The sequence below is a fragment of the Rhinoderma darwinii genome, chromosome 13 (assembly GCF_050947455.1).
Source record: "Rhinoderma darwinii isolate aRhiDar2 chromosome 13, aRhiDar2.hap1, whole genome shotgun sequence".
Taxonomy (NCBI): Eukaryota; Metazoa; Chordata; class Amphibia; order Anura; family Rhinodermatidae; genus Rhinoderma; species Rhinoderma darwinii.
Window position 1 is genome coordinate 69,462,241 of NC_134699.1, and position 144,179 is coordinate 69,606,419.

At 38.5% G+C, this 144,179-nt stretch overlaps 1 protein-coding gene across 1 annotated transcript; it reads left to right on the plus strand.

The window, feature by feature from the left end:
- The first annotated feature begins 36,548 nt into the window (after positions 1–36,548).
- LOC142666771 (germ cell-specific gene 1-like protein) lies at positions 36,549–109,903 on the plus strand. Its single transcript, XM_075846953.1, has 5 exons — positions 36,549–36,952; positions 81,224–81,271; positions 94,679–94,831; positions 96,169–96,280; positions 109,554–109,903. The coding sequence occupies exons 1-5, from the start codon at positions 36,661–36,663 to the stop codon at positions 109,846–109,848; spliced, it is 900 nt and encodes a 299-aa protein (XP_075703068.1). The 5' UTR covers positions 36,549–36,660; the 3' UTR covers positions 109,849–109,903.
- Positions 109,904–144,179: the final 34,276 nt, after the last annotated feature.

Consider the following 144,179-nt stretch of genomic DNA (forward strand, 5'->3'; position numbering starts at 1 on the left):
ATGCCCCATATCTGCCCATACAGTATAATACCCCCATATCTGCCCATACAGTATAATACCCCCATATCTGCCCCATACAGTATAATACCCCCATAGCTGCCCCATACAGTATAATACCCCCATAGCTGCTCCATACAGTATAATACCCCCATAGCTGCCCCAAACAGTATAATACCCCCATAGCTGCCCCATACAGTATAATACCCCCATAGCTGCCCCATACAGTATAATGCCCCCATATCTGCCCCAAACCGTATAATACCCCCATAGCTGCTCCATACAGTATAATACCCCCATAGCTGCCCCATACAGTATAATACCCCCATAGCTGCCCCATACAGTATAATACCCCCATAGCTGCCCCATACAGTATAATACCCCCATAGCTGCCCCATACAGTATAATGCCCCCATATCTGCCCCATACAGTATAATGCCCCCATAGCTGCCCCATACAGTATAATACCCCCATAGCTGCTACATACAGTATAATACCCCCATAGCTGCCCCATACAGTATAATACCCCCATAGCTGCCCCATACAGTATAATGCCCCCATATCTGCCCCATACAGTATAATGCCCCCATAGCTGCCCCATACAGTATAATACCCCCATAGCTGCTACATACAGTATAATACCCCCATAGCTGCCCCATACAGTATAATACCCCCATAGCTGCCCCATACCGTATAATACCCCCATATCTGCCCCAAACCGTATAATACCCCCATAGCTGCTCCATACAGTATAATACCCCCATAGCTGCCCCAAACCGTATAATGCCCCCATAGCTGCCCCATACCGTATAATACCCCCATAGCTGCCCCATACATTATAATACCCCCATAGCTGCCCCATACAGTATAATGCCACCTATAGCTGTCCCATACAGTATAATGCCCCCCATAGTTTTCCCATAAAGTATAATACCCACATAGCTGCCCCATACAGTATAATACCCCCATAGCTGCCACATACAGTATAATGCCCCCATAGCTACCCCAAACAGTATAATGCCCCCACAGCTGCTCCATACAGTATAATGCCCCCATAGCTGCCCCATACAGTATAATACCCCATAGCTGCCCCATACAGTATAATACCCCCATAGCTGCCCCATACAGTATAATTCCCCCATAGCTGCCCCATACAGTATAATACCCCCATAGCTGCCCCATACAGTATAATACCCCCATAGCTGCCCCATACAGTATAATACCCCCATCGCTGCCCCATACAGTATAATACCCCCATAGCTGCCCCATACAGTATAATACCCCCATATCTGCCCCATACAGTATAATGCCCCATATCTGCCCATACAGTATAATACCCCCATAGCTGCCCCATACAGTATAATACCCCCATAGCTGCTCCATACACTATAATGTCCCATACAGTATAATGCCCCCATAGCTGCCACATACAGTATAATGCCCCCATAGTGTATACTGCCCCCTCAGCAGCTATCATATGAGCCCCCCCATCCCATCTCCAGTGTAATGCCCCCCATATGTACGTACCTAATAGAAAAAAAATAACATTATTAGGCCATGTTCAGACGTGGCGGAGATTTTCCGCTGCAAATGTTGGTGCAGATTTGGGGCAATTATGCAACGACAGGTTGCATATTTGACAGGTAATTCAGACGTTGCAGATATCACAGCGGACGCGCCACAGATTTCAGTTTTTACATTGCAAAGGCTGAAATCCGCAGTGAAATTTCGCTTCTTCTCCGCAACAGACAGTGCATTCTGCGGAGGGAAATGTCCGCACCGCAGCCTATCGTCCGCAGCGGAGTTTTCCACAACGTCTGAACTAACGTGTCTAAAAATGTAAAAAACGGCTACTGGAGAATTCCACTGCGGACTGTCCGCCACGTCTGGCCGTGCCCTTACTTACCTATCCCCGTTCCCATGAGTTTGCGCTGTTACTGACTTGGCGCAGACAGGCGCAATGACGTCACAACATTCGCGGTCAGCGCTGTGTGGCAACAGGGGCCACGTATATATTTACATGGGGGTTGGGGGTCTTTCATTTACTAATTGTTATTAATCTCCATAGACAAGAGGATAAAACATTTTTTTAATTATATCATAGTGTACAAATTATAAAAATATTTTATTTGAAATCTTTTATTTTTAGAATATTTTTTATATTTTTATTGTAATATAATTATTTATATAAATAAAACAATATGATAAAAATGAATATAAAATAATTTATGAGAACTTTTATATTCATTTAAAGCAATTTTTCGTAAATCAACTACATAAAATTCTATAAATATATTTTTTACTTTCAATCAATTTATTCAAAATAATATAAATAAATAAATAAATATAAGGCATCTATGGAAGGAGATTGTTGGGGTGACCCTTGGGTTGGTTCAGTCGCCCTCTGCCCAGGTTTACACCACCCATGGTGCAGTCCCAGTCTATAGATCTGGGTATCTCACTACTTATAAATGAAGCTCATGATAAACCGAGGATTTGCTCAGAATCAAACACAGCTCCACAAAGAGGCGCAGGATTACACGATTTTACACTGCGGCCGCACCGGTATCGCTGCGCAGGTTACCTGCCGGTCATTAGTCATTGATTACCAGGGCTGAGGTGTTTCTCAAGCAAAGAAACATCCTCCGAAACGAACGTCGCACAGGTGTTGTCAGACCCCCAATTCACATTGAAACGATATAAAGCACAATTTTCAACTTTTTGACATTTCGTTTGAACTAGCGCTTATTTCCTTACACGCTGCATCTAAAAGGTAGAAAGCACCTTATACTGCACGGCCTCACCCACAGGAAGGTTCATTATTAAGGTCAGAAGATATATAACCGAAACAATGTATCAGGTACACAGTATATCAGGTAATGTATCAGGTAATGTATCAGGTAATATATCAGGTAATGTATCAGGCAATGTATCAGGCAATGTATCAGGTAATATATCAGGTAATATATCAGGTAATGTATCAGGTAATGTATCAGGTAATATATCAGGTAATATATCAGGTAATGTATCAGGAAATGTATCAGGTAATATATCAGGTAACGTATCAGGAAATGTATCAGGTAATGTATCAGGTTATATATCAGGTTATATATCAGGTAATGTATCAGGTAATATATCAGGTAATATATCAGGTAATGTATCAGGTAATATATCAGGTAATATATCAGGTAATGTATCAGGTAACGTATCAGGTAACGTATCAGGTAACGTATCAGGTAACGTATCAGGTAACGTATCAGGAAATGTATCAGGTAATATATCAGGAAGTGTATCAGGTAATGTATCAGGTAATGTATCAGGTAATGTATCAGGTAATGTATCAGGTAATGTATCAGGTAATGTATCAGGTAATGTAACAGGTAACATATCAGGTAACGTATCAGGTAATGTATCTGGTAATATATCAGGTAATGTATCAGGTAATGTATCAGGTAACGTATCAGGTAACGTATCAGGTAATGTATCAGGTAATGTATCAGGTAATGTATCAGGTAATGTATCAGGTAACGTATCAGGTAACGTATCAGGTAACGTATCAGGTAATGTATCAGGTAATGTATCAGGTAATGTATCAGGTATTATATCAGGTAACATATAGGGTAATGTATCAGGTACACAGTATATCAGCTAATGTATCAGGTAATGTATCAGGTTATATATCAGGTTATGTATCAGGTAATGTATCAGGTAATGTATCAGGTAACATATCAGGTAATATATCAGGTAATGTATCAGGTAATATATCAGGTAACGTATCAGGTAACGTATCAGGTAACGTATCAGGTAATGTATCAGGTAACGTATCAGGTAATGTATCAGGTAATGTATCAGGTAATATATCAGGTATTATATAAGGTAATGTATCAGGTAATATATCAGGTATTATATAAGGTAATGTATCAGGTCATGTATCAGGTAATATATCAGGTAATGTATAAGGTAATGTATCAGGTAATGTATCAGGTATTATATCAGGTAACATATCAGGTAACATATCAGGTAATGTATCAGGTAATGTATCAGGTACACAGTGTATCAGGTAACGTATCAGGTAATGTATCAGGTAACATATCAGGTAATGTATCAGGTAACATATCAGGTAATGTATCAGGTAACATATCAGGTAATGTATCAGGTAATGTATCAGGCAATGTATCAGGTAATGTATCAGGCAATGTATCAGGTCATATATCATGTAATGTATCAGGTAATATATCAGGTAATGTATCAGGTATTATATCAGGTAATATATCAGGTAATGTATCAGGTAATGTATCAGGTAATGTATCAGGTACACAGTATATCAGCTAATGCATCAAGTAATGTATCAGGTAATATATCAGGTAACGTATCAGGTAATGTATCAGGTAACGTATCAGGTAACATATCAGGTAATGTATCAGGTAACGTATCAGGTAATGTATCAGGTAATATATCAGGTAATATATCAGGTATTATATCAGGTAACATATCAGGTAATGTATCAGGTAATGTATCAGGTAATGTATCAGGTACACAGTGTACCAGGTAACGTATCAGGTAATATATCAGGTAACATATCAGGTAACGTATCAGGTAATGTATCTGGTAATGTATCTGGTAATGTATCAGGTAATGTATCAGGTAATATATCAGGCAATGTATCAGGTAATGTATCAGGTAATGTATCAGGTAATGTATCAGGTAATATATCAGGTAATATATCAGGTATTATATCAGGTAACATATCAGGTAATGTATCAGGTAATGTATCAGGTAATGTATCAGGTACACAGTGTACCAGGTAACGTATCAGGTAATATATCAGGTAACATATCAGGTAACGTATCAGGTAATGTATCTGGTAATGTATCTGGTAATGTATCAGGTAATGTATCAGGTAATATATCAGGTAATGTATCAGGTAATATATCAGGCAATGTATCAGGTAATGTATCAGGTAATGTATCAGGTAATGTATCAGGTAATGTATTAGGTAACGTGTCAGGTAATGTATCAGGTAATATATCAGGTAACGTATCAGGTAATGTATCAGGTAATGTATCAGGTAATATATCAGGTAATATATCAGGTAATGTATCAGGTAATGTATCAGGTAATGTATCAGGTAATGTATCAGGTAATGTATCAGGTAATGTATCAGGTAACGTATCAGGAAACGTATCAGGTAATGTATCAGGTTTTATATCAGGTAACATATAGGGTAATGTATCAGGTACACAGTATATCAGGTAATGTATCAGGTTATATATCAGGTAATGTATCAGGTAATGTATCAGGTAACGTATCAGGTAACGTATCAGGTAACATATCAGGTAATGTATCAGGTAACATATCAGGTAATGTATCAGGTAATGTATCAGGCAATGTATCAGATCATATATCATGTAATGTATCAGGTAATATATCAGGTAATGTATCAGGTAATATATCAGGTAACATATCAGGTAATATATCAGGTAACATATCAGGTAATGTATCAGGTAATGTATCAGTTACACAGTATATCAGCTAATGTATCAGGTAATGTATCAGGTAATATATCAGGTAACGTATCAGGTAACGTATCAGGTAATGTATCAGGTAACGTATCAGGTAATGTATCAGGTAATATATCAGGTATTATATAAGGTCATGTATCAGGTCATGTATCAGGTAATATATCAGGTAATATATCAGGTAATATATCAGGTAATATATCAGGTAACATATCAGGTAATGTATCAGGTAATGTATCAGGTACAGAGTGTATCAGGTAACGTATCAGGTAATGTATCAGGTAATGTATCAGGTAACATATCAGGTAACATATCAGGTAATGTATCAGGTAATGTATCAGGCAATGTATCAGGTCATATATCATGTAATGTATCAGGTAATATATCAGGTAATGTATCAGGTATTATATCAGGTAACATATGAGGTAATGTATCAGGTACACAGTATATCAGCTAATGTATCAGGTAATGTATCAGGTAATATATCAGGTAACGTATCAGGTAATGTATCAGGTAACGTATCAGGTAACATATCAGGTAATGTATCAGGTAACGTATCAGGTAACATATCAGGTAATGTATCAGGTAATATATCAGGTAATAGATCAGGTATTGTATCAGGTAACATATCAGGTAATGTATCAGGTAATGTATCAGGTATTGTATCAGGTACACAGTGTATCAGGTAACGTATCAGGTAACGTATCAGGTAATGTATCAGGTAATGTATCAGGTAATGTATCAGGTAATGTATCAGGTAATGTATCAGGTAATGTATCAGGTAATATAAAAGCTAATGTATCAGGTAATGTATCAGGTAATATATCAGATAATGTATCAGGTAATGTATCAGGTAATGTATCAGGTAATGTATCAGGTAATGTATCAGGTAATATATCAGGTAATGTATCAGGTAACGTATCAGGTAATGTATCAGGTAATGTATCAGGTACACAATATATCAGGTAATGTATCTGGTAATGTATCTGGTAATGTATCAGGTAATGTATCAGGTAATGTATCAGGTAATATATCAGGTAATGTATCAGGTACACAATATATCAGGTAATGTATCAGATAATGTATCAGGTAATATATCAGGTAATGTATCTGGTAATATATCAGGTAATGTATCAGGTAATGTATCAGGTAACGTATCAGGTAACGTATCAGGTAACGTATCAGGTAACGTATCAGGTAATATATCAGGTAATGTATCAGGTAATATATCAGATAACGTATCAGGTAACGTATCAGGTAACGTATCAGGTAACGTATCAGGTAACGTATCAGGTAACGTATCAGGTAACGTATCAGGTAACGTATCAGGTAATGTATCAGGTAATATATCAGATAATGTATCAGGTAACGTATCAGGTAACATATCAGGTAATGTATCAGGTAATGTATCAGGTAATATATCAGGTAATGTATCAGGTAATGTATCAGGTAACGTATCAGGTAATATATCAGGTAAAATATCAGGTAATGTATCAGGTAACGTATCAGGTAATATATCAGGTAATGTATCAGGTAATGTATCAGGAAGTGTATCAGGTAATGTATTAGGTACACAATATTTTAGGTGATGTATCAGGTAATGTATCAGGTAACTTATCAGGTAATGTATCAGGTACACAATATATCAGGTAATGCATCAGGTAACGTATCAGGTAACGTATCAGGTAACGTATCAGGTAATGTATCAGGTAATGTATCTGGTAATATATCAGGTAATCTATCAGGTAATGTATCAGGTAACAAATCAGGTAATATATCTGGTAATATATCAGGTAATGTATCAGGTATTATATCGGGTAATGTATCAGGTAATGTATCAGGTAATATATCAGGTATTATATCGGGTAATGTAACAGGTAATGTATCAGGTAATATATCAGGTAATGTATCAGGTAATGTATCAGGTATTGTATTATATCAGGTAATGTATCAGGTAATGTATCAGGTAATGTATCAGGTAATATATCAGGTGATGTATCAGGTGATGTATCAGGTAATATATCAGGTATTATATCAGGTAATGTATCAGGTAATGTATCAGGTGCACAATATATCAGGTGATGTATCAGGTATTGTATGAGGTAACTTATCAGGTAATGTATCAGGTAACGTATCAGGTAACGTATCAGGTAACGTATCAGGTAACGTATCAGGTAACGTATCAGGTAACGTATCAGGTAATATATCAGGTAATGTATCAGGTATTATATCAGGTAATATATCAGGTAAAATATCAGGTAATGTATCAGGTAATGTATCTGGTAATGTATCTGGTAATATATCAGGTAATGTATCAGGTAATGTATCAGGTCATATATCAGGTAATATATCAGGTAATGTATCAGGTAATATATCAGGTAATGTATCAGGTAATGTATCAGGTAACGTATCAGGTAATGTATCAGGTAATTATCAGGTAATGTATCAGGTCATATATCAGGTAATATATCAGGTAATGTATCAGGTAATATATCAGGTAACGTATCAGGTAATGTATCAGGTAATGTATCAGGTAATGTATCAGGTATTATATCAGGTATTATATCAGGTAATGTATCAGGAAGTGTATAAGGTAATGTATCAGGTACACAATATATCAGGTGATGTATCAGGTAACATATCAGGTAACATATCAGGTAATGTATCAGGTAATGTATCAGGTCATATATCAGGTAATGTATCAGGTAACATATCAGGTAATGTATCAGGTAACGTATCAGGTAACGTATCAGGTAATGTATCAGGTAATGTATCAGGTACACAATATATCAGGTAATGTATCAGGTAACATATCAGGTAATGTATCTGGTAATATATCAGGTATTATATCAGGTAATGTATCAGGTAATGTATCAGGTAATGTATCAGTTAATGTATCAGGTACACAATATATCAGGTGATGTATCAGGTAATGTATCAGATAACGTATCAGGTAATGTATCAGGTAATATATCAGGTAATGTATCAGGTAATATATCAGGTAATGTATCAGGTAATGTATCAGGTAACGTATCAGGTAACGTATCAGGTAATGTATCAGGTAACGTATCAGGTAACGTATCAGGTAATGTATCAGGTAATGTATCAGGTAATGTATCAGGTAATGTATCAGGTTTAATATATCAGGTAATGTATCAGGTAATGTATCAGGTACACAATATATCAGGTAACGTATCAGGTAATGTATCAGGTAACGTATCAGGTAACGTATCAGGTAACGTATCAGGTAACGTATCAGGTAACGTATCAGGTAACGTATCAGGTAATATATCAGCTAATGTATCAGGTACACAATATATCAGGTAATGTATCAGGTAACGTATCAGGTAACGTATCAGGTAATGTATCAGGTAATATATCAGCTAATGTATCAGGTACACAATATATCAGGTAATGTATCAGGTAACGTATCAGGTAACGTATCAGGTAACGTATCAGGTAATGTATCAGCTAATGTATCAGGCAGTGTATAAGGTAATGTATCAGTTAATGTATCAGGTAATGTATCAGGTATTATATCAGGTATTATATCAGGTAATGTATCAGGTATTATATCAGGTAATGTATCAGGTACACAATATATCAGGTAATGTATCAGGTAATGTATCAGGTAATGTATCAGGGAATGTATCAGGTAATGTATCAGGTAATATATCAGGTAATGTATCAGGTAATATATCAGGTAATGTATCAGGTAATGTATCAGGTAATGTATCAGGTAATATATCAGGTAATGTATCAGGTAATGTATCAGGTAATGTAGCAGGTTATATATCAGGTTATGTATCAGGTAATGTATCAGGTAACGTAACAGGTAACGTATCAGGTAATGTATCAGGTAACGTATCAGGTAATGTATCAGGTAATATATCAGGTAATGTATCAGGTAATGTATCAGGTAATGTATCAGGTTATATATCAGGTAATGTATCAGGTAATGTATCAGGTAATGTATCAGGTAACGTAACAGGTAATGTATCAGGTAACGTATCAGGTAATGTATCAGGTAATGTATCAGGTAATGTATCAGGTAATGTATCAGGTAATGTATCAGGTAGCGTATCAGGTAATGTATCAGGCAATGTATCAGGTAACATATCAGGTAATGAATCAGGTAACATATCAGGTAATGTATCTGGTAATATATCAGGTAATGTATCAGGTATTATATCGGGTAACGTATCAGGTTGTGTATCAGGTAATGTATCAGGTAATGTATCAGGTAATGTATCAGGTAATGTATCAGGTACACAATATATCAGGTGATGTATCAGGTAATGTATCAGGTAACATATCAGGTAATGTATCAGGTAACGTATCAGGTAACGTATCAGGTAATGTATCAGGTAACGTATCAGGTAACGTATCAGGTAACGTATCAGGTAATGTATCATGTAACATATCAGGTAATGTATCAGGAAATGTATCAGGTAACGTATCAGGTAACGTATCAGGTAACGTATCAGGTAACGTATCAGGTAATGTATCAGGTAATGTATCAGGTATTATATCAGGTAATGTATCAGGTACACAATATATCAGGTAATGTATCAGGTAACGTATCAGGTAACGTATCAGGTAACGTATCAGGTAATGTATCAGGTAATATATCAGGTAATGTATCAGGCAGTGTATAAGGTAATGTATCAGTTAATGTATCAGGTAATGTATCAGGTATTATATCAGGTATTATATCAGGTAATGTATCAGGTATTATATCAGGTAATGTATCAGGTACACAATATATCAGGTAATGTATCAGGTAATGTATCAGGTAATGTATCAGGTAATGTATCAGGAAGTGTATCAGGTAATGTATCAGGTACACAATATATCAGGTGATGTATCAGGTAATGTATCAGGTAATGTATCAGGTTATATATCAGGTTATGTATCAGGTAACATATCAGGTAATGTATCAGGTAATGTATCAGGTAACGTATCAGGTAATGTATCAGGTAATGTATCAGGTAATGTATCAGGTAACATATCAGGTAATGTATCAGGTAACGTATCAGGTAATGTATCAGGTAATGTATCAGGTAATATATCAGGTAATGTATCAGGTAACATATCAGGTAACATATCAGGTAATGTATCAGGTAACGTATCAGGTAACGTATCAGGTAACGTATCAGGTAATATATCAGGTAATGTATCAGGTAATGTATCAGGCAGTGTATAAGGTAATGTATCAGTTAATGTATCAGGTAATGTATCAGGTAATGTATCAGTTATTATATCAGGTATTATAACAGGTAATGTATCAGGTATTATATCAGGTAATGTATCAGGTACACAATATATCAGGTAATGTATCAGGTAATGTATCAGGTAATGTATCAGGTAATGTATCAGGAAGTGTATCAGGTAATGTATCAGGTACACAATATATCAGGTAATGTATCAGGTAATGTATCAGGTAATGTATCAGGGAATGTATCAGGTAATGTATCAGGTAATATATCAGGTAATGTATCAGGTAATGTATCAGGTAATGTATCAGGTAATGTATCAGGTAATATATCAGGTAATGTATCAGGTAATGTATCAGGTAACGTATCAGGTAACGTATCAGGTAACGTATCAGGTAATGTATCAGGTAATGTATCAGGTAATGTATCAGGTACACAATATATCAGGTGATGTATCAGGTAATGTATTAGGTAACATATCAGGTAATGTATCAGGTAATGTATCAGGTTATATATCAGGTAATGTATCAGGTAACATATCAGGTAATGTATCAGGTAACGTATCAGGTAATGTATCAGGTAATGTATCAGGTTATATATCAGGTAACATATCAGGTAATGTATCAGGTAACGTATCAGGTAACGTATCGGGTAACGTATCAGGTAATGTATCAAGTAACGTATCAGGTAATGTATCAGGTAATATATCAGGTAATGTATCAGGTACACAATATATCAGGTAATGTATCAGGTAACATATCAGGTAACGTATCAGGTAACGTATCAGGTAACGTATCAGGTAACGTATCAGGTAATGTATCAGGTAATATATCAGGTAATATATCAGGTAATGTATCAGGTACACAATATATCAGGTAACATATCAGGTAATGTATCTGGTAATGTATCAGGTAATGTATCAGGTAATGTATCAGGTAATATATCAGGTAATATATCAGGTAATGTATCAGGTAACGTATCAGGTAATGTATCAGGTAATGTATCAGGTATTATATCAGGTAACATATCAGGTAATGTATCAGGTAACGTATCAGGTAATGTATCAGGTAATTATCAGGTAATGTATCAGGTAATGTATCAGGTAATATATCAGGTAACGTATCAGTTAATATATCAGGTAATGTATCAGGTACACAATATATCAGGTAATGTATCAGTTAATGTATCAGGTAATGTATCAGGTAATATATCAGGTAATGTATCAGGTAATGTATCAGGTAATGTATCAGGTAGTGTATCAGGTAATGTATCAGGTAATGTATCAGGTAATGTATCAGGTACACAATATATCAGGTGATGTATCAGGTAATGTATCAGGTAACATATCAGGTAACATATCAGGTAATGTATCTGGTAATGTATCTGGTAATATATCATGTAATGTATCAGGTATTATATCGGGTAACGTATCAGGTAATGTATCAGGTAATGTATCAGGTAATGTATCAGGTACACAATATATCAGGTGATGTATCAGGTAATGTATTAGGTAACATATCAGGTAATGTATCAGGTAATGTATCAGGTAATGTATCAGGTAATGTATCAGGTTATATATCAGGTAATGTATCAGGTAACATATCAGGTAATGTATCAGGTAACGTATTAGGTAATGTATCAGGTAATGTATCAGGTTATATATCAGGTAACGTATCAGGTAATGTATCAGGTAACGTATCAGGTAACGTATCAGGTAACGTATCAGGTAACGTATCAAGTAACGTATCAGGTAATGTATCAGGTAATATATCAGGTAATGTATCAGGTACACAATATATCAGGTAATGTATCAGGTAACATATCAGGTAACGTATCAGGTAATGTATCAGGTAACGTATCAGGTAACGTATCAGGTAACGTATCAGGTAACGTATCAGGTAACGTATCAGGTAACGTATCAGGTAACGTATCAGGTAATGTATCAGGTAATATATCAGGTAATATATCAGGTAATGTATCAGGTACACAATATATCAGGTAATGTATCAGGTAACATATCAGGTAACATATCAGGTAATGTATCAGGTAATGTATCAGGTAATGTATCAGGTAATGTATCAGGTAATATATCAGGTAATGTATCAGGTAACGTATCAGGTAATGTATCAGGTATTATATCAGGTAACATATCAGGTAATGTATCAGGTAACGTATCAGGTAATGTATCAGGTAATTATCAGGTAATGTATCAGGTAATGTATCAGGTAACGTATCAGTTAATATATCAGGTAATGTATCAGGTACACAATATATCAGGTAATGTATCAGGTAATGTATCAGGTAATGTATCAGGTAATATATCAGGTAATGTATCAGGTAATGTATCAGGTAATGTATCAGGTAATGTATCAGGTAGTGTATCAGGTAATGTATCAGGTAATGTATCAGGTACACAATATATCAGGTGATGTATCAGGTAATGTATCAGGTAACATATCAGGTAATGTATCTGGTAATGTATCTGGTTATATATCATGTAATGTATCAGGTATTATATCGGGTAACGTATCAGGTAATGTATCAGGTAATGTATCAGGTACACAATATATCAGGTAACGTATCAGGTAATGTATCAGGTAATATAATGTATCAGGTAATGTATCAGGTACACAATATATCAGGTAACATATCAGGTAATGTATCAGGTAGTGTATCAGGTAATGTAATGTATCAGGTAGTGTATCAGGTAACATATCAGGTAATGTATCAGGTAGTGTATCAGGTAATGTATCAGGTAATGTATCAGGTACACAATATATCAGGTAATGTATCAGGTAACATATCAGGTAATGTATCTGGTAATGTATCAGGTAATGTATCAGGTAATGTATCAGGTAATGTATCTGGTAATGTATCAGGTAACGTATCAGGTAACGTATCAGGTAACGTATCAGGTATTATATCAGGTAACATATCAGGTCATATATCAGGTAACGTATCAGGTAATATATCAGGGAATGTATCAGTTAATATATCAGGTAATGTATCAGGTACACAATATATCAGGTAATGTATCAGGTAATGTATCAGGTAATGTAACAGGTATTATATCGGGTAACGTATCAGGTAGTGTATCAGGTAATGTATCAGGTAATATATCAGGTAATGTATCAGGTAATGTATCACGAAGTGTACCAGGTAATGTATCAGGTACACAATATATTAGGTGATGTATCAGGTAACGTATCAGGTAACGTATCAGGTAACGTATCAGGTAACGTATCAGGTAATATATCAGGTAATGTATCAGGTACACAATATATCAGGTAATGTATCTGGTAATATATCAGGTAATGTATCAGGTATTATATCGGGTAACGTATCAGGTAATGAATCAGGTAATGTATAAGGTACACAATATATCAGGTAACATATCAGGTAATGTATCAGGTAGTGTATCAGGTAATGTATCAGGTAATGTATCAGGTAATGTGTCAGGTAACGTATCAGGTAATGTATCAGGTAACGTATCAGGTAATGTATCAGGTAATATATCAGGTAATGTATCAGGTAATGTATCAGGTAATGTATCAGGTATTATATCGGGTAACGTATCAGGTAGTGTATCAGGTAATGTATCAGGTACACAATATATCAGGTGATGTGTCAGAAAAATGTATCAGGTAACGTATCAGGTAATGTATCAGGTATTATATCAGGTAATGTATCAGGAAGTGTATCAGGTAATGTATCAGGTAATATATCAGGTAATGTATCAGGTAATGTATCAGGAAGTGTATCAGGTAATGCATCAGGTACACAATATATCAGGTGATGTATCAGGTAATGTATCAGGTAATGTATCAGGTAACGTATCAGGTAATGTATCAGGTAATATAATGTATCAGGTAATATATCAGGTGATGTATCAGGTAATGTATCAGGTAACGTATCAGGTAACGTATCAGGTAACCTATCAGGTAACTTATCAGGTAACATATCAGGTAACGTATCAGGTAACGTATCAGGTAACGTATCAGGTAACGTATCAGGTAACGTATCAGGTAACGTATCTGGTAACGTATCTGGTAATGTATCAGGTAATGTATCAGGTAATGTATCAGGTAATGTATCAGGTAATATATTAGGCAATGTATAAGGTAACGTATCAGGTAATATATCAGGTAATGTATCAGGTAATATATCAGGTAATGTATCAGGTAATATATCAGGTAATGTATCAGGTAACGTATAAGGTAACGTATAAGGTAACGTATCAGGTAATATATCAGGTAATGTATCAGGTAATCTATCAGGTATTATATCAGGTATTATATCGGGTATTGTATCGGGTAATGTATCAGGTAATGTATCAGGTAATATATCAGGTAATGTATCAGGTAATGTATCAGGTAATGTATCAGGTAATGTATCAGGTATTATATCAGGTATTATATCAGGTATTATATCAGGTATTGTATCAGGTAATGTATCAGGAAGTGTATCAGGTTATATATCAGGTAACGTATCAGGTAATGTATCAGGTAATGTATCAGGTAATGTATCCGGTAATGTATCAGGTAATATATCAGGTAATATATCAGGTAATATATCAGGTAATGTATCAGGTACACAATATATCAGGTAATGTATCAGGTAATGTATCAGGTAATGTATCAGGTAACGTATAAGGTAACGTATAAGGTAACGTATCAGGTAATATATCAGGTAATGTATCAGGTATTATATTAGGTAATGTATCAGGAAGTTTATCAGGTAATGTATCAGGTACACAATATATCAGGTGATGTATCAGGTAACTTATCAGGTAATGTATCAGGTAACGTATCAGGTAATGTATCAGGTAATATATCAGGTAATGTATCAGGTATTATATCAGGTAATGTATCAGGTACACAATATATCAGGTAATGTATCAGGTAACGTATCAGGTAATGTATCTGGTAATATATCAGGTAATCTATCAGGTATTATATCGGGTAATGTATCAGGTAATGTATCAGGTAATGTATCAGGTAATGTATCAGGTATTATATCAGGTATTATATCAGGTATTATATCAGGTATTATATCAGGTATTATATCAGGTATTATATCAGGTAATGTATCAGGAAGTGTATCAGGTAACGTATCAGGTAACGTATCAGGTAACGTATCAGGTAATGTATCCGGTAATGTATCAGGTAATATATCAGGTAATGTATCAGGTACACAATATATCAGGTAATGTATCAGGTAATGTATCAGGTAATGTATCAGGTAATGTATCAGGTAATGTATCAGGTAGTGTATCAGGTCATGTATCAGGTACACAATATATCAGGTAATGTATCTGGTAATGTATCTGGTAATATATCATGTAATGTATCAGGTATTATATCGGGTAACGTATCAGGTAATGTATCAGGTAATGTATCAGGTACACAATATATCAGGTAACGTATCAGGTAATGTATCAGGTAATATAATGTATCAGGTAATGTATCAGGTACACAATATATCAGGTAACATATCAGGTAATGTATCAGGTAGTGTATCAGGTAATGTAATGTATCAGGTAGTGTATCAGGTAACGTATCAGGTAACGTATCAGGTAACGTATCAGGTAATGTATCAGGTAGTGTATCAGGTAATGTATCAGGTAATGTATCAGGTAATATATCAGGTAATGTATCAGGTAATATATCAGGTAATGTATCAGGTAATGTATCAGGTAATGTATCAGGTAATGTATCAGGTAGTGTATCAGGTAATGTATCAGGTAATGTATCAGGTAATATATCAGGTAATGTATCAGGTAATATATCAGGTAATGTATCAGGTAATGTATCAGGTAATGTATCAGGTAATGTATCAGGTAATGTATCAGGTAACGTATAAGGTAACGTAACAGGTAACGTATCAGGTAACGTATCAGGTAACGTATCAGGTAACGTATCAGGTAACGTATCAGGTAATGTATCAGGTAGTGTATCAGGTAATGTATCAGGTAATGTATCAGGTAATATATCAGGTAATATATCAGGTAATATATCAGGTAATGTATCAGGTAATATATCAGGTAATGTATCAGGTAATATATCAGGTAATATATCAGGTAATGTATCAGGTATTATATCAGGTAATGTATCAGGTAATGTATCAGGTAATATATCAGGTAATGTATCAGGTAATATATCAGGTAATATATCAGGTAATATATCAGGTAATGTATCAGGTAATATATCAGGTAATGTATCAGGTAATATATCAGGTAATATATCAGGTAATGTATCAGGTATTATATCAGGTAATGTATCAGGTAATGTATCAGGTAATATATCAGGTAATGTATCAGGTAATATATCAGGTAATATATCAGGTAATGTATCAGGTAATATATCAGGTAATGTATCAGGTAATATATCAGGTAATGTATCAGGTAACATATCAGGTAATGTATCTGGTAATATATCAGGTAATGTATCAGGTAATCTATCAGGTAATGTATCAGGTAATGTATCAGGTATTATATCAGGTAACATATCAGGTCATATATCAGGTAACGTATCAGGTAATATATCAGGGAATGTATCAGTTAATATATCAGGTAATGTATCAGGTACACAATATATCAGGTAATGTATCAGGTAATGTATCAGGTAATGTAACAGGTAACGTATCAGGTAATGTATCTGGTAATATATCAGGTAATGTATCAGGTATTATATCGGGTAACGTATCAGGTAATGTATCAGGTAATATATCAGGTAATGTATCAGGTAATGTATCACGAAGTGTACCAGGTAATGTATCAGGTACACAATATATTAGGTGATGTATCAGGTAACGTATCAGGTAACAAATCAGGTAACGTATCAGGTAATGTATCAGGTAATGTATCAGGTAATATATCAGGTAATGTATCAGGTACACAATATATCAGGTAATGTATCTGGTAATATATCAGGTAATGTATCAGGTATTATATCGGGTAACGTATCAGGTAATGAATCAGGTAATGTATAAGGTACACAATATATCAGGTAACATATCAGGTAATGTATCAGGTAATGTATCAGGTAATGTATCAGGTAATGTATCAGGTAATGTATCTGGTAATATATCAGGTAATGTATCAGGTAATCTATCAGGTAATGTATCAGGTAATGTATCAGGTATTATATCAGGTAACATATCAGGTCATATATCAGGTAACGTATCAGGTAATATATCAGGGAATGTATCAGTTAATATATCAGGTAATGTATCAGGTACACAATATATCAGGTAATGTATCAGGTAATGTATCAGGTAATGTAACAGGTAACGTATCAGGTAATGTATCTGGTAATATATCAGGTAATGTATCAGGTATTATATCGGGTAACGTATCAGGTAATGTATCAGGTAATATATCAGGTAATGTATCAGGTAATGTATCACGAAGTGTACCAGGTAATGTATCAGGTACACAATATATTAGGTGATGTATCAGGTAACGTATCAGGTAACAAATCAGGTAACGTATCAGGTAATGTATCAGGTAATGTATCAGGTAATATATCAGGTAATGTATCAGGTACACAATATATCAGGTAATGTATCTGGTAATATATCAGGTAATGTATCAGGTATTATATCGGGTAACGTATCAGGTAATGAATCAGGTAATGTATAAGGTACACAATATATCAGGTAACATATCAGGTAATGTATCAGGTAATGTATCAGGTAATGTATCAGGTAATGTATCAGGTAATGTGTCAGGTAACGTATCAGATAACGTATCAGGTAACGTATCAGGTAACATATCAGGTAATATATCAGGTAATGTATCAGGTAATATATCAGGTAATGTATCAGGTAATGTATCAGGTAATGTATCAGGTATTATATCGGGTAACGTATCAGGTAGTGTATCAGGTAATGTATCAGGTACACAATATATCAGGTGATGTGTCAGAAAAATGTATCAGGTAACGTATCATGTAATGTATCAGGTAATGTATCAGGTATTATATCAGGTAATGTATCAGGAAGTGTAGCAGGTAATGTATCAGGTAATATATCCGGTAATGTATCAGGTAATGTATCAGGTAATGTATCAGGAAGTGTATCAGGTAATGCATCAGGTACACAATATATCAGGTGATGTATCAGGTAATGTATCAGGTAACGTATCAGGTAATGTATCAGGTAATATATCAGGTAATGTAATGTATCAGGTAATATATCAGGTGATGTATCAGGTAATGTATCAGGTAACTTATCAGGTAACCTATCAGGTAACCTATCAGGTAACCTATCAGGTAACGTATCAGGTAACGTATCAGGTAACGTATCAGGTAACGTATCAGGTAATGTTTCAGGTAACATATCAGGTAACATATCAGGTAACGTATCAGGTAACGTATCAGGTAACGTATCAGGTAACGTATCAGGTAATGTTTCAGGTAACATATCAGGTAACATATCAGGTAACGTATCAGGTAACATATCAGGTAACGTATCAGGTAACGTATCAGGTAACGTATCAGGTAATGTTTCAGGTAACATATCAGGTAACATATCAGGTAACGTATCAGGTAACGTATCAGGTAACGTATCAGGTAATGTATCAGGTAATGTATCAGGTAATGTATCAGGTTATGTATCAGGTAATGTATCAGGTAATATATCAGGTAATTTATCAGGTAACGTATAAGGTAACGTATAAGGTAACGTATCAGGTAATATATCAGGTAATGTATCAGGTATTATATTAGGTAATGTATCAGGAAGTTTATCAGGTAATGTATCAGGTACACAATATATCAGGTGATGTATCAGGTAATGTATCAGGTAACTTATCAGGTAATGTATCAGGTAATGTATCAGGTAATGTATCAGGTAACGTATCAGGTAATGTATCAGGTAATATATCAGGTAATGTATCAGGTATTATATCAGGTAATGTATCAGGTACACAATATATCAGGTAACGTATCAGGTAACATATCAGGTAATGTATCTGGTAATATATCAGGTAATGTATCAGGTAATGTATCAGGTAATGTATCAGGTAATGTATCAGGTATTATATCGGGTAACGTATCAGGTAGTGTATCAGGTAATGTATCAGGTACACAATATATCAGGTGATGTGTCAGAAAAATGTATCAGGTAACGTATCAGGTAATGTATCAGGTAATGTATCAGGTAATGTATCAGGTAATGTATCAGGTATTATATCAGGTAATGTATCAGGAAGTGTATCAGGTAATGTATCAGGTAATATATCATGTAATGTATCAGGTAATGTATCAGGTAATGTATCAGGTAATGTATCAGGAAGTGTATCAGGTAATGTATCAGGTACACAATATATCAGGTGATGTATCAGGTAATGTATCAGGTAACGTATCAGGTAATATATCAGGTAATGTATCAGGTAATGTATCAGGTAATGTATCAGGTAATATATCAGGTGATGTATCAGGTAATGTATCAGGTAACGTATCAGGTAATGTATCAGGTAACATATCAGGTAACATATCAGGTAACACATCAGGTAACGTATCAGGTAACGTATCAGGTAACGTATCAGTTAACGTATCAGGTAACGTATCAGGTAACGTATCAGGTAACGTATCAGGTAACGTATCAGGTAACGTATCAGGTAATGTATCAGGTAATATATCAGGTAATGTATCAGGTAACGTATAAGGTAACGTATCAGGTAACGTATCAGGTAATATATCAGGTAATGTATCAGGTATTATATTAGGTAATGTATCAGGAAGTTTATCAGGTAATGTATCAGGTACACAATATATCAGGTGATGTATCAGGTAACTTATCAGGTAATGTATCAGGTAACGTATCAGGTAATGTATCAGGTAATATATCAGGTAATGTATCAGGTATTATATCAGGTAATGTATCAGGTACACAATATATCAGGTAATGTATCAGGTAACGTATCAGGTAATGTATCTGGTAATATATCAGGTAATCTATCAGGTAATGTATCAGGTAACAAATCAGGTAATGTATCTGGTAATATATCAGGTAATGTATCAGGTATTATATCGGGTAATGTATCAGGTAATGTATCAGGTAATATATCAGGTAATGTATCAGGTAATGTATCAGGTATTATATCAGGTATTATATCAGGTATTATATCAGGTAATGTATCAGGAAGTGTATCAGGTAATATATCAGGTAACGTATCAGGTAATGTATCAGGTAATGTATCAGGTAATGTATCCGGTAATGTATCAGGTAATATATCAGGTAATATATCAGGTAATGTATCAGGTACACAATATATCAGGTGATGTATCAGGTAACTTATCAGGTAATGTATCAGGTAATGTATCAAGTAATGTATCAGGTAAAATATCAGGTAATGTATCAGGTAATGTATCAGGTAATGTATCAGGTATTATATCAGGTAATATATAAGGTAATGTACCAGGTAACGTATCAGGTAATGTATCAGGTAATGTATCAGGAAGTGTATCAGGAAGTGTATAAGGTAATGTATCAGGTACACAATATATCAGATGATGTATCAGGTGATGTATCAGGTAACGTATCAGGTAATGTATCAGGTAGTGTATCAGGTACACAATATATCAGGTAATGTATCTGGTAACATATCAGGTAATGTATCTGGTAATATATCAGGTAATGTATCAGGTATTATATCAGGTAATGTATCAGGTAATGTATCAGGTAATATATCAGGTAATGTATCAGGTAATGTATCAGGTAATGTATCAGGTAATGTATCAGGTATTATATTAGGTAATGTATCAGGAAGTTTATCAGGTAATTTATCAGGTACACAATATATCAGGTGATGTATCAGGTAATGTATCAGGTAACTTATCAGGTAATGTATCAGGTAACGTATAAGGTAATATATCAGGTAATATATCAGGTAATGTATCAGGTATTATATCAGGTAATGTATCAGGTACACAATATATCAGGTAATGTATCAGGTATCGTATCAGGTAATGTATCTGGTAACAAATCAGGTAATGTATCTGGTAATATATCAGGTAATGTATCAGGTATTATATTGGGTAATGTATCAGGTAATGTATCAGGTAATGTATCAGGTATTATATCGGGTAATGTATCAGGTAATATATTAGGTAATATATCAGGTAATGTATCAGGTAATGTATCAGGTAATGTATCAGGTAATGTATCAGGTAACGTATCAGGTAATGTATCAGGTAACGTATCAGGTAACGTATCAGGTAACGTATCAGGTAACATATCAGGTAATGTATCAGGTACACAATATATCAGGTGATGTATCAGGTACACAATATATCAGGTGATGTATCAGGTAATGTATCAGGTAACGTATCAGGTAATGTATCAAGTAATATATCAGGTAATGTATCAGGTATTATATCAGGTAATGTATCAGGTATTATATCAGGTAATGTATCAGGTAAAATATCAGGTAATGTATCTGGTAATATATCAGGTAATGTATCAGGTATTATATCAGGTAACGTATCAGGTAACGTATCAGGTAACGTATCAGGTAACGTATCAGGTAACGTATCAGGTAATATATCAGGTAATGTATCAGGTATTATATCAGGTAATGTATCAGGTACACAATATATCAGGTGATGTATCAGGTAATGTATCAGGTAACATATCAGGTAATGTATCAGGTAATATATCAGGTAATGTATCAGGTATTATATCAGGTAATGTATCAGGTACACAATATATCAGGTAATGTATCAGGTAACATATCAGGTAATGTATCAGGTAATATATCAGGTAATGTATCAGGTATTATATCAGGTAATGTATCAGGTACACAATATATCAGGTAATGTATCAGGAAATGTATCTGGTAATATATCAGGTAATGTATCAGGTATTATATCGGGTAATGTATCAGGTAATGTATCAGGTAATGTATCAGGTAATGTATCAGGTAATGAATCAGGTAATATATCAGGTAATGTATCAGGTAATGTATCAGGTATTATATCAGGTATTATATCAGGTATTATATCAGGTATTATATGAGGTAATGTATCAGGAAGTGTATCAGGTAATATATCAGGTAACGTATCAGGTAATGTATCAGGTAGCGTATCAGGTAATGTATCAGGCAATGTATCAGGTAACATATCAGGTAATGTATCAGGTATTATATCAGGTAATGTATCAGGTACACAATATGTCAGGTAATATATCAGGTAACATATCAGGTAATGTATCTGGTAATATATCAGGTAATGTATCAGGTAACAAACATATCAGGTAATGTATCAGGTAACATATCAGGTAATGTATCAGGTAACGTATCAGGTAACGTATCAGGTAACGTATCAGGTAATGTATCAAGTAATATATCAGGTAATGTATCAGGTATTATATCAGGTAATGTATCAGGTAAAATATCAGGTAATGTATCAGGTAACGTATCAGGTAATGTATCAAGTAATATATCAGGTAATGTATCAGGTATTATATCAGGTAACGTATCAGGTAACATATCAGGTAATGTATCAGGTAGTGTATTAGGTAATGTATCAGGTAATGTGTCAGGTAACATATCAGGTAATGTATCAGGTAATGTATCAGGTCATATATCAGGTAATGTATCAGGAAATGTATCTGGTAATATATCAGGTAATGTATCAGGTATTATATCGGGTAATGTATCAGGTAATGTATCAGGTAATGTATCAGGTAATGTATCAGGTAATGAATCAGGTAATATATCAGGTAATGTATCAGGTAATGTATCAGGTATTATATCAGGTATTATATCAGGTATTATATCAGGTATTATATGAGGTAATGTATCAGGAAGTGTATCAGGTAATATATCAGGTAACGTATCAGGTAATGTATCAGGTAGCGTATCAGGTAATGTATCAGGCAATGTATCAGGTAACATATCAGGTAATGTATCAGGTATTATATCAGGTAATGTATCAGGTACACAATATGTCAGGTAATATATCAGGTAACATATCAGGTAATGTATCTGGTAATATATCAGGTAATGTATCAGGTAACAAACATATCAGGTAATGTATCAGGTAACATATCAGGTAATGTATCAGGTAACGTATCAGGTAACGTATCAGGTAACGTATCAGGTAATGTATCAAGTAATATATCAGGTAATGTATCAGGTATTATATCAGGTAATGTATCAGGTAAAATATCAGGTAATGTATCAGGTAACGTATCAGGTAATGTATCAAGTAATATATCAGGTAATGTATCAGGTATTATATCAGGTAACGTATCAGGTAACATATCAGGTAATGTATCAGGTAGTGTATTAGGTAATGTATCAGGTAATGTGTCAGGTAACATATCAGGTAATGTATCAGGTAATGTATCAGGTCATATATCAGGTAATGTATCAGGTAATGTATCAGGTAATATATCAGGTAACATATCAGGTAACATATCAGGTAACATATCAGGTAATGTATCAGGTCATATATCAGGTAATGTATCAGGTAATGTATCAGGTAATATATCAGGTAACATATCAGGTAACATATCAGGTAACATATCAGGTAATGTATCAGGTAATATATCAGGTAATGTATCAGGTAATGTATCAGGTATTATATCAGGTATTATATCAGGTATTATATCAGGTATTATATCAGGTATTATATGAGGTAATGTATCAGGAAGTGTATCAGGTAATATATCAGGTAACGTATCAGGTAATGTATCAGGTAATGTATCAGGTAATATATCAGGTAATGTATCAGGTACACAATATATCAGGTGATGTATCAGGTAACTTATCAGGTAATGTATCAGGTAACGTATCAGGTAATGTATCAAGTAATATATCAGGTAATGTATCAGGTATTATATCAGGTAATGTATCAGGTAAAATATCAGGTAATGTATCAGGTAACGTATCAGGTAATGTATCAAGTAATATATCAGGTAATGTATCAGGTATTATATCAGGTAACGTATCAGGTAACATATCAGGTAATGTATCAGGTAGTGTATCAGGTAATGTATCAGGTAATGTGTCAGGTCATATATCAGGTAATGTATCAGGTAATGTATCAGGTAATGTATCAGGTCATATATCAGGTAATGTATCAGGTAATGTATCAGGTAATATATCAGGTAACATATCAGGTAACATATCAGGTAACATATCAGGTAATGTATCAGGTAATGTATCAGGTAATATATCAGGTAACGTATCAGGTAATGTATCAGGTAATGTATCAGGTAACATATCAGGTAATGTATCTGGTAATGTATCAGGTAATATATCAGGTAACATATCAGGTAATGTATCTGGTAATATATCAGGTAATGTATCAGGTAACATATCAGGTAATGTATCAGGTATTATATCAGGTAACGTATCAGGTAACGTATCAGGTAACGTATCAGGTAACGTATCAGGTAACGTATCAGGTAACGTATCAGGTAACGTATCAGGTAACGTATCAGGTAATGTATCAGGTAACGTATCAGGTAACGTATCAGGTAGTGTATCAGGTAATGTATCAGGTAATGTGTCAGGTAACGTATCAGGTAACGTATCAGGTAACGTATCAGGTAACGTATCTGGTAATGTATCAGGTAATATATCAGGTAACGTATCAGGTAGTGTATCAGGTAATGTATCAGGTACACAATATATCAGGTGATGTGTCAGAAAAATGTATCAGGTAACGTATCAGGTATTATATCGGGTAACGTATCAGGTAATGAATCAGGTAATGTATAAGGTACACAATAAATCAGGTAACATATCAGGTAATGTATCAGGTAATGTATCAGGTAATGTATCAGGTAATGTATCAGGTAATGTATCAGGTAATATATCAGGTAATGTATCAGGTAATGTATCAGGTAATGTATCAGGTAATGTATCAGGTAATGTATCAGGTAACATATCAGGTAATATATCAGGTAACGTATCAGGTAATGTATCAGGTAATGTATCAGGTAATGTATCAGGTAATGTATCAGGTAATGTATCAGGTAATATATCAGGTATTGTATCAGGTAATGTATCAGGTAATGTATCAGGTAATGTATCAGGTAATGTATCAGGTAATATATCAGGTAATGTATCAGGTATTATATCAGGTAATGTATCAGGTACACAATATATCAGGTAATGTATCAGGTAACATATCAGGTAATGTATCAGGTAATATATCAGGTAATGTATCAGGTATTATATCAGGTAATGTATCAGGTACACAATATATCAGGTAACGTATCAGGTAATGTATCTGGTAATATATCAGGTAATCTATCAGGTAATGTATCAGGAAATGTATCTGGTAATATATCAGGTAATGTATCAGGTATTATATCGGGTAATGTATCAGGTAATGTATCAGGTAATGTATCAGGTAATATATCAGGTAATGTATCAGGTAATGTATCAGGTATTATATCAGGTATTATATCAGGTATTATATCAGGTATTATATCAGGTATTATATCAGGTATTATATGAGGTAATGTATCAGGAAGTGTATCAGGTAATATATCAGGTAACGTATCAGGTAATGTATCAGGTAATGTATCAGGTAATATATCAGGTAATGTATCAGGTACACAATATATCAGGTGATGTATCAGGTAACTTATCAGGTAATGTATCAGGTAACGTATCAGGTAATGTATCAAGTAATATATCAGGTAATGTATCAGGTATTATATCAGGTAATGTATCAGGTAAAATATCAGGTAATGTATCAGGTAACGTATCAGGTAATGTATCAAGTAATATATCAGGTAATGTATCAGGTATTATATCAGGTAACGTATCAGGTAACATATCAGGTAATGTATCAGGTAGTGTATCAGGTAATGTATCAGGTAATGTGTCAGGTAACATATCAGGTAATGTATCAGGTAATGTATCAGGTCATATATCAGGTAATGTATCAGGTAATGTATCAGGTAATATATCAGGTAACATATCAGGTAACATATCAGGTAACATATCAGGTAATGTATCAGGTAATGTATCTGGTAATATATCAGGTAACGTATCAGGTAATGTATCAGGTAACATATCAGGTAATGTATCTGGTAATGTATCAGGTAATATATCAGGTAATATATCAGGTAACATATCAGGTAATGTATCTGGTAATATATCAGGTAATGTATCAGGTAACATATCAGGTAACGTATCAGGTATTATATCAGGTAACGTATCAGGTAACGTATCAGGTAACGTATCAGGTAACGTATCAGGTAATGTATCAGATAATGTATCAGATAATGTATCAGGTAACGTATCAGGTAATGTATCAGGTAATGTATCAGATAATGTATCAGGTAACGTATCAGGTAATGTATCAGGTAGTGTATCAGGTAATGTATCAGGTAATGTGTCAGGTAACGTATCAGGTAATATATCAGGTAATGTATCAGGTATTATATCAGGTAATGTATCAGGTACACAATATATCAGGTAACGTATCAGGTAATGTATCTGGTAATATATCAGGTAATCTATCAGGTAATGTATCAGGAAATGTATCTGGTAATATATCAGGTAATGTATCAGGTATTATATCGGGTAATGTATCAGGTAATGTATCAGGTAATGTATCAGGTAATGTATCAGGTAATGTATCAGGTAATATATCAGGTAATGTATCAGGTAATGTATCAGGTATTATATCAGGTATTATATCAGGTATTATATCAGGTATTATATCAGGTAATGTATCAGGAAGTGTATCAGGTAATATATCAGGTAATATATCAGGTAACGTATCAGGTAATGTATCAGGTAATGTATCAGGTAATATATCAGGTAATGTATCAGGTACACAATATATCAGGTGATGTATCAGGTAACTTATCAGGTAATGTATCAGGTAACGTATCAGGTAATGTATCAAGTAATATATCAGGTAATGTATCAGGTATTATATCAGGTAACGTATCAGGTAACATATCAGGTAATGTATCAGGTAGTGTATCAGGTAATGTATCAGGTAATGTGTCAGGTAACATATCAGGTAATGTATCAGGTAATATATCAGGTAATGTATCAGGTAATGTATCAGGTATTATATCAGGTATTATATCAGGTATTATATCAGGTATTATATGAGGTAATGTATCAGGAAGTGTATCAGGTAATATATCAGGTAACGTATCAGGTAATGTATCAGGTAATGTATCAGGTAATATATCAGGTAATGTATCAGGTACACAATATATCAGGTGATGTATCAGGTAACTTATCAGGTAATGTATCAGGTAACGTATCAGGTAATGTATCAAGTAATATATCAGGTAATGTATCAGGTATTATATCAGGTAATGTATCAGGTAAAATATCAGGTAATGTATCAGGTAACGTATCAGGTAATGTATCAAGTAATATATCAGGTAATGTATCAGGTATTATATCAGGTAACGTATCAGGTAACATATCAGGTAATGTATCAGGTAGTGTATCAGGTAATGTATCAGGTAATGTGTCAGGTCATATATCAGGTAATGTATCAGGTAATGTATCAGGTAATGTATCAGGTCATATATCAGGTAATGTATCAGGTAATGTATCAGGTAATATATCAGGTAACATATCAGGTAACATATCAGGTAACATATCAGGTAATGTATCAGGTAATGTATCAGGTAATATATCAGGTAACGTATCAGGTAATGTATCAGGTAATGTATCAGGTAACATATCAGGTAATGTATCTGGTAATGTATCAGGTAATATATCAGGTAACATATCAGGTAATGTATCTGGTAATATATCAGGTAATGTATCAGGTAACATATCAGGTAATGTATCAGGTATTATATCAGGTAACGTATCAGGTAACGTATCAGGTAACGTATCAGGTAACGTATCAGGTAACGTATCAGGTAACGTATCAGGTAACGTATCAGGTAACGTATCAGGTAACGTATCAGCTAACGTATCAGGTAATGTATCAGGTAACGTATCAGGTAACGTATCAGGTAGTGTATCAGGTAATGTATCAGGTAATGTGTCAGGTAACGTATCAGGTAACGTATCAGGTAACGTATCAGGTAACGTATCTGGTAATGTATCAGGTAATATATCAGGTAACGTATCAGGTAGTGTATCAGGTAATGTATCAGGTACACAATATATCAGGTGATGTGTCAGAAAAATGTATCAGGTAACGTATCAGGTATTATATCGGGTAACGTATCAGGTAATGAATCAGGTAATGTATAAGGTACACAATAAATCAGGTAACATATCAGGTAAAGTATCAGGTAATGTATCAGGTAATATATCAGGTAATGTATCAGGTAATGTATCAGGTAATGTATCAGGTAATATATCAGGTAATGTATCAGGTAATGTATCAGGTAATGTATCAGGTAATGTATCAGGTAACATATCAGGTAATATATCAGGTAACGTATCAGGTAATGTATCAGGTAATGTATCAGGTAATGTATCAGGTAATGTATCAGGTAATGTATCAGGTAATATATCAGGTATTGTATCAGGTAATGTATCAGGTAATGTATCAGGTAATGTATCAGGTAATGTATCAGGTAATATATCAGGTAATGTATCAGGTATTATATCAGGTAATGTATCAGGTACACAATATATCAGGTAATGTATCAGGTAACATATCAGGTAATGTATCAGGTAATATATCAGGTAATGTATCAGGTATTATATCAGGTAATGTATCAGGTACACAATATATCAGGTAACGTATCAGGTAATGTATCTGGTAATATATCAGGTAATCTATCAGGTAATGTATCAGGAAATGTATCTGGTAATATATCAGGTAATGTATCAGGTATTATATCGGGTAATGTATCAGGTAATGTATCAGGTAATGTATCAGGTAATGTATCAGGTAATGTATCAGGTAATATATCAGGTAATGTATCAGGTAATGTATCAGGTATTATATCAGGTATTATATCAGGTATTATATCAGGTATTATATCAGGTATTATATCAGGTATTATATGAGGTAATGTATCAGGAAGTGTATCAGGTAATATATCAGGTAACGTATCAGGTAATGTATCAGGTAATGTATCAGGTAATATATCAGGTAATGTATCAGGTACACAATATATCAGGTGATGTATCAGGTAACTTATCAGGTAATGTATCAGGTAACGTATCAGGTAATGTATCAAGTAATATATCAGGTAATGTATCAGGTATTATATCAGGTAATGTATCAGGTAAAATATCAGGTAATGTATCAGGTAGCGTATCAGGTAACGTATCAGGTAATGTATCAAGTAATATATCAGGTAATGTATCAGGTATTATATCAGGTAACGTATCAGGTAACATATCAGGTAATGTATCAGGTAGTGTATCAGGTAATGTATCAGGTAATGTGTCAGGTAACGTATCAGGTAACGTATCAGGTAACGTATCAGGTAACGTATCTGGTAATGTATCAGGTAATATATCAGGTAACGTATCAGGTAGTGTATCAGGTAATGTATCAGGTACACAATATATCAGGTGATGTGTCAGAAAAATGTATCAGGTAACGTATCAGGTATTATATCGGGTAACGTATCAGGTAATGAATCAGGTAATGTATAAGGTACACAATAAATCAGGTAACATATCAGGTAATGTATCAGGTAATGTATCAGGTAATATATCAGGTAATGTATCAGGTAATGTATCAGGTAATGTATCAGGTAATATATCAGGTAATGTATCAGGTAATGTATCAGGTAATGTATCAGGTAATGTATCAGGTAACGTATCAGGTAATATATCAGGTAACATATCAGGTAACGTATCAGGTAACGTATCAGGTAATGTATCAGGTAATGTATCAGGTAATGTATCAGGTAATATATCAGGTATTGTATCAGGTAATGTATCAGGTAATGTATCAGGTAATGTATCAGGTAATGTATCAGGTAATATATCAGGTAATGTATCAGGTAATGTATCAGGTAATGTATCAGGTAATAAATATATCAGGTAATGTATCAGGTAATATATCAGGTAATATATCAGGTAATGTATCAGGTAATATATCAGGTAATGTATCAGGTAATGTATCAGGTAATGTATCAGGTAACGTATCAGGTAACGTATCAGGTAATGTATCAGGTAATGTATCAGGTAATATATCAGGTAATGTATCAGGTAATATATCAGGTAATGTATCAGGTATTATATCAGGTAATGTATCAGGTACACAATATGTCAGGTATTTGTATCTGGTAATATATCAGGTAATGTATCAGGTATTATATCGGGTAACGTATCAGGTAACATATCAGGTAATGTATCAGGTAGTGTATCAGGTAATGTATCAGGTAATGTGTCAGGTAACATATCAGGTAATGTATCAGGTAGTGTATCAGGTAATGTATCAGGTAATGTATCAGGTAACATATCAGGTAACGTATCAGGTAATGTATCAGGTAATGTATCAGGTAATATATCAGGTAACGTATCAGGTAATGTATCAGGTAATGTATCGGACAATGTATCAGGTAACATATCAGGTAATGTATCTGGTAATGTATCAGGTAATATATCAGGTAACATATCAGGTAATGTATCTGGTAATATATCAGGTAATGTATCAGGTAACATATCAGGTAATGTATCTGGTAATATATCAGGTAATGTATCAGGTATTATATCAGGTAATGTATCAGGTAGTGTATCAGGTAATGCATCAGGTATTATATCAGGTATTATATCAGGTAATGTATCAGGTATTATATCAGGTAATGTATCAGGTATTATATCAAGTAATATATCAGGTAATGTATCAGGTAATGTATCAGGTAATGTATCAGGTAATGTATCAGGTAATGTATCAGGTAATGTATCAGGTAATGTATCAGGTAACGTATCAGGTAACATATCAGGTAACATATCAGGTAATATATCAGGTAATGTATGAGGTAATGTATGAGGTAATGTATCGGGTAACGTATCGGGTAACGTATCGGGTAACGTATCGGGTAACGTATCGGGCAACGTATCGGGCAACGTATCGGGCAACGTATCGGGCAACGTATCGGGCAACGTATCAGGTAACGTATCAGGTAACGTATCAGCTAATGTATCAGGTAATGTATCAGGTAATATATCAGGTAACATATCAGGTATTATATCGGGTAACGTATCAGGTAACATATCAGGTAATGTATCAGGTAGTGTATCAGGTAATGTATCAGGTAATGTATCAGGTCATATATCAGGTAATGTATCAGGTAATATATCAGGTAATATATCAGGTAACATATCAGGTAACGTATCAGGTAACGTATCAGGTAACGTATCAGGTAATGTATCAGGTAATGTATCAGGTAATGTATCAGGTAATATATCAGGTAATGTATCGGACAATGTATCAGGTAACATATCAGGTAATGTATCTGGTAATGTATCAGGTAATATATCAGGTAACATATCAGGTAATGTATCTGGTAATATATCAGGTAATGTATCAGGTAACATATCAGGTAACATATCAGGTAATGTATCAGGTAACGTATCAGGTAACGTATCAGGTAACGTATCAGGTAACGTATCAGGTAACGTATCAGGTAACGTATCAGGTAATGTATCAGGTAACGTATCAGGTAGTGTATCAGGTAGTGTATCAGGTAATGTATCAGGTAATGTGTCAGGTAACGTATCAGGTAACGTATCAGGTAACGTATCAGGTAACGTATCTGGTAATGTATCAGGTAATATATCGGGTAACGTATCAGGTAGTGTATCAGGTAATGTATCAGGTACACAATATATCAGGTAACATATCAGGTAATGTATCAGGTAGTGTATCAGGTACACAATAAATCAGGTGATGTGTCAGAAAAATGTATCAGGTAACGTATCAGGTATTATATCGGGTAACGTATCAGGTAATGAATCAGGTAATGTATAAGGTACACAATAAATCAGGTAACATATCAGGTAATGTATCAGGTAGTGTATCAGGTAATGTATCAGGTAACATATCAGGTAATATATCAGGTAACATATCAGGTAACATATCAGGTAATATATCAGGTAACATATCAGGTAACATATCAGGTAACATATCAGGTAATGTATCAGGTAATGTATCAGGTAACATATCAGGTAATGTATCAGGTAACATATCAGGTAACGTATCAGGTAACATATCAGGTAACATATCAGGTAATATATCAGGTAATGTATGAGGTAATGTATGAGGTAACGTATCGGGTAACGTATCGGGTAACGTATCGGGTAACGTATCGGGCAACGTATCGGGCAACGTATCGGGCAACGTATCGGGCAACGTATCGGGCAACGTATCAGGTAACGTATCAGGTAACGTATCAGGTAATGTATCAGGTAATATATCAGGTAATGTATCAGGTATTATATCAGGTAATGTATCAGGTACACAATATGTCAGGTAATATATCAGGTAACATATCAGGTAATGTATCTGGTAATATATCAGGTAATGTATCAGGTAACAAACATATCAGGTAATGTATCAGGTAACATATCAGGTAATGTATCAGGTAACGTATCAGGTAACGTATCAGGTAACGTATCAGGTAACGTATCAGGTAACGTATCAGGTAACGTATCAGCTAATGTATCAGGTAATGTATCAGGTAACATATCAGGTAATGTATCAGGTAGTGTATCAGGTAATGTATCAGGTAATGTGTCAGGTAACGTATCAGGTAACGTATCAGGTAACGTATCAGGTAACGTATCTGGTAATGTATCAGGTAACATATCGGGTAACGTATCAGGTAGTGTATCAGGTAATGTATCAGGTACACAATATATCAGGTGATGTGTCAGAAAAATGTATCAGGTAACGTATCAGGTATTATATCGGGTAACGTATCAGGTAATGAATCAAGTAATGTATAAGGTACACAATAAATCAGGTAACATATCAGGTAATGTATCAGGTAATGTATCAGGTAATGTATGAGGTAATGTATGAGGTAATGTATCAGGCGATGTATCAGGTAATGTATGAGGTAACATATCAGGTAATGTATCAGGTAATGTATCAGGTAATGTATCAGGTAACATATCAGGTAATATATCAGGTAACATATCAGGTAATGTATCAGGTAATGTATCAGGTAATGTATCAGGTAATGTATGAGGTAATGTATCAGGTAATGTATGAGGTAATGTATGAGGTAATGTATCGGGTAACGTATCGGGCAACGTATCAGGTAACGTATCAGGTAACGTATCAGGTAACGTATCAGGTAGTGTATCAGATTCTTGCCATGATTAAGAACGCAGGAAGCGTTTGAAACGCGTAGGCTTTGCCAATCTTCTCACATCTCTCCCAAGCACTCTAGGACATCATCTAGATTGATCCTAATTTTAAAATATCTCCATTAAACTTGGAACCAGTTCCTTTTTATTCACAGCAACGCTGGATCCACTCTGTTTTGTTTTTCTACAATGTATCAGGTAACATATCAGGTAATATATCAGGTAATGTATCAGGTAACGTATCAGGTAATATATCAGGTAAAACAGATAAAAACAAGGACATTTATGCAAAAACACCGAAAAAGGCCATACTTACAAATGGACACAGCCAGGTCAGAAACGCTGATGAAAGGGTGAGCAGGTGCTTTAAATAATAATAGCCACTCCCACTGGTCTTGAGGGGAGTGGTGTGTGTGGTGCATGGGATGTGTAGTAAGAAATAATAAATGAATAGTGTGTGTGCAAGTGTAATAATGTAAGTGAAATATAGGGGGCAGTAATGAGTGAAGTGCCTCAATAGAAATAAATGGATAATGGGATGCAAGTGTGTGAAACATGGAGGGATAGTGTGTAAGTCATGAGGCACAACGTGTATAGCCAGGTAGAAGCCTATTTGTGACGCCTTGATAATTCATAGAGCGGGCTACCCTGCTTGCTATGCCAAACAACAACACACCATGCTCTCCCAGCATCAAAGACCCGGCTGTGTCCAAAAGAAGCGAATATTAGGGTATGTGCACACACACTAATTACGTCCGTAATTGACGGACGTATTTTGGCCGCAAGTTCCGGACCGACCTCAGTGCAGGGAGCTGGGCTCCTAGCATCATACTTATGTACGACGCTGGGAGTCCCTGCCTCGCTGCAGGACAACTCTCCCGTACTGTAATCATGTTTTTAGTACGTGACAGTTGTCCTGCAGCGAGGCAGGGACTTCTAGCATCGTACATAAGTATGATGCTAGGAGCCCGGCTCCCTGCACTGTGTTCGGTCCGGGACTTGCGGCCGATTTACGTCCGTCAATTACGGACGTAAATAGTGTGTGTGCACATACCCTAAGTAATAATGAAAAATACCTGGGGTATTAGTGATCATTTTGGCCAAAAGGACGCAAGCTCGCACAAGGCGTCACAAATAGGCTTCTACCTGGCTAGACATGTTGCGCCTCATGACTTACACACTATCCCTCCATGTTTCACACACTTGCATCCCATTATTCATTTATTTTTTAGGCACTTTACTCATTACTGCCCCCTATATTTCACTTACATTATTACACTTGCACATACACTATTCATTTATTATTTCTTACTACACATCCCATGCACCACACACCACTCCCCTCAAGACCAGTGGGAGTGGCTATTATTATTTAAAGCACCTGCTCACTCGCCTTCATCAGCGTTTCTGACTTGGCTGTGTCCATTTGTAAGTATGGCCTTTTTCGGTGTTTTTTTTAATATATCAGGTAACGTATCCGGTCATGTATCAGGTCATACATATATCAGGTAATGTATCAGGTAATAAATATATCAGGTAATGTATCAGGTTATATATCCGGTAATATATCAGGTAATATATCAGGTAATGTATCAGGTAATATATCAGGTATTGTATCAGGTAATGTATCAGGTAATAAATATATCAGGTAATGTATCAGGTTATATATCCGGTAATATATCAGGTAATGTATCAGGTAATATATCAGGTATTGTATCAGGTAATGTATCAGGTAATGTATCAGGTAATGTATCAGGTAATAAATATATCAGGTAATGTATCAGGTTATATATCCGGTAATATATCAGGTAATATATCAGGTAACATATCAGGTAATGTATCGGGTATTATATCGGGTAATGTATCAGGTAACGTATCAGGTAATATATCAGGTAATGTATCAGGTAATGTATCAGGTAACGTATAAGGTAACGTAACAGGTAACGTATCAGGTAACGTATCAGGTAATATATCAGGTATTGTATCAGGTAATGTATCAGGTAACATATCAGGTAATATATCAGGTAATATATCAGGTAATGTATCAGGTAATATATCAGGTAATGTATCAGGTAATGTATCAGGTAACGTATCAGGTAATGTATCAGGTAATGTATCAGGTAACGTATCAGGTAATATATCAGGTATTATATCAGGTAATGTATCAGGTAATGTATCAGGTATTATATCAGGTAATGTATCAGGTAATGTATCAGGTATTATATCAGGTAATGTATCAGGTAACGTATCAGGTAACGTATCAGGTAACGTATCAGGTAATATATCAGGTAACGTATCAGGTAATATATCAGGTAATGTATCAGGTAACGTATCAGGTAACATATCAGGTAACGTATCAGGTTATATATCCGGTAATATATCAGGTAACGTATCAGGTAACGTATCAGGTAACGTATCTGGTTACACAATGTCTGATTCTCCCCCCGTCCCTGCAGACATCACACATGATTCTCCGGGGGTCCCGGCAGTTGTCATTGATCTCCGGCCGTGACATTCAGCAGGTCCTGTCCGTCACCCATGACGGGGCTTCTCGTCTTCACATCACGGCGGAGACTTCTCATTGGGTGATGGAGGAAGACACAGGGAGAGGAGGCAGCAGCTTGTCACCTCCCCCCGCTCAGTCCCCACTCACAGCCGGGCAGGTTGCATTGCATTGCCGGGGATGGACCGGCGGAGGAGAGCCACCATCGCCCTCACCCTCAATTTCCTGTCCCTTCTCTTCTCCGTCACCGCCTTCTGCAGCAGCTACTGGTGCCAGGGAGTCCGCAAGGTGCCCAAACCCTTCTGCACCGGGAGAGCCCAGGAGCGGGCGGCGCACTGCATCCGCTACAACAACTCCGACTCCAACAGCAGCGCCGTGCACTACTCCTGGGAGACCGGCGACGACAAGTTCATCGAAAGACATTTCCACGCCGGGATCTGGTACTCGTGCGAGGAGAACATCAGCGGGGACGGTAAGTGACCTCCGGAGCGGACACAGGGGATATCCCCCTCCTGACAGGACACCGACTCAGCTCTGCTGCATCTGATAAATGTGACTCTGCTACATCTGACATATTCAGCTCTGATGCATGTGATAAATGCTGAACTCCTACATCTGACATATTCAGCTCTGCTGCATCTGATAAATGTGACTCTGCTACATCTGACATATTCAGCTCTGATGCATGTGATAAATGCTGAACTCCTACATCTGACATATTCAGCTCTGCTGCATCTGATAAATGTGACTCTGCTATATCTGACATATTCAGCTCTGGTGCATGTGATAAATGCTGAACTCCTACATCTGACATATTCAGCTCTGCTGCATCTGATAAATGTGACTTTGCTACATCTGACATATTCAGCGCTGCTGCATGTGATAAACGCAGCACTCCTACATCTGACATATTCAGCTCTGCTGCATCTGATAAACGTAGCACTGCTACATACATATTCAGCTCTACTGCATCTGATAAATGCTGAACTCTTACATCTGACATATTCAGCTCTGCTACATCTGATCAACGCAGCACTGCTACATCTGACATATTCAACTCTGCTACATCTGACATATTCAACTCTCGTACATCTGACATATTCAAATCTGCTGTATGTGATAAATGCGGAACTCCGACATCTGACATATTCAGCTCTGCTGCATCTGATAAATGTGACTCTGCTACATCTGACATATTCAGCGCTGCTGCATGTGATAAACGCAGCACTGCTACAGACATATTCAGCTCTACTGCATCTGATAAATGCTGAACTCTTACATCTGACATATTCAGCTCTGCTACATCTGATCAACCCAGCACTGCTACATCTGACATATTCAAATCTGCTGTATGTGATAAATGCGGAACTCCGACATCTGACATATTTAGCTCTGCTGCATCTGATTAACACAGCACCAATACATCTGGCATTTTCACTTTGCTGCATCTGATAAACGCAGCACTGCTACGTCTGACATATTCAGCTCTACTGCATCTGATAAATGTGACACTGCTACATCTGACATATTCAGCTCTGCTGCATCTGATAAACACAGCACTGTTTATATCTGACATATTCATATCCGCTGCATCTGATAAATGTGACACTGCTACATCTGATAAATTTGACACTGCTACATCTGATAAATGTGACACTGCTACATCTGATAAATGTGACACTGCTACATCTGATAAATGTGACACTGCTACATCTGATAAATGTGACACTGCTACATCTGATAAATGTGACACTGCTACATCTGATAAATGTGACACTGCTACAATCAACATTAAACCCTTTAGCATCTGATAAACAAAGCACTGATACATCTCACATATTCCACTCTGATACATCTCACATATTTCTCTCTACCACATCTTTACATCATCTGACAAACTCAATTCTGCTGCATCTGATATGCTCAGTTCTGCAATGTATGATGAATTCAGCTCTGCTGTGTCTGACAAAATCAGAAGGATAACATCCAGAAATTCAGCTCTACTACATCTGACATATTAAACTCTTTCACATCTGATGAACACAACACTACTACATGGGACATACAAAACTCTGCTGCATCTGATAGACAACACTACTACATTTACCCAAACGTTGTTACATACAACAGACTCCGCACTGCTACATGGGACATACAAAACTCTGCTGCATCTGATAGACTTATCACTACTATGTTTGACATATTCAACCCTGCTGCATCTGATAGACAACACTACTACATTTACCCAAACGTTGTAAATACATGTAATACATGTATGTAAATACAACAGACTCCGCACTACTACATGCGACATACTAAACTCTGCTGCATCTACTAGATTCAGCACTACTTACAGCGACCAAATTAAACCATTGCATCTGATGAACGCAGAACTACATCTGACGTAGTGTGTTCTGCTACATCTGACGTAGTGAGTTCTGCTACATCTGACGTAGTGAGTTCTGCTACATCTGACGTAGGGAGTTCTGCTACATCTGACATCTTGAGCTCTGCTACATCTGACATAATGAGCTCTGCTACGTGTGACGGAGTGAGGTCTTCTACATCTGACGTAGTGAGTTCTGCTACATCTGACATAATGAGCTCTGCTACATCTGACATAGTAAGCTCTGCTACATCTGACGTAGGGAGTTCTGCTACATCTGACATCTTGAGCTCTGCTACATCTGACATAGTGAGCTCTGCTACATGTGACGGAGTGAGGTTTGCTACATCTGACGTAGTGAGTTCTGCTACATCTGACATCTTGAGCTCTGCTACATCTGACATAGTGAGCTCTGCTACATGTGACGGAGTGAAGTCTGCTACATCTGACGCAGTGAGTTCTGCTACATCTGACGGAGTGAGTTCTGCTACATCTGACGTAGTGAGTTCTGCTTCATCTGACGTAGTGAGTTCTGCTACATCTGACGTAGGGAGTTCTGCTACATCTGACGGAGTGAGTTTTGCTACATCTGACGGAGTGAGTTGTGCTACATCTGACGTAGTGAGTTCTGCTACTTCTGACGGAGTGAGTTCTGCTACATCTGACGTAGTGAGTTCTGCTACATCTGACGCAGTGAGTTCTGCTACATCTGACGGAGTGAGTTCTGCTACATCTGACGGAGTGAGTTCCGCTACATCTGACGTAGTGAGTTCTGCTACATCTGACGTAGTGAGTTCTGCTACATCTGACGGAGTGAGTTCTGCTACATCTGACATAGTGAACTCTGTTACATCTGATATGCTCAGTTCTGCAACGTATGACTAATCTAATCAGCGTGGTTCTTATTACACACACAGCTCTGCTACATCTTATAAACTCTGCTACGTGTGTGTAGATAGAGTTGACATTTTTTATTCATTTTCAGATTTTTTTACACTGGGACATGTAGGGGTTAATTTAACATTTCCGCTGCGGCTGGGGGGGGGGGGTGATATGAATATGAAGCTGAGCTGGGGAAGTGTAATAACCTGTCCATGATGGATGAGAGCTGTTATTTAAAGGGACAGTACACTATACTACCCCCACCTCTGGTGAGCAGGATTTCTAATAGTCCAGTGCACCGGGTCATCAGTACTAATAATATTCGCAGGCTCCGTCCATCCTGAGCTTCCAGGTTCATGAACACAATGCTAGAATTACAGTGACTACTGACACAGTCAGAGCAGCAGGCGAGCAGGGCAGGTAGGGGGTAACTGTACATAATACATGTTAATACCCCATTATGGGTGAGTGGAAAGCGGGGTAATTGCTAATGGTGATGCTTTGGTTGGAGGATACATGGTCCCTGAGGTCTACTTCTCACGGGACAAGGCAGCGGATCTTTTCCCTGAGCACGTTCTCTATCTTCAATGTGAAGACCATTACTTATACTCTACTCACATCCAAAGCTGCATTTACACTCCTGTTCTCAACCTACAAGAGCTCCTACATTTTATACCTGTATGGAGCAGACTCTGCTGTGCTGCATTGTGGGGGATGTAGTGTTTACACCCGGCACTGAACAGTAGACTGATGCAGAAAAAGACCCACATATCCCACGATGCAGTGCAGCACAATAAAGATCTTAGGAAAGCTGCTTGCAAAATGAAATGCAGTTCTGAATGTGACTAGAGTAAAATACGTGACAGCTAAACATAACTAATGTGAACAGTGCAGCAAACACTGTGCAGACTCCGAACCAGCAGGGAGATAGGTGTTCACAAGAAGGCATAAAGAAAATAACATTTGAATGCAGCTCTGGATGTGAGTGGAGTATAAAACATATAACTCAAGATCACTATATAATATTCATATCTAATGTAAACAACCCAGTACAGTAATACAGGTTCTATACATCAAGAATATAATGAGAGTCTGACATCTAAAACTAGCAGTAGAATTGTAAATGCAGCTTTGGATGTGAGTGGAGTATAAAACATATAACTCAGGATCGCTATAGCATTTACATATCTAATGTAAACAACCCAGTACAGTAATACAGCGAGAAGATGTTAGGTTCTGCCACCTAAAAATGAGCAGAATTGTAAATGCAGCTTTGGATGTGAGTGGAGTACAAAACGTAATGTCTCTAATGATTAGAAAAGTATTTTCAGGATTACTTGATATTCCGCTCCCTGTTATACTTTTAGGATCAGTTCACACAGAGTTTTTTTTGCGCCGATTTTGATTCAGAATCAGCGCCCAAAAAATGGCCGAAATCAGCGCCCATTGATTTCAATAGGAAGCAGAAGCGTTTTTTTCCCAGGGTGGCGTTTGGCCGCTCACGTAAGAAAAGAAGCGGCATGTTCTTTCTCGCAGTGGTCCCCGACTCTGACCTCCCATTGAAATCAATCAGAAACAGAGAAAAACTGCTGCGCTCCTTTGAGTGTTTTCACAGCGTTCTTTTGCCCGTGGTCTGAGCATTAGATTCAATGGCCACGGGAAACGCCGTGAAAAACGTGGAAAATTAAGCGCAGGTAGCTCCAAAACTGCCTCAAAACTCCGGAAGGAATTCTAAGGCAGTAAAATGAAAAAAATTAAAACCTGTCGATTCACAGAGATAAACCGTAAATCAATCTTCAAACTAACGTGATCATAGAGCAAGCTATTACCTCGCAGGAGGCAGCCACGCAGGAAAGAGATCAATACACTAAGTATACATATAGACAAAATCATACATAGGGGGCAGTATTATAGTAGTTATACTCTTGTATATAGGAGCAGTATTATAGTAGTTATATTCTTGTATATAGGGTCAGTATTATAGTAGTTATATTCTTGTATATAGGAGGCAGTATTATAGTAGTTATATTCTTGTATATAGGGGGCAGTATTATAGTAGTATATTCTTGTATATAGGAGCAGTATTATAGTAGTTATATTCTTGTATATAGGGTCAGTATTATAGTAGTTATATTCTTGTATATAGGAGGCAGTATTATAGTAGTTATATTCTTGTATATAGGGAGCAGTATTATAGTAGTATATTCTTGTATATAGGAGCAGTATTATAGTAGTTATATTCTTGTATATAGGGGCAGTACTATAGTAGTTATATTCTTGTATATAGGAACAGTATTATAGTAGTTATATTCTTGTATATAGGGGCAGTACTATAGTAGTTATATTCTTGTATATAGGAGCAGTATTATAGTAGTTATATTCTTGTATATAGGGGCAGTACTATAGTAGTTATATTCTTGTATATAGGGGGCAGTATTATAGTAGTTATATTCTTGTATATAGGAGCAGTATTATAGTAGTTATAATCTTGTATATAGGGAGCAGTGTTATAGTAGTTATATTCTTGTATATAGGGAGCAGTATTATAGTAGTTATATTCTTGTATATAGGAGCAGTGTTATAGTAGTTATATTCTTGTATATAGCTGGCAGTATTATAGTGGTTATATTCTTGTATATTAGAGCAGTATTATAGTAGTTATATTCTTGTATATAGGGGCAGTATTATAGTAGTTATATTCTTGTATATAGGAGGCAGTATTATAGTAGATATATTCTTGTATATAGGAGCAGTATTATAGTAGTTATATTCTTGTATATAGGAGGCAGTATTATAGTAGTTATATTCTTGTATATAGGAGCAGTATTATAGTAGTTATATTCTTGTATATAGGGGGCAGTATTATAGTAGTTATATTCTTGTATATAGGAGCAGTATTATAGTAGTTATATTCTTGTATATAGGGGCAGTATTATAGTAGTTATATTATTGTATATAGGGAGCAGTATTATAGCAGTTATATTCTTGTATATAGGGGGCAGTATTATAGTAGTTATATTCTTGTATATAGGAGGCAGTATTATAGTAGTTATATTCTTGTATATAGGAGCAGTATTATAGTAGTTATATTCTTGTATATAGGAGGCAGTATTATAGTAGTTATATTCCTGTATATAGGAGCAGTATTATAGTAGTTATATTCTTGTATATAGGAGGCAGTATTATAGTAGTTATATTCTTGTATATAGGAGCAGTATTATAGTAGCTATATTCTTGTATATAGGGGCAGTACTATAGTAGTTATATTCTTGTATATAGGGGTCAGTATTATAGTAGTTATATTCTTGTATATAGGGGGCAGTATTATAGTAGTTATATTCTTGTATATAGGGGCAGTATTATAGTAGTTATATTCTTGTATATAGGAGCAGTATTATAGTAGTTATATTCTTGTATATAGGAGCAGTATTATAGGAGTTATATTCTTGTATATAGGGGTCAGTATTATAGTAGTTATATTCTTGTATATAAGAGCAGTATTATAGTAGTTATATTCTTGTATATAAGAGCAGTATTATAGTAGTTATATTCTTGTATATAGGGGCAGTATTATATTAGTTATATTCTTGTATATAGGTGGTAGTATTATAGTAGTTATATTCTTGTATATAGGGTGCAGTATTATAGTAGTTATATTCTTGTATATAGGAGCAGTATTATAGTAGTTATATTTGTGTATATAGGGGCAGTATTATAGTAGTTATATTCTTGTATATAGGGGCAGTATTATAGTAGTTATATTCTTGTATATAGGAGCAGTATTATAGTAGTTATATTCTTGTATTTAGGGAGCAGTATTATAGTAGTTATATTCTTGTATATAGGGAGCAGTATTATAGTAGTTATATTCTTGTATAAAGAGGGCAGTATTATAGTAGTTATATTCTTGTATATAGGGAGCAGTATTAGGGCAGATTCACACGAACGTTGCGTTTTTGCGCACGCAAACAACGCGGCGTTTTGCGAGCGCAAAAAACATTTGACAGCTGCGTGTGTCATGCGTGTCTGATGCGCGGCTGCGTGATTTTCGCGCAGCCGGCATCATAGAGATGAGGCTTGTCGATGCCCGTCACTGTCCAAGGTGCTGAAAGAGCTAAATCTTTCAGCACCCTCGACAGTGAATGCCGAACACAACAGCGAAAAACATGTAAAAAAAAAGATAAAGTTCCTACTTACCGAGAACTTCCCGGCCGTTGCCTTGGTGACGCGTCCATGGTGACGCGCCTCTCTTGACATCGGGCCCCACCTCCCTGGATGACGCGGCAGTCCAAGTGACCGCTGCAGCCTGTGATTGGCTGCAGCCTGTGCTTGGCCTGTGATTGGCTGGAGCTGTCACTTGAACTGAAGTGTCATCCCGGGAGGTCGGACTGCAGGAAGGAGACAGGAGTAATCTGTAAATTAGAACTTCGTTTTTTTTTACAGGTTCATGTATTTTGGGATCACAAGTCACTGTCCATGGTGCTGAAACAGTTTAACTCTTTCAGCACCATGCACAGTGAATGTCTCCCGACGTCGCGGACCGGAAATTTTTTGGCCGGGTTCGGCCAAAACGAGTTTGGCCGAACCCGGTGAAGTTAGCTTCGGTTGTCGGGGTTCGCTCCTCGCAAAGACACTCCGTTTGGATGCTTGGAAACAGAAAAGCACGTGGTGCTTTTCTGTTTCCATTCATCCTTTTGACAGCTGTTGCGCAAACACGCAGTTCGCACGGAAGTGCTTCCGTGCGACATGCGTGGTTTTCACGCACCCATTGACTTCAATGGGTGCGTGATGCGTGAAATACGCATAGTTATTGAACCTGTCGCGTATTTTGCGCAGCGAACAAACGCTACGCAAAATACACGGACTGTGTGTACTGCCCCATAGACTTCTATAGGGCATTGCGTGCCGCGCGAAAACCACGCGCCCTACACGCTGCCAAATCACGCTCGTGTGAATCCCCCCTTACAGTAGTTATATTCTTGTATATAGGAGCAGCATTATAGTAGTTATAATCTTGTATATAGGGGCAGTATTATAGTAGTTATATTCTTGTATATAGGGAGCAGTATTATAGTAGTTATATTCTTGTATATAGGGGCAGTATTATAGTAGTTATATTCTTGTATATAGGGGCAGTATTATTGTAGTTATATTCTTCTATATAGGGGCAGTATTATAGTAGTTATATTCTTGTATATAGGAGGCAGTATTATAGTAGTTATATTCTTGTATATGGGGGCAGTATTATAGTAGTTATATTCTTGTATAATGGGGGCAGTATTATAGTAGTTATATTCTTGTATATAGGAGCAGTATTATAGTAGTTATATTCTTGTATATAGGAGCAGTATTATAGTAGTTATATTATTGTATATAGGGGCAGTATTATAGTAGTTATATTCTTGTATATAGGAGCAGTATTATAGTAGTTATATTCTTGTATATAGGGAGCAGTATTACAGTAGTTATATTCTTGTATATAGGAGCAGTATTATAGTAGGTATATTCTTGTATATAGGGGCAGTATTATAGTAGTTATATTCTTGTATATAGGAGCAGTATTATAGTAGTTATATTCTTGTATATAGGGGGCAGTATTATAGTAGTTATATTCTTGTATATAGGAGCAGTATTCTAGTAGTTATATTCTTGTATATAGGAGCAGTATTATAGTAGTTATATTCTTGTATAAAGGAGCAGTATTATACTAGTTATATTCTTGTATATAGGGGCAGTATTATAGTAGTTATATTCTTGTATATAGGAGCAGTATTATAGTAGTTATATTCTTGTATATAGGGGCTGTATTATAGTAGTTATATTCTTGTATATAGGGGGCAGTATTATAGTAGTTATATTCTTGTATATAGGAGCAGTATTATAGTAGTTATATTCTTGTATATAGGAGCAGTATTATAGTAGTTATATTCTTGTATATAGGGGCAGTATTATAGTAGTTATATTCTTGTATATAGGGGGCAGTATTATAGTAGTTATATTCTTGTATATAGGGACAGTATTATAGTAGTTATATTCTTGTATATAGGGGCAGTATTATAGTAGTTGTATTCTTGTATATAGGGGCACTATTATAGTAGTTATATTCTTGTATATAGGAGCAGTATTATAGTAGTTATATTCTTGTATATAGGGGCAGTATTATAGTAGTTATATTCTTGTATATAGGAGCAGTATTATAGTAGTTATATTCTTGTATATAGGAGCAGTATTATAGTAGTTATATTCTTGTATATAGGAGCAGTATTATAGTAGTTATATTCTTGTATATAGGAGCAGTATTATAGTAGTTATATTCTTGTATATAGGGGCAGTATTATAGTAGGTATATTCTTGTATATAGGAGCAGTATTATAGTAGTTATATTCTTGTATATAGGGGGCAGTATTATAGTAGTTATATTCTTGTATATAGGGACAGTATTATAGTAGTTATATTCTTGTATATAGGGGCAGTATTATAGTAGTTGTATTCTTGTATATAGGGGCACTATTATAGTAGTTATATTCTTGTATATAGTAGCAGTATTATAGTAGTTATATTCTTGTATATAGGGGCAGTATTATAGTAGTTATATTCTTGTATATAGGAGCAGTATTATAGTAGTTATATTCTTGTATATAGGAGCAGTATTATAGTAGTTATATTCTTGTATATAGGAGCAGTATTATAGTAGTTATATTCTTGTATATAGGAGCAGTATTATAGTAGTTATATTCTTGTATATAGGGGCAGTATTATAGTAGGTATATTCTTGTATATAGGAGCAGTATTATAGTAGTTATATTCTTGTATATAGGGGGCAGTATTATAGTAGTTATATTCTTGTATATAGGGACAGTATTATAGTAGTTATATTCTTGTATATAGGGGCACTATTATAGTAGTTATATTCTTGTATATTGGAGGCAGTATTATAGTAGTTATATTCTTGTATACAGGAGCAGTATTATAGTAGTTATATTCTTGTATATAGGGGCAGTATTATAGTAGTTATATTCTTGTATATAGGAGCAGTTTTATAGTAGTTATATTCTTGTATATAGGAGCAGTATTATAGTAGTTATATTCTTGTATATAGGAGGCAGTATTATAGTAGTTATATTCTTGTATATAGGAGCAGTATTATAGTAGTTATATTCTTGTATATAGGGCTAGTATTATAGTAGATATATTCTTGTATATATGGGCAGTTTTATAGTAGTTATATTCTTGTATATAGGAGCAGTATTATAGTAGTTATATTCTTGTATATAGGAGGCAGTATTAGGGGGGATTCACACGAGCGTGTATTCGGTCCGTGCGGGCCGCGTGGGTTTCACGCGGCACGCATGGACCAATACAAGTCTATGGGGCAGTACAGACAGTCCGTGCTTTTTGCGCAGCGTTTGCTGCGCAAAAAGCACGACAGGTTCAATAACTCTGCGTATTTCGCACTTCACGCACCCATTGAAGTCAATGGGTGCGTGAAAACCATGCAGGTTGCACGGAAGCACTTCCGTGCGAACCGACTGAAACAGCGCACCAGCTGTCAAAAGGATGAATGTAAACAGAAAATCACCACGTGCTTTTCTGTTTCCGAACATCCAAACGGAGTGTCTTTGCAATGAGCGAAGCCGGACAAGCGAACCGAACTTCACCGGGTTCGGCTGAACTCGGTTTGGCCGAACCCGGCCAAAAAATTATCGTTACGCGACGTCAGGAGATAGTCACTGTCCATGGTGCTGAAAGAGTTAAACTGTTTCAGCACCATGGACAGTGACTACCGATCCCAATAAACATGAACCTGTAAAAAAAAACGAAGTTCTGACTTACCGATAACTCCCGGCGTCTTCCTCCAGTCTGACCTCCCAGGATGACAATTCAGTCCAAGTGACAGCTCCAGCCAATCACAGGCCAAGCACAGGCTGCAGCGGTCACATGGACTGGTGCGTCATCCAGGGAGATGGGGCCCGATGTCGAGAGGCGCGTCACCAAGGACGCGTCACCAAGGACGCGTCACCAAGGCAACGGCCGGGAAGTTCTCGGTAAGTACGAACATTTTCTTTTTTTTCAACAGGTTTTTCTATATTGTGTTCGGCATTCACTGTCGAGGGTGCTGAAAGAGTTAGCTCTTTCAGCACCTTGGACAGTGACGGGCGTCGACTAGCCTCATCTCTATGATGGCGGCTGCGCGAAAATCATGCAGCCGCGCATCATACACGGATGACACGCGCAGCTGTCAAATGGTTTTTGCGCGCGCAAAAAGTTGCGTTGTTTGCGCGCGCAAAAACGCAACGTTCGTCTGTATCTGCCCTTATAGTAGTTATATTCTTGTATATAGGGGGCAGTGTTATAGCAGTTATATTCTTGTATATAGGGGGCAGTATTATAGTAGTTATATTCTTGTATATAGGGGCAGTATTATAGTAGTTATATTCTTGTATATAGGAGCAGTATTATAGTAGTTATATTCTTGTATATAGGGGGCAGTATTATAGTAGTTATATTCCTGTATATAGGGGGCAGTATTATAGTAGTTATATTCTTGTATATAGGGGGCAGTATTATAGTAGTTATATTCTTGTATATAGGGGGCAGTATTATAGTAGTTATATTCCTGTATATAGGATCAGTATTATAGTAGTTATATTCCTGTATATAGGATCAGTATTATAGTAGTTATATTCTTGTATATAGGGGGCAGTATTATAGTAGTTATATTCTTGTATATAGGAGCAGTATTATAGTAGTTATATTCTTGTATATAGGGGCAGTATTATAGTAGTTCTATTCTTGTATATAGGAAGCAGTATTATAGTAGTTATATTCTTGTATATAGGGGCAGTATTATAGTAGTTCTATTCTTGTATATAGGGACAGTATTATAGTAGTTATATTCTTGTACATGGGGCAATATTATAGTAGTTATATGCTTGTATATAGGAGGCAGTATTATAGTAGTTATATTCTTGTATATAGGGGGCAGTATTATAGTAGTTATATTCTTGTATATAGGAGGCAGTATTATAGTAGTTATATTCTTGTATATAGGAGCAGTATTATAGTAGTTATATTCTTGTATATAGGAGGCAGTATTATTGTAGTTATATTCTTGTATATAGGGGGCAGTATTATAGTAGTTCTTGTATATAGGGGGCAGTATTATAGTAGTTATATTCTTGTATATAGGAGCAGTATTATAGTAGTTATTTTCTTGTATATAGGGTCAGTATTATAGTAGTTATATTCTTGTATATAGGGGCAGTATTATAGTAGTTATATTCTTGTATATATTAGCAGTATTATAATAGTTATATTCTTGTATATAGGAGGCAGTATTATAGTAGTTATATTCTTGTATATAGGGGCAGTATTATAGTAGTTATATTCTTGTATATAGGAGCAGTATTATAGTAGTTATATTCTTGTATATAGCGGGCAGTATTATAGTAGTTATATTCTTGTATATAGGGGGCAGTATTATAGTAGTTATATTCTTGTCTATAGGAGTAGTATTATAGTAGTTATATTTTTGTATATAGGGAGCAGTATTATAGTAGTTATATTCTTGTATAAAGAGGGCAGTATTATAGTAGTTATATTCTTGTATATAGGGAGCAGTATTATAGTAGTTATATTCTTGTATATAGGAGCAGTATTATAGTAGGTATATTCTTGTATATAGGAGCAGTATTATAATAGTTATATTCTTGTGTATAGGGGCAGTATTATACTAGTTATATTCTTGTATATAGGGGCAGTATTATAGTAGTTATATTCTTGTATATAGGGGCAGTATTATAGTAGTTATATTCTTGTATATAGGGGCAGTATTATAGTAGTTATATTCTTGTATAAAGGGAGCAGTATTATAGTAGTTATATTCTTGTATATAGGGGGCAGTATTATAGTAGTTATATTCTTGTATATAGGGGGCAGTATTATAGTAGTTATATTCTTGTATATAGGAGCAGTATTATAGTAGTTATATTGTTGTATATAGGGGCAGTATTATAGTAGTTATATTCTTGTATATAGGAGCAGTATTATAGTAGTTATATTCTTGTATATAGGGGGCAGTATTATAGTAGTTATATTCTTGTATATAGGAGCAGTATTATAGTAGTTATATTCTTGTATATAGGGGGCAGGATTATAGTAGTGCTGTTTTTGTATATAGGAGGCAGTATTATAGTAGTTATATTCTTGTATATAGGGGGCAGTATTATAGTAGTTATATTCTTGTATATAGGGAGCAGTATTATAGTAGTTATATTCTTGTATATAGGGGGCAGTATTATAGTAGTTATATTCTTGTATATAGGGAGCAGTATTATAGTAGTTATATTCTTGTATATAGGGGGCAGTATTATAGTAGTTATATTCTTGTATATAGGGGCAGTATTATAGTAGTTATGTTCTTGTATATAGGGGCAGTATTATAGTAGTTATATTCTTGTATATAGGGGCAGTATTATAGTAGTATATTCTTGTATATAGGGAGCAGTATTATAGTAGTTATATTCTTGTATATAGGGGGCAGTATTATAGTAGTATATTCTTGTATATAGGGAGCAGTATTATAGTAGTTATATTCTTGTATATAGCAGCAGTATTATAGTAGTTATATTCTTGTATATAGGGGGCAGTATTATAGTAGTTATATTCTTGTACATAGGGGGCAGTATTATAATAGTTATATTCTTGTATATAGGAGCAGTATTATAGTAGTTATATTCTTGTATATAGGAGCAGTATTATAGTAGTTATATTCTTGTATATAGGGGGCAGTATTATAGTAGTTATATTCTTGTATATAGGGGCAGTATTATAGTAGTTATATTCTTGTATATAGGGGCAGTATTATAGTAGTTATATTCTTGTATATAGGGGCAGTATTATAGTAATATTCTTGTATATAGGGGGCAGTATTATAGTAGTTATATTTTTGTATATAGGGAGCAGTATTATAGTAGTTATATTCTTGTATAAAGAGGGCAGTATTATAGTAGTTATATTCTTGTATATAGGGAGCAGTATTATAGTAGTTATATTCTTGTATATAGGAGCAGTATTATAGTAGGTATATTCTTGTATATAGGAGCAGTATTATAATAGTTATATTCTTGTGTATAGGGGCAGTATTATACTAGTTATATTCTTGTATATAGGGGCAGTATTATAGTAGTTATATTCTTGTATATAGGGGCAGTATTATAGTAGTTATATTCTTGTATATAGGGGCAGTATTATAGTAGTTATATTCTTGTATATAGGGAGCAGTATTATAGTAGTTATATTCTTGTATATAGGGTGCAGTATTATAGTAGTTATATTCTTGTATATAGGGGGCAGTATTATAGTAGTTATATTCTTGTATATAGGAGCAGTATTATAGTAGTTATATTGTTGTATATAGGGGCAGTATTATAGTAGTTATATTCTTGTATATAGGAGCAGTATTATAGTAGTTATATTCTTGTATATAGGGGGCAGTATTATAGTAGTTATATTCTTGTATATAGGAGCAGTATTATAGTAGTTATATTCTTGTATATAGGGGGCAGGATTATAGTAGTGCTGTTTTTGTATATAGGAGGCAGTATTATAGTAGTTATATTCTTGTATATAGGGGGCAGTATTATAGTAGTTATATTCTTGTATATAGGGAGCAGTATTATAGTAGTTATATTCTTGTATATAGGGGGCAGTATTATAGTAGTTATATTCTTGTATATAGGGAGCAGTATTATAGTAGTTATATTCTTGTATATAGGGGCAGTATTATAGTAGTTATATTCTTGTATATAGGGGCAGTATTATAGTAGTTATATTCTTGTATATAGGGGGCAGTATTAGGGCGGGTTCACACATAGCGGAATTTCACTTAAATTCCGCTGCGGACACTCCGCAGCGTTAATCCGCAGCGGAGCCGTTTCTCCATTGACTTTCACTTTAATTTAGCAGTGTTCGTTTACACGATGCGTACAATTCCGCTGCGGAGCATAGGCTGCGGAGCGGAATTTGTTGTCCGCTGCATGCTCTGTCTGTTGCGGAGCAGTGGCGGACTGGTTGCGGACTCATGGCGGAATTTCTCCATTGACTTCAATGGAGAGTCAAAATTCCGCAATGAAGTCCGCAGATCTTATGTGTGCTGCGGAGCGTATTGTTTTTACTACCATGACATTTCTTCATTCTGGCTGGACCTATGTATTTCTAGGTCTACAGCCAGACTGAGGAAGTCAATGGGGCTCCCGTAATGACGGGAGCGTTGCTAGGAGACGTCAGTAAATAGTCACTGTCCAGGGTGCTGAAAGAGTTACGCGATCGGCAGTAACTGTTTCTGCACCCGGGACAGTGACTACCGATCCCAATATACATGTATCTGTAAAAAAACATATAAGTTCATACTTACCGAGAACTCCCTGCGTCTGTCTCCAGTCCGGCCTCCCAGGATGACGTTTCAGTGTAAGTGACGGCTGCAGCCAATCACAGGCCAAGCACAGGCTGCAGCGGTCACATGGACTGGAGCGTCATCCAGGGAGGTCGGGCCGGATGCCGAAAGAAGGACGCGTCACCAAGACAACGGGCGGTAAGTATGAAATTCTTTGACTTTCACTAGGGAAAGTGCTGTCCCTTCTCTCTATCCTGCACTGAATAGGGAGAAGAGAAGCACTTTTCCTGCAGTCCGCAGCGGCCAGTCCGCATCAATTTTCTGCACATTTTGTGCAGATCCGCTGCAGAATCTGCAACGCAGATTCTGTGCGGCATTGATGCGGACAGTTGCGGAGGAATTCCGCCATGTGTGGTCATGCCCTTATAGTAGTTATATTCTTGTATATAGGGGCAGTATTATAGTAGTTATGTTCTTGTATATAGGGGCAGTATTATAGTAGTTATATTCTTGTATATAGGGGCAGTATTATAGTAGTATATTCTTGTATATAGGGAGCAGTATTATAGTAGTTATATTCTTGTATATAGGGGGCAGTATTATAGTAGTATATTCTTGTATATAGGGAGCAGTATTATAGTAGTTATAGTCTTGTATATAGGAGCAGTATTATAGTAGTTATATTCTTGTATATAGGGGGCAGTATTATAGTAGTTATATTCTTGTACATAGGGGGCAGTATTATAATAGTTATATTCTTGTATATAGGAGCAGTATTATAGTAGTTATATTCTTGTATATAGCAGCAGTATTATAGTAGTTATATTCTTGTATATAGGGGGCAGTATTATAGTAGTTATATTCTTGTATATAGGGGCAGTATTATAGTAGTTATATTCTTGTATATAGGGGCAGTATTATAGTAGTTATATTCTTGTATATAGGGGCAGTATTATAGTAGTTCTATTCTTGTCCATAGGAGAGGATAGACGTGTGCTTGTGAGCTCCCTGTTAGGACTATGCATGGCTTCTGACCCAGGTGGAGGGGAGGGGTCCTGGGCTGATGATCCTGGGAAAGCCCAGAGTCTGGAGTTTGGCCTGCAGCATGGAGATGGTGGAGGTGATGATCTGGAAATGGTGGCTGGTGAGTCAACTGAATCTCATGATGTTGGTGAATTGTGCACAAAAATGACAAAGAAAAATATCTTTAAAATGGAAATGCAAGTTCGCAAATTGAGAACTGAAATTAACCAAGAGAGTGATCCAAAGGCAAAGCTGATGAAATGTGAGTGTCTGGATGTTTGCACACGTGAGCTGGTGATATTGAAGGAGAGATTGCAGAAAGAATCATGCACAGTACCCAAAATAAAGAACTGGGCAATTGAGAACAAAAGGGAGACCAGAGCCCAAACTGTGAAGAGAAAAAATATCATTGCAAAAAAAGACACTGACTATAAGACAGTGTATAATATTGTGGAGCAGGGAAACCCTGGAAGATATGAGTGTGCGGTGGCTGGAGGATCACATCTCTCATCATGTGTGGGGTCTGTGCAATCAGCCAACACAAATGCTGCTAAAGCTGCAGAGAAATGTGTGCCAGCTGACGAGGGGTTAACTGCAGTAGACTCTATGTGCAGTACTGATGAAGTGAATGCGAGTGGCACTCCTGGGAGTGAGCAAGAAAGTGCCGCATATACTGACATTGTAAGTGAGACCTCGCTCAGCGCGGTGATTGACAGTCTGATATCTGATGAACCAGCGGCACAGGCTGAGGCGGACATTGCAGACCCTGTTCTGGAGGTTCAGCCGTCCGCAGTGTCAGTGAATGGAGTGCAGGTTACACAGCGATCAGGAGCAGACACAGGAGGATCTGCAGTACAATCAGCTGAGGAGAGGTCCAGTTCTGACCCACCTGCTGACAGACCTCAGTACAGGAGACTGTTCTCCAGCATCACAAGACCGACTAACCCCGCACCTCAGAGGAGGAACGCGGTCAGAATCAGGTACTCAGGACCAGAGGAAAACATCCCCTCCAGACTCCACATTGGGAAAGTTTTGTTGAAGGAGTTTATGAAGTTTAAAGCTTCTGAGGTGTTCGCTCTGATCCACGTTCCCTCCAGCAGGAATTATGACATCAGTTTCAAGCTGCAATATAGTCTAGACTTATTCTGGAGTATTTATAACGATACAAAGGAGCACACGATGTGGGAGCATCTACATGTCATCCAGCTGACTAAACCCCAGGTAGTCACCGCCACCGTCCTGTTCCAGTCTGAGGTGGTGGCTCTGGCAGATTTGCAGCACTGGTTGAGCAGACATTGTGAGGTGAAGAGACTGCCAACAAAGATCTATGATGAGGAGGAGATCTGGAATGGAGGATATTCTGTCAAGATCCAGCTGGTTCAGGAGAATGGAGTGACCAGACATCTGCCGCACTCCTTCTACCTGGGCTCGGAGAGAGGCGTATGTTACTACCCTGGTCAACCACGACTGTGCCATAGATTTGGGGGCAGACACCTGGCATTTAACTGTTCCCGTATTAAGTGCTCACTATGTGGTCAGTTTGGGCATGTGAAGGACGATTGTACAGGACCTTTCATCTGTAACCTGTGCTTAGGATCTGGGCATACATTCCGGGAGTGTCCGCATGCAGAACATAATAAGGAGGAGACCTTTAAAGAAGCCATGGAGGAAGAGCAGGAGGATGTCTCCATATGTGTAGATACAACCCCAGAACCTGGAAGCCCCAGCGATGATGTGAGCCGAAGTACCAGAGACCCTGCTCCAGAGACGAATGTCCCATCTGTGGATGCTGCACAAGTGTCACCAGCCACTGAAAATAGAGGTCATGCTAAAAGCAAAATATCCAGTCACTCTGTCACCAAAACATCTAAACATCTGCCCAACACCAGTAAGGAACCAGCTGATCCAGCCGCAGCAACCAGTAAGGAACCAGCTGATCCAGCCGCAGCAACCAGTAATGAACCAGCTGATCCAGCCGCAGCGAGCAGTAAAAAACCAGCTGATCCAGCCGCAGCGACCAGTAAAAAACCAGCTGATCCAGCCGCTGCGACCAGTAAGGAACCAGCTGATCCGGCCGCAGCGACCAGTAAAAAACCAGCTGATCCAGCCGCAGCGACCAGTATCGATGAGGAGGGATTTCAGACGGTTAAAAGGAGAAGTAAAACAGATGATTCTTCTAGGAAAAAAATCACTGCTGCAAAGAAATCACCGGAGTCTCCAGTGCTGGCGATAACTGGGGGACGTTACTGTGCGTTGGGGGAAGATGAACAGGAAGAAGAAGCAGAGATGGAGCAAGTCTCCTCACGCAACCCAGACGACGAACCTCAGGATGAAGACTCTGACCCCCCAATGTCCACCAAAAGATGGGGTGTAACGGGACATAGCAGTGGAAGAAGGAAAAAAAGTAGGAAAGATCTGTAACCAGGATGAGGCTGAAAATCACCTCCTATTAATGTGAACAGTGTGAAGAATAGGAGCAGGCGGCGGACGATATTCCAGCGTCTGTCTGGCGACAAATCTGACATCATCTTTATACAAGAGACTTATCTGAAGAGCAATGCTCAGGTGTATGCAGCCAAGAGAGACTGGAGACACGGACCATCATTCTGGTCCTTTGGACTGGAACGAAATGATGGCGTAGGAATTCTATTTAATAATATGGATGTACAAGTGGAGAAAGTCCTGGAGATCTGCTTCGGCCGCTGCCTGATGCTGGACTTTACCCTGGACACTGTACATTATAGAGTCAATAATATCTATGCCCAGCAAACCAGGAAAGAGAGGAGGGAATTATTCCAAAATATTAAGCCCTATTGTTTTACTTCTAAGGTCTTTATTTTGAGTGATGACTTCAATAGTGTCTCCAGTAATGTGGATCGTTCCAGTAGTCACAAAAGATTGAGATACGATGAAAATTTTCTCAATAATCTAGTCCAGCAGGCTCATTTAGTGGACCCCTATGGTCTACATTGTAGTCGTAAAGCTTACACTTATCATAAGGGAGGTCATGCAAGCAGAATAGACAGTGTGTACATTAAGAAAGAATTGAAGTGTTCTCAGTATAGGATAAGTCCTATAGAGTTCTCCGACCATTGTATGGTGAGTGTAACGCTGGATCTGGACGATGCTGTGGTCTATGGTAAGGGTTACTGGAAGGTAAATAGCTCTGCGCTCCAGGATCCACAGTTTAAAGAGTCCTTCATCACATTTTATAATGACCGGAGAACTACCCAGTGTATGTGCGATGACACAGCGGAGTGGTGGGAGGACATGAAAAGAGACATCAAGCAGTTTATTATAAGAGCCGCAAAGAGACGGAGTAATATGGAGTATATGAGGTATTCTGCACTGAGACTGCTACTGAGCCGTCTATATAGTAAGATGAATAGTGGAGAACAGGTAGACGGCGACAGCGTCCGCCAGATAAAGCAGAAGATGAGACAGCTGCAGTATGATCGCCTCAAGTCCCTGAAGGCAGAAGGCCAGTTTGATAGTTGGGGGGTTCATACCCCAGATCCCTTCATTGCCTGTAAGAACCGGGTTAGTAAGAAACTTCTGGTGAGTCTATTAGATGAGAACGGGATGGAGCAATCAGAACAGAAAAAACTTCATTAAATCATTGGAAATTATTATGGAAAACTGTTTGAAGGGAGTCAGATTAGAGATGACGACATAAAAGCCTATCTGAAGAGTGTGACCCTGCCAAAATTAGATCCAGCGCAGGCAGATAGCATGGCTGAACCTATATCTGAGGAGAAGGTAAAGAGGAGCATCCTTAAAAACCAAGAAGAGTCCTGGTCTGGACGGCCTGACCAGCGAGTTTTATAAGGAGTTCAGGGATTTATTGGCCCCTGACCTGGTGCAGGTATATAATGATTGTCTCTCTGCTGGGAAACTTTTACAATCACAGTATAAATCTGTTCTAGTTCTCCTAGCAAAGAAGGGAAATCTGAAAGATTTAAAAAATTGGCGTCCATTGTCCCTGCTGAACACGGATTATAAAATCCTGGCCAAGATCTTGTATTTCAGGCTGAGTGAGGTGGCGGATGATCTCATCATCCCTAATCAGACGTGTGGTGTGAAAGGCCGGACTATAGAGGACTCCTTGCTGCTGATGAGAGAATCCATGACTTATATTAAGCAGCATGAGGTGGGGACATATATAGTAGGCTTAGACCAGAGTAAGGCCTTTGATAGAGTCCATCATGACTACCTGTATCAGGTGTTGTTGGAGTACGGCCTTCCTGCGCAGTTTGTACAATGGCTGCAGGTTCTGTATAAGGAGGCAGTTAGCTGGCCTCTGATTAATGGTCACTTGGCAGACGTCTTCAGTATAAAGTCGGGTGTGCGGCAAGGCTGCCCTCTCAGCCCATTATTATATGTGTTTAGTCTGGATCCATTTTTAAGAAAATCGCAGGATAATAAAAAGTTTATGGGGTTGAAATGTCATTTGCAGAATAAAGTAGAGGAGATAAAGTTCTGCGCCTATGCGGATGATGTGACGGTCATGTTGTCTTCTGCTGGTGACTGTGCAGCTCTACAGCAAGAGATAGCCAGGTTTTCCCAGGTGTCTAATTCTGCTGTGAATATGGAGAAGAGCGAGGCCTTGTGGTTGGGAAGTGACAGCGATGTCTTCTCGGTGCCCTTCAGAACAGTTCAGGAGAAGATAAAGATTTGGGGAGTTGTGTTTGGAGCTGTGGATGAAGGGAAGGTGAACTGGGAGGAGAAGTTACAGCTGTGTGAGCAGAAGGTGCTGAGCTGGAAGCACTGGCGGCTGACGTATCAGGAGAAGGTCCGCCTGTTGAAGAGCTTCCTCCTCCCGCTCTTCCTATATATCAGTGTGGTGTTTCCAGTACCGGATACTTTACTTCCCAGACTGACAAACGTTTTCTTCCGCTTCTTGTGGGGTAACAGGGTCAATGTAGTCAGGAGGAACATTGTCTATCTCCCCCATAAGGAAGGTGGTCTCTCCATGCCCTGCCCGGAGCTCTTCTTTAGTCTGATGTTTCTGATGAAGAATTTTTTATTTTGTAAGAATGCTGAGGTCAAGCCATGGGGCTGTTTGTTTAAGAGTCAGATCCAGCAGTTTGTGTCTGTGTGGTCAATAGGTGACCCCATAAAGAGGATCTCAGGGCGCATTAAGAATAACGTGTCTTGGTATGGAGTCAATATAATCAGGAAGATCATTAAATGGAAGATCTTATATGATGATGTCAAGTTACTCTATAGGAAGGAGTTGTACAAGAAGCTCCTTAGATGTCAGTTCACTGTCCATATACAATTGAGGGAAGCCCCGAGCCTTGATATAAGACAGGCCGCAAAAATCCTGGATGACTCTAGAGTTCCTCCGCACATGAGGGACGTGGCATGGTTAGGATTCCATGGCAAAATGTATGTTAGAGCCAACCTTAAGTGTAGATTCGTGTTGGACAGATTCTGTCCTAGAGAAGAGTGTCCCCAGATACTAGAGACCATGGAACATCTACTGTTAGAGTGTCCTTTCAGTATACAATTATGGGAAGCTGTGTCCCTATCCCTGCAGTTACCACATCTAGTGGGACAGCCATACTCTCAGCTGCTGTATGGAGACTTCCAGCCTGAACTTAGTGTATATGATAGAAGTTCATTATATGTCATAAATGTGGTGACCCTGTATCATCTGTGGTGTGCGCGATGCAGCCTGGTCATCAATAAAGAAGAACTCTCCTGTAATACTGTCAGGCAGAATATCTTGGAAAGTCTTAAGACTGTGTATAGGAAAGATATGAAAAATAATTTGAATTTATACTGGAGGAATATTAATATATCATGCTTTGTTTAATATTTGTGATGTTATTAAGAAACAAGTTTTGTTCTATATTTGCCATGACTGTCATGTAAATACATTGTAATATTTTGTAGCAAGTTTTCAAATAAAAAGATCATTATAGTAGTTATATTCTTGTATATAGGGGGCAGTATTATAGTAGTTATATTCTTGTATATAGGAGCAGTATTATAGTAGTTATATTCTAGTATATAGGGGAAGTATTATAGTAGTTATATTCTTGTATATAGGGGGCAGTATTATAGTAGTTATATTCTTGTATATAGGAGCAGTATTATAGTAGTTATATTCTTGTATATAGGAGCAGTATTATAGTAGTTATATTCTTGTATATAGGAGACAGTATTATAGTAGTTATATTCTTGGATATAGGGGGCAGTATTATAGTAGTTATATTCTTGTATATAGGAGCAGTATTATAGTAGTTATATTCTTGTATATAGGAGACAGTATTATAGTAGTTATATTCTTGGATATAGGGGGCAGTATTATAGTAGTTATATTCTTGTATATAGGAGCAGTATTATAGTAGTTATATTCTTGTATATAGGGGGCAGTATTATAGTAGTTATATTCTTGTATATAGGAGCAGTATTATAGTAGTTATATTCTAGTATATAGGGGAAGTATTATAGTAGTTATATTCTTGTATATAGGGGGCAGTATTATAGTAGTTATATTCTTGTATATAGGAGCAGTATTATAGTAGTTATATTCTTGTATATAGGAGCAGTATTATAGTAGTTATATTCTTGTATATAGGAGCAGTATTATAGTAGTTATATTCTTGTATATAGAGGCAGTATTTTAGTAGTTATATTCTTGTATATAGGAGCAGTATTATAGTAGTTATATTCTTGTATATAGGAGCAGTATTATAGTAGTTATATTCTTGTATATAGGAGCAGTATTATAGTAGTTATATTCTTGTATATAGGGGGCAGTATTATAGTAGTTATATTCTTGCATATAGGGGGCAGTATTATAGTATGTATATCCTTTTATATAGAGGGCAGTATTATAGTAGTTATATTCTTGTATATAGGAGCAGTATTATAGTAGATATATTCTTGTATATAGGGGCAGTATTATAGTAGTTATATTCTTGTATATAGGAAGCAGTATTATAGTAGTTATATTCTTGTATATAGGGGGCAGTATTATAGTAGTTATATTCTTGCATATAGGGGGCAGTATTATAGTATGTATATCCTTTTATATAGAGGGCGGTATTATAGTAGTTATATTCTTGTATATTGGAGCAGTATTATAGTAGTTATATTCTTGTATATTGGAGCAGTATTATAGTAGTTATATTCTTGTATATAGGGGGCAGTATTATAGTAGTTATATTCTTGCATATAGGGGGCAGTATTATAGTATGTATATCCTTTTATATAGAGGGCAGTATTATAGTAGTTATATTCTTGTATATAGGAGCAGTATTATAGTAGTTATATTCTTGTATATAGGGGGCAGTATTATAGTAGTTATATTCTTGTATATAGGGGACAGTATTATAGTAGTTATATTCTTGCATATAGGGGGCAGTATTATAGTATGTATATCCTTTTATATAGAGGGCAGTATTATAGTAGTTATATTCTTGTATATAGGAGCAGTATTATAGTAGTTATATTCTTGTACATAGGAGCAGTATTATAGTAGTTATATTCTTGTATATAGGAGGCAGTATTATAGTAGTTATATTTCTGTATATAGGGGCAGTATTATAGTAGCCATATTCTTGTATATAGGGGCAGTATTATAGTAGTTATATTCTTGTATATAGGGGAGAGTATTATAGTAGTTATATTCTTGTATATAGGGGCAGTATTATAGTAGTTATGTTCTTGTATATAGGGGGCAGTATTATAGTAGTTATTTTCTTGTATATAGGGGGCAGTATTATAGTAGTTATATTCTTGAATATAGCGGGCAGTATTATAGTAGTTATATTCTTGTATATAGAAGGCAGTATTATAGTAGTTATATTCTTGTATATAGGGGGCAGTATTATAGTAGGTATATTCTTGTATATAGGGGGCAGTATTATAGTAGTTATATTCTTGTGTATAGGGGGCAGTATTATAGTAGTTATATTCTTGTATATAGGGGCAGTATTATAGTAGTTATATTCTTGTATATAGGGGCAGTATTATAGTAGTTATATTCTTGTATATAGGAGCAGTATTATAGTAGTTATATTCTTGTATATAGGAGCAGTATTATAGTAGTTATATTCTTGTATATAGGGGGCAGTATTATAGTAGTTATATTCTTGTATATAGGGGCAGTATTATAGTAGTTATATTCTTGTATATAGGGGCAGTATTATAGTAGTTATATTCTTGTATATAGGAGCAGTATTATAGTAGTTATATTCTTGTATATAGGGTCAGTATTATAGTAGTTATATTCTTGTATATAGGAGCAGTAATATAGTAGTTATATTCTTGTATATAGGAGAAGTATTATAGTAGTTATATTCTTGTATATAGGGAGCAGTATTATAGTAGTTATATTCTTGTATATAGGAGGCAGTATTATAGTGGTTATATTCTTGTATATAGGGGGCAGTATTATAGTAGTTATATTCTTGTATATAGGGGCAGTATTATAGTAGTTATATTCTTGTATATAGGAGCAGTATTATAGTAGTTATATTCTTGTATATAGGATCAGTATTATAGTCAGGGGCGTAGCTAAAGGCTCATGGGCCCCGATGCAAAAATTCTTACTGGGCCCCCCCCCCCCGCAAACTTCTCATGGCCGACGGTCCGCAGCTTTCAGCTGCATCGCTGGGTCTCCTAAGTGACCCAACAATGCAGCACTAGCAGCCGGGGCGTCACTAAGGCTGGGTTCACACACCCTATTTACGGACTTAATTCAGGCGTTTTAGCATTGAATTACGTCCGAAAATACGTCTCCAAAGCGTTGGCAAACATCTGCCCATTCATTTGAATGGGTCTTACGATGTTCTGTGCCGACGGTCATTTTTTTTTACGCGCCGCTGTCAAAAGGCGGCGCGTAAAAAAGACGCCCGCGTCAAAGAAGTGCCTGTCACTTCTTCAGACGTAAATAGAGCCGTTTTCCATGGACTCCATAGAAAAACAGCTCAAATTACGTCCGTAATGGACGCAGCGAAAGACGCCTGCACATGCCATTACGGCTGAAATTACAGTGCTGTTTTCTCCTGAAGACAGCTCCGTAATCTCAGCCGTAACGGACGCTGCCGTGTGAACATACCCTCAGGGCTTAAAATGTCAGGGGAAATAGCCCCAATACATATGTGTCCACCCAAAAAAATGTGTGTATAGGAGACAGCATAGCATATCTATAGCACTACGACCCTATAAACTATGGATAGGATTAGATACAGTGGCTCAGCAGACAGTATCACACATGATAGGATTAGATACAGTGGCTCAGAAGGCAGTATCACACATGATAGGATTAGATACAGTGGCTCAGCAGACAGTATCACACATGATAGGATTAGATACAGTGGCTCAGAAGGCAGTATCACACATGATAGGATTAGATACAGTGGCTCAGCAGACAGTATCACACATGATCGGATTAGATACAGGACCCAGCACAGAATCACACATGATCGGATTAGATATAGGGCCCAGCAGACAGTATCACACAAGATACGATTAGATACAGGGCCCAGCAGACAGTATCACACATGATTGGATTAGATACACGGCTCAGCAGACAGTATCACACATGATTGGATTAGATACACAGCTCAGCAGACTGTATCACACATGATAGGATTAGATACAGGGCCCAGCTCGCTGACATTGCGGCTCCAGCGCTGGACCCAGGATAGGTAAGAATAATAATTTTGCTTCTTTATGTGTTACTGATTATTTTTGTGTGTTTGTGTTTTTTTACAGGTTCGGTTCTTGGACTTCGGATTCGAGGACTTCAATGACGGCGTTTTTTTTATTCTCAATAAAATGGTTAATGAGGGTTGTGTTTTTTTATTTCAATAAAATATTTTTTCTATGTGCTTGTACTTTTTTAAACTTTATTATCACCGCCTTAGTAATGGCCGCTGGCTGATTGACAACCTCCATTACTAAGGCGAGGCTTAATGTTATGCCGATGCAGAGGCTACACTAACCCCCATTATTACCCCGGTACCCACCGCCACCAGGGGTACTGGGAAGAGCCAGGTACGAACCAGTACCCGACCATCTGTAGTGACGAGCAGGTACCGGTGTGGCCGCAGGCTGGTAGTATTAGGCCGGGGAAGGCCAAAAACAGTGGCCCTTCCCACCCTTGTAATGCTGCCTGCTGCTGCTGTGTTGTATCTGGCTGGTTATGAAAATTGGGGGGGACCCCACATCGTTCTTTCCAATTATTTTTTTATTTTTAAATTATGTGGGGTCCCCCCAATTTTTCATAACCAGCCAGATACAATAAAGCCGCAGCAGCCTAGCATCACCAGGGTAGGAAGGGCCACTGTTTTTGGCCTTTCCCCTCCTGATAATACCAGCCTGCGGCCACCCCAGTGACCGGCCATCACTACAGATGGTCGGGTACTGGATGGTACCCGGCTCTTCCCAGCACCCCTGGTGGCGGTGGGTACCGGGGTAATAAAGGGGGTTAGTGTTCGCCTCTGCATTGGCTAACATTAAGCCCCGCCTTAGCAATGGATGCTGTCAATCAGCCGGCGGCCATTACTAAGGCGGTAGTAATATAGTTTAAAAAAAACCACAAAGACATAGAAAAAATATTTTATTGAAATAAAAATAAAAAAAACCCACACAGCCCTCATTAACCATTTTATTAATAAAAAAAAAAGCCGTCATCGAAGTAGTCCTGGAATCCGACGTAGTCCAACGACCGAACCTGTAAGAAAACACACAAAAAACGATTAGTAACATGTGTTAGGCTTAGATACAGGGCCCATGTGTGATACTGTCTGTGGGACCCTGTATCTAAGCCTACCACAACGTAGGCTTAGATACAGGGTCCAGCAGACAGTAATCTTATACAGTATAAGATTACTGTGTGCTGGGGCCCTGTATCTAAACCTACAGTGTGGTAGGCTTAGATACAGGACCCATCAGACAGGATCACACATGGGCCATGTATCTAAGCCTACCATGTGATTGGCTTAGATACAGGGCCCACCAGACAGGATCACGCATGGGCCATGTACCTAAGCCTACCATGTGATTGGCTTAGATACAGGGCCCAGCAGACAGGATCACACAATCTGTGATCCTGTCTCATGGGCCCCCTAAGCCTGCTACATCGTAGGCTTAGGGGTTGTACAGTCCCTAAACATTGATGGCCTATCCTCAGGATAGGCCATCAATAGCTGATGTGTCTCTCGGGACCCGCAAATCAGCTGTTTTGAAGGGGCCGCAGCACTCGTACGAGAGCTGCTTCCCCTTCATTTCACTACTTCCTCACACTGTGAATCGCAGACACGGATAGCCAGTCAGGGCTATCTTACCTTCCTCTTCGGCCGCGGCGGGAGTTCTGTTGTCTCGATGCTGTGCGCGGCGCATAGCGCTGTGACGTCATTCGCTGCGCACAGCGCTTGACGTCAGGACGTCCGCTGCCATCCGGAACCAGGAAGGTAAGTCAAGTATGTTACTATAGTAACAGGGGCCCGCGGCCCGAGTTACTATAGTAACTTTTTATTGATGTGGTGCGGGGGGCCGTGGGCCCCCCTGGCTTCGGGGCCCGGTCGCAATTGCGACCGCTGCGACCCCTATAGCTACGCCAGTGATTATAGTAGTTATAGTCTTGTATATAGGAGCAGTATTATAGTAGATATATTCTTGTATATAGGAACAGTAATATAGTAGTTATATTCTTGTATATAGGAGCAGTATTATAGTAGTTATATTCTTGTATATAGGAGCAGTAATATAGTAGTTATATTCTTGTATATAGGAGGCAGTATTATAGTAGTTATATTCTTGTATATAGGAGCAGTATTGTAGAAGTTATATTCTTGTATATAGGGGCAGTATTATAGTAGTTATATTCTTGTATATAGGGGGCAGTATTATAGTAGTTATATTCTTGTATATAGGGCCTGTATTATAGTAGTTATATTCTTGTATATAGGAGCAGTATTATAGTAGTTATATTCTTGTATGTAGGGGCAGTATTATATTAGTTATATTCTTGTATATAGGGGCAGTATTATAGTAGTTATATTCTTGTAGACAGGGGCAGTATTATAGTAGCTATATACTTGTATATAGGGGCAGTATTATAGTAGTTATATTCTTGTATATAGGAGGCAGTATTATAGTAGTTATATTCTTGTATATAAGGGGCAGTATTATAGTAGTTATATTCTTGAATATAGCGGGCAGTATTATAGTAGTTTATATTCTTGTATATAGGAGGTAGTATTATAGTAGTTATATTCTTGTATATAAGGGGCAGTATTATAGTAGTTATATTCTTGAATATAGCAGGCAGTATTATAGTAGTTATATTCTTGTATATAGGGCCAGTATTATAGTAGTTATATTCTTGTATATAGGAGCAGTATTATAGTAGTTATATTCTTGTATGTAGGGGCAGTATTATATTAGTTATATTCTTGTATATAGGGGCAGTATTATAGTAGTTATATTCTTGTAGACAGGGGCAGTATTATAGTAGCTATATACTTGTATATAGGGGCAGTATTATAGTAGTTATATTCTTGTATATAGGAGGCAGTATTATAGTAGTTATATTCTTGTATATAAGGGGCAGTATTATAGTAGTTATATTCTTGAATATAGCGGGCAGTATTATAGTAGTTATATTCTTGTATATAGGGGCAGTATTATAGTAGTTATATTCTTGTATATAGGGGCAGTATTATAGTAGTTATATTCTTGTATATAGGGAGCAGTATTATAGTAGTTATATTCTTGTATATAGGAGCAGTATTATAGTAGTTATATTCTTGTATATAGGAGGTAGTATTATAGTAGTTATATTCTTGTATATCGGAGCAGTATTATAGTAGTTATATTATTGTATATTGGGGCAGTATTATAGTCGTTATATTCCTGTATATAGGGAGCCGTATTATAGGAGTTATATTCTTGTATATAGGAGGCAGTATTATAGTAGTTATATTCTTGTATATAGGAGGCAGTATTATAGTAGTTATATTCTTGTATATAGGGGGCAGTATTATAGTAGTTATATTCTTGTATATAGGGGGCAGTATTATAGTAGTTATATTCTTGTATATAGGAGCAGTATTATAGTAGTTATATTCTTGTATATAGGGGGCAGTATTATAGTAGTTATATTCTTGTATATAGGAGCAGTATTATAGTAGTTATATTCTTGTATATAGCGAGCAGTATTATAGTAGTTATATTCTTGTATATAGGAGGTAGTATTATAGTAGTTATATTCTTGTAAATAGGAGGCAGTATTATAGTAGTTATATTCTTGTATATAGGAGCAGTATTATAGTAGTTATATTCTTGTATATAGGGGCAGTATTATAGTCGTTATATTCTTGTATATAGGGAGCAGTATTATAGGAGTTATATTCTTGTATATAGGGGGCAGTATTATAGTAGTTATATTCTTGTATATAGGGGCAGTATTATAGTAGTTATGTTCTTGTATATAGGGGGCAGTATTATAGTAGTTATATTCTTGTATATAGGGGCAGTATTATAGTAGTTATATTCTTGTATATAGCGAGCAGTATTATAGTAGTTATATTCTTGTATATAGGAGCAGTATTATAGTAGTTATATTATTTTATATAGGGGCAGTATTATAGTCGTTATATTCCTGTATATAGGGAGCAGTATTATAGGAGTTATATTCTTGTATATAGGGGGCAGTATTATAGTAGTTATATTCTTGTATATAGGAGGCAGTATTATAGTAGTTATATTCTTGTATATAGGGGGCAGTATTATAGTAGTTATATTCTTGTATATAGAGGGCAGTATTATAGTAGTTATATTCTTGTATATAGGGGGCAGTATTATAGTAGTTATATTCTTGTATATAGGAGCAGTATTATAGTAGTTATATTCTTGTATATAGGAGCAGTATTATAGTAGTTATATTCTTGTATATTGGGGCAGTATTATAGTCGTTATATTCTTGTATATAGGGAGCAGTATTATAGTCGATATATTCTTGTATATAGGGAGCAGTATTATAGGAGTTATATTCTTGTATATAGGGGGCAGTATTATAGTAGTTATATTCTTGTATATAGGGGCAGTATTATAGTAGTTATATTCTTGTATATAGGGAGCAGTATTATAGTAGTTATATTCTTGTATATAGGAGCAGTATTATAGTAGTTATATTCTTGAATATAGGAGGTAGTATTATAGTAGTTATATTCTTGTATATCGGAGCAGTATTATAGTAGTTATATTATTGTATATTGGGGCAGTATTATAGTCGTTATATTCCTGTATATAGGGAGCCGTATTATAGGAGTTATATTCTTGTATATAGGAGGCAGTATTATAGTAGTTATATTCTTGTATATAGGAGGCAGTATTATAGTAGTTATATTCTTGTATATAGGGGGCAGTATTATAGTAGTTATATTCTTGTATATAGGGGGCAGTATTATAGTAGTTATATTCTTGTATATAGGAGCAGTATTATAGTAGTTATATTCTTGTATATAGGGGGCAGTATTATAGTAGTTATATTCTTGTATATAGGAGCAGTATTATAGTAGTTATATTCTTGTATATAGCGAGCAGTATTATAGTAGTTATATTCTTGTATATAGGAGGTAGTATTATAGTAGTTATATTCTTGTAAATAGGAGGCAGTATTATAGTAGTTATATTCTTGTATATAGGAGCAGTATTATAGTAGTTATATTCTTGTATATAGGGGCAGTATTATAGTCGTTATATTCTTGTATATAGGGAGCAGTATTATAGGAGTTATATTCTTGTATATAGGGGGCAGTATTATAGTAGTTATATTCTTGTATATAGGGGCAGTATTATAGTAGTTATGTTCTTGTATATAGGGGGCAGTATTATAGTAGTTATATTCTTGTATATAGGGGCAGTATTATAGTAGTTATATTCTTGTATATAGCGAGCAGTATTATAGTAGTTATATTCTTGTATATAGGAGCAGTATTATAGTAATTATATTATTTTATATAGGGGCAGTATTATAGTCGTTATATTCCTGTATATAGGGAGCAGTATTATAGGGGTTATATTCTTGTATATAGGGGGCAGTATTGTAGTAGTTATATTCTTGTATATAGGAGGCAGTATTATAGTAGTTATATTCTTGTATATAGGGGGCAGTATTATAGTAGTTATATTCTTGTATATAGAGGGCAGTATTATAGTAGTTATATTCTTGTATATAGGGGGCAGTATTATAGTAGTTATATTCTTGTATATAGGAGCAGTATTATAGTAGTTATATTCTTGTATATAGGAGCAGTATTATAGTAGTTATATTCTTGTATATTGGGGCAGTATTATAGTCGTTATATTCTTGTATATAGGGAGCAGTATTATAGTCGATATATTCTTGTATATAGGGAGCAGTATTATAGGAGTTATATTCTTGTATATAGGGGGCAGTATTATAGTAGTTATATTCTTGTATATAGGGGCAGTATTATAGTAGTTATATTCTTGTATATAGGGAGCAGTATTATAGTAGTTATATTCTTGTATATAGGAGCAGTATTATAGTAGTTATATTCTTGTATATAGGAGGTAGTATTATAGTAGTTATATTCTTGTATATCGGAGCAGTATTATAGTAGTTATATTATTGTATATTGGGGCAGTATTATAGTCGTTATATTCCTGTATATAGGGAGCCGTATTATAGGAGTTATATTCTTGTATATAGGAGGTAGTATTATAGTAGTTATATTCTTGTATATAGGAGGCAGTATTATAGTAGTTATATTCTTGTATATAGGGGGCAGTATTATATTAGTTATATTCTTGTATATAGGGGGCAGTATTATAGTAGTTATATTCTTGTATATAGGAGCAGTATTATAGTAGTTATATTCTTGTATATAGGGGGCAGTATTATAGTAGTTATATTCTTGTATATAGGAGCAGTATTATAGTAGTTATATTCTTGTATATAGCGAGCAGTATTATAGTAGTTATATTCTTGTATATAGGAGGTAGTATTATAGTAGTTATATTCTTGTAAATAGGAGGCAGTATTATAGTAGTTATATTCTTGTATATAGGAGCAGTATTATAGTAGTTATATTCTTGTATATAGGGGCAGTATTATAGTCGTTATATTCTTGTATATAGGGAGCAGTATTATAGTAGTTATATTCTTGTATATAGGGGCAGTATTATAGTCGTTATATTCTTGTATATAGGGAGCAGTATTATAGGAGTTATATTCTTGTATATAGGGGCAGTATTATAGTAGTTATGTTCTTGTATATAGGGGGCAGTATTATAGTAGTTATATTCTTGTATATAGGGGCAGTATTATAGTAGTTATATTCTTGTATATAGCGAGCAGTATTATAGTAGTTATATTCTTGTATATAGGAGCAGTATTATAGTAGTTATATTATTTTATATAGGGGCAGTATTATAGTCATTATATTCCTGTATATAGGGAGCAGTATTATAGGAGTTATATTCTTGTATATAGGGGGCAGTATTATAGTAGTTATATTCTTGTATATAGGAGGCAGTATTATAGTAGTTATATTCTTGTATATAGGGGGCAGTATTATAGTAGTTATATTCTTGTATATAGAGGGCAGTATTATAGTAGTTATATTCTTGTATATAGGGGGCAGTATTATAGTAGTTATATTCTTGTATATAGGAGCAGTATTATAGTAGTTATATTCTTGTATATAGGAGCAGTATTATAGTAGTTATATTCTTGTACATAGGAGCAGTATTATAGTAGTTATATTCTTGTATATAGGAGGCAGTATTATAGTAGTTATATTCCTGTATATAGGGGCAGTATTATAGTAGCTATATTCTTGTATATAGGGGCAGTATTATAGTAGTTATATTCTTGTATATAGGGGGCAGTATTCTAGTAGTTATATTCTTGTATATAGGAGGCAGTATTATAGTAGTTATATTCTTGTATATAGGAGCAGTATTATAGTAGTTATATTCTTGTATATAGGGGGCAGTATTATAGCAGTTATATTCTTGTATATAGGAGCCGTATTATAGTAGTTATATTCCTGTATATAGGGGCAGTATTATAGTGGTTATACTCTTGTATATAGGGGGCAGTATTATAGTAGTTATATTCTTGTATATAGGTGGCAGTATTATAGTAGTTATATTCTTGTATATAGGGGCAGTATTATAGTAGTTATATTCTTGTATATAGGGGCAGTATTATAGCAGTTATATTCTTGTATATAGGAGCAGTATTATAGTAGTTATATTCTTGTATATAGGGGCAGTATTATAGTGGTTATACTCTTGTATATAGGGGGCAGTATTATAGTAGTTATATTCTTGTATATAGGTGGCAGTATTATAGTAGTTATATTCTTGTATATAGGGGCAGTATTATAGTAGTTATATTCTTGTATATAGGGGGCAGTATTATAGTAGTTATATTCTTGTATATAGGAGCAGTATTATAGTAATTATATTCTTGTATATAGGGGGCAGTATTATAGTAGTTATATTCTTGTATATAGGAGCAGTATTATAGTAGTTATATTCTTGTATATAGGAGCAGTATTATAGTAGTTATATTCTTGTACATAGGAGCAGTATTATAGTAGTTATATTCTTGTATATAGGAGGCAGTATTATAGTAGTTATATTCCTGTATATAGGGGCAGTATTATAGTAGCTATATTCTTGTATATAGGGGCAGTATTATAGTAGTTATATTCTTGTATATAGGGGGCAGTATTATAGAAGTTATATTCTTGTATATAGGGGGCAGTATTATAGTAGTTTATATTCTTGTATATAGGGGGCAGTATTATAGTAGTTATATTCTTGTATATAGCGAGCAGTATTATAGTAGTTATATTCTTGTATATAGGGGCAGTATTATAGTAGTTATATTCTTGTATATAGGAGCAGTATTATAGAAGTTATATTCTTGTATATAGGAGGCAGTATTATAGTAGTTATATTCCTGTATATAGGGGCAGTATTATAGTAGCTATATTCTTGTATATAGGGGCAGTATTATAGTAGTTATATTCTTGTATATAGGGGGCAGTATTATAGTCGTTATAATCTTGTATATAGGGGGCAGTATTATAGTCGTTATATTCTTGTATATAGGAGGCAGTATTATAGTCGTTATATTCTTGTATATAGGAGCAGTATTATAGTAGTTATATTCTTGTATATAGGAGCAGTATTATAGTAGTTATATTCTGGTATATAGGAGGCAGTATTATAGTTGTTATATTCTTGTATATAGGAGCAGTATTATAGTAGTTATATTCTTGTATATAGGAGGCAGTATTATAGTAGTTATATTCTTGTATATAGGAGCAGTATTATAGTAGTTATATTCTTGTATATAGTAGGCAGTATTATAGTAGTTATATTCTTGTATATAGGGGGCAGTATTATAGAAGTTATATTCTTGTATATAGGAGCAGTATTATAGAAGTTATATTCTTGTATATAGGGACAGTATTATAGTAGTTATATTCTTGTATATAGGGGGCAGTATTATAGTAGTTATATTCTTGTATATAGGGGCAGTATTATAGTAGATATATTCTTGTATATAGGGGGCAGTATTATAGTAGTTATATTCTTGTATATAGGAGCAGTATTATAGTAGTTATATTCTTGTATATAGGGGGCAGTATTATAGTAGTTATATTCTTGTATATAGGAGGCAGTATTATAGTAGTTATATTCTTGTATATAGGAGGCAGTATTATAGTAGTTATATTCTTGTATATAGGGGGCAGTATTATAGTAGTTATATTGTATATAGGGGCAGTATTATAGTAGTTATATTCTTGTATATAGGGGCAGTATTATAGTAGTTATATTCTTGTATATAGGGGCAGTATTATAGTAGTTATATTCTTGTATATAGGGGGCAGTATTCTAGTAGTTTTATTCTTGTATATAGTGGCAGTATTATAGTAGTTATATTCTTGTATATAGGAGCAGTATTATAGTAGTTATATTCCTGTATATAGGGGTAGTATTATAGTAGTTATATTGTATATAGGAGCAGTATTATAGTAGTTATATTCTTGTATATAGGATCAGTATTATAGTAGTTATATTCTTGTACATAGGGGACAGTATTATAGTAGTTATATTCTTGTATATAGGAACAGTATTATAGCAGTTATATTCTTGTATATAGGGGGCGTATTATAGTAGTTATATTCTTGTATATAGGAGCAGTATTATAGTAGTTATATTCTTGTATATAGGAGCAGTATTATAGTCGTTATATTCTTGTATAAGGGCATGTTCAGACGTGGCAGAATTCTGCAGATGTGTTGCAGCTTCCGTTTGCGGCTTTGCCTAAAATGTGCAGTAAATTGCTGCGGATTAGCCGTTGTGTATTCAGGTGAAGAGTACTTCCTGCTGTCTTTTAAAACATTCCATCTCAATCTGGCTATAGACGTCGAAACACATAAATCCAGCCAGAATGATTAAATATCCGCAACGCAACACACATTACATCTGCGGATTTCATTGCGTAATTTTGCAACTCCATTGAAGTCAATGGAGAAATTCTTCATCAAGTCCGCAACAGCCAGTGTATGCTGCGGACACTAAATTCCGCACCGCAGCCTGTGGTCCGCAGAGGAGTTGTCCGCAACGTCTGCATGAAGATAACTAAAAAGGTGTGGAAACCAACGGACAGACTGTCTAGATACATGGGGGGGAAGTATTATAGTTATACTCTGGTGGTAGACATTAATAACAGTCGTGCCTCCTTTATTATTAGATGTTACTTCGCGTTTTCCCCAGTAGGGTTGCTGCACTTTTTATCATTTGTTTTAATTGATAGCAGCAGCTTACCCAACATATTACTATTGGTTTTAGAGCTAAAACCCAGATTTTGTGACTGTTTTTCATTTCGAAATGTTAAGCTTCTTATAATGGAAATGTACTGTACACCATAATCAATATACATGTGTATATTTATGTTTCCTCCCAGATAGCAAGGTCAACAGTAACAATCCGTGAGGGGAAATGCAGTACTGTATTGTATTAGCTGCTATAACCTGGGTATCTTCTGTATATAATTATATATGTACAGCTGGTATAAGTTATACATCTTCTTGTATATAGAGATATGGACCATGCTGGTATAACCTGGGTATCTTCTGTATATAATTATATATGTACAGCTGGTATAAGTTATACATCTTCTTGTATATAGTGATATGAAGCATGCTGCTATAACCTGGGTATCTTCTGTATATAATTATATATGTACAGCAGGTATAAGTTATACATCTTCTTGTATATAGTGATATGGAGCATGCTGGTATAACCTGGGTATATCCTGTATATAATTATATATGTACAGCTGGTATAAGTTATACATCTTCTTGTATATAGTGAAATGGAGCATGCTGGTATAACCTGGGCATCTTCTGTATATAATTATATATGTACATCTGGTATAAGTTATACATCTTCTTGTATATAGTGATATGGAGCATGCTGGTATAACCTGGGTATCTTCTGTATATAATTATATATGTACAGCTGGTATGAGTTATACATCTTCCTGTATATAGTGATATGGAGCATGCTGGTATAACCTGGGTATCTTCTGTATATAATTATATATGTACAGCAGGTATAAGTTATACATCTTCTTGTATATAGTGATATGGAGCATGCTGGTATAACCTGGGTATCTTCTGTGTATAATTATATATGTACAGCTGGTATAAGTTATACATCTTCTTGTATATAGTGATATGGAGCATGCTGGTATAACCTGGGTATCTTCTGTATATAATTTATATATGTACAGCTGGTATAAGTTATACATCTTCCTGTATATAGTGATATGGAGCATGCTGGTATAACCTGGGTATCTTCTGTATATAATTATATATGTACAGCAGGTATAAGTTATACATCTTCTTGTATATAGTGATATGGAGCATGCTGGTATAACCTGGGTATCTTCTGTATATAATTATGTATGTACAGCTGGTATATTATACATCTTCTTGTATATAGTGATATGGAGCATGCTGGTATAACCTGGGTATCTTCTGTATATAATTATATATGTACATCTGGTATAAGTTATACATCTTCTTGTATATAGGGATATGGAGCATGCTGGTATAACCTGGGTATCTTCTGTATATAATTATATATGTACAGCTGGTATAAGTTATACATCTTCTTGTATATAGTGATATGGAGCATGCTGGTATAACCTGGGTATCTTCTGTATATAATTATATATGTACAGCTGGTATAAGTTATACATCTTCTTGTATATAGTGATATGGAGCATGCTGGTATAACCTGGGTATCTCCTGTATATAATTATATATGTACAGCTGGTATAAGTTATACATCTTCTTATATATAGTGATATGGAGCATGCTGGTATAACCTGGGTATCTCCTGTATATAATTATATATGTACAGCTGGTATAAGTTATACATCTTCTTGTATATAGTGATATGGAGCATGCTGGTATAACCTGGGTATCTTCTGTATATAATTATATATGTACAGCTGGTATAAGTTATACATCTTCCTGTATATAGTAATATGGAGCATGCTGGTATAACCTGGGTATCTTCTATATATAATTACATATGTACAGCTGGTATAAGTTATACATCTTCTTGTATATAGTGATATGGAGCATGCTGGTATAACCTGGGTATCTTCTGTATATAATTATATATGTACAGCTGCTATAAGTTATACATCTTCTTGTATATAGTGATATGGAGCATGCTGGTATAACCTGGGTATCTTCTGTATATAATTATATATGTACAGCTGGTATAAGTTATACATCTTCTTGTATATAGTGATATGGAGCATGCTGGTATAACCTGGGTATCTTCTGTGTATAATTATATATGTACAGCTGGTATAAGTTATACATCTTCTTGTATATAGTGATATGGAGCATGCTGGTATAACCTGGGCATTTACTGATTATTATTATTATATAGTATTAGTGGGATTAGACCCCCCCAATAGATTTATACTATATTTCTATACATTTACTGATAGCATTTTCAATCTGTCTCCCGTCTCCATAACAACTGCAACACTTTTAACCCCTTCCTCCTTGGAGCGTGTACTTGGTCTCTGCAATACTATAGTCCTCTAAGGATGACTGGAATATTAAAGGCGCAGCATGGGTTAAATGAGTTGATTTTGATTAGGACTGGTGCTCGGTCTTTAGACAAATCCTTTGATCTTTTATGTACAAGAGTGAATGGAGAGAGGAATTAATGAGTCCGGGTGGTCCGGTCCGAGGTGCGGATGCCGGTTGTCGTCTGGATCCTATTTCCAGGGATTTTACGGCTTTGTGGAGTTTTGTGTTTCTAGAAAACTGAGCTGATTATGTAAAGTCTTTTTCGCTTCCTTAATAAGAGCCGCTGTTCTTGTGGAGAGAACACAAATCCCCATTGTTTCACTTCACATGAATACATGATTTCTCCTGCATAAGATTGCAATTAGGAACAAACCCTCAACTAGAATCCGCAAAGTTGTATGAGGTCTGACCCTTAAAATATATTGTGATCTGCCTGGGCACCTACACCTTACCTGGAGACCAAACCATCTTTATGGGGAACCCTGCCTTATAATAGTGCGCACCCATCCCCTAGGGTTAGTCGTAGTTTGACATTTCTGGGCACTAATGTGAAATCTGTACAAGGGCCCCCCAAACTCCCATTATAACCCTGGTTTCCTCTTAGGTGGTTGAGAAATCATTGGGCCCCTTGAGGCACCAGGGCCACAAACTCTGCACTCATACAGCTACACTAATTGCCTGAATAGCCAGTCTTGTATAAATCAGCCGCGTTTACCCATTACTTCACCAGCCGCCAATTCATGGCACGGTATCTCGTGACATCGTGTAATTTCCAGGTTGAGAAAAGAGTAGGAGCAGGACATATGGCGGCGGGAGGTTCCCTTACATAGGCAGGCATGGACCCCCCCCCCCCCCATTCCCCAAGTTTCAGTGAGCGAAATGAATGGAAAATTTTCACTTCTGTTTGGTAAAATGATGACAAATCTGTGTACATTTACCCACTGAATGGTCCCCCAAACGTCCAACTAATGGGCACAAAGTAGCTCCATGTCTGCTTGGAATGAGGGCTTCATGGAGCAGTCATCTGACCCCTCCTGGTTTTGTTGAATGGGCACCTTCTGAAGCTGCTTGGTGGCACCAAATTTCCCTTTTCGGACAGGTTCCCTTTAACTCAGGAACGTTACCACATTGTTGATTTTAATTTCCAGAGAACTGGTCCTTTAAGAAGGACCAAAAAACACATGATTAGATTTAATTGAGCCGGATCTCCAGGAACTATCCTGACAAAACAGTATGAGCAGGTTTTGGATGAGGTATCAGAATCTGGTGCCAAGCCATCCTCGTTGTGTAGACGCACAGCTCTCCCTGCGAGGTGGACAGAGCGGCAGCTGAGACGATAGACGCCAAGATCTGTATGTACGTACAGCTGGCATGATGAGTCTCTGGTAGACAGCTCGATCCTGATCTCCCCCTGTTTACATCTTCTTCTAAATCCTAATCATTATCACTGAGGATGGTCTACCTTCAGAGGAGGTTAATGGTCCAACCACATGGATGGAGCTTCTCTGCTACCCAAGAAACAAGACTGGTAGGCTTGACCACCATTTTCTACCTGTGCTGATCATGGCTATAACATCAGTTGATGTCAAATGAAAAGTAGCAGATAGGGGGCCAACAATACACCAAGGAAGTGCTAAATTTGCGATCAGGCAGTTCAACCGGCCTCTTCTCACCCATGACAACAATGGGGTCAGGTCAATAGAGCGGATTAGAAGTTTCAATGGCGGACGGCTCTATCCCGATTCTCTCCTGTTTACATCTTTCTCTGTATCTCAGTCATATGTTTACTAAAGAGGCCCAAGTCCTGCATGTTCTGGATAAATCCCCTAAGATTGCAGAGAGTGGTCTATCTTCATAGAAGGTTAATGGTTTTACCACAGAATGGAGCTTCTATGATTCCCAAGAAACTAAAGTTGTAGGGTTGACCACCGGTTGTTGCCTGTGCTGACCTTGGCTATGACATCAGTTGAGGTCAATCGAAAAGTAGCAGATAGGGGGCCAACAATACACCAAAGAAGTGTAAAATGTGCGATCAGGCAGTTCAACAGGCCTCTTCTCACCCATGACAACAATGGGGTCAAGTCAATAGAGAGGATTAGAAGTTTCTTCTCGTGTTTACATCGTTCTCTGTATCTCGTCATAATAATAGGTTAATAGTTTTACCACAGAATGGAGCTTCTATGATACCCAAGAAACGAAAGTTGTAGGGTTGACCACTGGTTTCTGCCTGTGCTGACCTTGGCTATGACATCAGTTGTGGTCCAATAGAGAGTAGCAGATAGGGGGCCAACAATCCACCATGGCAAGGCAAACTGTGGGACCAGGCAGTTCAACAGGCCTCTCCTCACCCATGCCAACAATGGGGTCAAGTCAGAAGAGACGTTTGGGAGTATCTGTCTCTAAGTCTCAATCCTAATCCTTTCCTGTTTACATCCTTCTCGGAATCTCAATTATAATAAGGTCCAAGTCCTGCAGGGTCTTGGTTAATCCCATGAGATTGCAGAGAGTGGTCTACCTTCAGAGAAGGTCAATGGTCTTACCAGATGGGTGCAGCTTCTATAATGCCCAAGAAATAAAAACTGTAGAGTTCATCACCGGTTGTTGCCTGTGCTGACCTTGGCTATGACATCAGCTGAGGTTGAAGCAAATCATATGTAAAGAGTAGCAGACAGAATTGTGGACAGCCAGGAACGACTGTCGTAGGGGCCAACCATCAACCTTAGCAGGGAAAACTGTGGGATAATGCAGTACAACAGGCCTTGGCACTAGCAGGCCTCTCCTGACCACCAGTTGCTGCCTGTGCTGACCTGGCCTATTACATCAGCTGAAGTCAGGACAAGTCATATGGGGAGCGAAGCAGATAGAATGGTTGGCAGGCAGGAGTGATTGTCATAGGGAACAACAATCCACCATAGTAGGGCAAACTGTTCGATCCTATGACTAAAGAACTGGCCGATTGACTGAGTAGGATCGGGCAGTCTTAGTACATCCCTGTTGTGGTGAGACTCCCCATAGATAGGACTAAGCCATTTCAAATCTCTATAACACGGACACTGGGAAAGTTTTTATCCCCAATAATGATGAAGACATGTTCTTGGTATATAAGAGAGAATCCAGCCATACTCATGTAAAGAAATACTCTGTGCTGCTGGGGGACCCTACTATTTCTACCATGTAACACTTGATTACAGACTAAGGGTCTTTGCACCATAAAGGCATGCCATGCGGCTGCTATAGGGCCAATGGATAGAGGGTTGGTTTTGTCCCCATTTTAGTGGAAAAATGGACTCCAGTCATGAGCCTCTTGTTCAGGTGGTTAGGAGTGGTGTGGTGTCAAGCAGCTCCTGAAAGGGGCCTTATTTTTATCTTTGCTGTGAAGCCTCCTGTCCTCTATGTCTGTGACTTCTCATTTGCCTGTTTCCCCCACTTTTTCATAGATACATATGTAAGCCAAGCCTTGTCCTGAGACTAGTCCACTTTTTAATATGTGAGGTTATTGAGCCCGCAGGCTATAATGTGCTGAACTATTATAACATCTTGTGTTCAGATGCTGTCGAGTTTTACATTTTAATTTTCCCAATGCACATATTAAAGCAGTTGGAATAATTGTCTTCTGCTGAGTCTTAATCCCCATAACCCTCAGAGATCCAGCTCACATCGGCAGCATGCATTATAGATGACCAATATAACATTAGCAGCCGGCCTCGCAATATTGAAGTCATTACGACTCAGAATGCAACGCCGTCCATTGTGGTCGAGCTGAGATGACCCACATTGTCTTCTGGATAGATATGATAACATCAAGGCCTGTCGGTGGTCACAAACCTACAACCCTCAATTCCCTTCCTCTAAAATATGGTAGGATTTAGGGTGGTCTACCTTCAGAGGAGGTAAATGGTCCAACCACATCGATGGAGCTTCTCTATTGCCTGAGAAATGAGACTTGTCGGGTTGACCTTCAGTTGCTGCCTGTGCGGACTTTGGCTATGACATCAGGTCAGGGCGTCAGATTTTTAGAGTAGCATGGAGTGAAATGTCATCGTGGCCAACGATCCACCATAGTAGGGCAAACTGTGGGATCAGGCGTACGGTAGAACTTGGCAGGCCTCTCCTCACCCACACCAATAATACGGTCGAGTCCTTTAGAAGTCAGAGTCGTAGTCTTCAGGATAGGGCTCTTTAGCTTCGAACTTCTGTGAGGTACATGACCAATTGGGGACAATTACAACAACTTGAAGGCCGCTAGGAGTAGAGAGACATAAGTGGGGTGGTGGTCGTGGTTCTCCTCCTCATGAAGATGGTTGACATGCCAAACTTCTTCTGGGTCGTTCACCAACGTCTACTTGTCTTTTCCATGGTTGTGGGCCTTCTTATAACATGTCTAAGATGAAGCCTCAGTCTGGTCATTTGTGCTTCAAACGGAACATAGAAATAGTTCATTTTTGGATCCCATTATTCAAAAAGTTACTTTTATTTAAAAAATTGTATCAGTGATTTAGATTTCAATCCGTGGAAGTCTCAGAAAATGATCAGAGACAGGAAAAAAGACTAGGGGTCCCTCACCGCCCCATGTTCAATCACAAGCAGGGTCAGGGGTCAATGGATTAATAGAACAGGTCTCTTCTGAGATGGAAGTGTCATTAATGGTCTCCGCGATGGATCAGGAGGGGAGAGTGAGAATTATTTGCCAACCACATTTATGCTAATACTTGTCAGCCGGCCCGAGTCAAGGTCGACCCGTGTCCTGGTGTATCAGGTCATACTGTCAGGACAACACTGTATATTATCCGGGGACTGCATAACACAGGCCTCCATAGACAGTTCTCTCTTATCTATCTATCCATCTATCTATCTCATATCTATCTATCTATCTATCTCATATCATATCTATCTCATATCTATCTATCTATCTATCTATCTATCCCATATCTATCTATCCCATATCTATCTCATATCTATCTATCTCATATCTATCTATCTATCTATCTATCTATCTATCTATCTCATATCTATCTATCTCATATCTATCTATCGATCTATCTATCTATCTATCTCATATCTATCTATCTATCTCATATCTATCTCATATCTATCTATTTATCTATCTCATATCTATCTATCTATCTATCTATCTATCTATCTATCTATCTATCTATCTATCTATCTATCTATCTCATATCTATCTATCTAATATCTATCTATCTATCTATCTATCTATCTCATATCTATCTATCTAATATCTATCTATCTATCTATCTATCTATCTATCCCATATCTATCTATCTATCTATCCCATATCTATCTATCTATCTATCTATCCCATATCTATCTATCTATCTATCTATCTATCTATCTATCTCATATCTATCTCATATCTATCTCATATCTATCTATCTATCTATCTATCTATCTATCTCATATCTATCTCATATCTATCTATCTATCTATCTATCTCATATCTATCTCATATCTATCTATCTATCTATCTATCTATCTATCTATCTATCTATCTATCTATCACATATCTATCTATCTATCTCTCTCATATCTATCTATCTATCTCTCTCATATCTATCTATCTCTCTCATATCTATCTATCTCTCTCATATCTATCTATCTATCACATATCTATCTATCAATCTATCAATCTATCTATCTATCTCATATCTATCTATCTATCTATCTCATATCTATCTATCTATCTATCTATCTATCTCATATCTATCTATCTATCTATCTATCTATCTAATATCTATCAATCTATCTCATATCTATCTATCTATCTCATATCTATCTATCTATCTATCTATCTATCTCATATCTATCTATCTATCTATCTATCTATCTCTCATATCTATCTATCTATCTATCTTTCTATCTATCATTGTTAATCTCGTCATGTCTTATGTTTTGTAGGTGAAAAATGTCGCAGTTTTATTACGCTCACGCCCGCTGCAGACCGAGGTGAGCTTTTGTATTTTTCTTCACATTTTTGTAGAACATATGATTTTCTAATGTAAATAAATGACTGGAAATGAACGATGAGCAGATCTGGGACCTGGACATAACTGATCCAAGACATCTCCTATGTAATAAATCTCAGCAATAGACATCACATGTCACATACTGCCACTTAGTGGTCATTCCCCAGTATGCAATACTAAATAAATAAGGGGTCCCCTGATCCGGGGGCCACACACCAGCTGTACTTATATAATTATATACCAACTGCTACTCCGATGACTCCACCTAGGTGTAACAGATTGGGGAATTTAATGAAACAGCGAATTGGCGCCAGTTAAGTCTGTAAATTTGCTATTGATGACCTCTGTCAGAGCTGTAAGGGTGACCGCCATTTGGCTGCCACCCAGCTTTCCCAGATAAAGACATACACAGCTGCGTAGAATTTCACCATCTTGACAGAATAGGACGACGTTGGTATTGGCACAAGATATATCTATGTAGGCGGCATGAAGGGGCTCTAAGAAGGTGGTGGTTAAGGTGTCTGATGGGCCCACGCAGATCATAGAAGGGCAACTGCCCGTCCTCATAGTCCAGATATATGCTGAAGCTATTACTGGAGAACCTTGGCAGCAGATGGACATCTTGTCTTATGTCTCTGACCACCCACAACTATCATTTATATCCTCCTGTGGCTATACTGGGGTAAGAAACCCCCATTCTTACAGGTTCCTTATCTGCTGAGCTCTATGTCCATGTCATTAGCCACTCTGTGTCCATCCAGTCATATCTAAGAAGGTTCCCCAAAAGATGTCCCTCTCGTTATCATATTGGACAATATATGTAATTTGTCTGAGATCAGTCCAACATGTGGATCATCAAAGTCCTGACTGTCTTCATCATGGCTCCTCTCAACTGTTGTCTCTGGACTAAGGCTGGGATTGTCTGTAATAAGACAGTGACTGGATCCGTTGTATTACACAGTTCTTTAATGTGACATGTCTTCATGGACAGATCGTCCTTGTGGAGCTGCTGGATCAGATCTGAGACTGGGGGTGACACTTTTCTTTAGATCTCACCCTGGACTCTCTTCTCTAGGTCTTCCATCTCTAAACAGGGCAGTGACTTTCTTCTCTAGGTCTTCCATCTCCAAACAGGGCAGTGACTCTCTATTCTAGGCCTTCCATCTCTAAACAGGGCAGTGACTCTCTACTCTAGGTTTTCCATCTCTAAACAGGGCAGTGACTCTCTATTCTAGGCCTTCCATCTCCAAACAGGGCAGTGACTCTCTATTCTAGGCCTTCCATCTCTAAACAGGGCAGTGACTCTCTACTCTAGGCCTTCCATCTCTAAACAGGGCAGTGACTCTCTACTCTAGGTCTTCCATCTCTAAACAGGGCAGTGACTCTCTATTCTAAGTCTTCCATCTCTAAACAGGGCAGTGACTCTCTTCTCTAAGTCTTCCATCTCCAAACAGGGCAGTGACTCTCTTCTCTAAGTCTTCCATCTCCAAACAGGGCAGTGACTCTCTTCTCTAGGTCTTCCATCTCTAAACAGGGCAGTAACTCTCTTCTCTAGGTCATCCATCTCTAAACAGGGCAGTGACTCTCTTCTCTAGGTCTTCAATCTCTAAACAGGGCAGTGACTTTCTTCTCTAGGTCTTCCATCTCTAAACAGGGCAGTGACTCTCTTCTTTAGGTCTTCCATCTCTAAACAGGGCAGTGAATCTCTACTCTAGGTCTTCCATCTCTAAACGGGCAGTGACTCTCTTCTCTAGGTCTTCCATCGCTAAACAGGGCAGTGACTCTCTATTCTAGGCCTTCCATCTCTAAACAGGGCAGTGAATCTTCTCTAGGTCATCCATCTCTAAACAGGGCAGGGACTCTCTATTCTAGGCCTTCCATCTCTAAACAGGGCAGTGACTCTCTTCTCTAGGTCTTCCATCTCTAAACAGGGCAGTGACTCTCTTCTCTAGGTCTTCCATCTCTAAACAGGGCAGTGACTCTCTTCTCTAGGTCTTCCATCTCTAAACAGGGCAGTGACTCTCTATTCTAGGTCATCCATCTCTAAACAGGGCAGGGACTCTTCTCTAGGTCATCCATCTCTAAACAGGGCAGTGACTCTCTATTCTAGGCCTTCCATCTCTAAACAGGGCAGTGACTCTCTTCTCTAGGTCTTCCATCTCTAAACAGGGCAGTGACTCTTCTCTAGGTCTTCCATCTCTAAACAGGGCAGTGAATCTTCTCTAGGTCATCCATCTCTAAACAGGGCAGGGACTCTCTATTCTAGGCCTTCCATCTCTAAACAGGGCAGTGACTCTCTTCTCTAAATAAATGACTGGAAATGAACGATGAGCAGATCCGGGACCTAGACACAACTGATCCAAGACGTCTCCTATGTAATAAATCTCAGCAATAGACATCACATGTCACATACTGCCACTTAGTGGTCATTCCCCAGTATGTCATACTAAATAAATAAGGGGTCCCCTGAACCGGGGGCCACACACCAGCTGTACTTATATAATTATATACCAACTGCTACTCCGATGACTCCACCTAGGTGTAACAGATTGGGGAATTTAATGAAACAGCGAATTGGCGCCAGTTAAGTCTGTAAATTTGCTATTGATGACCTCTGTCAGAGCTGTAAGGGTGACCGCCATTTGGCTGCCACCCAGCTTTCCCAGATAAAGACATACACAGCTGCGTAGAATTTCACCATCTTGACAGAATAGGACGACGTTGGTATTGGCACAAGATATATCTATGTAGGTGGCATGAAGGGGCTCTAAGAAGGTGGTGGTTAAGGTGTCTGATGGGCCCACGCAGATCATAGAAGGGCAACTGCCCGTCCTCATAGTCCAGATATATGCTGAAGCTATTACTGGAGAACCTTGGCAGCAGATGGACATCTTGTCTTATGTCTCTGACCACCCACAACTATCATTTATATCCTCCTGTGGCTATACTGGGGTAAGAAACCCCCATTCTTACAGGTTCCTTATCTGCTGAGCTCTATGTCCATGTCATTAGCCACTCTGTGTCCATCCAGTCATATCTAAGAAGGTTCCCCAAAAGATGTCCCTCTCGTTATCATATTGGACAATATATGTAATTTGTCTGAGATCAGTCCAACATGTGGATCATCAAAGTCCTGACTGTCTTCATCATGGCTCCTCTCAACTGTTGTCTCTGGACTAAGGCTGGGATTGTCTGTAATAAGACAGTGACTGGATCCGTTGTATTACACAGTTCTTTAATGTGACATGTCTTCATGGACAGATCGTCCTTGTGGAGCTGCTGGATCAGATCTGAGACTGGGGGTGACACTTTTCTTTAGATCTCACCCTGGACTCTCTTCTCTAGGTCTTCCATCTCTAAACAGGGCAGTGACTTTCTTCTCTAGGTCTTCCATCTCCAAACAGGGCAGTGACTCTCTATTCTAGGCCTTCCATCTCTAAGCAGGGCAGTGACTCTCTACTCTAGGTTTTCCATCTCTAAACAGGGCAGTGACTCTCTATTCTAGGCCTTCCATCTCCAAACAGGGCAGTGACTCTCTATTCTAGGCCTTCCATCTCTAAACAGGGCAGTGACTCTCTACTCTAGGCCTTCCATCTCTAAACAGGGCAGTGACTCTCTACTCTAGGTCTTCCATCTCTAAACAGGGCAGTGACTCTCTATTCTAAGTCTTCCATCTCTAAACAGGGCAGTGACTCTCTTCTCTAAGTCTTCCATCTCCAAACAGGGCAGTGACTCTCTTCTCTAAGTCTTCCATCTCCAAACAGGGCAGTGACTCTCTTCTCTAGGTCTTCCATCTCTAAACAGGGCAGTAACTCTCTTCTCTAGGTCATCCATCTCTAAACAGGGCAGTGACTCTCTTCTCTAGGTCTTCAATCTCTAAACAGGGCAGTGACTTTCTTCTCTAGGTCTTCCATCTCTAAACAGGGCAGTGACTCTCTTCTTTAGGTCTTCCATCTCTAAACAGGGCAGTGAATCTCTACTCTAGGTCTTCCATCTCTAAACGGGCAGTGACTCTCTTCTCTAGGTCTTCCATCGCTAAACAGGGCAGTGACTCTCTATTCTAGGCCTTCCATCTCTAAACAGGGCAGTGAATCTTCTCTAGGTCATCCATCTCTAAACAGGGCAGTGACTCTCTATTCTAGGCCTTCCATCTCTAAACAGGGCAGTGACTCTCTATTCTAGGCCTTCCATCTCTAAACAGGGCAGCGACTCTCTTCTCTAGGTCTTCCATCTCTAAACAGGGCAGTGACTCTCTTCTCTAGGTCTTCCATCTCTAAACAGGGCAGTGACTTTCTTCTCTAGGTCTTCCATCTCTAAACAGGGCAGTGACTCTCTTCTCTAGGTCTTCCATCTCTAAACAGGGCAGTGACTCTCTATTCTAGGTCATCCATCTCTAAACAGGGCAGGGACTCTCTTCTCTAGGTCATCCATCTCTAAACAGGGCAGTGACTCTCTATTCTAGGCCTTCCATCTCTAAACAGGGCAGCGACTCTTCTCCAGGTCTTCCATCTCTAAACAGGGCAGTAACTCTCTTCTCTAGGTCATCCATCTCTAAACAGGGCAGTGACTCTCTATTCTAGGCCTTCCATCTCTAAACAGGGCAGTGACTCTCTATTCTAGGCCTTCCATCTCTAAACAGGGCAGTGACTCTCTATTCTAGGCCTTCCATCTCTAAACAGGGCAGTGACTCTCTATTCTAGGCCTTCCATCTCTAAACAGGGCAGTGACTCTCTTCTCTAGGTCATCCATCTCTAAACAGGGCAGTAACTCTCTTCTCTAGGCCTTCCATCTCTAAACAGGGCAGTGACTCTCTTCTCTAGGTCTTCCATCTCTAAACAGGGCAGTGACTCTCTTCTCTAGGTCTTCCATCTCTAAACAGGGCAGTGACTTTCTTCTCTAGGTCTTCCATCTCTAAACAGGGCAGTGACTCTCTTCTCTAGGTCTTCCATCTCTAAACAGGGCAGTAACTCTCTTCTCTAGGCCTTCCATCTCTAAACAGGGCAGTAACTCTCTTCTCTAGGTCTTCCATCTCTAAACAGGGCAGTGACTTTCTTCTCTAGGTCTTCCATCTCTAAACAGGGCAGTGACTCTCTTCTCTAGGTCTTCCATCTCTAAACAGGGCAGTGACTCTCTTCTCTAGGTCTTCCATCTCTAAACAGGGCAGTGACTCTCTTCTCTAGGTCTTCCATCTCTAAACAGGGCAGTGACTTTCTTCTCTAGGTCTTCCATCTCTAAACAGGGCAGTGACTCTCTTCTTTAGGTCTTCCATCTCTAAACAGGGCAGTGACTCTCTACTCTAGGTCTTCCATCTCTAAACAGGGCAGTGACTCTCTTCTCTAGGTCTTCCATCGCTAAACAGGGCAGTGACTCTCTATTCTAGGCCTTCCATCTCTAAACAGGGCAGTGAATCTTCTCTAGGTCATCCATCTCTAAACAGGGCAGGGACTCTCTATTCTAGGCCCTCCATCTCTAAACAGGGCAGTGACTCTCTATTCTAGGCCTTCCATCTCTAAACAGGGCAGCGACTCTTTTCTCTAGGTCTTCCATCTCTAAACAGGGCAGTGACTCTCTTCTCTAGGTCTTCCATCTCTAAGCAGGGCAGTGACTTTCTTCTCTAGGTCTTCCATCTCTAAACAGGGCAGTGACTCTCTTCTCTAGGTCTTCCATCTCTAAACAGGGCAGTGAATCTTCTCTAGGTCATCCATCTCTAAACAGGGCAGGGACTCTCTATTCTAGGCCTTCCATCTCTAAACAGGGCAGTGACTCTCTATTCTAGGCCTTCCATCTCTAAACAGGGCAGCGACTCTCTTCTTTAGGTCTTCCATCTCTAAACAGGGCAGTGAATCTCTACTCTAGGTCTTCCATCTCTAAACGGGCAGTGACTCTCTTCTCTAGGTCTTCCATCGCTAAACAGGGCAGTGACTCTCTATTCTAGGCCTTCCATCTCTAAACAGGGCAGTGAATCTTCTCTAGGTCATCCATCTCTAAACAGGGCAGTGACTCTCTATTCTAGGCCTTCCATCTCTAAACAGGGCAGTGACTCTCTATTCTAGGCCTTCCATCTCTAAACAGGGCAGCGACTCTCTTCTCTAGGTCTTCCATCTCTAAACAGGGCAGTGACTCTCTTCTCTAGGTCTTCCATCTCTAAACAGGGCAGTGACTTTCTTCTCTAGGTCTTCCATCTCTAAACAGGGCAGTGACTCTCTTCTCTAGGTCTTCCATCTCTAAACAGGGCAGTGACTCTCTATTCTAGGTCATCCATCTCTAAACAGGGCAGGGACTCTCTTCTCTAGGTCATCCATCTCTAAACAGGGCAGTGACTCTCTATTCTAGGCCTTCCATCTCTAAACAGGGCAGCGACTCTTCTCCAGGTCTTCCATCTCTAAACAGGGCAGTAACTCTCTTCTCTAGGTCATCCATCTCTAAACAGGGCAGTGACTCTCTATTCTAGGCCTTCCATCTCTAAACAGGGCAGTGACTCTCTATTCTAGGCCTTCCATCTCTAAACAGGGCAGTGACTCTCTATTCTAGGCCTTCCATCTCTAAACAGGGCAGTGACTCTCTATTCTAGGCCTTCCATCTCTAAACAGGGCAGTGACTCTCTTCTCTAGGTCATCCATCTCTAAACAGGGCAGTAACTCTCTTCTCTAGGCCTTCCATCTCTAAACAGGGCAGTGACTCTCTTCTCTAGGTCTTCCATCTCTAAACAGGGCAGTGACTCTCTTCTCTAGGTCTTCCATCTCTAAACAGGGCAGTGACTTTCTTCTCTAGGTCTTCCATCTCTAAACAGGGCAGTGACTCTCTTCTCTAGGTCTTCCATCTCTAAACAGGGCAGTAACTCTCTTCTCTAGGCCTTCCATCTCTAAACAGGGCAGTAACTCTCTTCTCTAGGTCTTCCATCTCTAAACAGGGCAGTGACTTTCTTCTCTAGGTCTTCCATCTCTAAACAGGGCAGTGACTCTCTTCTCTAGGTCTTCCATCTCTAAACAGGGCAGTGACTCTCTTCTCTAGGTCTTCCATCTCTAAACAGGGCAGTGACTCTCTTCTCTAGGTCTTCCATCTCTAAACAGGGCAGTGACTTTCTTCTCTAGGTCTTCCATCTCTAAACAGGGCAGTGACTCTCTTCTTTAGGTCTTCCATCTCTAAACAGGGCAGTGACTCTCTACTCTAGGTCTTCCATCTCTAAACAGGGCAGTGACTCTCTTCTCTAGGTCTTCCATCGCTAAACAGGGCAGTGACTCTCTATTCTAGGCCTTCCATCTCTAAACAGGGCAGTGAATCTTCTCTAGGTCATCCATCTCTAAACAGGGCAGGGACTCTCTATTCTAGGCCCTCCATCTCTAAACAGGGCAGTGACTCTCTATTCTAGGCCTTCCATCTCTAAACAGGGCAGCGACTCTTTTCTCTAGGTCTTCCATCTCTAAACAGGGCAGTGACTCTCTTCTCTAGGTCTTCCATCTCTAAGCAGGGCAGTGACTTTCTTCTCTAGGTCTTCCATCTCTAAACAGGGCAGTGACTCTCTTCTCTAGGTCTTCCATCTCTAAACAGGGCAGTGAATCTTCTCTAGGTCATCCATCTCTAAACAGGGCAGGGACTCTCTATTCTAGGCCTTCCATCTCTAAACAGGGCAGTGACTCTCTATTCTAGGCCTTCCATCTCTAAACAGGGCAGCGACTCTCTTCTCTAGGTCTTCCATCTCTAAACAGGGCAGTGACTCTCTTCTCTAGGTCTTCCATCTCTAAACAGGGCAGTGAATCTTCTCTAGGTCATCCATCTCTAAACAGGGCAGTGAATCTTCTCTAGGTCATCCATCTCTAAACAGGGCAGGGACTCTCTATTCTAGGCCTTCCATCTCTAAACAGGGCAGTGACTCTCTATTCTAGGCCTTCCATCTCTAAACAGGGCAGCGACTCTCTTCTCTAGGTCTTCCATCTCTAAACAGAGCAGTGACTCTCTTCTCTAGGTCTTCCATTTCTTAACAGGGCAGTGACTCTCTATTCTAGGTCTTCCATCTCTAAACAGGGCAGTGACTCTCTTCTCTAGGTCTTCCATCTCTAAACACGGCAGTGACTCTCTTCTCTAGGCCTTCCATCTCTAAACAGGGCAGTGACTCTTCTCTAGGTCTTCCATCTCTAAACACGGCAGTGACTCTCTTCTCTAGGTCTTCCATTTCTAAACAGGGCAGTGACTCTCTTTGATAAATCTGTTTCTTTTTCTAATGCGGTTTCCATGCTCTCCTGCAGACTGGGCTCTCATTTTAGTCTTCTCTCTCAATGATGTTGCTGACCTGCTGTGAACTCTCAGGTGCTCTTCCAGCTCAGTAGACCTGAGGGTCGTCTTTGGTGGTGGACGCTCATAAATCCGCTCTCAACAGGTATAAATTCCTCCAGATCCTTTCAGCCGGTGTGATATTTAGGTGTCAACTTGCGAAGGTTGGTTACAGGGCGATTACTCTGCAAACCGTTATCAAAGTGGGTGTGGTTTAATTTAGGTGGGCGTGTCTAAATGAGTAGGTGTCCTGAATAATACCACTGTAGAGGGCCTTACTAATACCCCCGTATGTGCACTATGTACCTAGACAAACAAGTAAGATGACACCTCTGATGTGGAGGTAATAAATACATTCCCTGGTGGCTTAGTGTAGTCGAGGGGTTAAGAATAACATTCCTGGTGGTCTAGAGGAGTGAACGGAATAATGGTCCCATCTAGCGTATTAAAGGGGTTAATGGTGGTTTAAGTTTATTGAGGAAGGAGAGAACAGGTGGTCTAGTGTATTAAGGGGGTTAATGGTCCTGGTGGGCCTTCACTATTATAGGAGGGCCTGGGGAGGTGAGTAAACCACTGCTGGACGCCAGGTATTAACACTTCCACCACCAGGGACGCAGCCATTAACCCCTCCATTACCCTAGACCAGCAGGGACGCAGCCATTAACCCATTTACTTCTTTAGCAACAAGGAAACTGTTAATAACCCCTTCACTACCCATGATTAACAAGAAAGTAGCCATTAACCCCTTCACTACCCTAGAACTTTAGGAAAGTAGCCATTAACCCCTACACTGCCCTACAGCACCCTGAAAGCAGGCATTAACCCCTTCAATATCCTAGAGCACCAGGAAAGCAAGAATGAACCTCTTCACGACACTAGAGCACCAGGAAAGAAGGCATTAAAGAGGCTCTGTCACCAGATTATAATCTCCTACATAATCTGATCGGCGCTGTAATGTAGACGACAGTGGATTTTATTTTGAAAAACGATCATTTTTAAACAAGTTATGAGCAATTTTTAGATTTATGCTAATTCGTTTCTTAATAGTAAACTGGGCGTGTTTTTACTTTTTACCAAGTGGGCGTTGTACAGAAGAGTGTATGACGCTGACCAACCAGTGACCAATCAGCGACCAATCAGTGACCAATCAGTGACCAATCGGTGACCAGTGACCAATCAGCGACCAATCAGTGACCAATCAGTGACCAATCGGTGACCAGTGACCAATCAGCGACCAATCAGCGTCATACACTTCTCATCGTTCCAGCCCGTTTCTTTCACTGCACACAAGCTCTTCAGACCCTGGAGCACCAGAGTTGTTACTATTATCTATTTACCTGTATGTAGGCTTCATTCATGCAGTGTGTGGCGGTATAAGGACACACCAAATTACCAGGATCCACTCTCCCATATGGATTTCCTCGGGGAATGATTTCCTTTTCCATTGTGCTGGGGTCCATATCTAGTTTTGATTAAAAAAAATAAGTACAGATTGGCAAATCTTGGACATGTTGGGAAACCTGCGTTACTTAGTCACTGTATGGCAGTATTATTTATTGTATCCTTTGGTCAATGAAGTTAAGCTTTTCGGATGACCACCCTGTTAGATAAATTCTCTAGACACAGTTCAGCCTCTGAGAACAAACCAAAGAACATGAGTGATCAGCAGAGACCTGACAGGTGACTTCTAAGGAGGATCAACCATGTGGCTGCTCACGATCTAGATGATCAGGATGTAGGTCTGATCTCAGATGAGAGGGATCGACTGATCTAATGCTTGATGTAACCACAGCCACTAATGATGTGACTGTATGAGGGGACATAAAACTCTGTCCTGCACTAGAAAAAATCACGAAAAAAAAAAAAGTGAAAAAAATCACGAAAAACTATCTAGCATTATATGCACAGTACCACTTCCCCTGTCCCCGTTGCTGGAGGTATGGCCGCTGCACAGTACCACTTCCCCTGTCCCCGTTGCTGGAGGTATGGCCGCTGCACAGTACCACTTCCCCTTTGCTCTGATTTCTCCACTGAGCAGATTTTCTGATTTCCTTCTTCCTGACCATCCAGGTAGGAAACTGTAATTAGATCCATTCAGCTGATCTCTATTGATCAGAAATTCCCATTAACTGGAATAAAAATAAGCGGGTTACGAAAAAAAAAATCGCCTCGCCAGACGTTCTGGCCTCTAGAGTCGTATTTATTGCGCTCCGATATTACATCAGAATTACCATTTATATTGTAAAATTGTCCTTCTCGTCTTTGAAATGGCAGAAAGTTGCTGTAATCTGCGCAAAGGAACGGACTGCCCTGTGGCTGAATGAAATCCATTTCTCTTGGGATTGTTTCCTGCTAGAGGTAATGCTGAGTAACTCTGCAAATACTCATTTCACTTACTTATATGCAGTCTTATACTCTAGTCACAGCCAAAGCTGCATTTTGAGCATAAACCTCCCTGCTGGTTCAGGGTCTGACCACAGCATGCTCTGGAAAATGTAATAACTATACTAGACTGGTGTAGAAAAAAACTTCTCCCATAGTGCTGAGCAGTATTGTTAATGCAGTTCTGGGTGTGACTGGAGTATTAGACAAAGTAACTGAGAATTAATGTGAGACAAATAAAAGCAGAATATTTGGAATGTTACTCAGCATTTTATATAAACTTAACCTATGAAATGTTCTTCAAAGGTAAAGCTATGATGTAGGTTCCTTTAGGCTCTTTTAGCTTTTTAGCACTGCTCTTTTATGAAAAAATTAAAGGGTATCTCCACTAAAACTAAAGGTATATCTAATAACATTGTTCACTTTCTCTACTATCCCCTGTTTTGAGTTATAATTTGTCCACAGTAAAAGAGAGTTTTACTCGGGTAACCTTGTAATTATACATATTCAGCAAGGGAAAAAGGGTGGGGCTGTGACAACCTCTCACACATGATATACAGGCTGTTTGTCAGTAGTAATAGATGAATAGCTGTTACTATATATAAGATGTGTGGATCTCATGTCTGATCACAGTGTAATTATATTATATATCAGTGATGTCAGTAACAGGGGGCGGGGCTGTGACAACCTCTCACACATGATATACAGGCTGGTTGTCAGTAGTAATAGATGAATAGCTGTTACTGTATATAAGATGTGTGGATCTCATGTCTGATCACAATGTAATTATATTATATATCAGTGATGTCAGTAACAGGGGGCGGGGCTGTGACAACCTCTCACACATGATATACAGGCTGGTTGTCAGTAGTAATAGATGAATAGCTGTTACTGTATATAAGATGTGTGGATCTCATGTCTGATCACAATGTAATTATATTATATATCAGTGATGTCAGTAACAGGGGGCGGGGCTGTGACAACCTCTCACACATGATATACAGGCTGGTTGTCAGTAGTAATAGATGAATAGCTGTTACTGTATATAAGATGTGTGGATCTCATGTCTGATCACATGTAATTATATTATATATCAGTGACGTCAGTAACGGGGCGGAGCTGTGACAACCTCTCACACATGATATACAGGCTGGTTGTCAGTAGTAATAGATGAATAGCTGTTACTGTATATAAGATGTGTGGATCTCATGTCTGATCACAATGTAATTATATTATATATCAGTGATGTCAGTAACAGGGGGCGGGGCTGTGACAACCTCTCACACATGATATACAGGCTGGTTGTCAGTAGTAATAGATGAATAGCTGTTACTGTATATAAGATGTGTGGATCTCATGTAATTATATTATATATCAGTGATGTCAGTAACAGGGGGCGGGGCTGTGACAACCTCTCACACATGATATACAGGCTGGTTGTCAGTAGTAATAGATGAATAGCTGTTACTGTATATAAGATGTGTGGATCTCATGTCTGATCACAATGTAATTATATTATATATCAGTGATGTCAGTAACAGGGGGCGGGGCTGTGACAACCTCTCACACATGATATACAGGCTGGTTGTCAGTAGTAATAGATGAATAGCTGTTACTGTATATAAGATGTGTGGATCTCATGTCCGATCACAGTGTAATTATATTATATATCAGTGATGTCAGTAACAGGGGGCGGGGCTGTGACAACCTCTCACACATGATATACAGGCTGGTTGTCAGTAGTAATAGATGAGTAGCTGTTACTGTATATAAGATGTGTGGATCTCATGTCTGATCACAATGTAATTATATTATATATCAGTGATGTCAGTAACAGGGGGCGGGGCTGTGACAACCTCTCACACATGATATACTGGCTGGTTGTCAGTAGTAATAGATGAATAGCTGTTACTGTATATAAGATGTATGGATCTCATGTCTGATCACAGTGTAATTATATATCAGTGATGTCAGCAACAGGGGGCGGGGCTGTGACAACCTCTCACACATGGTATACAGGCTGGTTGTCAGTAGTAATAGATGAATAGCTGTTACTGTATATAAGATGTGTGGATCTCTTGTCTGATCACAGTGTAATTATATTATATATCAGTGATGTTAGTAACATGGGGCGGGGCTGTGACAACCTCTCACACATGATATACAAGCTGGTTGTCAGTAGTAATAGATGAATAGCTGTTACTGTATATAAGATGTGCGGATCTCATGTCTGATCACAATGTAATTATATTATATATCAGTGATGTCAGTAACAGGGGGCGGGGCTGTGACAACCTCTCACACATGATATACAGGCTGGTTGTCAGTAGTAATAGATGAATAGCTGTTACTGTATATAAGATGTGTGGATGTCATGTCTGATCACAATGTAATTATATTATATCAGTGATGTCAGTAACAGGGGGCGGGGCTGTGACAACCTCTCACACATGATATACTGGCTGGTTGTCAGTAGTAATAGATGAATAGCTGTTACTGTATATAAGATGTGTGGATGTCATGTCTGATCACAATGTAATTATATTATATATGAGTGATGTCAGTAACAGGGGGCGGGGCTGTGACAACCTCTCACACATGATTGTCAGTAGTAAGGGTATGTGGATGTGGATCTCATAGGTGCCTTGTCGCAGTGTACTATGAACAGGTGACTCCAGGTAAAGGTATTTAGGGTTACGTTCCCCTTCTAATGATGGTCCTTATGTCTTATGTGCAGGTGTCTTGTGGCTCTCGATCGTGGCAGAAGTCTTGTACATCACACTGCTCCTCACAGGGGTCAGCCTCATGTCCATAGAAGTTTGTTATTATACCTCAGTTATTGACGGCCTCAAGCTCAATGCCTTTGCCGCAATTTTTACCGTTTTATCAGGTAAGACGCACTCAGGTGAAGTTTTGTGTACATTGCCCGGGTGAGTGGGAACGTGCGGTGAGATGTCGGCACTTGGGTCTCATGTACAGACAAGAAGACGACTCTCATATTTGGTACAGTATGTTCTTTCCCGCAGCTTTGATCAATCTACAGAAATTGACGGGAACATTTGTAGAGTCGTAAGTGGGGAGACAATCAGGAGTAATTTATCAGATTGGATGCAAAAATTTCCCAAAAAACTTGCGGCCAGTAACCGTGAAATACGACGAGTCCTTCATCTGTGAAGGAAAGAGGAACCGTCTGATTTATGTGTCCTGAACTCAAAATGTTTCCACTAGGACTTGGTTTGGCTTCCTTTTTGGAAAATACAAGAGCTGTAGTCTACATAGGAAATAATGGCTGATGACGACCGCCTGATGGGAAGATTTACATCCAAGACTAAAAATATTAAGTAATGGGGACAAAGAGGGACTAAAGTCATATCTGCTGCCCCGTGCACAACGCTTTTGAAGTGGCACCACCATACAACTCAACCCTCTCCATGGCGGTTCTCCTTTTATCTCTTCCAAAAAGAGTCCTTGGAGTCCTCTCGACACACCTTATCCACAGTCTTAGGGCGTATGAACATAAATGGTACCGTCCTCTATTTACCGGAGCTGAGGGTGGCCGTTGCATCCATACTTTATATGGACACCCATGGTTTTCGCGTATAACGCTGTCCTCTCCACTCAAACCATACATTTGGGACCATCTTCTCGAGGGCGTTGGTCACATTATTTAACGTTCATGAGAAGTCTGACCAACATTTATGGAGGAAAAAAACATCTGCCCACAATGGTGAATAGGCAAGAGTGCAAAGATCTTACAATCCAACCAAATTAGATGGTAGACTGGGCACACGGAAGCAGATGCCTGGGCCGCCATATTAGGGGTCCATTTCGCTCCCCCTTAATATTACCAACAAGTGTGTTTACACAGTGAGCCACTTGCGCCATTTATAATCAATAAAATTCTGCCATGTGGATCACGCCTTACACCAGCCATACAAGGGTTAATATGTCACCGATCCAGGAATTATAAGGGCAGACACGGTCAATATGGTTCTTCCTGTGGAAAAGTCTTCCGAGTAATGCAGATATTGTTAGTCCATTGCTGCTGGTGTATTTTCAAAGATCTGCTGAGATGGTCGATATCGGCCAATTCGAACTATTTGCATGTTATGTGTACGGCAACACCTATTATTGCCCACTCTAAAATAATGCTGCCATCTAGTGGTTTCTAGTGCCATCTAGGCTGTTTTTGAAAATTTTGGATTATTTTTTTTTCCCCGTTTTTAGGGTTGCTTGGAATGGTTGCACACATGATGTACACAACAGTCTTCCAGATGACGGTCAATCTTGGTCCAGAGGATTGGAGACCTCAGAACTGGGACTATGGATGGTCCTACTGGTAAGATGGTTATACTCCATTAAAGTTTTTTTTTAAAAAGTAACGACAACTGTAGACCTCTATGTCCTCTACATCCATGATGGCCCTTCACCCACTGATATTGACAACACAACCATAGACTTCACCAAATGTTCTGTCTGAAGGTCCGTGAAGTTCGGAGACTTGCACTTGCCAGAACCTTGGCAAAGTAGTGGTCATCTTTGCCACTAAGTTGATACAGTTGGGGTCAACATGGGAACTATCAAAATTGTGGCGATTGAAGGCTATAATATGGACTAGAGGGACTAGGTAGTGGGACACGAGCCTATCCACTCCAATGACCCCTGTTGATACTCAACGAGTCGATCAGATGGGTCTAGTAAAACCACTCCTGTCAATGGACCATTCCTCAAAGGGCAGAACCATTATGGAGTCGTTCTCTGTCCTGATCACATCTCGTTCTGTGGATTTCGAGATCGTAGAATACAAAAGTCTGTAATTCTCCATCACCGGATGGCTATATGGTGGCCAGCTGGGAGCGCAGAACCATTCATGTGGTCCACTTCCCCGTCAGCGGTCTCCCTGAAATCAGATCCTGACTAAGAAATGACTTGGTCTGTAATGAAATAACGGAGGAAATCCCTCGACACGCGGAGATCAGAAGACCAGGATAGTTCTCCACAACTAAAAAGTCCATTGCTCAGCAGTTTCAGGACTGAGAGAATTTGCTTGGAGATGAAAAACTCATTACATATTTTATCGACATCCTTTTGAAGTGGTATCGAAGTTTAAATTAGAAATGTCTATTAAAGTAGAAAAAGATATCAAATCAGCAAAGAGCCCGGAGAGGGGGAGACATTAACATCTACAAAGTGCAGCAAAAATCATTCAAATATATACTACATCCAAAAAATAGTTACACACACCGTTTACAAGAAGATACCCAGGTTATACCAGCTGTACATATATAATTATATACAGGAGATGCCCGGGTTATACCAGCATGCTCCATATCACTATATACAAGAAGATGTATAACTTATACCAGCTGTACATATATAATGATATACAGGAGATACCCAGGTTATACCAGCATGCTCCATATCACTATATACAAGAAGATGTATAACTTATACCAGCTGTACATATATAATTATATTCAGAAGATACCCAGGTTATACCAGCGTGCTCCATATCACTATATACAAGAAGATGTATAACTTATACCAGATGTACATATATAATTATATACAGAAGATACCCAGGTTATACCAGCATGCTCCATATCACTATATACAAGAAGATGTATAACTTATACCAGCTGTACATATATAATGATATACAGGAGATATCCAGGTTATACCAGCATGCTCCATATCACTATATACAAGAAGATATATAACTTATACCAGCTGTACATATATAATTATATACAGAAGATACCCAGGTTATACCAGCATGCTCCATATCACTATATACAAGAAGATGTATAACTTATACCAGCTGTACATATATAATTATATACAGAAGATACCCAGGTTATACCAGCATGCTCTATATATCACTATATACAAGAAGATGTATAACTTATACCAGCTGTAAATATATAATTATATTCAGAAGATACCCAGGTTATACCAGCGTGCTCCATATCACTATATACAAGAAGATGTATAACTTATACCAGATGTACATATATAATTATATACAGAAGATACCCAGGTTATACCAGCATGCTCCATATCACTATATACAAGAAGATGTATAACTTATACCAGCTGTACATATATAATGATATACAGGAGATACCCAGGTTATACCAGCATGCTCCATATCACTATATACAAGAAGATATATAACTTATACCAGCTGTACATATATAATTATATACAGAAGATACCCAGGTTATACCAGCATGCTCCATATCACTATATACAAGAAGATGTATAACTTATACCAGCTGTACATATATAATTATATACAGAAGATACCCAGGTTATACCAGCATGCTCTATATATCACTATATACAAGAAGATGTATAACTTATACCAGCTGTACATATATAATTATATACAGGAGATACCCAGGTTATACCAGCATGCTCCATATCACTATATACAAGAAGATATATAACTTATACCAGCTGTACATATATAATTATATACAGAAGATACCCAGGTTATACCAGCATGCTCCATATCACTATATACAAGAAGATGTATAACTTATACCTGCTGTACATATATAATTATATACAGAAGATACCCAGGTTATACCAGCATGCTCCATATCACTATATACAAGAAGATGTATAACTTATACCAGCTGTACATATATAATTATATACAGTAAATACCCAGGTTATACCAGCATGCTCCATATCACTATATACAAGAAGATGTATAACTTATACCAGGTGTACATATATAATTATATACAGAAGATACCCAGGTTATACCAGCATGCTCCATATCACTATATACAAGAAGATGTATAACTTATACCAGCTGTACATATATAATGATATACAGGAGATACCCAGGTTATACCAGCATGCTCCATATCACTATATACAAGAAGATATATAACTTATACCAGCTGTACATATATAATTATATACAGGAGATACCCAGGTTATACCAGCATGCTCCATATCACTATATACAGGAAGATGTATAACTTATACCAGCTGTACATATATAATTATATACAGAAGATACCCAGGTTATACCAGCATGCTCCATATCACTATATACAAGAAGATGTATAACTTATACCAGCTGTACATATATAATTATATACAGGAGATGCCCGGGTTATACCAGCATGCTCCATATCACTATATACAAGAAGATGTATAACTTATACCAGCTGTACATATATAATGATATACAGGAGATACCCAGGTTATACCGGCATGCTCCATATCACTATATACAAGAAGATGTATAACTTAAACCAGCTGTACATATATAATTATATACAGAAGATACCCAGGTTATACCAGCATGCTCCACATCTCTATATACATACAAGAAGATGTATAACTTATACCAGCTGTACATATATAATTATATACAGAAGATACCCAGGTTATACCAGCATGCCCCACATCACTATATACAAGAAGATGTATAACTTATACCAGCTGTACATATATAATTATATATAGAAGATACCCAGGTTATACCAGCATGCTCCACATCTCTATATACATACAAGAAGATGTATAACTTATACCAGCTGTACATATATAATTATATACAGAGGATACCCAGGTTATACCGGCATGCTCCATATCACTATATACAAGAAGATGTATAACTTATACCAGCTGTACATATATAATTATATACAGAAGATACCCAGGTTATACCAGCATGCTCCATATCACTATATACAAGAAGATGTATAACTTATACCAGCTGTACATATATAATTATATATAGAAGATACCCAGGTTACACCAGCATGCTCCATATCACTATATACAAGAAGATGTATAACTTATACCAGCTGTACATATATAATTATATACAGAAGATACCCAGGTTATACTAGCATGCTCCATATCACTATATACAAGAAGATGTATAACTTATAGCAGCTGTGTATATATAATTATATATAGAAGATGCCCAGGTTATAACAGCATGCGCCATATCACTATATACAAGAAGATGTATAACTTATACCAGCTGTGTATATATAATTATATATAGAAGATGCCTAGGTTATACCAGCATGCTTCATATCACTATATACAAGAAGATGTATAACTTATACCAGCTGTACATATATAATTATATACAGAAGATACTCAGGTTATACCAGCATGCTCCATATCACTATATACAAGAAGATGTATAACTTATACCAGCTGTACATATATAATTATATACAGAAGATACCCAGGTTATACCAGCATGCTCTATATCACTATATACAAGAAGATGTATAACTTATACCAGCTGTACATATATAATTATATACAGAATATACCCAGGTTATACCAGCATGCTCCATATCACTATATACAAGAAGATGTATAACTTATACCAGCTGTACATATATAATTATATACAGGAGATACCCAGGTTATACCAGCATGCTCCATATCACTATATACAAGAAGATGTATAACTTATACCAGCTGTACATATATAATTATATACATAATATACCCAGGTTATACCAGCATGCTCCATATCACTATATACAAGAAGATGTATAACTTATACCAGCTGTACATATATAATTATATACAGAAGATACCCAGGTTATACCAGCATGCTCTATATATCACTATATACAAGAAGATGTATAACTTATACCAGCTGTAAATATATAATTATATTCAGAAGATACCCAGGTTATACCAGCGTGCTCCATATCACTATATACAAGAAGATGTATAACTTATACCAGATGTACATATATAATTATATACAGAAGATACCCAGGTTATACCAGCATGCTCCATATCACTATATACAAGAAGATGTATAACTTATACCAGCTGTACATATATAATGATATACAGGAGATACCCAGGTTATACCAGCATGCTCCATATCACTATATACAAGAAGATATATAACTTATACCAGCTGTACATATATAATTATATACAGAAGATACCCAGGTTATACCAGCATGCTCCATATCACTATATACAAGAAGATGTATAACTTATACCAGCTGTACATATATAATTATATACAGAAGATACCCAGGTTATACCAGCATGCTCTATATATCACTATATACAAGAAGATGTATAACTTATACCAGCTGTACATATATAATTATATACAGGAGATACCCAGGTTATACCAGCATGCTCCATATCACTATATACAAGAAGATATATAACTTATACCAGCTGTACATATATAATTATATACAGAAGATACCCAGGTTATACCAGCATGCTCCATATCACTATATACAAGAAGATGTATAACTTATACCTGCTGTACATATATAATTATATACAGAAGATACCCAGGTTATACCAGCATGCTCCATATCACTATATACAAGAAGATGTATAACTTATACCAGCTGTACATATATAATTATATACAGTAAATACCCAGGTTATACCAGCATGCTCCATATCACTATATACAAGAAGATGTATAACTTATACCAGGTGTACATATATAATTATATACAGAAGATACCCAGGTTATACCAGCATGCTCCATATCACTATATACAAGAAGATGTATAACTTATACCAGCTGTACATATATAATGATATACAGGAGATACCCAGGTTATACCAGCATGCTCCATATCACTATATACAAGAAGATATATAACTTATACCAGCTGTACATATATAATTATATACAGGAGATACCCAGGTTATACCAGCATGCTCCATATCACTATATACAGGAAGATGTATAACTTATACCAGCTGTACATATATAATTATATACAGAAGATACCCAGGTTATACCAGCATGCTCCATATCACTATATACAAGAAGATGTATAACTTATACCAGCTGTACATATATAATTATATACAGGAGATGCCCGGGTTATACCAGCATGCTCCATATCACTATATACAAGAAGATGTATAACTTATACCAGCTGTACATATATAATGATATACAGGAGATACCCAGGTTATACCGGCATGCTCCATATCACTATATACAAGAAGATGTATAACTTAAACCAGCTGTACATATATAATTATATACAGAAGATACCCAGGTTATACCAGCATGCTCCACATCTCTATATACATACAAGAAGATGTATAACTTATACCAGCTGTACATATATAATTATATACAGAAGATACCCAGGTTATACCAGCATGCCCCACATCACTATATACAAGAAGATGTATAACTTATACCAGCTGTACATATATAATTATATATAGAAGATACCCAGGTTATACCAGCATGCTCCACATCTCTATATACATACAAGAAGATGTATAACTTATACCAGCTGTACATATATAATTATATACAGAGGATACCCAGGTTATACCGGCATGCTCCATATCACTATATACAAGAAGATGTATAACTTATACCAGCTGTACATATATAATTATATACAGAAGATACCCAGGTTATACCAGCATGCTCCATATCACTATATACAAGAAGATGTATAACTTATACCAGCTGTACATATATAATTATATATAGAAGATACCCAGGTTACACCAGCATGCTCCATATCACTATATACAAGAAGATGTATAACTTATACCAGCTGTACATATATAATTATATACAGAAGATACCCAGGTTATACTAGCATGCTCCATATCACTATATACAAGAAGATGTATAACTTATAGCAGCTGTGTATATATAATTATATATAGAAGATGCCCAGGTTATAACAGCATGCGCCATATCACTATATACAAGAAGATGTATAACTTATACCAGCTGTGTATATATAATTATATATAGAAGATGCCTAGGTTATACCAGCATGCTTCATATCACTATATACAAGAAGATGTATAACTTATACCAGCTGTACATATATAATTATATACAGAAGATACTCAGGTTATACCAGCATGCTCCATATCACTATATACAAGAAGATGTATAACTTATACCAGCTGTACATATATAATTATATACAGAAGATACCCAGGTTATACCAGCATGCTCTATATCACTATATACAAGAAGATGTATAACTTATACCAGCTGTACATATATAATTATATACAGAATATACCCAGGTTATACCAGCATGCTCCATATCACTATATACAAGAAGATGTATAACTTATACCAGCTGTACATATATAATTATATACAGGAGATACCCAGGTTATACCAGCATGCTCCATATCACTATATACAAGAAGATGTATAACTTATACCAGCTGTACATATATAATTATATACATAATATACCCAGGTTATACCAGCATGCTCCATATCACTATATACAAGAAGATGTATAACTTATACCAGCTGTACATATATAATTATATACAGGAGATACCCAGGTTATACCAGCATGCTTCATATCACTATATACAAGAAGATGTATAACTTATACCAGCTGTACATATATAATTATATACAGAAGATACCCAGGTTATACCAGCTGTACATATAGAATTATATACAAGAAGATGTATAACTTATACCAGCTGTACATATATAATTATATACAGAAGATACCCAGGTTATACCACTATGCTCCATATCACTATATACAAGAAGATGTATAACTTATACCAGCTGTACATATATAATTATATACAGAAGATACCCAGGTTATACCAGCATGCTCCATATCACTATATACAAGAAGATGTATAACTTACACCAGCTGTACATATATAATTATATACAGAAGATACCCAGGTTATACCAGCATGCTCCATATCACTATATACAAGAAGATGTATAACTTATACCAGCTGTACATATATAATTATATACAGAAGATACCCAGGGTATACCAGCATGCTCCATATCACTATATACAGGAAGATGTATAACTTATACCAGCTGTACATATATAATTATATACAGAAGATGCCCAGGTTATACCAGCATGCTCCATATCACTATATACAGGAAGATATATAACTTATACCAGCTATACATATATAATTATATACAGAAGATACCCAGGTTATACCAGCATGCTCCATATCACTATATACAAGAAGATGTATAACTTATACCAGCTATACATATATAATTATATACAGAAGATACCCAGGTTATACCAGCATGCTCCATATCACTATATACAAGAAGATGTATAACTTATACTAGCTGTACATATATAATTATATACAGAAGATAACCAGGTTATACCAGCATGCTCCATATCACTATATACAAGAAGATGTATAACTTATACCAGCTGTACATATATAATTATATACAGAAGATACCCAGGTTATACCAGCATGCTCCATATCACTATATACAAGAAGATGTATGACTTATACCAGCTGTACATATATAATTATATACAGAAGATAACCAGGTTATACCAGCATGCTCCATATCACTATATACAAGAAGATGTATAACTTATACCAGCTGTACATATATAATTATATACAGAAGATACCCAGGTTATACCAGCGTGCTCCATATCACTATATACAAGAAGATGTATAATATACCAGCTGTACATATATAATTATATACAGAAGATACTCAGGTTATACCAGCGTGCTCCATATCACTATATACAAGAAGATGTATAACTTATACCAGCTGTACATATATAATTATATACAGAAGATACCCAGGTTATACCAGCATGCTCCATATCACTATATACAAGAAGATGTATAACTTATACCAGCTGTACATATATAATTATATACTGAAGATACCCAGGTTATACCAGCATGCTCCATATCACTATATACAAGAAGATGTATAACTTATACCAGCTGTACATATATAATTATATACAGAAGATACCCAGGTTATACCAGCATGCTCCATATCACTATATACAAGAAGATGTATAACTTATACCAGCTGTACATATATAATTATATACAGAAGATACCCAGGTTATACCAGCACGCTCCATATCACTATATACAAGAAGATGTATAACTTATACCAGCTGTACATATATAACTATATACAGGAGATACCCAGGTTATACCAGCATGCTCCATATCACTGTATACAAGAAGATGTATAACTTATACCAGCTGTACATATATAATTATATACAGAAGATACCCAGGTTATACCAGCATGCTCCATATCACTATATACAGGAAGATGTATAACTTATACCAGCTGTACATGTATAATTATATACAGAAGATACCCAGGTTATACCAGCATGCTCCACATCTCTATATACAAGAAGATGTATAACTTATACCAGCTGTACATATATAATTATATACAGAAGATACCCAGGTTATACCAGCACGCTCCATATCACTATATACAAGAAGATGTATAACTTATACCAGCTGTACATATATAACTATATACAGGAGATACCCAGGTTATACCAGCATGCTCCATATCACTGTATACAAGAAGATGTATAACTTATACCAGCTGTACATATATAATTATATACAGAAGATACCCAGGTTATACCAGCATGCTCCATATCACTATATACAGGAAGATGTATAACTTATACCAGCTGTACATGTATAATTACATACAGAAGATACCCAGGTTATACCAGCATGCTCCACATCTCTATATACAAGAAGATGTGTAACTTATACCAGCTGTACATATATAATTATATACAGGAGATGCCCAGGTTATACCAGCACGCTCCATATCACTATATACAAGAAGATGTATAACTTATACCAGCTGTACATATATAACTATATACAGGAGATACCCAGGTTATACCAGCATGCTCCATATCACTGTATACAAGAAGATGTATAACTTATACCAGCTGTACATATATAATTATATACAGAAGATACCCAGGTTATACCAGCATGCTCCATATCACTATATACAGGAAGATGTATAACTTATACCAGCTGTACATGTATAATTACATACAGAAGATACCCAGGTTATACCAGCATGCTCCACATCTCTATATACAAGAAGATGTGTAACTTATACCAGCTGTACATATATAATTATATACAGGAGATACCCAGGTTATACCAGCATGCTCCATATCACTTTATACAGGAAGATGTATAACTTATACCAGCTGTACATATATAATTATATACAGAAGATACCCAGGTTATACCAGCATGCTCCATATCACTATATACAGGAAGATGTATAACTTATACCAGCTGTACATATATAATTATATACAGAAGATACCCAGGTTATATCAGCATGCTCCATATCACTATATACAGGAAGATGTATAACTTATACCAGCTGTACATATATAATTATATACAGGAGATACCCAGGTTATACCAGCATGCTCCATATCACTATATACAAGAAGATGTATAACTTATACCAGCTGTACATATATAATTATATATAGAAGATACCCAGGTTATACCAGCATGCTACATATCACTATATACAAGAAGATGTGTAACTTATACCAGCTGTACATATATAATTATATACAGAAGATACCCAGGTTATACCAGCATGCTCCATATCACTATATACAAGAAGATATATAACTTATACTAGCTGTACATATATAATTATATACAGAAGATACCCAGGTTATACCAGCATGCTCCATGTCACTATATACAAGAAGATGTATAACTTACACCAGCTGTACATATATATTATATACAGAAGATGCCCAGGTTATACCAGCATGCTCCATATCACTATATACAAGAAGATGTATAACTTATACCAGCTGTACATATATAATTATATACAGAAGATGCCCAGGTTATACCAGCACGCTCCATATCACTATATACAAGAAGATGTATAACTTATACCAGCTGTACATATATAACTATATACAGAAGATACCCAGGTTATACCAGCATGCTCCATATCACTATATACAAGAAGATGTATAACTTATACCAGCTGTACATATATAATTATATACAGGAGATACCCAGGTTATACCAGCATGCTCCATATCACTTTATACAGGAAGATGTATAACTTATACCAGCTGTACATATATAATTATATACAGAAGATACCCAGGTTATACCAGCATGCTCCATATCACTATATACAGGAAGATGTATAACTTATACCAGCTGTACATATATAATTATATACAGAAGATACCCAGGTTATATCAGCATGCTCCATATCACTATATACAGGAAGATGTATAACTTATACCAGCTGTACATATATAATTATATACAGGAGATACCCAGGTTATACCAGCATGCTCCATATCACTATATACAAGAAGATGTATAACTTATACCAGCTGTACATATATAATTATATATAGAAGATACCCAGGTTATACCAGCATGCTACATATCACTATATACAAGAAGATGTGTAACTTATACCAGCTGTACATATATAATTATATACAGAAGATACCCAGGTTATACCAGCATGCTCCATATCACTATATACAAGAAGATATATAACTTATACTAGCTGTACATATATAATTATATACAGAAGATACCCAGGTTATACCAGCATGCTCCATGTCACTATATACAAGAAGATGTATAACTTACACCAGCTGTACATATATATTATATACAGAAGATGCCCAGGTTATACCAGCATGCTCCATATCACTATATACAAGAAGATGTATAACTTATACCAGCTGTACATATATAATTATATACAGAAGATGCCCAGGTTATACCAGCACGCTCCATATCACTATATACAAGAAGATGTATAACTTATACCAGCTGTACATATATAACTATATACAGAAGATACCCAGGTTATACCAGCATGCTCCATATCACTATATACAAGAAGATGTATAACTTATACCAGCTGTACATATATAATTATATACAGAAGATACCCAGGTTATACCAGCATGCCCCATATCACTATATACAAGAAGATGTATAACTTATACCAGCTGTACATATATAATTATATACAGAAGATACCCAGGTTATACCAGCATGCTCCATATCACTATATACAAGAAGATGTATAACTTATACCAGCTGTACATATATAATTATATACAGAAGATACCCAGGTTATACCAGCATGCTCCATATCACTATATACAAGAAGATGTATAACTTATACCAGCTGTACATATATAATTATATACAGAAGATACCCAGGTTATACCAGCATGCTCCATATCACTATATACAAGAAGATGTATAACTTATACCAGCTGTACATATATAATTATATACAGAAGATACCCAGGTTATACCAGCATGCTCCATATCACTATATACAAGAAGATGTATAACTTATACCAGCTGTACATATATAATTATATACAGAAGATACCCAGGTTATACCAGCATGCTCCATATCACTATATACAAGAAGATGTATAACTTATACCAGCTGTATATATATAATTATATACAGAATATACCCAGGTTATACCGGCATGTTCCATATCACTATATACCAGAAGATGTATAACTTATACCAGCTGTACATATATAATTATATACAGAAGATACCAAGGTTATACCAGCATGCTCCATATCACTACATACAAGAAGATGTATAACTTATACCAGCTGTACATATATAATTATATACAGAAGATACCCAGGTTATACCAGCATGCTCCATATCACTATATACAAGAAGATGTATAACTTATACCAGCTGTACATATATAATTATATACAGAAGATACCCAGGTTATACCAGCATGCTCCATATCACTATATACAAGAAGATGTATAACTTATACCAGCTGTACATATATAATTATATATAGAAGATGCCCAGGTTACACCAGCATGCTCCATATCACTATATACAAGAAGATGTATAACTTATACCAGCTGTACATATATAATTATATACAGAAGATGCCCAGGTTATACCAGCATGCTCCATATCACTATATACAAGAAGATGTATAACTTATACCAGCTGTACATATATAATTATATACAGAAGATACCCAGGTTATACCAGCGTGCTCCATATCACTATATACAAGAAGATGTATAACTTATACCAGCTGTATATATATAATTATATACAGAAGATACCCAGGTTATACCAGCATGCTCCATATTATATACAAGAAGATGTATAACTTATACCAGCTGTACATATATAATTATATCCAGAATATACCCAGGTTATACCAGCATGCTTCATATCACTATATACAAGAAGATGTATAACTTATACCAGCTGTACATATATAATTATATACAGGAGATACCCAGGTTATAGCAGCATGCTCCATATCACTATATACAAGAAGATGTATCACTTATACCAGCTGTACATATATAATTATATACATAATATACCCAGGTTATACCAGCATGCTCCATATCACTATATACAAGAAGATGTATAACTTATACCAGCTGTACATATATAATTATATACAGAAGATACCCAGGTTATAGCAGCATGCTCCATATCACTATATACAAGAAGATGTATAACTTATACCAGCTGTACATATATAATTATATACAGGAGATACCCAGGTTATACCAGCATGCTCTATATATCACTATATACAAGAAGATGTATAACTTATACCAGCTGTACATATATAATTATATACAGAAGATACCCAGGTTATACCAGCTGTATATATATATATATATATATAATTTTATTGGTGAAGAACTATTTCATAATATACATCATGTGTTTTCTCCCGTAGTTTGGCGTGGGGCTCATTCACCTGTTGCATGGCGGCATCGGTCACAACCATCAACAGATACACAAAGACAATTCTAGAGTTTAAGCAGAGGAGACGGAACCTGGAAAGAAGTTTACAGAACAAGCAGAAAGCACAGGAACAGGATGGCTCCCAGCCGGGGTGGGATATATATATAAACACATTACAGGATAACAGGGAAAACTTTGTGGATTTATCGATGGCGCCGGGGCAGAGTCCCTCAAACTACGGAAATCTGAATGACTTTCCCTACAGACATTGTGACGAGTATTGCTAGTTTTACTACATTTGGTATTTCTTGTGATTATATACTTTTTTAATAAAATCATTGAATAGGCGTTCCTTATGTCATGTCTGTCCTGCAGTTGCCGTAGGATATATCTTTATAATTATAGGGGCCGTCATTAAGCTTTTGCAGACTCCTGAATGGCCAGTTTTCCTGCCACTGTGTTATATCAGGTCCAGAGTCAGCGCAGGACATTTCCCAGCACTTCATGCTTCCCTCTGCTGACAGCTTTATGGAGACGCAACCTGGCGTCCATAACACCTCAGCAGTGCCACAGGCTGATCGCCCCCATGCCACGCCACATCCATAACACCTCAGCAGTGCCACAGGCTGATCACCTCCATGCCACGCCACATTGATAACACCTCAGCAGTGCCACAGGCTGATCACCTCCATGCCACGCCGCATTGATAACACCTCAGCAGTGCCACAGGCTGATCGCCTCCATGCCACGCCGCATTGATAACACCTCAGCAGTGCCACGGGCTGATCCCCTCCATGCCACGCCGCATTGATAACACCTCAGCAGTGCCACAGGCTGATCGCCCCCATGCCACGCCGCATTGATAACACCTCAGCAGTGCCACAGGCTGATCACCTCCATGCCACGCCGCATTGATAACACCTCAGCAGTGCCACAGGCTGATCGCCTCCATGCCACGCCGCATTGATAACACCTCAGCAGTGCCACGGGCTGATCCCCTCCATGCCACGCCGCATTGATAACACCTCAGCAGTGCCACAGGCTGATCGCCCCCATGCCACGCCGCATTGATAACACCTCAGCAGTGCCACAGGCTGATCACCTCCATGCCACGCCGCATTGATAACACCTCAGCAGTGCCACAGGCTGATCGCCTCCATGCCACGCCGCATTGATAACACCTCAGCAGTGCCACGGGCTGATCCCCTCCATGCCACGCCGCATTGATAACACCTCAGCAGTGCCACAGGCTGATCGCCTCCATGCCACGCCGCATTGATAACACCTCAGCAGTGCCACAGGCTGATCGCCCCCATGCCACGCCGCATTGATAACACCTCAGCAGTGCCACAGGCTGATCACCTCCATGCCACGCCGCATTGATAACACCTCAGCAGTGCCACAGGCTGATCGCCTCCATGCCACGCCGCATTGATAACACCTCAGCAGTGCCACGGGCTGATCCCCTCCATGCCACGCCGCATTGATAACACCTCAGCAGTGCCACAGGCTGATCGCCTCCATGCCACGCCGCATTGATAACACCTCAGCAGTGCCACAGGCTGATCGCCTCCATGCCACGCCGCATTGATAACACCTCAGCAGTGCCACAGGCTGATCGCCTCCATGCCACGCCGCATTGATAACACCTCAGCAGTGCCACAGGCTGATCACCTCCATGCCACGCCGCATTGATAACACCTCAGCAGTGCCACAGGCTGATCGCCTCCATGCCACACCGCATTGATAACACCTCAGCAGTGCCACAGGCTGATCACCTCCATGCCACGCCGCATTGATAACACCTCAGCAGTGCCACAGGCTGATCGCCTCCATGCCACACCGCATTGATAACACCTCAGCAGTGCCACAGGCTGATCACCTCCATGCCACACCGCATTGATAACACCTCAGCAGTGCCACAGGCTGATCACCTCCATGCCACACCGCATTGATAACACCTCAGCAGTGCCACAGGCTGATCACCTCCATGCCACACCGCATTGATAACACCTCAGCAGTGCCACAGGCTGATCACCTCCATGCCACGCCGCATTGATAACACCTCAGCAGTGCCACAGGCTGATCACCTCCATGCCACACCGCATTGATAACACCTCAGCAGTGCCACAGGCTGATCACCTCCATGCCACGCCGCATTGATAACACCTCAGCAGTGCCACAGGCTGATCGCCCCCATACCAGTCGGAGCCCCGACCGAGTATTGAGGGCAGATACTGGACAGACTTTTCAGTAGGACGACATTTCAGTATTAAAAATCATTTTTGAAATTGGGCTTATATATTATTCTAATTTGCGGAGACACTAAATTTGGGGTTTTCATTAACCGTTCCCATAATCATCAACATTAAAAGAAAGCAATGCAGGAAATGGATCCCTCTGTGTGTGATGAACCTATAGAATATATAGGAGACACTTTATGAATTACTGAAATAAATGAACTTTCTGATGATCTTCTAATTCATTGAGAAGGACTAGTGTATATATATATATGGTGACAGCCTGTCAGGAGCCTCATAGCACTGTGAGAAATCCCATGTCAATGATTCTGATGTGACTAGGCTGGATTCACACGAGCATGTTCGGTCCGTAACTGTCCCGTACTATAATCGTGTTTTCAGTACGTGACAGTTGTCCTGCAGCGAGGCAGGGACTCCTAGCGTCGTACATAACTATGATGCTAGGAGCCCGGCTCCCTGCACTGTGTTCGGTCCGAGACTTGCGGGCGAAATACGTTCCATCCATTACGGACCGAACATGCTCGTGTGAACCCAGCCTCAAGGTTTTGGGCAACCTCCAGGTCCCCCGATGACTAAGGGGTCTCACCACTGGGACAACCACAGGACTAAAAAAATCTGGACTATATTTAGAATGGACAAAGAACCCAATGACAGAATGAGGTGTTTGGACTCCCAAGAATTGAGCAAGAACCTTCTGGAGTGAGTCCTCGGCTAACCCCATCCTACAAGTGTCTCCTGGTCTTCTCCTCCTCTAGTACTGGGATCAGTAACCCTGTACAGTCATCACAGCCCCTCACCTAGACCTAGATGCAGCAGAGCCGGGCCAGCCACCGAGACCTGTCACTAAGCACCGTGGCAATGCCACGTCCCGGCTCGCTGCTGTGACAGATAGAAATGGCATCGGCTCCAGCCACGTTATCTCTGCAGCGGCTCCAGCCACGTTATCTCTGCAGCGGCTCCAGCCACGTTATCTCTGCAGCGGCTCCAGGATTTCTATTGATTTCTTCTTCTAAAGTGTAATTAGGAAGAGCCAATGTGGGGTGAACAAACTGTCCCCCCATATCAACCTCTCAGACTCATGATAGGATTAGATACACAGCTCAGCAGACAGTCTCACACATGATAGGATTAGATACACAGCTCAGCAGACAGTATCACACATGATAGGATTAGATACACAGCTCAGCAGACAGTATCACACATGATAGGATTAGATACACAGCTCAGCAGACAGTCTCACACATGATAGGATTAGATACACAGCTCAGCAGACAGTATTACACATGATAGGATTAGATACAGCAGCTCAGCAGACAGTATCACACATGATAGGATTAGATACACAGCTCAGCAGACAGTATCACACATGATAGCATTAGATGAACAGTTCAGCAGACAGTATCACACATGATAGGATTAGATACACAGCTCAGCAGACAGTATCACACATGATAGGATTAGATACACAGTTCAGCAGACAGTATCACACATGATAGGATTAGATACACAGCTCAGCAGACAGTATCACACATGATAGGATTAGATACACAGCTCTGCAGACAGTATCACACATGATAGGATTAGATACAGCAGCTCAGCAGACAGTATCACACATGATAGGATTAGATACACAGCTCAGCAGTCAGTATCACACATGATAGGATTAGATACAGTGGCTCAGCAGACAGTATCACACATGATAGCATTAGATGCACAGTTCAGCAGACAGTATCACACATGATAGGATTAGATACACAGCTCAGCAGACAGTATCACACATGATAGGATTAGATACACAGCTCAGCAGACAGTATCACACATGATAGGATTAGATACACAGCTCAGCAGACAGTATCACACATGATATGATTAGATACACAGCTCAGCAGACAGTATCACACATGATAGGATTAGATACACAGCTCAGCAGACAGTATCACACATGATAGGATTAGATACAGTGGCTCAGCAGACAGTATCACACATGATAGCATTAGATGCACAGTTCAGCAGACAGTATCACACATGATAGGATTAGATACACAGCTCAGCAGACAGTATCACACATGATAGGATTAGATACACAGCTCAGCAGACAGTATCACACATGATAGGATTAGATACACAGCTCAGCAGACAGTATCACACATGATATGATTAGATACACAGCTCAGCAGACAGTATCACACATGATAGGATTAGATACACAGCTCAGCAGACAGTATCACACATGATAGGATTAGATACACAGCTCAGCAGACAGTATCACACATGATAGGATTAGATACACAGCTCTGCAGACAGTATCACACATGATAGGATTAGATACAGCAGCTCAGCAGACAGTATCACACATGATAGGATTAGATACACAGCTCAGCAGACAGTATCACACATGATAGGATTAGATACACAGCTCAGCAGACAGTATCACACATGATAGGATTAGATACACAGCTCTGCAGACAGTATCACACATGATAGGATTAGATACAGCAGCTCAGCAGACAGTATCACACATGATAGGATTAGATACAGCAGCTCAGCAGACAGTATCACACATGATAGGATTAGATACACAGCTCAGCAGACAGTATCACACATGATAGGATTAGATACACAGCTCAGCAGACAGTATCACACATGATAGGATTAGATACAGCAGCTCAGCAGACAGTATAACACATGATAGGATTAGATACAGCAGCTCAGTAGACAGTATCACACATGATAGGATCAGATACACAGCTCAGCAGACAGTATCACACATGTTAGGATAAGATACACAGCTCAGCAGACAGTATCACACATGTTAGGATAAGATACACAGCTCAGCAGACAGTATCACACGTGATAGGATTAGATACACAGCTCAGCAGTCAGTATCACACATGATAGGATTAGATACACAGCTCAGCAGACAGTATTACACATGATAGGATTAGATACACAGCTCAGCAGACAGTATCACACATGATAGGATTAGATACACAGCTCAGCAGACAGTATCACACATAATAGGATTAGATACACAGCTCAGCAGACAGTATCACATATGATAGGATTAGATACACCAGCTCAGTAGACAGTATCACACATGATAGGATTAGATACACGGCTCAGCACAGTATCACACATGATAGGATTAGATACACAGCTCAGCAGACAGTATCACGCATGATAGGATTAGATACACAGTACAATAGACAGTATCACGCATGATAGGATTAGATACACAGCTCAGCAGACAGTATCACACAAGATAGGATTAGATACACGGCTCAGCAGACTGTATCACACATGATAGGATTAGATACAGGGCTCAGCAGACAGTATCACACATGATAGGATCAGATAGACAGTACAATAGACAGTATCACACATGATAGGATTAGATACACAGTACAATAGACAGTATCACGCATGATAGGATTAGATACAGCAGCTCAGCAGACAGTATAACACATGATAGGATTAGATACCTCTCAGCAGACAGTATCACACATGATAGGATTAGATACACGGCTCAGCAGACAGTATCACACATGATAGGATTAGATACAGATCAGCAGACAGTATTACACATGATAGGATTAGATACACAGCTCAGCAGACAGTATCACACATGATAGGATTAGATACACAGCTCAGCAGACAGTATCACACATGATAGGATTAGATACACAGCTCAGCAGACAGTATCACACATGATAGGATTAGATACAGCTCAGCAGTCAGTATCACACATGATAGGATTAGATACACAGCTCAGCAGACAGTATCACACATGATAGGATTAGATACACAGGCTCTGCAGACAGAATCACACATGATAGGATTAGATACACAGCTCAGCAGACAGTATAACGCATGATAGGAATAGATACAGCTCAGCAGTCAGTATCACACATGATAGGATTAGATACACAGCTCAGCAGACAGTATCACGCATGATAGGATTAGATACACAGCTCAGCACAGTATCACACATGACAGGATTAGATACATGGCTCAGTAGACAGTATCACACATGATAGGATTAGATACACAGCTCAGCAGACAGTAAATCACTTGATAGGATTAGATACAACGGCTCAGCAGTCAGTATCACACATGTTAGGATTAGATACAGTAGCTCAGCAGACAGTATCACACATGATAGGATTAAATACACAGCTCAGCAGACAGTATCACACATGATAGGATTAGATACACGGCTCAGCAGACAGTATCACACATGATAGGATTAGATACAGTGGCTCAGCAGTCAGTATCACACATGATGGGATTAGATACACAGCTCAGCAGACAGTATCACACATGATAGGATTAGATACAGATCAGCAGACAGTATTACACATGATAGGATTAGATACACAGCTCAGCAGACAGTATCACACATGATAGGATTAGATACACAGCTCAGCAGACAGTATCACACATGATAGGATTAGATACACAGCTCAGCAGACAGTATCACACATGTTAGGATTAGATACACAGCTCTGCAGACAGTATCACACATGATAGGATTAGATACACAGCTCAGCAGACAGTGTCACACATGATAGGATTAGATACACGGCTCAGCAGGCAGTATCACACATGATAGGATTAGATACAGCTCAGCAGTCAGTATCACACATGATAGGATTAGATACACAGCTCAGCATTCAGTATCACACATGATAGGATTAGATACACAGGCTCTGCAGACAGAATCACACATGATAGGATTAGATACACAGCTCAGCAGACAGTAGAACGCATGATAGGAATAGATACACAGTACAATAGACAGTATCACGCATGATAGGATTAGATACACAGCTCAGCACAGTATCACACATGACAGGATTAGATACATGGCTCAGTAGACAGTATCACACATGATAGGATTAGATACACAGCTCAGCAGACAGTAAATCACTTGATAGGATTAGATACAGTGGCTCAGCAGTCAGTATCACACATGTTAGGATTAGATACAGTAGCTCAGCAGACAGTATCACACATGATAGGATTAAATACACAGCTCAGCAGACAGTATCACACATGATAGGATTAGATACACGGCTCAGCAGACAGTATCACACATGATAGGATTAGATACAGTGGCTCAGCAGTCAGTATCACACATGATGGGATTAGATACACAGCTCAGCAGACAGTATCACACATGATAGGATTAAATACACAGCTCAGCAGACAGTATCACACATGATAGGATTAGATACACAGCTCAGCAGACAGTACAGCACATGATAGGATTAGATACACAGCTCAGCAGGCAGTATCACACATGATAGAATTAGATACACGGCTCAGCAGACAGTATCACACATGATAGAATTAGATACACAGCTCAGCAGACAGTATCACACATGATAGGATTAGATACACAGCTCAGCAGACAGTATCACACATGATAGGATTAGATACATAGCTCAGCAGACAGTATCACACATGAAAGGATTAGATACATAGCTCAGCAGACAGTATCACACATCATAGGATTAGATACACAGCTCAGCAGACAGTATCACACATGATAGGATTAGATACACAGCTCAGCAGACAGTATCACACATGATAGGATTAGATACACAGCTCAGCAGACAGTAAATCACTTGATAGGATTAGATACAGTGGCTCAGCAGTCAGTATCACACATGATAGGATTAGATACAGTGGCTCAGCAGACAGTATCACACATGATAGGATTATATTACAGTGGCTCAGCAGACAGTATCACACAGGATAGGATTAGATACAGTGGCTCAGCAGACAGTATCACACATGATAGGATTAGATACAGTGGCTCAGCAGACAGTATCACACAGGATAGGATTAGATACAGTGGCTCAGCAGACAGTATCACACATGATAGGATTAGATACAGCAGCTCACATACAGTATCACACATGATAGGATTAGATACAGGACTCAGCAGACAGTATCGCACATTATAGGATTAGATACACCAGCTCAGCAGACAGTATCACACATGATAGGATTAGATACACAGCTCAGCAGATAGTATCACACATGTTAGGATTAGATACACAGCTCTGCAGACAGTATCACACATGATAGGATTAGATACAGAGCTCAGCAGACAGTGTCACACATGATAGGATTAGATACACGGCTCAGCAGGCAGTATCACACATGATAGGATAGATACAGCTCAGCAGTCAGTATCACACATGATAGGATTAGATACACAGCTCAGCAGACAGTATCATACATGATAGGATTAGATACACAGGCTCTGCAGACAGTATCACACATGATAGGATTAGATACACAGCTCAGCAGACAGTATCACACATGTTAGGATTAGATACACAGCTCTGCAGACAGTATCACACATGATAGTGATTAGATACACAGCTCAGCAGACAGTGTCACACATGATAGGATTAGATACACGGCTCAGCAGGCAGTATCACACATGATAGGATTAGATACAGCTCAGCAGTCAGTATCACACATGATAGGATTAGATACACAGCTCAGCAGACAGTATCACACATGATAGGATTAGATACACAGGCTCTGCAGACAGAATCACACATGATAGGATTAGATACACAGCTCAGCAGACAGTATAACGCATGATAGGATTAGATACACAGTACAATAGACAGTATCACGCATGATAGGATTAGATACACAGCTCAGCAGACAGTATCACACATGATAGGATTAGATACACGGCTCAGCAGACTGTATCACGCATGATAGGATTAGATACACAGCTCAGCACAGTATCACACATGACAGGATTAGATACATGGCTCAGTAGACCGTATCACACATGATAGGATTAGATACACATCTCAGCAGACAGTAAATCACTTGATAGGATTAGATACAGTGGCTCAGCAGTCAGTATCACACATGTTAGGATTAGATACAGTGGCTCAGCAGTCAGTATCACACATGATAGGATTAAATACACAGCTCAGCAGACAGTATCACACATGATAGGATTAGATACAGCAGCTCAGCATACAGTATCACACATGATAGGATTAGATACAGCAGCTCACAGACAGTATCACACATGATAGGATTAGATACAGCAGCTCAGCATACAGTATCACACATGATAGGATTAGATACACAGTTCAGCAGACAGTATCACACATGATAGGATTAGATACACAGCTCAGCAGACAGTCTCACACATGATAGGATTAGATACACAGCTCAGCAGACAGTATCACACATGATAGGATTAGATACACAGCTCAGCAGACAGTATCACACATGATAGGATTAGATACACAGCTCAGCAGACAGTATCACACATGATAGGATTAGATACAGCAGCTCAGCAGACAGTATCACACATGATAGGATTAGATACACAGCTCAGCAGACAGTATCACACATGATAGGATTAGATACACAGCTCAGCAGACAGTATCACACATGATAGGATTAGATACAGCAGCTCACAGACAGTATCACACATGATAGGATTAGATACACAGCCCAGCAGTCAGTATCACACATGATAGGATTAGATACACAGCTCAGCAGACAGTATCACACATGATAGGATTAGATACAGCAGCTCACAGACAGTATCACACATGATAGGATTAGATACAGCAGCTCAGCAGACAGTGTCACACATGACAGAATTAGATACACAGCTCAGCAGTCAGTATCACACATGATAGGATTAGATACAGCTCAGCAGACAGTATCACACACGATAGGATTAGATACTCAGCTCAGCAGACGGTATCACACATGATAGGATTAGATTTAGGGCTCAGAAGACAGTATCACACATGATAGGATTAGATACAGCAGCTCACAGACAGTATCACACATGATAGGATTAGATACAGTGGCTCAGCAGACAGTATCACACATGATAGGATTAAATACACAGCTCAGCAGACAGTATCACACATGATAGGATTAGATACACGGCTCAGCAGACAGTATCACACATGATAGGATTAGATACAGTGGCTCAGCAGTCAGTATCACACATGATGGGATTAGATACACAGCTCAGCAGACAGTATCACACATGATAGGATTAGATACACAGCTCAGCAGACAGTACAGCACATGATAGGATTAGATACACAGCTCAGCAGGCAGTATCACACATGATAGAATTAGATACACGGCTCAGCAGACAGTATCACACATGATAGAATTAGATACACAGCTCAGCAGACAGTATCACACATGATAGGATTAGATACACAGCTCAGCAGACAGTATCACACATGATAGGATTAGATACATAGCTCAGCAGACAGTATCACACATGAAAGGATTAGATACATAGCTCAGCAGACAGTATCACACATCATAGGATTAGATACACAGCTCAGCAGACAGTATCACACATGATAGGATTATATACAGTGGCTCAGCAGACAGTATCACACAGGATAGGATTAGATACAGTGGCTCAGCAGACAGTATCACACATGATAGGATTAGATACAGTGGCTCAGCAGACAGTATCACACAGGATAGGATTAGATACAGTGGCTCAGCAGACAGTATCACACATGATAGGATTAGATACAGCAGCTCACATACAGTATCACACATGATAGGATTAGATACAGGACTCAGCAGACAGTATCGCACATTATAGGATTAGATACACCAGCTCAGCAGACAGTATCACACATGATAGGATTAGATACACAGCTCAGCAGACCGTATCACACATGATAGGATTAGATACAGCAGCTCAGCAAACAGTATCACACATGATAGGATTAGATATACAGCTCAGCAGACAGTATCACACATGATAGGATTAGATACACAGCTCAGCAGGCAGTATCACACATGATAGGATTAGATACAGCTCAGCAGACAGTATCACGCATGATAGGATTAGATACACAGCTCAGCAGACAGTATCACACATGATAGGATTAGATACACAGCTCAGCAGACAGTATCACACATGATAGGATTAGATACATGGCTCCAGGAGACAGTATCACACATGACAGGATTAGATACACAGCTCAGCAGACAGTATCACGCATGATAGGATTAGATACACAGCTCAGCAGACAGTATCACACATGATAGGATTAGATACACAGCTCAGCAGACAGTATCACACATGATAGGATTAGATACATGGCTCCAGGAGACAGTATCACACATGATAGGATTAGATACACAGCTCAGCAGACAGTATCACACATGATAGAATTAGATACACTGCTCAGCAGACAGTATCACACATGATAGGATTAGATACACAGCTCAGCAGATAGTATCACACATGTTAGGATTAGATACACAGCTCTGCAGACAGTATCACACATGATAGGATTAGATACAGAGCTCAGCAGACAGTGTCACACATGATAGGATTAGATACACGGCTCAGCAGGCAGTATCACACATCATAGGATTAGATACAGCTCAGCAGTCAGTATCACACATGATAGGATTAGATACACAGCTCAGCAGACAGTATCACACATGATAGGATTAGATACACAGGCTCTGCAGACAGTATCACACATGATAGGATTAGATACACAGCTCAGCAGACAGTATCACACATGTTAGGATTAGATACACAGCTCTGCAGACAGTTTCACACATGATAGGATTAGATACACAGCTCAGCAGACAGTATCACATATGATAGGATTAGATACACAGCTCAGCAGACAGTATCACACATGATAGGATTAGATACACAGCTCAGCAGACAGTATCACACATGATAGGATTAGATACGCAGCTCAGCAGACAGTATCACACATGATAGGATTAGATACACAGATCAGCAGACAGTATCACACATGATAGGATTAAATACACAGCTCAGCAGACAGTGTCACACATGATAGGATTAGATACACGGCTCAGCAGTCAGTATCACACATGATAGGATTAGATACACAGCTCAGCAGACAGTATCACACATGATAGGATTAGATACACAGGCTCTGCAGACAGAATCACACATGATAGGATTAGATACACAGCTCAGCAGACAGTATAACGCATGATAGGATTAGATACACAGTACAATAGACAGTATCACGCATGATAGGATTAGATACACAGCTCAGCAGACAGTATCACACATGATAGGATTAGATACGCGGCTCAGCAGACAGTATCACACATGATAGGATTAGATACACGGCTCAGCAGACAGTATCACACATGATAGGATTAGATACACAGCTCAGCAGACAGTATCACACATGATAGGATTAGATACACAGCTCAGCAGACAGTATCACACATGATAGGATTAGATACACAGCTCAGCAGACAGTATCACACATGATAGGATTAGATACAGCAGCTCAGCAGACAGTATCACACATGATAGGATTAGATACACAGCTCAGCAGACAGTATCACACATGATAGGATTAGATACACAGCTCAGCAGACAGTATCACACATGATAGGATTAGATACAGCAGCTCACAGACAGTATCACACATGATAGGATTAGATACACAGCCCAGCAGTCAGTATCACACATGATAGGATTAGATACACAGCTCAGCAGACAGTATCACACATGATAGGATTAGATACAGCAGCTCACAGACAGTATCACACATGATAGGATTAGATACAGCAGCTCAGCAGACAGTGTCACACATGACAGAATTAGATACACAGCTCAGCAGTCAGTATCACACATGATAGGATTAGATACAGCTCAGCAGACAGTATCACACACGATAGGATTAGATACTCAGCTCAGCAGACGGTATCACACATGATAGGATTAGATTTAGGGCTCAGAAGACAGTATCACACATGATAGGATTAGATAAACAGCAGCTCACAGACAGTATCACACATGATAGGATTAGATACAGTGGCTCAGCAGACAGTATCACACATGATAGGATTAAATACACAGCTCAGCAGACAGTATCACACATGATAGGATTAGATACACGGCTCAGCAGACAGTATCACACATGATAGGATTAGATACAGTGGCTCAGCAGTCAGTATCACACATGATGGGATTAGATACACAGCTCAGCAGACAGTATCACACATGATAGGATTAAATACACAGCTCAGCAGACAGTATCACTCATGATAGGATTAGATACACAGCTCAGCAGACAGTACAGCACATGATAGGATTAGATACACAGCTCAGCAGGCAGTATCACACATGATAGAATTAGATACACGGCTCAGCAGACAGTATCACACATGATAGAATTAGATACACAGCTCAGCAGACAGTATCACACATGATAGGATTAGATACACAGCTCAGCAGACAGAATCACACATGATAGGATTAGATACATAGCTCAGCAGACAGTATCACACATGAAAGGATTAGATACATAGCTCAGCAGACAGTATCACACATCATAGGATTAGATACACAGCTCAGCAGACAGTATCACACATGATAGGATTAGATCCACAGCTCAGCAGACAGTATCACACATGATAGGATTATATACAGTGGCTCAGCAGACAGTATCACACAGGATAGGATTAGATACAGTGGCTCAGCAGACAGTATCACACATGATAGGATTAGATACAGTGGCTCAGCAGACAGTATCACACAGGATAGGATTAGATACAGTGGCTCAGCAGACAGTATCACACATGATAGGATTAGATACAGCAGCTCACATACAGTATCACACATGATAGGATTAGATACAGGACTCAGCAGACAGTATCGCACATTATAGGATTAGATACACCAGCTCAGCAGACAGTATCACACATGATAGGATTAGATACACAGCTCAGCAGACCGTATCACACATGATAGGATTAGATACAGCAGCTCAGCAAACAGTATCACACATGATAGGATTAGATATACAGCTCAGCAGACAGTATCACGCATGATAGGATTAGATACACAGCTCAGCAGACAGTATCACACATGATAGGATTAGATACACAGCTCAGCAGACAGTATCACACATGATAGGATTAGATACATGGCTCCAGGAGACAGTATCACACATGACAGGATTAGATACACAGCTCAGCAGACAGTATCACGCATGATAGGATTAGATACACAGCTCAGCAGACAGTATCACACATGATAGGATTAGATACACAGCTCAGCAGACAGTATCACACATGATAGGATTAGATACATGGCTCCAGGAGACAGTATCACACATGATAGGATTAGATACACAGCTCAGCAGACAGTATCACACATGATAGAATTAGATACACTGCTCAGCAGACAGTATCACACATGATAGGATTAGATACACAGCTCAGCAGATAGTATCACACATGTTAGGATTAGATACACAGCTCTGCAGACAGTATCACACATGATAGGATTAGATACAGAGCTCAGCAGACAGTGTCACACATGATAGGATTAGATACACGGCTCAGCAGGCAGTATCACACATGATAGGATTAGATACAGCTCAGCAGTCAGTATCACACATGATAGGATTAGATACACAGCTCAGCAGACAGTATCACACATGATAGGATTAGATACACAGGCTCTGCAGACAGTATCACACATGATAGGATTAGATACACAGCTCAGCAGACAGTATCACACATGTTAGGATTAGATACACAGCTCTGCAGACAGTTTCACACATGATAGGATTAGATACACAGCTCAGCAGACAGTATCACATATGATAGGATTAGATACACAGCTCAGCAGACAGTATCACACATGATAGGATTAGATACACAGCTCAGCAGACAGTATCACACATGATAGGATTAGATACGCAGCTCAGCAGACAGTATCACACATGATAGGATTAGATACACAGCTCAGCAGACAGTGTCACACATGATAGGATTAGATACACGGCTCAGCAGTCAGTATCACACATGATAGGATTAGATACACAGCTCAGCAGACAGTATCACACATGATAGGATTAGATACACAGGCTCTGCAGACAGAATCACACATGATAGGATTAGATACACAGCTCAGCAGACAGTATCACACATGATGGGATTAGATACACAGCTCAGCAGACAGTATCACACATGTTAGGATTAGATACACAGCTCTGCAGACAGTTTCACACATGATAGGATTAGATACACAGCTCAGCAGACAGTATCACATATGATAGGATTAGATACACAGCTCAGCAGACAGTATCACACATGATAGGATTAGATACACAGCTCAGCAGACAGTATCACACATGATAGGATTAGATACGCAGCTCAGCAGACAGTATCACACATGATAGGATTAGATACACAGCTCAGCAGACAGTGTCACACATGATAGGATTAGATACACGGCTCAGCAGTCAGTATCACACATGATAGGATTAGATACACAGCTCAGCAGACAGTATCACACATGATAGGATTAGATACACAGGCTCTGCAGACAGAATCACACATGATAGGATTAGATACACAGCTCAGCAGACAGTATAACGCATGATAGGATTAGATACACAGTACAATAGACAGTATCACGCATGATAGGATTAGATACACAGCTCAGCAGACAGTATCACACATGATAGGATTAGATACACGGCTCAGCAGACTGTATCACGCATGATAGGATTAGATACACAGCTCAGCACAGTATCACACATGACAGGATTAGATACATGGCTCAGTAGACCGTATCACACATGATAGGATTAGATACACATCTCAGCAGACAGTATCACACATGATAGGATTAGATACACAGCTCAGCAGACAGTAAATCACTTGATAGGATTAGATACAGTGGCTCAGCAGTCAGTATCACACATGATAGGATTAGATACAGTGGCTCAGCAGACAGTATCACACATGATAGGATTAAATACACAGCTCAGCAGACAGTATCACACATGATAGGATTAGATACACGGCTCAGCAGACAGTATCACACATGATAGGATTAGATACAGTGGCTCAGCAGTCAGTATCACACATGATGGGATTAGATACACAGCTCAGCAGACAGTATCACACATGATAGGATTAAATACACAGCTCAGCAGACAGTATCACACATGATAGGATTAGATACACAGCACAGCAGACAGTATCACACATGATAGGATTAGATACAGCAGCTCACAGACAGTATAACGCATGATAGGATTAGATAGACAGTACAATAGACAGTATCACGAATGATAGGATTAGATAAACAGCTCAGCAGACAGTATCACACATGATAGGATTAGATACGCGGCTCAGCAGACAGTATCACACATGATAGGATTAGATACACGGCTCAGCAGACAGTATCACACATGATAGGATTAGATACACAGCTCAGCAGACAGTATCACACATGATAGGATTAGATACACAGCTCAGCAGACAGTATCACACATGATAGGATTAGATACACAGCTCAGCAGACAGTATCACACATGATAGGATTAGATACAGCAGCTCAGCAGACAGTATCACACATGATAGGATTAGATACACAGCTCAGCAGACAGTATCACACATGATAGGATTAGATACACAGCTCAGCAGACAGTATCACACATGATAGGATTAGATACAGCAGCTCACAGACAGTATCACACATGATAGGATTAGATACACAGCCCAGCAGTCAGTATCACACATGATAGGATTAGATACACAGCTCAGCAGACAGTATCACACATGATAGGATTAGATACAGCAGCTCACAGACAGTATCACACATGATAGGATTAGATACAGCAGCTCAGCAGACAGTGTCACACATGACAGAATTAGATACACAGCTCAGCAGTAGAGTATCACACATGATAGGATTAGATACAGCTCAGCAGACAGTATCACACACAATAGGATTAGATACTCAGCTCAGCAGACGGTATCACACATGATAGGATTAGATTTAGGGCTCAGAAGACAGTATCACACATGATAGGATTAGATACAGCAGCTCACAGACAGTATCACACATGATAGGATTAGATACAGTGGCTCAGCAGACAGTATCACACATGATAGGATTAAATACACAGCTCAGCAGACAGTATCACACATGATAGGATTAGATACACGGCTCAGCAGACAGTATCACACATGATAGGATTAGATACACAGCTCAGCAGACAGTACAGCACATGATAGGATTAGATACACAGCTCAGCAGGCAGTATCACACATGATAGAATTAGATACACGGCTCAGCAGACAGTATCACACATGATAGAATTAGATACACAGCTCAGCAGACAGTATCACACATGATAGGATTAGATACACAGCTCAGCAGACAGTATCACACATGATAGGATTAGATACATAGCTCAGCAGACAGTATCACACATGAAAGGATTAGATACATAGCTCAGCAGACAGTATCACACATCATAGGATTAGATACACAGCTCAGCAGACAGTATCACACATGATAGGATTATATACAGTGGCTCAGCAGACAGTATCACACAGGATAGGATTAGATACAGTGGCTCAGCAGACAGTATCACACATGATAGGATTAGATACAGTGGCTCAGCAGACAGTATCACACATTATAGGATTAGATACACCAGCTCAGCAGACAGTATCACACATGATAGGATTAGATACACAGCTCAGCAGACCGTATCACACATGATAGGATTAGATACAGCAGCTCAGCAAACAGTATCACACATGATAGGATTAGATATACAGCTCAGCAGGCAGTATCACACATGATAGGATTAGATACAGCTCAGCAGACAGTATCACGCATGATAGGATTAGATACACAGCTCAGCAGACAGTATCACACATGATAGGATTAGATACACAGCTCAGCAGACAGTATCACACATGATAGGATTAGATACATGGCTCCAGGAGACAGTATCACACATGACAGGATTAGATACACAGCTCAGCAGACAGTATCACGCATGATAGGATTAGATACACAGCTCAGCAGACAGTATCACACATGATAGGATTAGATACACAGCTCAGCAGACAGTATCACACATGATAGGATTAGATACATGGCTCCAGGAGACAGTATCACACATGATAGGATTAGATACACAGCTCAGCAGACAGTATCACACATGATAGAATTAGATACACTGCTCAGCAGACAGTATCACACGTGATAGGATTAGATACACAGCTCAGCAGATAGTATCACACATGTTAGGATTAGATACACAGCTCTGCAGACAGTATCACACATGATAGGATTAGATACAGAGCTCAGCAGACAGTGTCACACATGATAGGATTAGATACACGGCTCAGCAGGCAGTATCACACATGATAGGATTAGATACAGCTCAGCAGTCAGTATCACACATGATAGGATTAGATACACAGCTCAGCAGACAGTATCACACATGATAGGATTAGATACACAGGCTCTGCAGACAGTATCACACATGATAGGATTAGATACACAGCTCAGCAGACAGTATCACACATGTTAGGATTAGATACACAGCTCTGCAGACAGTTTCACACATGATAGGATTAGATACACAGCTCAGCAGACAGTATCACATATGATAGGATTAGATACACAGCTCAGCAGACAGTATCACACATGATAGGATTAGATACACAGCTCAGCAGACAGTATCACACATGATAGGATTAGATACGCAGCTCAGCAGACAGCATCACACATGATAGGATTAAATACACAGCTCAGCAGACAGTGTCACACATGATAGGATTAGATACACGGCTCAGCAGTCAGTATCACACATGATAGGATTAGATACACAGCTCAGCAGACAGTATCACACATGATAGGATTAGATACACAGGCTCTGCAGACAGAATCACACATGTTAGGATTAGATACACAGCTCTGCAGACAGTTTCACACATGATAGGATTAGATACACAGCTCAGCAGACAGTATCACATATGATAGGATTAGATACACAGCTCAGCAGACAGTATCACACATGATAGGATTAGATACACAGCTCAGCAGACAGTATCACACATGATAGGATTAGATACGCAGCTCAGCAGACAGTATCACACATGATAGGATTAAATACACAGCTCAGCAGACAGTGTCACACATGATAGGATTAGATACACGGCTCAGCAGTCAGTATCACACATGATAGGATTAGATACACAGCTCAGCAGACAGTATAACGCATGATAGGATTAGATACACAGTACAATAGACAGTATCACGCATGATAGGATTAGATACACAGCTCAGCAGACAGTATCACACATGATAGGATTAGATACATGGCTCAGTAGACCGTATCACACATGATAGGATTAGATACACATCTCAGCAGACAGTATCACACATGATAGGATTAGATACACAGCTCAGCAGACAGTAAATCACTTGATAGGATTAGATACAGTGGCTCAGCAGTCAGTATCACACATGATAGGATTAGATACAGTGGCTCAGCAGACAGTATCACACATGATAGGATTAAATACACAGCTCAGCAGACAGTATCACACATGATAGGATTAGATACACGGCTCAGCAGACAGTATCACACATGATAGGATTAGATACACAGCTCAGCAGACAGTACAGCACATGATAGGATTAGATACACAGCTCAGCAGGCAGTATCACACATGATAGAATTAGATACACGGCTCAGCAGACAGTATCACACATGATAGAATTAGATACACAGCTCAGCAGACAGTATCACACATGATAGGATTAGATACACAGCTCAGCAGACAGTATCACACATGATAGGATTAGATACATAGCTCAGCAGACAGTATCACACATGAAAGGATTAGATACATAGCTCAGCAGACAGTATCACACATCATAGGATTAGATACACAGCTCAGCAGACAGTATCACACATGATAGGATTATATACAGTGGCTCAGCAGACAGTATCACACAGGATAGGATTAGATACAGTGGCTCAGCAGACAGTATCACACATGATAGGATTAGATACAGTGGCTCAGCAGACAGTATCACACATTATAGGATTAGATACACCAGCTCAGCAGACAGTATCACACATGATAGGATTAGATACACAGCTCAGCAGACCGTATCACACATGATAGGATTAGATACAGCAGCTCAGCAAACAGTATCACACATGATAGGATTAGATATACAGCTCAGCAGGCAGTATCACACATGATAGGATTAGATACAGCTCAGCAGACAGTATCACGCATGATAGGATTAGATACACAGCTCAGCAGACAGTATCACACATGATAGGATTAGATACACAGCTCAGCAGACAGTATCACACATGATAGGATTAGATACATGGCTCCAGGAGACAGTATCACACATGACAGGATTAGATACACAGCTCAGCAGACAGTATCACGCATGATAGGATTAGATACACAGCTCAGCAGACAGTATCACACATGATAGGATTAGATACACAGCTCAGCAGACAGTATCACACATGATAGGATTAGATACATGGCTCCAGGAGACAGTATCACACATGATAGGATTAGATACACAGCTCAGCAGACAGTATCACACATGATAGAATTAGATACACTGCTCAGCAGACAGTATCACACGTGATAGGATTAGATACACAGCTCAGCAGATAGTATCACACATGTTAGGATTAGATACACAGCTCTGCAGACAGTATCACACATGATAGGATTAGATACAGAGCTCAGCAGACAGTGTCACACATGATAGGATTAGATACACGGCTCAGCAGGCAGTATCACACATGATAGGATTAGATACAGCTCAGCAGTCAGTATCACACATGATAGGATTAGATACACAGCTCAGCAGACAGTATCACACATGATAGGATTAGATACACAGGCTCTGCAGACAGTATCACACATGATAGGATTAGATACACAGCTCAGCAGACAGTATCACACATGTTAGGATTAGATACACAGCTCTGCAGACAGTTTCACACATGATAGGATTAGATACACAGCTCAGCAGACAGTATCACATATGATAGGATTAGATACACAGCTCAGCAGACAGTATCACACATGATAGGATTAGATACACAGCTCAGCAGACAGTATCACACATGATAGGATTAGATACGCAGCTCAGCAGACAGCATCACACATGATAGGATTAAATACACAGCTCAGCAGACAGTATAACGCATGATAGGAATAGATACAGCTCAGCAGTCAGTATCACACATGATAGGATTAGATACACAGCTCAGCAGACAGTATCACACATGATAGGATTAGATACACAGCTCAGCAGACAGTATCACACATGATAGGATTAGATACACGGCTCAGCAGTCAGTGTCACACATGATAGGATTAGATACACGGCTCAGCAGTCAGTATCACACATGATAGGATTAGATACACAGCTCAGCAGACAGTATCACACATGATAGGATTAGATACACAGGCTCTGCAGACAGAATCACACATGTTAGGATTAGATACACAGCTCTGCAGACAGTTTCACACATGATAGGATTAGATACACAGCTCAGCAGACAGTATCACATATGATAGGATTAGATACACAGCTCAGCAGACAGTATCACACATGATAGGATTAGATACACAGCTCAGCAGACAGTATCACACATGATAGGATTAGATACGCAGCTCAGCAGACAGTATCACACATGATAGGATTAAATACACAGCTCAGCAGACAGTGTCACACATGATAGGATTAGATACACGGCTCAGCAGTCAGTATCACACATGATAGGATTAGATACACAGCTCAGCAGACAGTATAACGCATGATAGGATTAGATACACAGTACAATAGACAGTATCACGCATGATAGGATTAGATACACAGCTCAGCAGACAGTATCACACATGATAGGATTAGATACATGGCTCAGTAGACCGTATCACACATGATAGGATTAGATACACATCTCAGCAGACAGTATCACACATGATAGGATTAGATACACAGCTCAGCAGACAGTAAATCACTTGATAGGATTAGATACAGTGGCTCAGCAGTCAGTATCACACATGATAGGATTAGATACAGTGGCTCAGCAGACAGTATCACACATGATAGGATTAAATACACAGCTCAGCAGACAGTATCACACATGATAGGATTAGATACACGGCTCAGCAGACAGTATCACACATGATAGGATTAGATACAGTGGCTCAGCAGTCAGTATCACACATGATGGGATTAGATACACAGCTCAGCAGACAGTATCACACATGATAGGATTAAATACACAGCTCAGCAGACAGTATCACACATGATAGGATTAGATACACAGCACAGCAGACAGTATCACACATGATAGGATTAGATACAGCAGCTCACAGACAGTATAACGCATGATAGGATTAGATAGACAGTACAATAGACAGTATCACGAATGATAGGATTAGATACACAGCTCAGCAGACAGTATCACACATGATAGGATTAGATACGCGGCTCAGCAGACAGTATCACACATGATAGGATTAGATACACGGCTCAGCAGACAGTATCACACATGATAGGATTAGATACACAGCTCAGCAGACAGTATCACACATGATAGGATTAGATACACAGCTCAGCAGACAGTATCACACATGATAGGATTAGATACACAGCTCAGCAGACAGTATCACACATGATAGGATTAGATACAGCAGCTCAGCAGACAGTATCACACATGATAGGATTAGATACACAGCTCAGCAGACAGTATCACACATGATAGGATTAGATACACAGCTCAGCAGACAGTATCACACATGATAGGATTAGATACAGCAGCTCACAGACAGTATCACACATGATAGGATTAGATACACAGCCCAGCAGTCAGTATCACACATGATAGGATTAGATACACAGCTCAGCAGACAGTATCACACATGATAGGATTAGATACAGCAGCTCACAGACAGTATCACACATGATAGGATTAGATACAGCAGCTCAGCAGACAGTGTCACACATGACAGAATTAGATACACAGCTCAGCAGTCAGTATCACACATGATAGGATTAGATACAGCTCAGCAGACAGTATCACACACGATAGGATTAGATACTCAGCTCAGCAGACGGTATCACACATGATAGGATTAGATTTAGGGCTCAGAAGACAGTATCACACATGATAGGATTAGATACAGCAGCTCACAGACAGTATCACACATGATAGGATTAGATACAGTGGCTCAGCAGACAGTATCACACATGATAGGATTAAATACACAGCTCAGCAGACAGTATCACACATGATAGGATTAGATACACGGCTCAGCAGACAGTATCACACATGATAGGATTAGATACAGTGGCTCAGCAGTCAGTATCACACATGATGGGATTAGATACACAGCTCAGCAGACAGTATCACACATGATAGGATTAAATACACAGCTCAGCAGACAGTATCACTCATGATAGGATTAGATACACAGCTCAGCAGACAGTACAGCACATGATAGGATTAGATACACAGCTCAGCAGGCAGTATCACACATGATAGAATTAGATACACGGCTCAGCAGACAGTATCACACATGATAGAATTAGATACACAGCTCAGCAGACAGTATCACACATGATAGGATTAGATACACAGCTCAGCAGACAGTATCACACATGATAGGATTAGATACATAGCTCAGCAGACAGTATCACACATGAAAGGATTAGATACATAGCTCAGCAGACAGTATCACACATCATAGGATTAGATACACAGCTCAGCAGACAGTATCACACATGATAGGATTATATACAGTGGCTCAGCAGACAGTATCACACAGGATAGGATTAGATACAGTGGCTCAGCAGACAGTATCACACATGATAGGATTAGATACAGTGGCTCAGCAGACAGTATCACACAGGATAGGATTAGATACAGTGGCTCAGCAGACAGTATCACACATGATAGGATTAGATACAGCAGCTCACATACAGTATCACACATGATAGGATTAGATACAGGACTCAGCAGACAGTATCGCACATTATAGGATTAGATACACCAGCTCAGCAGACAGTATCACACATGATAGGATTAGATACACAGCTCAGCAGACCGTATCACACATGATAGGATTAGATACAGCAGCTCAGCAAACAGTATCACACATGATAGGATTAGATATACAGCTCAGCAGACAGTATCACACATGATAGGATTAGATACACAGCTCAGCAGGCAGTATCACACATGATAGGATTAGATACAGCTCAGCAGACAGTATCACGCATGATAGGATTAGATACACAGCTCAGCAGACAGTATCACACATGATAGGATTAGATACACAGCTCAGCAGACAGTATCACACATGATAGGATTAGATACATGGCTCCAGGAGACAGTATCACACATGACAGGATTAGATACACAGCTCAGCAGACAGTATCACGCATGATAGGATTAGATACACAGCTCAGCAGACAGTATCACACATGATAGGATTAGATACACAGCTCAGCAGACAGTATCACACATGATAGGATTAGATACATGGCTCCAGGAGACAGTATCACACATGATAGGATTAGATACACAGCTCAGCAGACAGTATCACACATGATAGAATTAGATACACTGCTCAGCAGACAGTATCACACATGATAGGATTAGATACACAGCTCAGCAGATAGTATCACACATGTTAGGATTAGATACACAGCTCTGCAGACAGTATCACACATGATAGGATTAGATACAGAGCTCAGCAGACAGTGTCACACATGATAGGATTAGATACACGGCTCAGCAGGCAGTATCACACATGATAGGATTAGATACAGCTCAGCAGTCAGTATCACACATGATAGGATTAGATACACAGCTCAGCAGACAGTATCACACATGATAGGATTAGATACACAGGCTCTGCAGACAGTATCACACATGATAGGATTAGATACACAGCTCAGCAGCCAGTATCACACATGATAGGATTAGATACAGTGGCTCAGCAGACAGTATCACACATGATAGGATTAGATACACGGCTCAGCAGTCAGTATCACACATGATAGGATTAGATACACAGCTCAGCAGACAGTATCACACATGATAGGATTAGATACACAGCTCAGCAGACAGTATCACACATGATAGGATTAGATACACAGCTCAGCAGACAGTATCACACATGTTAGGATTAGATACACAGCTCTGCAGACAGTTTCACACATGATAGGATTAGATACACAGCTCAGCAGACAGTATCACATATGATAGGATTAGATACACAGCTCAGCAGACAGTATCACACATGATAGGATTAGATACACAGCTCAGCAGACAGTATCACACATGATAGGATTAGATACGCAGCTCAGCAGACAGTATCACACATGATAGGATTAGATACACAGCTCAGCAGACAGTGTCACACATGATAGGATTAGATACACGGCTCAGCAGACAGAATCACACATGATAGGATTAGATACACAGCTCAGCAGACAGTATAACGCATGATAGGATTAGATACACAGGCTCTGCAGACAGAATCACACATGATAGGATTAGATACACAGCTCAGCAGACAGTATAACGCATGATAGGATTAGATACACAGTACAATAGACAGTATCACGCATGATAGGATTAGATACACAGCTCAGCAGACAGTATCACACATGATAGGATTAGATACACGGCTCAGCAGACTGTATCACGCATGATAGGATTAGATACACAGCTCAGCACAGTATCACACATGACAGGATTAGATACATGGCTCAGTAGACCGTATCACACATGATAGGATTAGATACACATCTCAGCAGACAGTATCACACATGATAGGATTAGATACACAGCTCAGCAGACAGTAAATCACTTGATAGGATTAGATACAGTGGCTCAGCAGTCAGTATCACACATGATAGGATTAGATACAGTGGCTCAGCAGACAGTATCACACATGATAGGATTAAATACACAGCTCAGCAGACAGTATCACACATGATAGGATTAGATACACGGCTCAGCAGACAGTATCACACATGATAGGATTAGATACAGTGGCTCAGCAGTCAGTATCACACATGATGGGATTAGATACACAGCTCAGCAGACAGTATCACACATGATAGGATTAAATACACAGCTCAGCAGACAGTATCACACATGATAGGATTAGATACACAGCACAGCAGACAGTATCACACATGATAGGATTAGATACAGCAGCTCACAGACAGTATAACGCATGATAGGATTAGATAGACAGTACAATAGACAGTATCACGAATGATAGGATTAGATACACAGCTCAGCAGACAGTATCACACATGATAGGATTAGATACGCGGCTCAGCAGACAGTATCACACATGATAGGATTAGATACACGGCTCAGCAGACAGTATCACACATGATAGAATTAGATACACAGCTCAGCAGACAGTATCACACATGATAGGATTAGATACACAGCTCAGCAGACAGTATTACACATGATAGGATTAGATACAGCAGCTCAGCAGACAGTATTACGCATGATAGGATTAGATACACAGCTCAGCAGACAGTATTATACATGATAGGATTAGATACACCACTAAGCAGTCAGTATCACACATGATAGGATTAGATACAGTGGCTCAGCAGTCAGTATCACACATGATGGGATTAGATACAGTGGCTCAGCAGTCAGTATCACACATGATGGGATTAGGTACACAGCTCAGCAGACAGTATCACACATGATAGGATTAGATACACAGCTCAGCAGACAGTACAACACATGATAGGATTAGATACACAGCTCAGCAGACAGTATCACACATGATAGGATTAGATACACAGACAGTATCACGCATGATAGGATTAGATACACAGCTCAGCAGACAGTATCACATATGATAGGATTAGATACAGTGGCTCAGCAGACAGTATCACACATGATAAGCTTAGATACAGTGGCTCAGGAGACAGTATCACACATGATAGGATTAGATACACAGCTCAGCAGACAGTATCACACTTGATAGCATTAGATACACTGCCCAGCAGACAGTATCACACATGATAGTATTAGATACAGCGGCTCAGCAGACAGTATCACACATGACAGGATTAGATACATGGCTCAGTAGACCGTATCACACATGATAGGATTAGATACACAGCTTAGCAGACAGTATCACACATGATAGGATTAGATACACAGCTCAGCAGACAGTAAATCACATGATAGGATTAGATACAGTGGCTCAGCAGTCAGTATCACACATGATAGGATTAGATACACAGCTCAGCAGACAGTATCACACATGATAGGATTAGATACAGTGGCTCAGCAGACAGTATCACACATGATAGGATTAGATACAGTGACTCAGCAGACAGTATCACACATGATAGGATTAGATACACAGCTCTGCAGACAGTATCACACATGATAGGATTAGATACACGGCTCAGCAGGCAGTATCACACATGATAGGATTAGATACAGCTCAGCAGTCAGTATCACACATGATAGGATTAGATACACAGCTCAGCAGATAGTATCACACATGATAGGATTAGATACACGTCTCAGCAGGCAGTATCACACATGATAGGATTAGATACAGCTCAGCAGTCAGTATCACACATGATAGGATTAGATACACAGCTCAGCAGATAGTATCACACATGATAGGATTAGATACACAGCTAAGCAGACAGTATCACACATGATAGGATTAGATACAAGGCTCAGCAGACAGTATCACACATGATAGGATTAGATACACAGCTCTGCAGACAGTATCACGCATGATAGGATTAGATACACAGCTCAGCAGACAGTATCACATATGATAGGATTAGATACAGTGGCTCAGCAGACAGTATCACACATGATAAGCTTAGATACAGTGGCTCAGCAGACAGTATCACACATGATAGGATTAGATACACAGCTCAGCAGACAGTATCACACTTGATAGCATTAGATACACAGCTCAGCAGACAGTACAGCACATGATCGGATTAGATATAGGGCCCAGCAGACAGTATCACACATGATAGGATTAGATACAGCGGCTCAGCAGACAGTATCACACATGACAGGATTAGATACATGGCTCAGTAGACCGTATCACACATGATAGGATTAGATACACAGCTTAGCAGACAGTATCACACATGATAGGATTAGATACACAGCTCAGCAGACAGTAAATCACATGATAGGATTAGATACAGTGGCTCAGCAGTCAGTATCACACATGATAGGATTAGATACACAGCTCAGCAGACAGTATCACACATGATAGGATTAGATACAGTGGCTCAGCAGACAGTATCACACATGATAGGATTAGATACAGTGACTCAGCAGACAGTATCACACATGATAGGATTAGATACACTGCTCTGCAGACAGTATCACACATGATAGGATGAGATGCACAGCTCAGCAGACAGTGTCACACATGATAGGATTAGATACACGTCTCAGCAGGCAGTATCACACATGATAGGATTAGATACAGCTCAGCAGTCAGTATCACACATGATAGGATTAGATACACAGCTCAGCAGATAGTATCACACATGATACGATTAGATACACAGCTAAGCAGACAGTATCACACATGATAGGATTAGATACACAGCTCAGCAGACAGTATCACTCATGATAGGATTAGATACAGCAGCTCAGCAGACAGTATCACACATGATTGGATTAGATACACAGCTCAGCAGATAGTATCACACATGATAGGATTAGATACACAGCTCAGCAGACAGTATCACGCATGATAGGATAGATACACAGTACAATAGACAGTATCACGCATGATAGGATTAGATACACAGCTCAGCAGACTGTATCACACATAATAGGATTAGATACACGGCTCAGCAGTCAGTATCACACATGATAGGATTAGATACACTGCTCATCAGACAGTATCACACATGATAGGATTAGATACACAGCTCAGCAGACAGTATCACACATGATAGGATTAGATACGCAGCTCAGCAGACAGTATCACACATGATAGGATAAGATACACGGCTCAGCAGACAGTATCACACATGATAGGATTAGATACACAGGCTCAGCAGACAGTATCACACATGATAGGATTAGATACAGGGCTCAGCAGACAGTATCACACATGATAGGATTAGATACAGGGCTCAGCAGACAGTATCACACATGATAGGATTAGATACAGTGGCTCAGCAGACAGTATCACACATGATAGGATTAGATACACCGCTCAGCAGACAGTATCACACATGATAGGATTAGATACAGCGGCTCAGCAGACAGTATCACACATGATAGGATTAGATACACAGCTCAGCAGACAGTATCACACATGATAGGATTAGATACAGCAGCTCAGCAGACAGTATCACACATCATTGGATTAGATACACAGCTCAGCAGACAGTATCACACATGATAGGATTAGATACAGTGGCTCAGCAGACAGTATCACACATGATAGGATTAGATACACAGCTCAGCAGACAGTATCACACATGATAGGATTAGATACAGCAGCTCAGCAGACAGTATCACACATGATAAGCTTAGATATACCGCTCAGCAGACAGTATCACACTTGATAGCATTAGATACACAGCTCAGCAGACAGTACAGCACATGATAGGATTAGATACAGCGGCTCAGCAGACAGTATCACACATGATAGGATTAGATACACAGCTCAGCAGACAGTATAACGCATGATAGGATTAGATACACAGCTCAGCAGACAGTATCACACATGATAGGATTAGATACACAGCTCAGCAGACAGTATCACACATGATAGTATTAGATACACAGCTTAGCAGACAGTATCACACATGATAGAATTAGATACACGACTCAGCAGACATTATCACACATGATGGGATTAGATACAGTGGCTCAGCAGACAGTATCACACATGATAGGATTAGATACATAGCTCAGCAGACTGTATCACACATGATAGAATTAGATACACGGCTCAGCAGACAGTATCACACATGATAGAATTAGATACACAGCTCAGCAGACAGTATCCCACATGATAGGATTAGATACACAGCTCAGCAGACAGTATCACACATGATAGGATTAGATACATAGCTCAACAGACAGTATCACACATCATAAGATTAGATACACAGCTCAGCAGACATTATCACACATGATAGGATTAGATACAGTGGCTCAGCAGACAGTATCACACATGATAGGATTAGATACACAGCTCAGCAGACAGTATCACACATGATGGGATTAGATACACAGCTCTGCAGACAGTATCACACATGATAGGATTAGATACACAGCTCAGCAGACAGTGTCACACATGATAGGATTAGATACAGCAGCTCACAGACAGTATCACACATGATAGGATTAGATACACAGCCCAGCAGTCAGTATCACACATGATAGGATTAGATACACAGCTCAGCAGACAGTATCACACATGATAGGATTAGATACAGCAGCTCACAGACAGTATCACACATGACAGGATTAGATACAGCAGCTCAGCAGACAGTGTCACACATGACAGAATTAGATACACAGCTCAGCAGTCAGTATCACACATGATAGGATTAGATACAGCTCAGCAGACAGTATCACACACGATAGGATTAGATACTCAGCTCAGCAGACGGTATCACACATGATAGGATTAGATTTAGGGCTCAGAAGACAGTATCACACATGATAGGATTAGATACAGCAGCTCACAGACAGTATCACACATGATAGGATTAGATACAGTGGCTCAGCAGACAGTATCACACATGATAGGATTAAATACACAGCTCAGCAGACAGTATCACACATGATAGGATTAGATACAGTGGCTCAGCAGTCAGTATCACACATGATGGGATTAGATACACAGCTCAGCAGACAGTATCACACATGATAGGATTAAATACACAGCTCAGCAGACAGTATCACTCATGATAGGATTAGATACACAGCTCAGCAGACAGTACAGCACATGATAGGATTAGATACACAGCTCAGCAGGCAGTATCACACATGATAGAATTAGATACACGGCTCAGCAGACAGTATCACACATGATAGAATTAGATACACAGCTCAGCAGACAGTATCACACATGATAGGATTAGATACACAGCTCAGCAGACAGTATCACACATGATAGGATTAGATACATAGCTCAGCAGACAGTATCACACATGAAAGGATTAGATACATAGCTCAGCAGACAGTATCACACATCATAGGATTAGATACACAGCTCAGCAGACAGTATCACACATGATAGGATTATATACAGTGGCTCAGCAGACAGTATCACACAGGATAGGATTAGATACAGTGGCTCAGCAGACAGTATCACACATGATAGGATTAGATACAGTGGCTCAGCAGACAGTATCACACAGGATAGGATTAGATACAGTGGCTCAGCAGACAGTATCACACATGATAGGATTAGATACAGCAGCTCACATACAGTATCACACATGATAGGATTAGATACAGGACTCAGCAGACAGTATCGCACATTATAGGATTAGATACACCAGCTCAGCAGACAGTATCACACATGATAGGATTAGATACACAGCTCAGCAGACCGTATCACACATGATAGGATTAGATACAGCAGCTCAGCAAACAGTATCACACATGATAGGATTAGATATACAGCTCAGCAGACAGTATCACACATGATAGGATTAGATACACAGCTCAGCAGGCAGTATCACACATGATAGGATTAGATACAGCTCAGCAGACAGTATCACGCATGATAGGATTAGATACACAGCTCAGCAGACAGTATCACACATGATAGGATTAGATACACAGCTCAGCAGACAGTATCACACATGATAGGATTAGATACATGGCTCCAGGAGACAGTATCACACATGACAGGATTAGATACACAGCTCAGCAGACAGTATCACGCATGATAGGATTAGATACACAGCTCAGCAGACAGTATCACACATGATAGGATTAGATACACAGCTCAGCAGACAGTATCACACATGATAGGATTAGATACATGGCTCCAGGAGACAGTATCACACATGATAGGATTAGATACACAGCTCAGCAGACAGTATCACACATGATAGAATTAGATACACTGCTCAGCAGACAGTATCACACATGATAGGATTAGATACACAGCTCAGCAGATAGTATCACACATGTTAGGATTAGATACACAGCTCTGCAGACAGTATCACACATGATAGGATTAGATACAGAGCTCAGCAGACAGTGTCACACATGATAGGATTAGATACACGGCTCAGCAGGCAGTATCACACATGATAGGATTAGATACAGCTCAGCAGTCAGTATCACACATGATAGGATTAGATACACAGCTCAGCAGACAGTATCACACATGATAGGATTAGATACACAGGCTCTGCAGACAGTATCACACATGATAGGATTAGATACACAGCTCAGCAGCCAGTATCACACATGATAGGATTAGATACAGTGGCTCAGCAGACAGTATCACACATGATAGGATTAGATACACGGCTCAGCAGTCAGTATCACACATGATAGGATTAGATACACAGCTCAGCAGACAGTATCACACATGATAGGATTAGATACACAGCTCAGCAGACAGTATCACACATGATAGGATTAGATACACAGCTCAGCAGACAGTATCACACATGTTAGGATTAGATACACAGCTCTGCAGACAGTTTCACACATGATAGGATTAGATACACAGCTCAGCAGACAGTATCACATATGATAGGATTAGATACACAGCTCAGCAGACAGTATCACACATGATAGGATTAGATACACAGCTCAGCAGACAGTATCACACATGATAGGATTAGATACGCAGCTCAGCAGACAGTATCACACATGATAGGATTAGATACACAGCTCAGCAGACAGTGTCACACATGATAGGATTAGATACACGGCTCAGCAGACAGAATCACACATGATAGGATTAGATACACAGCTCAGCAGACAGTATAACGCATGATAGGATTAGATACACAGGCTCTGCAGACAGAATCACACATGATAGGATTAGATACACAGCTCAGCAGACAGTATAACGCATGATAGGATTAGATACACAGTACAATAGACAGTATCACGCATGATAGGATTAGATACACAGCTCAGCAGACAGTATCACACATGATAGGATTAGATACACGGCTCAGCAGACTGTATCACGCATGATAGGATTAGATACACAGCTCAGCACAGTATCACACATGACAGGATTAGATACATGGCTCAGTAGACCGTATCACACATGATAGGATTAGATACACATCTCAGCAGACAGTATCACACATGATAGGATTAGATACACAGCTCAGCAGACAGTAAATCACTTGATAGGATTAGATACAGTGGCTCAGCAGTCAGTATCACACATGATAGGATTAGATACAGTGGCTCAGCAGACAGTATCACACATGATAGGATTAAATACACAGCTCAGCAGACAGTATCACACATGATAGGATTAGATACACGGCTCAGCAGACAGTATCACACATGATAGGATTAGATACAGTGGCTCAGCAGTCAGTATCACACATGATGGGATTAGATACACAGCTCAGCAGACAGTATCACACATGATAGGATTAAATACACAGCTCAGCAGACAGTATCACACATGATAGGATTAGATACACAGCACAGCAGACAGTATCACACATGATAGGATTAGATACAGCAGCTCACAGACAGTATAACGCATGATAGGATTAGATAGACAGTACAATAGACAGTATCACGAATGATAGGATTAGATACACAGCTCAGCAGACAGTATCACACATGATAGGATTAGATACGCGGCTCAGAAGACAGTATCACACATGATAGGATTAGATACACGGCTCAGCAGACAGTATCACACATGATAGAATTAGATACACAGCTCAGCAGACAGTATCACACATGATAGGATTAGATACACAGCTCAGCAGACAGTATTACACATGATAGGATTAGATACAGCAGCTCAGCAGACAGTATTACGCATGATAGGATTAGATACACAGCTCAGCAGACAGTATTATACATGATAGGATTAGATACACCACTAAGCAGTCAGTATCACACATGATAGGATTAGATACAGTGGCTCAGCAGTCAGTATCACACATGATGGGATTAGATACAGTGGCTCAGCAGTCAGTATCACACATGATGGGATTAGGTACACAGCTCAGCAGACAGTATCACACATGATAGGATTAGATACACAGCTCAGCAGACAGTACAACACATGATAGGATTAGATACACAGCTCAGCAGACAGTATCACACATGATAGGATTAGATACACAGACAGTATCACGCATGATAGGATTAGATACACAGCTCAGCAGACAGTATCACATATGATAGGATTAGATACAGTGGCTCAGCAGACAGTATCACACATGATAA

Coding starts and splice junctions, on each gene's coding strand:
- LOC142666771 (XM_075846953.1), top strand. CDS start 36,661: ATGGACCGGCGGAGGAGAGCCACCATCGCCCTCACCCTCAATTTCCTG. Junction 81,272..94,678: donor CACGCCCGCTGCAGACCGAG/GTGAGCTTTTGT, acceptor TCTTATGTGCAG/GTGTCTTGTGGCTCTCGATC. Junction 94,832..96,168: donor AATTTTTACCGTTTTATCAG/GTAAGACGCACT, acceptor CCCCGTTTTTAG/GGTTGCTTGGAATGGTTGCA.